This window comes from Phyllobates terribilis, unplaced genomic scaffold (genome assembly GCF_046119375.1).
Source record: "Phyllobates terribilis strain yellow unplaced genomic scaffold, ASM4611937v1 Scaffold_30__1_contigs__length_15301838, whole genome shotgun sequence".
In the NCBI taxonomy this organism is placed as follows: domain Eukaryota; kingdom Metazoa; phylum Chordata; class Amphibia; order Anura; family Dendrobatidae; genus Phyllobates; species Phyllobates terribilis.
The window spans coordinates 11,614,151-11,758,329 of NW_027362790.1; the positions used below are offsets into that span (position 1 = coordinate 11,614,151).

Sequence of the window (144,179 nt, forward strand, 5' to 3'; positions counted from 1 at the left end):
GGGGAAGCCGTCGGACCTCTGCAAGGCTCCTTGGGCTCCGGCGCTCCCACTCCTGGTGACAGCGGCTATGACCGCTGTGACCGTGGGTAGTGCCCGCTTCCCCTCTGTTTCTGACCAAGCCGCCCGATCAGGCAGGCTTCCTAGGCCTTTGGACATCTCGGATGTGGGGAACTCCTGCCCTGGGGTCTTACCTGGCGGCTCCTCTCTTGGGACACCCCCACCTCCCATGGCCTGTTCCTCCCCCTGCAGTGGGCCTATACTCAGCAGCCTGGATACCCCTGGGAGCCCTACACTGCCGGTAGCTGCCCCCCTCTCCATCCCTGAGCTTCCCTCTACAGAATCCTGCCCGCCCCCTCCCTCACCGGAGGACAAGAGGTCACGGCACGCCGGCTGAGCACCTCTGCGGGCATCCCCACACTCCCCACCTGCTTTCACTAACCCTGTTTGTGTTGTGTCTGTGCAGGTGTTACCCTCAGGTTTCACTCCCTCCTCCTCAGCAGGACACACACTACATACAACATGGTTGGCATTAGCAGCAGACAAATCAATACACTCTTGGGGGGCCGAACTTGGGGGTTCAGAGGGTACATACTGCGATACTAGACGCCCCAAGTCGGTCCCTAATAAAACATTTGCGGGAATATTTGGCGTTACTCCCACCTCCCGCATCCCCCTTCCGGCACCCCAGTCCAAATACACCATGGCAACGGGAAGTGCCGGCTCCACGCCTCCAACCCCGGAGACGGAAAGAGTCTTCCCTGGTACCAAGTCCTGGGGGGACACCACCTCAGGCCGTACCAGTGTTCGTTCAGCGCCCGTGTCCCGCAGTCCCATGACCGCAGAACGGCCTATGGTGACGGGTTGGATGTTGTCCAGGGACCTACCACCACCCCCTCCCACACACAAAACATTGGGCGCTCTCTGGGACTGGGATGGGGTCTTTTGGCGCTGGGGACACTCAGCCCTAAAGTGTCCTGGTTTGTTGCATAGATGACAACGTCTTACGTCTGGTCCTTGCCTGGAGAGGGCAACAGGGGGATACACCCCTTGTGTTCTAGGGGCCGGGGAAACAGGGGCATGACTGGGCTTACCCCCTCTCCAGGTGCTGCTGGCAGACTTCTTCAGCTCAGGCGCCCTGTTATTGGCATACTCGTCTGCCAGGGCGGCTGTAGCAGAAGCCCCTGTTGGTTTTCGGTCACGGAGGAACTGTCGGAGGTCCTCTGGGCAGTTCCACAAGAACTGCTCCGTGACGAACAGTTCCTGGACCTCCTGGCGGGTAGTAAGCGCTAGACCCGAGGTCCAGTGCTCTGCGGCTCTCAACAGCGCCCGCATATGATCGGTCCAGGTGTCCTTGGGGCCACGCAGCAGGCTCCGGAACTTCTGGCGGTACGACTCGGGAGTGAGGTTGTACTGCCGGATCAGGGCCCGCTTGATGCAGTCGTAGTTCTGTACCTCCCCGGCAGGTAAGTCCCCCAAGGCATCCAGGGACTTACCCCTCAAACGGGGGGTCAGGTATCTGGCCCACTGATCCCGGGCCAGATGGTGCTGAAGACAGGTCCGTTCAAATGCCACCAGAAAGGAGTCCAGGTCCCCATCCTTCTCCAGTAGAGGGAAGTCCTCAGCTCGGACTTTGGACGACTTGGTCTCCTGATGGGTTGGTTGCTCTAGCGGAAGCCCCCGCTGGGCCAGGTCCAGTTGGTGCTGGCGCTCCGCAGCTCGCTCTGCACGCTCCGCAACCTCCCGGCGCTCTGCAGCTTCACGCTCCGCAGCCCGCTCCGCAGCCCGCTCCGCAGCCCGCTCTGCACGCTCCTCCTCCGCTGCCTTCTCTGATGCTGCCAGGAGGGTTTTGTAGACGGCATCGCCATGAGACTGGAGACTTGCCATAGCCGCTTGTAAAAGGGCTTGTGATCTGGACAGGCTGGGCTGGGTAGGTGGTGGGCAGCCCACTGCGGGACCGTATACTGGGGACTGGCTCCCTGAGGTGCCCGGGCTGGACTCCTCCTCGCCATGAGTAACAATGTCCTCCCCTCCTGCCACACGGACCGTAGCATTAGCCTCTTGCAGGGTCTTGCTCCTGGTGCCGTCTGCCATCTTGGTAACCGACACCGCTGCAACCCTGAGTTTGCACACACCTTGTTATACTTTTAGCCTGACCGTCTAACGTTGGGCTGACCTTAAGACTCCAGCAGTGGAAGTTACCACTGGCAGTCTTTAGTGCCTGGGAGTAGGGGTCCCACAACACTATTATTCTGCAATCCCACCGCTCTGCCACCAATGTGATGAAAGCCGGCCGGTGGGTGCAGCTCTCTGGCGCCCCCTTACCTCTCAGGTCAGTCAAGGTACTGCACCTAGAGAAAGTAGTGCCAGGTAGCTGCAACCAGCGCAGGGAACACGGTAGTGTGTTATCCCTTCAACGTCACTACACAGCACAACTCGCTAGCGCCCTCTTAGCCTCAGGTCAGTCAAGGAACTGCACCTAGGATAAGCGGTCGCCAGAGAGACTGTCCTGTAACCTACTGGGTATCGGGGCCCTCTGTAGTGAGGGCGGTATATATATCTTCCTTGGCCGCGCCAGGAATATATATATCTGAACCTCCGACCGTCACTACTAGCCTTCCCCAATCCCCAGTTGGTATGCTGCCACCAGTCCCTATTTTAGATATACGCCCAGTCCGTGAATGGGCCTATATCGGGTCAGGAACCAACCCTGGGTAGCGTTTTTGGCTTGAGCCGAGCTCACACGGACGTGCGTTCGTTATGCAGAATAAAAGGCAGGCCCACAATTACTTGAGGTAATTGATTATAATAATACACTAGATACACGATATACAACTAAATATACACAGGTATAAGGTCAGGCTAAACTATACAACAATGGAATACAACACACAGAATCACCACAGCATATCAGTTACCGGTTTCTTGATTTTCTTGTGACGCAGGGAGAGGATTCTGCGATCGCAGGCACGGTTCTTTGTTACAGGCTGAGGCCTACCACCGCATGGTCAAACTGCTCCTCCCCTTGGTGGCCTCAGCTGGTGCTCAGATGTTCAGCACACCACTCTTGGGTCAAGACTGACTTGTCTCTTGTCTGTCCTGCTATCTTACCTGCCCTGTCCCGCCCACTGCTGGTGAGGTCAGCTGACTCAGTCTCCACCCTCAGGTCTAACTTCGATCAGAAGCCCAAATTCTAAGGAACCCAATAACTTCTTCTGGGATGGTCTCATGATACCCCCAGGGGTTCCCATGGATTCGGGCCGCCGTAACCGACCTTTTGATATCAATTATGATACCATACGGTCCTCAGGAATGGCTCCGCGCTATATCTTGGCTTCCAGAGCACGTACAAACGTCTACCGCGGAGGCTTGTGTGCGCAATGGCTCCGGGACGCCGTGATATTTTTTTATTGGCCCATCCCATGCAACATGCGTGTACTTTTCATGTTTCTATATCTTATGCCTCCATGCTTGTGACAGACAAAGAAACTAGTCCTATGGGACAAATGGTCAGTTACAGATGGACGAAGCACCCCCCCCTGCTGGCTGTGTTTCCTCTCGAAGTCTTTGAAGCTCCTAGCATTCAAGTGTTAAGTAGGCTTCTTATCTTACAGGAGCCTGGATGGGGGGAAACTATCTAGTTGACGTTTTAACAGAAGGTCCCAAGGGTGGGGGCTGCTGAAGTGTGGCCATCCCTGGATATGATTTATCATTACCAAGATGGCGGCTACAGGTTCATCACAGCCCCTTAGTCTCTGATCCCACAAAGAATTTTACTATAAAATTAAACAGGCTACTGGAGGAAGGAGTAGCTCTTGGAGCCATTGATTCCAAAATGAAGGAATTTTTGTCTCCAGATCAGCCTGTTATTCCGATTTTTCATGCCCTCCCTAAGACGCATAAGTCAGTGTTTCCACCTCCCCTGAGGCCAATCGTGGCGGGTATACATTCCCTCAATGAGAGACTTTCAGGGTGGGTGGATTCCAGATTACGTGTCTTACTGGAGGGATCACCAGGTATGATAAAAGATACTCAGCATTTAATGCAGGCCATTAATCTTATGTCTTGGCAGGAGGACTGTAATTGGATAACATGTGATGTTGTCCAGTTGTATTCCTCAATACCTCACGATAAGGCATTGAGGGTTGTGCAATATTTTTTGAATCTAACTGACATTTTTACTGATGGTGTCAAGGAATTTTTGCTTTTGAGTTTGGAATTTCTTTTGAAGAGTAATTTTTTCATCTTCAATGATAAATTTTACTTACAGCTTTGCGGTTGTCCGATGGGCTCTAAGTTTTCCCCTTCACTGGCCAATGTTTATATGAAAAGATGGGAGGAAGAATATATTTTCAATGAATGTTGTCCATATAGGAACAATATTCGGTGGTGCGGGAGATTCATTGATGACATGATCCTCATATGGGGTCTGTCATCGGGGTCTCCCGCACCACCTGTTACTGAATTTCTAAATTATCTGGAGAATAACAACTACAATTTGAAATTCACTATGGAGATTCACAAGGAGTCCACTCCGTTTTTGGATGTCGTATTGACTGGTTGTGTGAGTACAGGGAAAATTGCCTCTAAACTTTACCGCAAGCCCCTTAGCGGCAATTCTCTCTTGAGAGCTGAAAGCAGCCACCCAAAACATGTTATAAAAAATTTACCAGTGGGTGAGTTCATTAGAGCTAGACGCAATTGCAGTGAACAAGAGTGTTTTGAGGAGGAAACTAAAACCATGTCAGCGAGACTGAGGTCTAGGGGATATAAAAAATGGATGATCGATAGGGCTATATCTATAGCTATATCTAAAGATAGAGAAGGTTTGTTGACACAATCAGTAAAACATAGTTCCAATAAGGCTAAATCTTCATTAACTTTCTCTACGCCATATAGTGATCATTTTTACAACATTAAACAAATCTTTCTCAAGAACTTACCCATATTATATCAGGATGACAAATTGTCTAATATATTGGAAGCAGGCTGTAGGGTGGTTTCAAGGAAAGGTCAGGATCTACGCAATATGTTGTCACCCAGCGTATTTTTGGATAATAAAGTACAAAGTCCCACCTGGCTGAAATATGTCGGCATGTATAAATGTGGTGAAAATAGATGCTGTATGTGCAAATATGTCGCTATGGGTTCAAGTTTCTCTGATTTACATACAGGTAGAAAATATGACATAGAGTCTTATATACATTGTAACACCTCCCATGTTGTCTATATGGCAACTTGTGCCAGCTGTTCAGAATATTCTATAGGCCGCACTACCAGAGCCCTTAAGGCAAGAATATCAGAACATATTACAGGAGCAAATCCTGCCTCAAAATCCATCAGGTTATCAGGTCTCTCCAAACATTTCAGAGAGGTACATGCGGGCAATATAAGCACATTAAATATTACAGGCATAGAGAGAGTACCACGTCCCCATCGTGGCGGTAATTGGGAAAAAATGCTCCATAACAAAGAAAAATTGTGGATATTGAAATTAAATGCACGGATACCGCAAGGTATGAATTATAGATCAGATTTAATGTTTTTTTATTGAATTATATATATATATATACTTGCATTTATAATATTATATGCATATTCTGTTCTGTGCATCTATATGGCAAATTATTTACAAAAAAGTTTTTTTTTTGTTTTTTTTTCCCCCTAAGTCTATGTCTGTATATTCTATGAGAATTTGTTGCACGCAAATCTTGTCTAAGTAGGAGTTAATATCCTAATGTGTATACTAATCTATCACACATGCTTAGGGGTGGTCACAGTTTTTATTATAAATGTGTTGTTTTTTAATTCATTTGTATACTGACGATTAAGGGGCTGTGTCCTCGAAACGCGTCCAGTTGTTCCCCTCCTAGGGACATGTGATTTTTAATTTTTGGAATAAAGGATTTATCGCTTGTGGCACCGGATTTTACTTTTTCTATATATCCTTACAAGTGTATGCTGGACACTAATCCGTGAGCCTGGGATTCCTGTGAGTTTCAGGTGATATGAGCTAATTACCTTTTTTTCAGTCCACTAGCTAACAAGGACCTGCCCTGGAAATTAATAACAGGATACCAGGGACGTATATGAGATAATAACGTGAAAATGTTATAGGAGAATATATATCATATGAAAAAATTATATATCTATGATATATGATGGATAGTGTGACACCTATCATATAATATGACCCATACAGTGCAATTGTGCTAGTGAATATATAGTGAAAAATATGATGAGATGAAAAATATATTTATATAACAAAAAGGCATGGGGCACATAAATGCATGACATTATACATATATTACTAGAAGATATTTAAATTCTTTAAAATATAAAAAGAGGTTCAAATGCACTGGTGATGATGACGCTCAAGAAGATGACCAACTCTGAAAAATAGCAAACGTCAGGCGAAAGAACTAAGAAGAGAAGGAAAGAAGAAAACGTAAGTATAAACGAATAAAAACAATTAAAATAAGATTAAAAGTAAAATGACCATAATACAATGCACTCCACTAGGAACCACCCAACAATATTAAAGAAATGAAACAAAACTATTTGTCTCATTGAGACCATGGAGGGTTAAGGTGTTCAACACAGTGATCCCCCTTGCCTCCTTCTGTGCCAGGATTTTTTTCCAGTTACCTCCTCTAGTGCCTGGGTAGACCCTATCAAAACCACTCAACTGGAGACCAGAAGGGTCACTGTTATGAAACTTCATAAAGTGACGCGGTAATGTCTTGAGCTCATCCACATTGTAAATTTCTTTTGCTGCCTTGATATCCAAGACGCGTTCTCTAGTTCTTCTTCGGAGTTCTCTTGATGTAAGGCCTACATATATTCTGTTGCAAGGGCATTTTGCACTGTAGATCACCCCAACTGTGGTACATGTGATGGTATGAGTAATCTTATATTGCTTCGTACCATTTGAATTTGTAAAGATTTTCGTAGACTCTATATTGAGGCACGCCACGCAAGAGCCACATGGGTGGCAGCCCCAGCTTGGGCCCTTGGATCCAAATAAACCCTTAGCTGCTGGCCCCCCAAGGTGGCTGTTTACCAGAAGATATTTTAATTTTTTTAAGCGTCTATATGTAATAGCAGGATTGTTTGAGAGATGAGAAGAGAGAAATAGACTTCATCGCAAGAACTGCCGGTTTTCAGTCATACATGCGAGTGGCTGCTGTAAGCACACCCTAGCAATTTGACCTCTCGCGATGCAGTGCATCACTGTAGAGTCAGCTATCAGTCAAAGTGCCAGGGCGTGTGTGGCGCCCCTGAGGGTTCGGTCGCCAAAGGGGTACTGCATCTCTTTAATGAGGTGTGGTATCTCTCCTTCGAGGTAAGGATGGTGCAGCTGTCAGGACCCCACCTCTGCATTCAACACTACATCTCTCCCACCTGTAGGGGGGCTTTAAGGCACCAGGGTGCTGCCCCAGCCGGGATAAGTGGAGATGGGGGAACCAAAGTAAGGGGGAACCTAGTAGTGGGTGAGGGTGGAGGATACACTTAGAGGTTACACGTACTAAATTCATATTTAATAGCCAGCCATCTTAAGTTCAAGGTCTTTGATTGTGATCTTCATCGCTGAACGTGGCTTTCTGTGTGAACCTGCAGTTGATGGGGACACGGTCCTCGAACTCTGGCCTTGAGTCGAGGAACGGGCAAGAGTTAACGGCTGTCTCTACCCGGTCAAGGTCCTTACTTAAGAAGGTCTGGAGGGGAGCGGAGGAGTATAGCTCCGCAGGCAAAAGGATCCCAGGGGGATGAAGACGGAGCAGTATACGCCACCTGTCCTCACTATTCTGGCCTAGTCTGAGGGATTCCTGCTGCAAAAGGGGTACCGGCCCCCGATATCTGACTCTGTCATTACAAGTCTTAGTCAGAGAAGCCCGGAGGCTCAGTGGATCCCACCGGGTAACGGAGCGGAGTCGCCACCCGTACCCTTGTTCTGTGCATAGTCCAGAGGGAGACCCGGCCTTAGTAAACGCACCACAAACGGACAGGAGAGGACCTAGTGGGAAAGTCTAGGAACACTCTGGTGCGGGGTCCTGACCAAAGCACCTGAACTACCCGGAGGTTGTCGGAACCCCGGTCCTGGTGGCCGCAGCGCGCCGTGAGGAGCAGGGAGAAGCCTTGCAGCTGAGCATTCTACCGTGAGTAAAGCTTGGAGGACTACCCCTATGGCCTCCGGTTTCTTATTGCAACGCGGCACCGCACTACACCGCACAACATCTTCCACAACAGCTCCCATCCTCTTGTCCTCTCTGCCCTGAGGCCCTGCTCCGCCTGTGGGGAGTAGTACCATCTTCTGCTGCCGCTACATCCCGCTTCAGAGGACTGAATGCAGAGCTGGTGGAGAATCACCAGGCACCACAGGTGGTGTAGTCAATACAACCACTCAATTAACACCAACCCTGAAAGCCCATTAAATCTTTTAATGTGACGGCCCTGGGCACGGAACGGGTCCAGGCCACGGCTACATCCCCCAACATCTGACCCGGCTCTGAGTACCCCCCCATCTTCCCAGGGAGGGCTGTGAGCGTCACACGTGCTTGCAGGAGCCACTCGCAGTGCTATGGGCTGCAATTGTAGATGCTTTGTACACACCTGTATGACTGAAGGCCAGTAAAGGTTCTTGGAATGATTTAAATTCCATTTTTTTCCCATGAGCTGCACGTTCAGTACAGCGGTTGGGCACTTTTCTATACTATTAACCTGCACTGCAGGTCAATAATGTGGCGCCCCTGCGGGCTCAGTCGCCACAGAGTTATTGCACCCCACTTAAGGGTGTGATATCTCCTCTTCCAGGTAAGGATGGAGTACCATACAGGACCCCAAACACACACTCAACACTACACCACTCCAGTTCTGAAGGGGGCCTATATGCACCATAGTGCCGCCCCGGGCCAGAATGGAGGAGTTGGGGGGAACCATGTAGTGAGTGAGGGTGGAGGAAGCATTTATTTTGAGCACTTAGCTGGATCATATATATATGGAGGCCATCTTGGTATCATTGTCTTTGGTTGTGGGTCGTTGGTCGGTAGACAGCACAACGCTGCAGCCAGCTGAGGGTCCACGGTCCTCGGTCTCAGGCCTCGAGACGAGGAGCAGGGCAGAGTTGCTGTAGGCTCTGTCTCGGTCAGGGTCCTGAGAGTAGGAGGCCCAGGAGGGGAGCAGAGGAGTCAAGCTCCACAGGCGAAAGGATCCCAGGGGATATGGACGGAGCGGAGCCACCACCTGCATACCTTATTCTGGCCTAGCCAGAGGGACCCGGCCGCAAGAGGGGTAACCGGTCCCCAATCTGACTTTGTACTTCACGTCTCTGTCGGAAGAATCCGGAGGCTTATGTGGATCCCAGGGGGATACGGATGGAGCGGAGTCGCCACCTGTATGCCCTAATCTGAGTTTACCCAGAAGGACCCAGCCTTACGCCTCAGCCTCACCACAAGTCACCAAAAAGGGCGCCCAGTCGGTCCGGGAACTACACGTTGCCCATAGAGAGATTGCAGCACCCGTACGGGACTCAGTGGGGAACACACGGCGGGAGAAATTGAGCAAGAGAGGAACACACTAGAGCGGGGTCCTGGCAGGTGCTCCTGAACTACCTGGAAAGTGCTGAGCCCCACCCTGGCGGCCGCAGCTCGCCGTGTGACAGCAGAGAGAAGCTCTGAGCTGATAAAAAGTGAGTAAAGACTCGGATGACTTCAACCGCTATCTCTGCCTGTTCTTTCTACAGCGGCACAGCACCCGCCACCACTCTACATCACATCTACACTGCCCTGAGGCCTACTCTACCCGTGGAGAGTAGCACCAACTAAGCTGCCCGGAACACCGGCCTCAGAGGACTGTCGCAGCGCCAGTAGTCATTACCGGGTACCACGGGTGGCGTCACGAACATTTACAAACCTACCCTACTTCCCCTTTTTGGTTTACATTTTTATCCCCCCTTTTATTTTTGGACTGACCACCCTGGGTCACGGAATTGGCCAGCCACTGTGACATCCCCCAAATCCATCAAGGCCCGGTTGGCGAGTACCCCGCTGCCCAGGGGGCGCGTCAATAGCGTTTGAGGATATGGACATACTAGGTTCTCTTCACATGCCACTGTCATTCTGTGGTTGGGCTTCACAGGCAATAGTGATTTTATATGTAGCAATGCAAAAGTACTTTTGAATATAGACAAGTGATCTAACGTTCAGTTTCAAGTTGCCTAAGGGGACTAACAAAGTAAAAGAAATGTTAAAAATCCACAGCCATTTTCTCACGTTAAGAGAAGTAGAAGTAGACGTTCTGAGAAAAGTAGATGACAATCTGGTCAGAAGTGACTCGCATTATGTTTTTCAGGGTTTGTCTGCAGGAACTTCTCTCATGATTTGATCAATGGAACACGTGTCAGGACCAAGAAGCTCTTGGAGAAAGACAAAACAGAGATCCAGTGACTTTCTAGTAAGTGTTTCTCAAGTACACTCGCATATGACACACACTTTCTTATCAATTTCACTCGGGGTTATTTAGTTTGGAAAAACGAAGGCTTAGGGGTGATCTTATTACTACCGTGTTTCCCCGAAAGTAAGGCCCTGTCTTACATTAATTTTACCCCCAAAAGTCCCACCCTGCCTTACTTTCGGGGGAGGCCTTACATTGGGAAAAAAAACAGGCTGAACAGTATGCAGCCTCCCCATACAGTGGTTCTGCCCCCCACTCTGCCACCACACACACACACACACACAGCCCCATACGGCACCCATACACATACCGTACACATATCGTATACACACACACACACAGCCCCATACGGCACCCATACACATACCGTACACATATCGTATACACACACACACACAGCCCCATACGGCACCCATACACATACCGTACACATATCGTATACACACACACACACACACACACACAGAGAGAGTTTCGGAACTTACCGTTACTTTCCTTCTGTTTCGATCTCCTCTGCGGTGCCGGGCTGACGATTCGGATGCCGGGGAAGCTGGACCAATCGGAGCGAGCCTGCAGGCGGTGACGTCGCAGCTGATTCGGCCAATCAGCTGCGAGCCGGCTAGGGAGCCTGTGGCGAACAGGCTGATCGGCCAATCAGCTGCGAGCCGGCTAGGGAGCCTGTGACGAACAGGCTGATCGGCCAATCAGCTGCGAGCCGGCTAGGGAGCCTGTGACGAACAGGCTGATCGGCCAATCAGCTGCGAGCCGGCTAGGGAGCCTGTGACGAACAGGCTGATCGGCCAATCAGCTGCGAGCCGGCTAGGGAGCCTGTGACGAACAGGCTGATCGGCCAATCAGCTGCGAGCCGGCTAGGGAGCCTGTGACGAATCAGCCTTACATTCCCCGGCCCCCCCCCCGCTACCCTGCCTTACAATCGGGGGGTGCCCTACATTGGCGGACCCCCCCGAAACCCCCCACCCTGCCTTACTTTCGGGGGGGTCTTACTTTCGGGGAAACACGGTATGTACAAGTATATGAGGGGACAGTACAAAGACCTTTCTACTGATCTTTTTACTCTGAGGCCTGAGACGGGGACAAGGGGGCATCTTCTACGTCTGGAGGAAAGAAGGTTTAATCATAATCACAGATGCGGATTCTTTACTGTAAGAGCAGTGAGACTATGGAACTCTCTGCCGCATGATGTTGTAATGAGGGATTCACTACTAACATTTAAGAAGGGCATGGAGGCCTTTCTTGATAAGTATAATATTACAGATTATATACAGTGCTGTGCAAATTAATTGGGACAAAGCATTTTTTAAGTAAAATCGTAAGTTGGTTACCAGTCAGTGATTCAAACCAGTTTTAACTTTTTTGAACAGGTGTGAGTGTACAACCGTGAGTAACAAAATGTGGTTTGACTGGTTTTAGTCAGAAAATAACAGCTAGCTGCCCCCTCAGCTTCAGTTGAGAGCTTGTTTCTGTGAGGAGTGGTTTAGTGTACTTTTTCTCCATGCCACAATTCCAAGTGTGTGAAGAAATTCCTGGAAGAAAATAAAGTAAAAGTGCTGTACTGGCCTGGCAATTCACCAGACTTAAATCTTATAGAAAATTTGTGGAGCATTGTGAAGAGACGTCTTGGCAAAATGGACTGTACAACCAAAGAACGCATGATAAACAGTGCCATACAAGTGTGGTTCCATGATGAAGAATGGAAGAATTTATGCAAAAACTTGGTAGAATCAATGCCAAAACGCATTGAAAATCTCATATCTGCTAAAGGAGGACATATTTCTTACTATAATTTGTATGTAACAGTGCATTATAACATTTTATTATTAAATATTCAAAAATATGGGTTTTTTTGGCTTTGTCCCAATTAATTTGCACAGCACTGTATACTAGATTCCTTGATAGGGCGTTGATCCAGGGAACTAGTCTGATTGTCGTATGGAGTCAGGAAGGAATTTTTTTCCCCAATGTGGAGCTTAGTGTTTGCCACATGGTTTTTTTTTGCCTTCCTCTGGATCAGCATGTTAGGCTATGGCTTGAACTAGATGGACTTATTTTTTAAGGTTGAAGGATGACTGTTACTATGTATATGTGTAAACAGATGTTAAGAAAAATTATTTTTTGCCTCATTTCTTTTAGGTATTGAAAATTCAAGCACAGCACATACCATCGTGTGTTTCCTCTTCAAAGTACCAGCCAAACTGTAAGTTACTCACAAAACACACAGACTGACACAGCAGCCATTTTTAGTTTTTGTAATTACTTGTAAACTTTATGCCAATTTCCCCTTCAACTAAGGGGGCATTTACTTTTTTCCCTGTATGATGTTACCCAATAATGTGCAGGCGGTGTCAGGCAGAGGATAAAGCGCACAATCGCAGAGGATATGAGAGCTGGCTTTCTCTGTATATAATACTCATGTCTAACTAGTTAAAAATAAAATCTGCCTTCTATTGATTGCTGTGCAGTGGTGTATGATTCTATATACTGCTCTGCATCCATCCCAGGCTTTGGGGAATAACTTTCAGGCACCTGGGCTAAATGCTGAGCGCTGTTTGTTACAAGTGCTGATGGCACATTACAGTTCTTGTCTCACAGCAGCAGGACAGTACTGAGATGAGAGCTGCAGTGTCCGATCAGCACGTGTCACATACAGCGCTCAGCATCTACCTCAGGTACCAGGGCTTTATTCCACACAGCCTGAGATAGATGCAGAGCAGTATATGGAATCACACACCTCTGCTCTCCTCCGCCTGCACAGTAATCACTGCTAGTGACAGTTTTGTCACCTGGTTAAAGCCCCACTCCAGGGTTTGTTTTCTTTTATTTCAGCGCTGGAGTGGTGCAACTAAACTAGTGGTCCCTTAACCCTATTATTATACTTACTAGCCACTGTCTTCAGCTCTTCCCAGCGTTGCTTCAGTCCCACAGCCATGTTTTGACTGCAACTTTGGACTGACCTGAAGTAATGGTCAGAAGCTCTCAGTATAAGTGTGGGGGCCTGTTGCTGGCCTTGTTCTGGATCTCATGGGCTTAAATTGAGTTATGACTTCCTGATAGGCCAGCAAACACTGGAGCAAGCCAGCAGGTCACAAACTGCTGGAGAACGTCAGGAGCCTCACGGAATACAGATGAAGATGCCGGTTGGTAAGGATGAGACTAGGGGCAGGGAACTTAGATTAGTGGCTCTACTCCAGTGCCGTAATACAAAAAAACTGCAGTATTGCTTTAAACATGAGTCTTATATTACTCAGAAAAGGTGAGGTCTTGCCTTAATCTGTTGGTTTTTCTTTTTTTTTTCCTTCATGCCTCCAGTTTGGTTGGTCAACCTCATACAGGGGAAATGGGTGACACTTCCAGAGACAAATCTTTACTAACATCCCTTGGTTAAAGTTCAAATTAACCTATTAAATGTAGCAAGTAACATACCCCAAACTATCTGGTATGCTGGAGCTTAGGCTTAGTGAGAGGATACTTTGCTTCTACAGTTTATGGTTCTGACAGCTTTTGAAAAATATATATTTATTTATTGTTATGCATTTGACACTTTTAGATATAATGACTGATGTTTCTGTTGTAATGGAAGTGTTATATTGTTAATGTTTTCTACTGTATTCTGTGTTTGTTGCACTATTGATATGAAAACCTTGTGAAAATTGGCAAGAGACTTGATTACATATTAAAGTTGGTCTGTTCAATACTATGGGTAAAGTATTTTTTTTAACTGAAGGTAAATTTTAGATTAATGGATGTTTTTTAGGTTAGTTTCACTCGGCAGCTATTTTTTTCAATAATAATGTTTCAGGTATATGGTGACCTCTGACCCGTCACGTGGGGGGGCCACGCGGGGCCCTGGCTATCCTTAATACACCCCTGATACCCAGGTCAGACTACATGCTGTTCTTCTGCACTGGAATTATTTTAGAAGGATGGGTGCGGTAATCATCACCATACTCCCACATGTCATTTACTTTATATAGAAGAATTACTAATCACGATAAAGGAGTCTTCATAGAATGTGTGGTATCTGTGTTGTCAGTTACCCGATTTGTTCTACTAGTGATGGTATTGAAAAACTGCCTTAACCTCCCTTTGGGCCTGGCAAGTTCACCATTGGCTGGGCCTTCTTGCTCTGCTCCTGCCGGGGATGCTTCATCCGGGAATTCTTCTTGAGCTGGCTCTTCTGCAGCACTAGGCTCTTCTGCAGCACTTACAGATTCATCTTGCTGTGGTAGGGTCTTCTGGCTGTCGAAAGAAGTGGAGTACTGGGATTATGACTGCTCCTCCTATTTGAGGCCAATCTGCCAGGAAATCTCCTAAATCAGTATGGATTACTGCTTCTTCAGGTTCCTCCGGGGTGATGAGAGGCACTTCTTGGGGCTTTAGCAGTTCTGGACACAACTTCAGGTGGTCTCTAGATACCATTGCAGTTGTTCTTCCTTCATCTTTGCTAATCAAACACGTCTTCCTGTTATCAAACCTTGAATTCAACACAGTGTAGGGTTCTCTCTCCCACTGGTCATCAAGTTTGTGGTTTCTCCTTTTCCTTTTCAATACCACTTCTCCTGGTGTGAAGGGTTCTGCTGGCGCACTCTTATTATAGTGGGCTTCCTGCTTGTCCCTCACCCTAGCGAGACTGTCTTCGACACAGGCTTGTACTCTTCTGTACTGCTCCTGTCTGGATGTGTCCCAGTCCTCAGTGGACATATCTGCTTCTGGTTCTACAACACCAAGCTCCAGGTCCATGGACAACTTTCCTGGTCTTGCTCGCATGAGATATGCTGGAGTGCAATTGGTGGAACTCATAGGTATGTGATTGTACAGATCTACCAGGTCAGGTAGTAGGTCTGGTCACTGATTTCTCTCCTCAAGTGGTAAGGTCTTCAGCAGGTCGATGACAATGTTGTTCATCTTTTAACAGAGACCATTGGTTTGGGGGTGGTACGGTCTAGTTATTATCTTCTTACACCCATACAAATGGCAGAACTCTTTGAACAACTCGGCCTCGAAGGCTGGGCCTTGGTCTGTCAGCACCTGCTCAGGGTATCCATGGGGTCTGCAGAAATATGCTTGGAACGTTTTTGCTGCTGTTTCTGCTGTTAGGTCTTTGACAGGGGCAACCACCAGGAACCTGGAGTAGTGATCCACTATGGTCAGGGCATAGGAGTACCCTGACCTGCTGGGTGACAGCTTGACATGGTCCAGGGCCACGATCTCCAGGGGTCAAGTCATCTTGATGGGTTGCAGGGGCGCCTTCTGGCTGCTGTAGTCTTTTCTTCTGAGGCTACAGGGTCCACAGTCTCTGCACCACTTCTCAATGGAGCTGCGCATTCCCACCCAGTAGAATCGACACTTTAGCAGGGTTTCTAGCTTTTTCCAGCCAAAGTGCCCCGCCTGATCGTGGTAGGCCTCCAACACCATCTGGATCTCCATCTTGGGGACCACTATCTGCCATACCATCTTGTGGGTCTTGGGATTGACGTACCTCCGGCACAGCTTCTCTCAATAGATGAACAGCCGGCTTCTCTCATTCCACAGCTGTTTTGCTTGGAGAGACGCATCCTTCTCCAGGGAGGAACCTTCTTGGGTTATCAACTCCTTGATACGGCTGACAACCGGGTCGCTGTCCTGGGTCTCCTTCCAGCTGTGGTGAGGCAAAGGGTTTAACATCTTACCACGCTGCCTCCTGAAGGCTCGTTACTCGTGGATCATCCCATTCCGGTGAAAGGCAGGTAGCTCAATCTCCTCCAGGTCATCCATTTCTTCTTCTGTGTCTGACTGGTGAGGCATCCTGGACAGGGCATTGGCGTTGGCTTTCTTGCGGCCCGCCCGGTATTTAATTGTGAATTGGTAATTGGACAGCCGAGCCATCCATCGCTGTTCCATGGCTCCTTGCTTGGCTGTTTCAAGATGAGTCAGGGGGTTATTGTCAGTGTAGGCAGTGAACTTGCTGGAGGCTAAGTAGTGCTTGAACCTTTCAGTGATGGCCCAGACCAAGGCCAGGAACTCTAACTTGAAGCTGCTATAGTTCTCTGGGTTCCTCTCAGTCGGGCGGAGCTTCCTGCTTGCATAGGCTATCACTTTCTCTAGGCCATTCTGCTTCTGACTTAGGACAGCTCCTAATCCTTCATTGCTGGCATCAGTATACAGCAGGAACGGTTGGCTGTAGTCAGGGTAGGCTAGGATCTCGTCGCCTGTCAGTATCTCCTTCATCTCTTGAAATGATTCGGCTTGCTCCTCACCCCAGTGGAATGGGGGATTTCTGCCTTTGGGGGGACTGTCCTACCAGGAGGTCTTGCAGAGGCGCTGCTTTCTTGGTGTAATCTATTACAAACCTCCGGTAGTATCCTACTAGTCCCAGGAACTGACGTACCTCCTTGAGGTTCTTCGGCTCCGGCCATTTCTGGATGGCAGTGACCTTCTCCGGGTCTGGTGCCACTCCCTCTGGACTGACAATGTGCCCCAGGTACTGTACCTTTCTCTTGAGCAGGTGGCACTTTGAGGGCTTCACCTTCATCCCATACTGGGACAGTGACTGAAATACCTCTGCCAGGTGCTTCAAGTGGTCCTCATACGTCTTGGAGTACACAATCACGTCATCCAGGTATAGTAACACAGTCTCGAAGTTGCGGTGTCCCAAGCAGCACTCCATCAATCTCTGAAACGTTCCAGGGGCATTGCAGAGTCCAAAAGGCATACTGTTGAACTCGCAGAGTTCCATCGGGGTGGTGAAGGCCATCTTCTCCCGATCCTCCTCAGCCACAGCTACAGCCACAGCCACAGCCAGTACCCACTAGTGAGGTCAAGTGTGGAAAAGTAATTTGATTTGCAGACTTTAAGGCAGCCAGGGATTCCTCTATTCGTGGTAAAGGGTATGCATCTTTATGTGTAATGCGATTTACTTTTCTGTAATCTACACACATCCTCATGCTTCCATACTTCTTCCTGACTAACACTAGGGGAGCTGCCCAGGGACTACAACTATCCCTTACTACCCTGCCTTTTTCATGTCGTGCAACATCTCCTTGGCTTTCTGGTAGTGTGCTGGTGGTATAGGCTTGTACCGTTCTTTGATGGGAGGATGGTTGCCTGTGGGGATGTGATGTTGTACCCCCTTAATCCTTCCAAAGTCAAGTGGATGCTTGCTGAATACCTGCGCGTAATCCTGAACCACCCGGGGTACCCCCTGTTTCTGGTGAGCTGGAGTGGTGTCTGTCCCAACATGGATCTGTTGACACCAGTCCTCCACCTGGGTTGCCGGGTCATTATCCTCCACTTGGTCTGGGGAGGTTAAGGACTCCACCGTGTGGATGGAGTTGTTATTTACAGCATGTAACTTGGCAACAGTGGTATATCGTGGTAATCTGACCTCGTCTTCCCCATAGTTGAGAAGACGGACGGGCACCCTCCCATTGCGTACATCCACTACCCCTCTGGCAGTTAAGAGTGTAGGTCTGTGCTCTGAGCTAAGGAGTTCTACTACTGCCTGGTAACTCTGTCCTTTAAGACCTATTGCTGCTCTACACCATATAAGCATTTCACTCATTGGAGGAATCACAATGGGTATCGGGTCTGTTACCCGCACATTACCAATCTCACCACCGGATAACTTTACTTGCTGGTGGTACATCAGGGCTCGAATCTCCTTCTGGAGGGCTCTCCTCTGCCCCGGACTGGCGACGTCAGCGAGCTGTTGGAGTAAAAACACCACTTCCTCCAAACAGTTATCAACAATGTTAGTACCTAGTACCATATACAGTCCATTCTCATCAGAGAGAGTCTCTACTACAATGAGCCCCTGGTCCTTCAGCTCCACTCTCCCCACCTTTACCGCCACATCCTTAACCCCGACTAGGTTAAGAGGGAGGTTGTTAGAGGCATAAATGGAGAAATCTGTATCTGGGGGTTGGCGATTGTCCATGGACCAGAATCTCTTGTAAAGGGCATCAGGCATTATGGTTACCTGAGATCCAGTGTCCAGCAGGGCAGGTATCTCAATGCTGTCCAGGATTATGGACAGGAAAGGTCTTCCTCCCACGAACCTGCTGTGCCAGTCTGAGGGGCCTGCTGAGTCTATTTCTGGGTGTTGGCCCTCGGACCCAGGGTTTGCTCCTTTAAAGGGCAATTGCACTGTGTGGTCTGCCTTCTGGCAGCGGTGGCAGACAAACTCTCGTTGAGGGTGGCGCTGGTTGTTGGTCCTTCCACGGGGTGACGTTGTCCTCCTCCCGGGCGGCGTTGTCCTCCTCCGGGGCGGCAGCGTCCTCCTCCTTCCTCTCATCCAGGGGACATCCTCAGGGCAGTCGGCTAGCAGGATCCTTCCCTCTGTCTCTGGCTCCGTCCGTAGCTGCAGGGCACTCATCACAGTGGCCAGGTTTTTAGTCAGCTGGCGCACTTCTGAGCCCAGACTGTCCAGCTCACAAGGGGGCGCTGCCTGCACTTTGGCTTCATCAGCCAGCGGGGAAAAGGTGGGTGCTGCGGGCGTTGGAGTGGCCCTACCCTGGTAATGTTGTATAGCAGTATCTGCTGTTTCCAGGGGTTGCAGTTCCTTTATAGCCATGTCCTTAAGGGTGTCAAAGGTAGCATCTGGATGATCCAAGGACCACCAACGCACAGTCCTGCTCTCCTCTTGGGACCTCAGTCCCCGGACAAATTGTTCTTTTAGCATTTTACTTTCATCGGTTATGCTGGTTGGACTGACCTGTTTCAGAGCCCGCAGGGCCCCTTGCAAACGGCAGGCATAGTCCCGAACACTGTCCACCGGTTTCTGTGAGCAGTGGTAGAACCTCATCTGGAGGTCTGCCTCAGTGCGGTCCTCAAAGAAGTTTGTAACTTTTTGAAGATTACGGACACTGACTCCTGGTCTGTGGCCGACCAAGTCTCTACTTCTCTCTTTGCAGCACCAGTCAATTGTCCCACAACAACTGCAGCTCTTTGTTTGCCCATCATAGAATACATGTCCAGTATGCTGCATATTTTTCGCTTGAATCCCGACAGGGTGTCTGGCTTGCCGCTGTACTGGGGGAGCCACTTTGCTCCCGGCATGTACGGTAAAGTCAATGGTACGATAGGCGCTACAGGCCCTGTTGATGGGGCGGTTGCTCGATCCCGCGCGGCATCATCCCCGGTGGGATCATCGGGGTTCTCGACCCGGACCCCGGTATCGGGCTGCTCCTGCGACATCCTGGCACCCCCCTAGCGAACCGTGGCCTACCTTCTTTTTCTGTAGGCCGCAGCTCTGCAGGTGACAGTCTTCGGATAGGACCTTGCGTCGCTTCTCGTCTTATGTCAGAGCGTGCGTTGGGGCTTCCTGCCAGGACCTGATGCTGCGTCAATGCGTGGGGCGTGTCAGAGACTTCGCGCGGTTACACAGGTACGCCTCCTAGTTTTCGCGTGGTTACGCCCTTCTTCTCGCACAGTGACGTAACAATGGCGGCAATCTTCGCCACAGTACACTATACAGTTCGTGAATAAAGTACCCGGTGGCAACGGGCACAACTCCTTCCGTAGCCGCGGGCACGCTATCCTGTTCGTGACGCCAGGAAAGAGATGACGAGCCCAGGGGATGGGGATGTACTTGGCGCCCGGGCCTTGATGCCTGGCCTTGGGGGATGTCGCGGTAGTCGGCTCCTGGGCCCGTACCCTGGGCCTCGATTTAAAAAGGTGGATAATTATGTGAAAGTTTGTGACGCCACCTGTGGTGTCTGGTGAGGATCACCAGCGCTGCGGCAGTTCGCTGAAGCCGGTGTTAAGGCAGCTTGGGTGGTATAGCTCCCCACAGGTGGAGCTGGGCCTCAGGGCAGTGTAAATGTAGGGATGCAGGACAGAGGGGACCCAGCCGGGTCTGAAGAAGGATTGGCAAGCACACACAGTTCACTTCAGTACCTTTTACTGGTGGAAATTCAGGCACATTCCGGAGCACTATAGGGTGAAGGGTGCATATCAGGATTCTCCCCAGTGAGCAGGTATAGGGCCTCCTGTTTCTTGCCTTTGTGTAGTAAGTTTCTGACCTGCCTGGAGCTAGGCCTAACTTTGTCACTGTCCTGCAACGTCTGATCTTCTGATAGGGCCTTCTCTTGGAGTTCACACTCCCTGCTTGCGGGGCCTCCGTGACTCCTGGCTCTGGTACGTATCAGCTCTTGGGTGATCCTGGGACCTAAAGTCTTCCAGGGAATCCGGTTGTCTCTACAGGGGAATATATGTCCCTGTAGACGCGGACCCGGTGTCCGGTATATTTTTCTGGGGTGAGCTTGTACAGCTCCTCTGCCCCCAATGCTACTCACTCCACTAGCCTTCAGCCTACTCGGGGCCCTCACTAGGCTATACACACTAGCAGCTGGCAGGCTGCGCTTCACCGCCCTTATGGCGTTGGTACACCTTAAGCTCACTAACCTGAGCTACTTGAGTCTAGCTTGGCCTACCTCTGCAGACTGACTCCTGCAGGAACTGGCTGCAGACCTGTTTCTGAGTCTGAGCCTACACTAGAACACAACTAGACTGTTCTGCTCTGTGGCTGCAGCAGACTCACAGGCTGTACTTGCAGGAGCTTCCTGCTCTGTTCTGACTGCCTAACTCCACCCTCCGTATATATATGTCCCTATCCGTGCTCCTTCTGGTGGTCTGAGGTAGGGTGGAGGTGTGTGTATGCTCTGAGGGCCTCTTGTGGAGAAATCCGTCCAAGCACCCCTCTAGGATCTGTGGTACTATTGCGCAGCAGGGCGCCACACATCCTCTATATATTACAGCGCACAGAACAGATCCTCTATATACTACACCACACAGGAGAGCCGACAGATACTCTATACACTACACCACACGGGACACATCCTCTATATACTACACCACACGGGACACATCCTCTATATACTACACCACACGGGACACATCCTCTGTATACTACACCACAAGTGACACATCCTCTATATACTACACCACACAGGAGAGCCGACAGATTCTCTGTACACTACACCACACGGCACAGATCCTCTATATACTACACCACATGGGACAGATCCTCTATATACTACACCACACGGGACACATCCTCTATATACTACACCACACGGGACACATCCTCTGTATACTACACCACAAGTGACACATCCTCTATATACTACACCACACAGGAGAGCCGACAGATCCTCTGTACACTACACCACACGGCACAGATCCTCTATATACTACACCACACGGGACACATCCTCTATATACTACACCACACGGGACACATCCTCTGTATACTACACCACAAGTGACACATCCTCTATATACTACACCACACAGGAGAGCCGACAGATCCTCTGTACACTACACCACACGGCACAGATCCTCTATATACTACACCACACGGGACACATCCTCTATATACTACACCACACGGGACACATCCTCTATATACTACACCACACGGGACACATCCTCTGTATACTACACCACAAGTGACACATCCTCTATATACTACACCACACAGGAGAGCCGACAGATCCTCTGTACACTACACCACACGGCACAGATCCTCTATATACTACACCACATGGGACAGATCCTCTATATACTACACCACACAGGACAGATCCTCTATATACTACAGCACACAGGAGAGCCGACAGATCCTCTATACACTACACCACACGGGACAGATCCTCTATATACTACACCACACAGGAGAGCCGACAGATCCTCTATACACTATACCACACGGGACAGATCCTCTGTATACTACACATCATGTGACACATCCTCTATATACTACACCACAAGGGACATATCCTCTATATACTACAGCGCACAGGACAGATCCTCTATATACTACACCACACAGGAGAGCTGACAGATCCTCTATATACTACACCACAAGGGACACATCCTCTATATACTACACATCATGTGACACATCCTCTATATACTACACCACACGGGACACATCCTCTATATACTACACCACACGGGACACATCCTCTATATACTACACCACACGGGACAGATCCTCTATATACTACACCACACAGGAGAGCCGACAGATCCTCTGTACACTACACCACACAGGACACATCCTCTATATACTACAGCGCACAGGACAGATCCTCTATATACTACACCACACAGGAGAGTTGACAGATCCTCTATATACTACACCACAAGGGACACATCCTCTATATACTACACATCATGTGACACATCCTCTATATACTACACCAACACAGGACACATCCTCTATATACTACACCACACGGGACACATCCTCTATATACTACACCACACGGGACAGATCCTCTATATACACTGTAACATACCTGGTGGCGGGCTTGCATGGTGTACCATCTCTCACTATGCAAGATTGCAAACTTGATCTTCAGTCCAGTCTGCTAGCCTGGCTTCTATTCATGCTGTCTGTTTGTCTCTGCTCTGACTGCTTAGGGCAGCGGCCCGGTTACTTCCTGTTTTTTGTAACTGCTGTGGGCACACCCCTAATGCGTCCTCAGCCTATTGCTGTCTGTCACTGGATATTTAAACCAGCTCCACCTTGAAGCTGGTGCCTGAGCAACTCTTATCCTCAGAGGGCTTCTTGCCTGATGTGCCAGGTCCTGTTCTGTTTTTCCTGCCTGTCCGCCTTCCTGGAGGCTGTATTCCCAGGCCTGTCTGAACACTCTCCTAGCCTGTTCGTCCCGCCTTCTGGGGGCCGCATACCCAGACCTGTTATCTGTGTCTTCTAGCCTGTTTGTCCGCCATTCTGGGGGCCGCATACCCAGACTCGCTCCTGTATCTCGCTGCAGTGTCAGTTCCTGTCTGAACACTCAGTTCCTGTCTGAACACTCTCCAAGCCTGTTACCTGTTTTTCTCTATGTCCGTACCTTCCCTTTTTCTGCAGAGTCTGAACCTGCACCTAACTCCTACTCGTTGTCGCTGTACTTCCGTTTGTGAGTTTAGAGTCCACTCTCTACTTCATTGCAAGTATCTTGTGTATATCTGGTTCTGCCTTTCCCTTCCAGTCTGTTCCGTGTGAACAGAGCCCTGTCCCCTCTTCTCTGCCTTGCTCACCGCTCCGGCGGTTCCTGCCTGCTCTGCCTTGCTCACCGCTCCGGCGGTTCCTACCTGCTCTGCCTTGCTCACCGCTCCGGCGGGTCCTGCCTGCTCTGCCTTGCTCACCACTCCGGCGGTTCCTGCCTGCTCTGCCTTGCTCACAGCTCCGGCGGTTCCTGCCTGCTCTGCTTTGCTCACCGCTCCGGCGGCTCCTGCCTGCTCTGCCTTGCTCACCACTCCGGCGGTTCCTGCCTGCTCTGCCTTGCTCACCGCTCCGGCGGTTCCTGCCTGCTCTGCCTTGCTCACTGCTCCGGCGGTTCCTGCCTGTTCTGCCTTGCTCACCGCTCCAGCGGTTCCTGCCTGCTCTGCCTTGCTCACCGCTCTGGAGGTTTCTCCCTGCTCTGCTTGTCTACCGCATCTGCGGTTCTGTTCCTGTATCCCAGTCTGTACTGGACTCTATCCAGCCTGTGCTCCAACCTGCTAGTACCTCCCCGTCTGCACGCCAGCCACACTTGTCAGTACCCTCCTGTCTGCATACCAGCCATGCCTGCCAGTATCCTCCTGTCTGCACTCCAGCCGTGCATGCCAATACCCACCTGTCTGTGTGCAAGCCTAACCCGCCTGTTCCTGTATTCCCCGGTGTGGGTCAACAGCCGTGTCTGGGATCTGGCCTGGAGTAGCACCTGGTCTCTCTGCTCGGTTCCTCCCTGGTGCACGGCGTCGTTAGCCGTCGTGCGAACTTGGCCGGATCGGGTTGATACTTAGCTACGCCCCTCCAGGCACTCTCCGGTTCATGGCAAAGTGGAATCACTAAATCACGCACATGCCAGTCAGCCCAGGCGTGTGCATAACATACTACACAACACGGGACACATCCTCTATATACTACACCACACGGGACACATCCTCTATATACTACAGCGCACAGGACAGATCCTCTATATACTACACCACACGGGACACATCCTCTATATACTACACCACACGGGACACATCCTCTATATACTACACCACACGGGACACATCCTCTATATACTACACCACACGGGACACATACTCTATATACTATACCACACGGGACACATCCTCTATATACTACACCACACGGGACACATCCTCTATACACTACACCACACGGGACAGATCCTCTATATACTACACCACACGGGACACATCCTCTATATACTACACCACACGTGACACATCCTCTATATACTATACCACATGGGACACATCCTCTATATACTACACCACAAGAGACACATCCTCTATATACTACACCACACGGGACACATCCTCTATATACTACACCACACGGGACAGATCTTCTATATACTACACCACACGGGACACATCCTCTATATACTACACCACACAGGACAGATCCTCTATGTACTACACCACACAGGACAGATCCTGTATATACTACACCACACGGGACACATCCTCTATATACTACACCACACGGGACACATCCTCTATATACTAGACCACATGGGACACATCCTCTATATACTACACTACAAGAGACACATCCTCTATATACTACACCACAAGAGACACATCCTCTATATACTACACCACACGGGACAGATCCTCTATATACTACACCACACAGGATAGATCCTCTATATACTATTCCACACGGGACACATCCTCTATATACTACACCACATGGGACAGATCCTCTATATACTACACCACACAGGACACATCCTCTATATACTACACCACACGGGACACATCCTCTATATACTACAGTTCACTGGACATTTCCTCTATATACTGGAGCTGTGTGACGGCTTATTTTTGCCTTGGCTAGATGATGCTTTTATTAGTACAATTTTGGGTGAAATACATATACACTGCACAGTACCACTTCTCCTGTCCTGAATAGTGGATGTAATTCTCAGTATCTGTATTATTCTGTATATATACACTGCACAGTACCACTTCTCCTGTCCTGTATAGTGGATGTAATTCTCAGTTTCTGTATTATTCTGTATATATACACAGCACAGTACCACTTCTCTTGTCCTGTATACTGGGTGTAATTTTCAGTATCTGTATTATTCTGTATATATACACTGCACAGTACCATTTCTCTTGTCCTGTATACTGGGTGTCATTCTCAGTATCTGTATTATTCTATATATTATACTGGGTGTCATTCTCAGTATCTGTATTATTCTGTATATATACACTGCACAGTACCACTTCTCTTGTCCTGTATAGTGGATGTAATTCTCAGTATCTGTATTATTCTGCATATATACACTGCACAGTACCACTTCTCTTGTCCTGTATAGTGGATGTAATTCTCAGTATCTGTATTATTCTGTATATATACACTGCACAGTACCACTTCTCTTGTCCTGTATAGTGGATGTAATTCTCAGTATCTGTATTATTCTGTATATATATACTGCACAGTACCACTTCTCCTGTCCTGAATAGTGGATGTAATTCTCAGTATTTGTATTATTCTGTATATATACACTGCACAGTACTACTTCTCCTGTCCTGTATAGTGGATGTAATTCTCAGTATCTGTATTATTCTGTATATATACACTGCACAGTACCACTTCTCTTGTCCTGTATACTGGGTGTAATTCTCAGTATCTGTATTATTCTGTATATATACACTGCACAGTACCACTTCTCTTGTCCTGTATACTGGGTTTAATTCTCAGTATCTGTATTATTCTGTATATATACACTGCACAGTACCACTTCTCCTGTCCTGAATTGTGGATGTAATTCTCAGTATTTGTATTATTCTGTATATATACACTGCACAGTACCACTTCTCTGGTCCTGTATACTGGGTGTAATTCTCAGTATCTATATTATTCTGTATATATACTCTGCACAGTACCACTTCTCTTGTCCTGTATACTGGGTGTAATTCTCAGTATCTGTATTATTCTGTATATTATACTGGGTGTCATTCTCAGTATCTGTATTATTCTGTATATATACTCTGCACAGTGCCACTTCTCTTGTCCTGTATACTGGGTGTAATTCTCAGTATCTGTATTATTCTGTATATTATACTGGGTGTCATTCTCAGTATCTGTATTATTCTGTATATATATACACTGCACAGTACCACTTCTCTTGTCCTGTATACTGGGTGTAATTCTCAGTATCTGTATTATTCTGTATATTATACTGGGTGTCATTCTCAGTATCTGCATTATTCTGTATATATATATACACTGCACAGTACCACTTCTCTTGTCCTGTATACTGGGTGTAATTCTTAGTATCTGTATTATTCTGTATATATACACTGCACAGTACCACTTCTCTTGTCCTGTATACTGGGTGTAATTCTCAGTATCTGTATTATTCTGTATATATACACTGCACAGTACCACTTCTCTTGTCCTGTATACTGGGTGTAATTCTTAGTATCTGTATTATTCTGTATATATACACTGCACAGTAACACTTCTCTTGTCCTGTATACTGGGTGTAATTCTCAGTATCTGTATTATTCTGTATATATACACTGCACAGTGCCACTTCTCTTGTCCTGTATACTGGGTGTAATTCTCAGTATCTGTATTATTCTGTATATTATACTGGGTGTAATTCTCAGTATCTGTATTATACTGGGTGTCATTCTCAGTATCTGTATTATTCTGTATATATACACTGCACAGTACCACTTCTCTTGTCCTGTATACTGGGTGTAATTCTCAGTATCTGTATTATTCTGTATATTATACTGGGTGTAATTCTCAGTATCTGTATTATACTGGGTGTCATTCTCAGTATCTGTATTATTCTGTATATATACAATGCACAGTACCACTTCTCTTGTCCTGTATTCTGGGTGTAATTCTCAGTATCTGTATTATTCTGTATATTATGCTGGGTGTCATTCTCAGTATCTGTATTATTCTGAATATATACACTGCACAGTACCACTTCTCTTGTCCTGTATACTGGGTGTAATTTTCATTATCTCTATTATTCTGTATATATACACTGCACAGTACCACTTCTCTTGTCCTGTATACTGATGTAAATCTCAGTATCTGTATTATTCTGTATATTATACTGGGTGTAATTCTCAGTATCTGTATTATTCTGTATATATACACTGCACAGTACCACTTCTCTTGTCCTGTATACTGGGTGTAATTCTCAGTATCTGTATTATTCTGTATATATACACTGCCCAGTACCACTTCTCTTGTCCTGTATACTGGGTGTAATTCTCAGCATCTGTATTATTCTGTATATTATACTGGGTGTAATTCTCAGTATCTGTATTATTCTGTATATACACACTGCACAGTACCACTTCTCTTGTCCTGTATACTGGGTGTAATTCTCAGTATCTTTATTATTCTGTATATATACACTGCACAGTACCACTTCTCTTGTCCTGTATCCTGGGTGTAATTCTCAGTATCTGTATTATTCTGTATATTATACTGGGTGTCATTCTCAGTATCTGTATTATTCTGTATATATACACTGCACAGTACCACTTCTCTTGTTCTGTATACTGGGTGTAATTCTCAGTATCTGTATTATTCTGTATATATACACTGCACAGTACCACTTCTCTTGTCCTGTATATTGGGTGTAATTCTCAGTATCTTTATTATTCTGTATATATACACTGCAGGTCTTTTTTTTATTGATAGAATAAGTACAGTACATGACAGAACAATAATACATTACAGGACACCGAACATAAGAACAAAACAAGACGACAAATCACAGAAAATAGAAACAAAATAAATCATCGCAGGAATATATATATATATACAGGAAATAAATATTATAAAACCTAATATGTAATTTTTAATATATACATAAAACACAGACCTACACTAACTATCCCGCCACCCCTGATCCAGCTCTGGCCACAAAGTTCAGGATTACTCCGAGCTAGGATCAGGCCCCAAAGTTTTTCCCCAGGCGGTGCCTGGACCAGGCCAGATCAGTCCTCTTATCACCGCCGATGAAAACCCCCCCAAATCCCCCACCCAACCTAACTAAAACCCCCTATTATACATTATATACAATATATACACACTCACCATCCAAGGCTCAAGTTCAATGCCGGCAAACCTTCTATCCAGGAGACAGAAATACAAAACAAAAATCTAGGGTGGAAAGACATGAGCCCACCACCAGGATATAGGAGTACTACCGGACTAAGGCACCCTGAAGGAAAAGCCCCTCCAGAGACGGGCCGCCCTCCGGGCACCCAGTCTTTCATACTACAGAGAACGTACCTTCACCAGGTCACCTAGGATGTTCCTACAAACTTCATCTACATGGAGGATTTTACTCTGCGTCGAGACTAAAACTCGTGCGTTCCACGTGAAATACCTGACCACTGCGCTGACTATGAATAAAGTGTCTCGGTCCCTTCTCCCAAGGTCTCCGAATGCTCCATAGGCCCACCCGGCGTAGGACAGAGTAGCCAGCCGCGGCCAACCAATGGAAGCCCCCACCCTGTTGTACACCTCTGTATTAAAGGGACAATGAAGCAGGAAGTGCTCCATGCTTTCCAGCACGTTAGCACAAGCCTCACGGGGGCAATTCCTGTCCTCGGAGCTCCTGTACTTCAAATTGTCCCTCACATACAGCTTACCATGGAAGCAGCGCCAAGTCAAGTCCCAGTACTTCTCGGGGATCCTGCTAGAATTTAACAAACTCAACCCAACCTCCAGATCCCGACTTGGGCAGTCTTTGAGGGCCAATGGACTCTGAAAACGAGAAAGCAAGACCCTCATATCGAGGAGTTTCCTCGGGAGGGACCTCACCTCCCACATTCCCAGACCCCACCGGCGGATCATTTTCAGAACCGGGGTAACATAAGCCGGGAGATGCCCGTGTGGTGTGCGAAGATCGTTCAATCTTCCCCCTGTCTCCCATTCCTGGAAGAAAGGCTGAAACCATCCCTTGCAGGAGAATACCCACGGAAGAGCCCTCTCTTTCCAGAGGTTTGCACGTTCACCCTCAAGAAAGTGTTCACTAGGAACACCACGGGGTTCACCATATTCAAACCCCCTAGTCTCCTCGTGCGGTAAGTGACCTCCCGCTTGACTAGGTTCAGTCTGTTCCCCCATAACATCTGGAAGAACAGACTGTAGACCCGTGTCCAGAGAGGCTCTGGCAAGACACAGACGCTGCCCAGGTAGATTAGCAAGGGGAGCAGGAAAGCTTTGCACAGGCCAACCCTTTCCCTCAGGGTCAAAGACCAACCCCTCCATTGGTCCACTCTTTGGGCGACACCTTTGATTCTGCCTTCCCAGTTTTTCGTGGGGTAATCACCCTGGCCGAATTCGATGCCCAGGACTTTGGCATGTTCTTGGGGTTCGGGGAGGGTGTCCGGAAGATCAAACCCGGGATCTCCGCCTCCCAGCCAGAGACTCTCACACTTATCCTGGTTGACCTTGGACCCGGATGCCTCCGAGTAGCGCTCCACTTCTGACATCACCGCTGCTGCCTCCTCTTGCGAAGAAACAAAGACGGTGACATCGTCCGCGTAGGCCACCACCCTCAGGATAGCCTCCGGCGCCGCCCCGCCAACCCGCACCCCCGCCAACGGTCTACAATCGATCCTTCTGAGGAAGGGATCGATCGCAAACGCGTAAAGCAAAGGGCTAAGAGGACAGCCCTGACGGACACCGGATCCTACCCCAAAAGGTCGTCCAATCCACCCATTCACCAGAGGGAAAGTCTTAGCCCCTGCATACAAGGTCTTAAGCCAGTCCACAAACCCTCCAGGCAGACCATACCTCAAAAGAGTGGACCAGAGGTACTCGTGGTTAACCCGATCAAAGGCTTTTGCCTGATCCAGGGTCAGCAAGAACCCCTTCCAGAGGCCCGCCCTGCCTTGCTCCACGGCCTCTCGGACACCTAGAACAGCACTAAAAGTGCTACGGCCAGGAACGCAACAGTGCTGAACCTCCGAAAGGAGCCGGGGTGCAAACTTCACCAGCCTGTTGAAAAGTATCTTAGCCAAAATCTTCCTGTCCACATTGAGAAGTGCTATGGGACGCCAGTTCTCAATGCGTGACGGATCCTTACCCTTTGACAAAATGATCAAAGCTGACCTCCTTAATGATCTCGGCAGAGTGCCCGAGGAGAGACACTTGTTAAACACCTGAGTCAAGAGGGGGACCAAAGAGTCCCTAAAGGTCCTAAAGAACTCGGATGTTAAGCCATCCGGACCTGGCGACTTTTTGGGCCTAAGCCCATCGATCGCCAGTCTCACTTCCTCTTCTTTGATCGCTTCTGCCAAATCGCCCAGCGAGAGGTCAGCCCCTGGCTCAGGAACAGATTCAGCCAGGAAAGCCGACATCCCGTCACGATCAAGCTCCCTCCTTCCCAAGAGGTGCGAGTAGTAGGAACTGACAACCTCCAAGATCCCTGATCTGGACCTTCTCAGGGACCCCGTACTGTCCACCAGCCCCGTCACTATCTTACTATTCACTGACATCTTACAGTTTCTGTAAGGGTCGGGCGAGCAGTACTTCCCGTAGTCCCTCTCGAAAACCAAAGATGCGTGCCTATCGTACTGACACCTCTTCAGCAAGGACTTCACTCTGGAGATCTCCTCGCGGCTACCTCCAGTCGAGACAAGATGCTCGAGTTTCCTCCTCAGGCTCTGATACAGGCGATCCCTGTTCAGGCTTCTGAGGTTCGAGAGCTGCCGGAAGAATCTCGCCACCCGATGTTTGAACATCTCCCACGACTCCGACTTAGTGTTACTTAGGCCCAGCAATGGTACTTGGCTCTGAAAGAATTCCTCAAAAGACAGTCTTACAGCTTCTTCCTCAAGGAGTGATGAATTCAGCTTCCAATAGCCTCTTCCCATCCGAGGAGTCTCTGTAACGTTGAGAGAAAACATAATCAAACAGTGATCGGAGAACTCCACCTCCACAACCGACAACGGTGAAGAGACGGCCTCCTCCTTCAAATAAAACCTATCTAGCCTAGACCTGCACTGACTACCTCTAAAAAAGGTGAATCCCGTGTCGCCCTGGTTGTGCCGGATGTGGACATCCACCAGGCGAGCCTCACTCACTATCCTGTTTAACGCGACGCAGTCATAAGCCAGCCGGTCTCCGGAACCTCCTCTATCACAGGATCTCGTGACATTGTTGAAATCCCCTCCGAAGACCACCTGCCGACTCGAAAATAAAAAAGGTTTGATCTTCAGGAAGAGACATTTGCGGTCCCACTTGGACTGGGAACCATAGATGTTAATGAGCCGAAGCTCATGTCCCCCCATGGAGACATCTAGGATCAAGCATCTCCCCATTTCTAATTTGATCACTCGTCTGCATTCAACCGCTGCGGTCTTAAAAAGGACCGCCACCCCGCTATACGGCTCGGCCGCAAGAGACCAGTAGGAGGGCCCATGCCTCCACTCCCGCCTTGCTTTATGCAAGGTTGATATATCGGTCAACCTGGTCTCCTGCAAAAACAAAATGTCGGCGTCAAGTTGGCCGAGAAAATGAAAGGCCGTGTACCTTGCCGCATCTGACTTTATGCTGCAAACATTAATAGTTGCCAGCGTCAACGGGGTGGGTGCCGCCATCATGATTAATTGAATTAGATAGCCTTTTTCTTCCCACCACTGACAGTCCCAACCTCTTCCTCCGATAATGACGGGTTTTTAGTGCGCTTAAGACAAACAGACTCGTCCATTCTCTCCTTACATACATTCTTGCCCTCGTCTGGTGGTACTGGGTTAGTCGTCCCCCCAGAGGGCTTTGTATTTGCCCCCCGAGAGGAAGACCCAGCCATCTCCTGAGCCCCAACCACCTTGTCCGCAACCTCCGGCCCCGGGTCCCCACTTCCCCCCTCCAGAGGGAGGTCCTGGAGAGCCCCGAACCGGTTGGAGAGATCCACCAGAGGGGGGGTGGCTGAACCCTCCAATGGCGCTTGGATCACGGCCAGAGAGTCAGAGGGGTCGCACTCCAAAGAGGCAGCTCGAGACCTGGTCCCCCTCCTACCTCTGGCCGTTTTTCTGTTACCCTTTTTCTTTTTCTGTGACCACTCCCCCTCTCCCTCATCTAGACTGTCACCAGAAGAGGGTTCCTGGGAAGACGTGGCGTCCTTTCGCTCTTCCCTTTCAAGTCTCTTGACTTCCTCGCTCAATTCACTGTCTTTAGGATCCTCAGCTGCAAGTGAAGTACCTGGGTCAGAGTTTAGGGACATTACTCCCTGCCCCCTGTCCCCACGGCGCTTCTCCTGCCGCCTGATGGTGGATGGCGGCAGCTTGCTCCTCACCGGTTCCCTGCCTCCCCCGCCCCTACTGGTCCCTTCACCGGCAAGATTAGTTCCAGCTTTCGCCTGTCCCGCACTCGCCGCTTTCAGGACCGCATTGGCGAAGGAACGCGGACAGCGACTGAACGGGTGACCGAGGTCACCACACAAGTTACACCTAATCCTGCGACAGGCAGCAGCAAGATGACCGAGGTCCCCACACAGTGCGCATTTCTGGGTGGTACACTGCGCACTGAAGTGTGTGGGACTACCGCACCTGTGACAGACCTTAGGCTGCCCCCGGTAGAAAATCAAGATCCTATCCCTCCCCAAAAAGGTTGAGGAGGGGATATGGGTAACAGTGTTTCCCGAAACCTTCAATCTCACCATGAAGGTCCAGGCCCCTGACCAGATACCATGGTCATCCAGATTCTTTTCGGGAATATTGGTGACCTCTCCGTATCGACTCACCCAGGTGGTAATGTCCATACAGGAAAGCGACTCGTTACTAGTCAAAACGGTCACTTTCCTGACTGAATCTTGGCGGGTTATTGCCAGGGGAAAGAGACCATGCCATTCAGGGCGACTCCGAGCCAGCTCATGGCGAGACCAGAAAAGCTCAAGGCCCTCCGGTCTCACGAAGCTGACATCGAAGTAGGAGGTCCCGTAGGGATGGATCAAGGCAAAGATGTCATATGCCGCAAAGCCCATCCCCAGCAGGAGCTCAACCACCTTCGACCTATCAGGACAGGCATCCTTGCTTACCCACTGGAGACGGACCACGTTCCTACGGTTACTCCTCTGCCCCGTTGTCGGCAGAGACCAGACAGTCTCTGCCCCTCTATCTCGGAAGGCTGAAAGACCATGTCTCTCTATCCAGAAAGACAGATCAACCTCCCTCCCCTCTACAGTGATGGAGCTCTCTCCTCTCCTCAGGGCGTCCAGGAGCTGCTGTTGCAAGTCACCATCCCCAGGGCCACCAGACGAGGGCGCACTACTACCCCCAGCACTGACAGCTCCTGAATAGCTTTGGGCTGAAGCCCCCGCCAATGCTGGGGGGGCAGCGGGACCAGCGCCTACTTCCCCCCCACCAACATCAGTGCTGCTCCCACCATTCACTCCAGTACTATTCACACCATTCGCAGGACCATTACTCCCATCGTTCACTCCACTACTACTCACACCATTCGCAAGACCATTACTCCCACCATTCATTACACCACTACCCCCAACATTTTCTACACCACAACTCCCACCATTCCCACAACTCCCAGAATTCATTCCACCACTACCCCCACCATTTGCTACATCATCATTCACTGTACCACTACCCCCACCATTTGCTACATCATCATTCACTGCACCACTACCCCCACCATTTGCTGCATCATGATTCACTGTACCACTAATTCCACCATTCCTACTACTCTCATCATCTGCTCCACCATTACTCTCACCATCTGCTCCACCATTACTCCCATCATTCACTGCACCACTATTTCCATTCCCTTTACTTGTCACCCCATTACCTCTGCTGTTCTCTGCACCTTCCACAGTCACCTCCATTCCTTCCTCCCTTGTGTCTGGTGTCTCTGCACTCACACCTGCTGGGCCGGGGGAGGGGAGCACTCCCAGAGACTCCTTTCCCTGCAGCACCACACCCGTTTTCTTTTGGTTGCTGCTGGCTTTCTGCAGGTCGTCTGCTGGAGCGCCCCGCCCCCCTACTGCAGCATTTTGGTCCTTGTTCTGGCCAGACTGTTTTCTCGGCACCTCTGCCCGCCCTGCACCCACAGACTTTGGGGTCTTAGTGTCCTTTTTGGGCGCTGGGGCACACTGCCCCCCTGTCGCAGCAGTGTGCCCAGTGTTCTTTGCAGATGTGTTTTTCACATCCTTCCCTGCCCCCCCGGCCCCGGTGATAACCGGCTTAGCCGCAGAGGGCAGGGAGGGAAACTCCACAGAACTCCCTATGTCCGGCGCTGTGAGTACCTCCACAGCCTCGCCCCCTGCACTGTTCCCCGCACAGATGGCAGCATCACCGGACGTCCTCCTCCTCTCCCCACCTTGCCTCTGCCTCGAGCCCACTGCAGAGCCCGTGCCTTTAGGTTTGGTGGGGTTTAAACAGAAGGTGGCAGGCGCAACATCAGACATTGGTACATACTTATAACTCACCACCTCCTGTGCAGCTCCTCCGGTCTTCCTCTTCCTCCTCTTGGTCACCTCCACTGGTTCGTCCTCACCGAAGGAAAACCGCGTCAGGTCCACTGGAGACTCCAGCAGTCGGATCTCCCTCAGCAGTCCTCCTTCCTCCTCCTCCCCCGACACTCCAGCCTCTGCTGTCGGAGTCCTCTGCCCTGCAGGGAGACCACTGGAACTCCGGCTCTGCCCCTCACTGGCTCCAGCAATTGAGACTCCAGTCACCTCTTCATCCTCCTCCTCCTCTTCACTTGTGGGGGTCGTGATGACATTCCACTCGTCCTCCAGTCACTCCAAATTAAGGCTATGAGCATGGGTCAACCATTCAAAGAATGAGTCAGACAACAAGCTGGTTCAAACTCAGAGCATGCTCAGAAGGCTACTACAGACAACGTTCTCAGCAATGTTCTGTGTTTATTCCTACATACACAAAACTAAATACACTACATAATGGGGAGGGGAAAGGGGTTGTCCGGGGCGGGGTAAGCCATGAAAGTCCAGTGTCTGGCCACTCCTCATTGGTCCACATCTCCTTATCTCAGTCTCTGGGCAGATATTGCAGCCGTCAGCTTATAATCTTGTTTCGTTTCTCTGAAATAAGTCTTGGCAACACTGGAACTGTCTTAGTTTAAGTTTCGATTTGAGTAATATGTAGCAAGGAAAGCTTATTGTTATATGACACAAAATGGTGGTTAGTACATAAGCAAAAAAGCGTATAAAAGTTACAAAAGTATAAAAGTTACAAAAATATATATTCTCTTTTACCCCGACACACTAAGGACGCCGGCTGGAAGTTCTCCTGAGGTGTTTAACCCCTTCATTTCTGAGAACCGCCGCTGGTTCTTAAACCTCTCCAGGAAGGGACCTGCGCTTTTCTCAATCCCTTCCCGGAGGAGCACTAACCTGACCACCTCGTCTCTGAGGGCTTCAAACCTCTGGGAGGTCGCGGGTCTTTCCTTGTTGGACGCCCTGGTGTTCAGGACCCGGGCCTCCCTCAGCTCCTCTTTCAGCTGGGTTAGTGCTTTGCCGGCGTCCTCGTACTCTCGCAACGTGGCGACCACTCGGGAGGAGAAGGAACTTGTGGACTCGCTGGAGCTCATCTCCCCCCAGGATCTTGCTGGGCTCTTGTTCCTGGGGCCTGGGGTGCCCCGGTCTCCCTCTCTGGGCTGGCGGTGAACAGTCTCGGGGTTGGAGCAGGTGGATGTATTCTTCCTCACCCTTCCCGATCTCCTCACTCCCTCCTGGGCCGGTTGTTGAGGCTCCTTCTCCCCCGCCGGCATAGACCGGGGAATAGGAGGCTGGGAAGCCATGCCGGCCTCCCAGTAGGCCTGCCTCTCCCTGGGGAGAAGAGAGGCAGACGACGACCCTCCTCCTGGAAGTGCTTGAGCTCAGGAGGCAGGTGCTACTCTCAGCACGACTCCTCCTGTCCTGTATATATACACTGCACAGTACCACTTCTCTTGTCCTGTATACTGGGTGTAATTCTCAGTATCTGTATTATTCTGTATATAATACTGGGTGTAATTCTCAGTATCTGTATTATTCTGTATATATACACTGCACAGTACCACTTCTCTTGTCCTGTATACTGGGTGTAATTCTCAGTATCTGTATTATTCTGTATATTATACTGGGTGTCATTCTCAGTATCTGTATTATTCTGTATATATATACACTGCACAGTACCACTTCTCTTGTCCTGTATACTGGGTGTGATTCTTAGTATCTGTATTATTCTGTATATATACACTGCACAGTAACACTTCTCTTGTCCTGTATACTGGGTGTAATTCTCAGTATCTGTATTATTCTGTATATATACACTGCACAGTGCCACTTCTCTTGTCCTGTATACTGGGTGTAATTCTCAGTATCTGTATTATTCTGTATATTAAACTGGGTGTAATTCTCAGTATCTGTATTATACTGGGTGTCATTCTCAGTATCTGTATTATTCTGTATATATACACTGCACAGTACCACGTCTCTTGTCCTGTATACTGGGTGTAATTCTCAGTATCTGTATTATTCTGTATATTATACTGGGTGTAATTCTCAGTATCTGTATTATACTGGGTGTCATTCTCAGTATCTGTATTATTCTGTATATTATACTGGGTGTCATTCTCAGTATCTGTATTATTCTGAATATATACACTGCACAGTACCACTTCTCTTGTCCTGTATACTGGGTGTAATTCTCAGTATCTGTATTATTCTGTATACATACACTGCACAGTACCACTTCTCTTGTCCTGTATACTGGGTGTAATTCTGAGTATCTGTATTATTCTGTATATTATACTGGGTGTAATTCTCAGTATCTGTATTATTCTGTATATACACACTGCACAGTACCACTTCTCTTGTCCTGTATACTGGGTGTAATTCTCAGTATCTTTATTATTCTGTATATATACTCTGCACAGTACCACTTCTCTTGTCCTGTATACTGGGTGTAATTCTCAGTATCTGTATTATTCTGTATATTATACTGGGTGTCATTCTCAGTATCTGTATTATTCTGTATATTATACTGGGTGTCATTCTCAGTATCTGTATTATTCTGTATATATACACTGCACAGTACCACTTCTCCTGTCCTGTATACTGGGTGTAATTCTCAGTATCTGTATTATTCTGTATATATACACTGCACAGTGCCACTTCTCTTGTCCTGTTTACTGGGTGTAATTCTCAGTATCTGTATTATTCTGTATATATACACTGCACAGTACCACTTCTCTTGTCCTGTATACTGGGTGTAATTCTCAGTATCTGTATTATTCTGTATATTATACTGGGTGTAATTCTCAGTATCTGTATTATTCTGTATATACACACTGCACAGTACCACTTCTCTTGTCCTGTATACTGGGTGTAATTCTCAGTATCTTTATTATTCTGTATATATACTCTGCACAGTACCACTTCTCTTGTCCTGTATACTGGGTGTAATTCTCAGTATCTGTATTATTCTGTATATTATACTGGGTGTCATTCTCAGTATCTGTATTATTCTGTATATATACACTGCACAGTACCACTTCTCTTGTCCTGTATACTGGGTGTAATTCTCAGTATCTGTATTATTCTGTATATTATACTGGGTGTAATTCTCAGTATCTGTATTATTCTATATAATATACTGTGTGTCATTCTCAGTATCTGTATTATTCTGTATATATACTCTGCACAGTACCACTTCTCCTGCTCTGTATACTGATGTAAATCTCAGTATCTGTATTATTCTGTGTATATAAATTGACTGCAATATTCTCAGTATCTGTATTATTCTGTATATATACACTGCACAGTACCACTTCTCTTGTCCTGTATACTGGGTGTAATTCTCAGTATCTGTATTATTCTGTATATTATACTGGGTGTCATTCTCAGTATCTGTATTATTCTGTATATATACACTGCACAGTACCACTTCTCTTGTCCTGTATACTGGGTGTAATTCTTAGTATCTGTATTATTCTGTATATTATACTGGGTGTCATTCTCAGTATCTGTATTATTCTGTATATATACACTGCACAGTACCACTTCTCTTGTCCTGTATACTGGGTGTAATTCTCAGTATCTGTATTATTCTGTATATTATACTGGGTGTCATTCTCAGTATCTCTATTGTTCTGTATATATACACTGCACAGTACCACTTCTCTTGTCCTGTATACTGGGTGTAATTCTCAGTATCTGTATTATTCTGTATATTATACTGGGTGTAATTCTCAGTATCTGTATTATTCTATATATTATACTGTGTGTCATTCTCAGTATCTGTATTATTCTGTATATATACTCTGCACAGTACCACTTCTCCTGCTCTGTATACTGATGTAAATCTCAGTATCTGTATTATTCTGTGTATATAAATTGACTGCAATATTCTCAGTATCTGTATTATTCTGTATATATACACTGCACAGTACCACTTCTCTTGTCCTGTATACTGGGTGTAATTCTCAGTATCTGTATTATTCTGTGTATATACACTGCACAGTACCACTTCTCTTGTCCTGTATACTGGGTGTAATTCTCAGTATCTGTATTATTCTGTATATTATACTGGGTGTCATTCTCAGTATCTGTATTATTCTGTATATATACACTGCACAGTACCACTTCTCTTGTCCTGTATTCTGGGTGTAATTCTCAGTATCTGTATTATTCTGTATATACTCACTGCACAGTACCACTTCTCTTGTCCTGTATACTGGGTTTAATTCTCAGTATCTGTATTATTCTGCATATTATACTGGGTGTAATTCTCAGTATCAGTATTATTCTGTATATTATACTGGGTGTAATTCTCAGTATCTTTATTATTCTGTATATATACACTGCCCAGTACCATTTCTCTTGTCCTGTATACTGGGTGTAATTCTCAGTATCTGTATTATTCTGTATATATACTCTGCACAGTACCACTTCTCTTGTCCTGTATACTGGGTGTAATTCTCAGTATCTGTATTATTCTGTATATTATACTGGGTGTCATTCTCAGTATCTTTATTATTCTGTATATATACTCTGCACAGTACCACTTCTCTTGTCCTGTATACTGGGTGTCATTCTCAGTATCTGTATTATTCTGTATATATACACTGCACAGTACCACTTCTCCTGTCCTGTATACTGGGTGTAATTCTCAGTATATGTATTATTCTGTATATATACACTGCACAGTACCACTTCTCTTGTCATGTATACTGGGTGTAATTCTCAGTATCTGTATTATTCTGTATATTATACTGGGTGTCATTCTCAGTATCTGTATTATTCTGTATATATACACTGCACAGTACCACTTCTCCTGTCCTGTATACTGGGTGTAATTCTCAGTATCTGTATTATTCTGTATATTATACTGGGTGTAATTCTCAGTATCTGTATTATTCTGTATATTATACTGGGTGTCATTCTCAGTATCTGTATTATTCTGTATATTATACTGGGTGTCATTCTCAGTATCTGTATTTTTCTGTATATATACACTGCACAGTGCCACTTCTCCTGCCCTGTATACTGGGTGTAATTCTCAGTATCTGTATTATTCTGTATATATACACTGCACAGTACCACTTCTCTTGTCATGTATACTGGGTGTAATTCTCAGTATCTGTATTATTTTGTATATTATACTGGGTGTCATTCTCAGTATCTGTATTATTCTGTATATATACACTGCACAGTACCACTTCTCCTGTCCTGTATACTGGGTGTAATTCTCAGTATCTGTATTATTCTGTATATTATACTGGGTGTAATTCTCAGTATCTGTATTATTCTGTATATTATACTGGGTGTCATTCTCAGTATCTGTATTATTCTGTATATTATACTGGGTGTCATTCTCAGTATCTGTATTTTTCTGTATATATACACTGCACAGTGCCACTTCTCCTGCCCTGTATACTGGGTGTAATTCTCAGTATCTGTATTATTCTGTATATATACACTGCACAGTACCACTTCTCTTGTCCTGTATACTGAGTGTAATTCTCAGTATCTGTATTATTCTGTATATCATACTGGGTGTCATTCTCAATATCTGTATTATTCTGTGTATATACACTGCACAGTACCACTTCTCCTGTCCTGTATACTGGGTGTAATTCTTAGTATCTGTATTATTCTGTATATATACACTGCACAGTACCACTTCTCTTGTCCTGTATACTGGGTCTCATTCTCAGTATCTGTATTATTCTGTATATATCCACTGCACAGTACCAATTCTCTTGTCCTGTATACTGGGTGTAATTCTCAGTATCTGTATTATTCTGTATATATACACTGCACAGTGCCACTTCTCTTGTCCTGTATACTGGGTGTAATTCTCAGTATCTGTATTATTCTGCATATATACACTGCACAGTACCACTTCTCTTGTCCTGTATACTGGGTGTAATTCTCAATTTCTGTATTATTCTGTATATATACACTGCACAGTGCCACTTCTCTTGTCCTGTATACTGGGTGTAATTCTCAGTATCTGTATTATTCTGTATATTATACTGGGTGTAATTCTCAGTATCTGTATTATTCTGTATATATATACACTGCACAGTACCACTTCTCTTGTCCTGTATACTGGGTGTAATTCTCAGTATCTGTAGTATTCTGTATATATACACTGCACAGTACCACTTCTCTTGTCCTGTATACTGGGTGTCATTCTCAGTATCTGTATTATTCTGTATGTATACAGTGCACAGTACCACTTCTCTTGTCCTGTATACTGGGTGTAATTCTCAGTATCTGTATTATTCTGTATGTATACAGTGCACAGTACCACTTCTCTTGTCCTGTATAGTGGATGTAATTCTCAGTATTTGTATTATTCTGTATATATACACTGCACAGTACCACTTCTCTTGTCCTGTATACTGGGTGTAATTCTCAGTATCTGTATTATTCTGTATATATACACTGCACAGTACCACTTCTCTTGTCCTGTATACTGGGTGTAATTCTCAGTATTTGTATTATTCTGTATATATACACTGCACAGTACCACTTCTCTTGTCCTGTATAGTGGATGTAATTCTCAGTATCTGTATTATTCTGTATATATACACTGCACAGTACCACTTCTCTTGTCCTGTATACTGGGTGTCATTCTCAGTATCTGTATTATTCTGTATGTATACAGTGCACAGTACCACTTCTCTTGTCTTGTATACTGGGTGTAATTCTCAGTATCTGTATTATTCTGTATGTATACAGTGCACAGTACCACTTCTCTTGTCCTGTATAGTGGATGTAATTCTCAGTATTTGTATTATTCTGTATATATACACTGCACAGTACCACTTCTCTTGTCCTGTATAGTGGATGCAATTCTCAGTATCTGTATTATTCTGTATATATACACTGCACAGTACCACTTCTCTTGTCCTGTATACTGGGTGTAATTCTCAGTATTTGTATTATTCTGTATATATACACTGCACAGTACCACTTCTCTTGTCCTGTATAGTGGATGTAATTCTCAGTATCTGTATTATTCTGTATATATACACTGCACAGTACCACTTCTCTTGTCCTGTATACTGGGTGTAATTCTCAGTATCTGTATTATTCTGTATATATACACTGCACAGTACCACTTCTCTTGTCCTGTATACTGGGTGTAATTCTCAGTATCTGTATTATTCTATATATTATACTGTATGTCATTCTCAGTATCTGTATTATTCTGTATATACACACTGCACAGTACCACTTCTCTTGTCCTGTATACTGAGTGTAATTTTCAGTATCTGTATTATTCTGTAAATTATACTGGGTGTAATTCTCAGTATCTGTATTATACTGGGTGTCATTCTCAGTATCTGTATTATTCTGTATATATACACTGCACAGTACCACTTCTCCTGTCCTGTATACTGGGTGTAATTCTTAGTATCTGTATTATTCTGTATATATACACTGCACAGTACCACTTCTCTTGTCCTGTATCCTGGGTGTAATTCTCAGTATCTGTATTATTCTGTATATATACACTGCACAGTGCCACTTCTCTTGTCCTCTATACTGGGTGTAATTATCAGTATCTGTATTATTCTGTATATATACACTGCACAGTACCACTTCTCTTGTCCTGTATACTGGGTGTAATTATCAGTATCTGTATTATTCTGTATATTATACTGGGTGTAATTCTCAGTATCTGTATTATTCTGTATATTTACACTGCACAGTATCACTTCTCTTGTCCTGTATACTGGGTGTAATTCTCAGTATCTGTATTATTCTGTATATATACACTGCACAGTACCACTTCTCTTGTCCTGTATAGTGGATGCAATTCTCAGTATCTGTATTATTCTGTATATATACACTGCACAGTACCACTTCTCTTGTCCTGTATACTGGGTGTAATTCTCAGTATCTGTATTATTCTGTATATATACACTGCACAGTACCACTTCTCTTGTCCTGTATAGTGGATGTAATTCTCAGTATCTGTAGCATTCTGTATATATACACTGCACAGTACCACTTCTCTTGTCCTGTATACTGGGTGTAATTCTCAGTATCTGTATTATTCTGTATATATACACTGCACAGTACCACTTCTCTTGTCCTGTATAGTGGATGTAATTCTCAGTATCTGTATTATTCTGTATATATACACTGCACAGTACCACTTCTCTTGTCCTGTATACTGGGTGTAATTCTCAGTATCTGTATTATTCTGTATATTATACTGGGTGTCATTCTCAGTATCTGTATTATTCTGTATATATACACTGCACAGTACCACTTCTCTTGTCCTGTATAGTGGATGTAATTCTCAGTATCTGTATTATTCTGTATATATACACTGCACAGTACCACTTCTCTTGTCCTGTATACTGGGTGTAATTCTCAGTATTTGTATTATTCTGTATATATACACTGCACAGTACCACTTCTCTTGTCCTGTATAGTGGATGTAATTCTCAGTATCTGTATTATTCTGTATATATACACTGCACAGTACCACTTCTCTTGTCCTGTATACTGGGTGTAATTCTCAGTATCTGTATTATTCTGTATATATACACTGCACAGTACCACTTCTCTTGTCCTGTATACTGGGTGTAATTCTCAGTATCTGTATTATTCTATATATTATACTGTATGTCATTCTCAGTATCTGTATTATTCTGTATATACACACTGCACAGTACCACTTCTCTTGTCCTGTATACTGAGTGTAATTTTCAGTATCTGTATTATTCTGTAAATTATACTGGGTGTAATTCTCAGTATCTGTATTATACTGGGTGTCATTCTCAGTATCTGTATTATTCTGTATATATACACTGCACAGTACCACTTCTCCTGTCCTGTATACTGGGTGTAATTCTTAGTATCTGTATTATTCTGTATATATACACTGCACAGTACCACTTCTCTTGTCCTGTATCCTGGGTGTAATTCTCAGTATCTGTATTATTCTGTATATATACACTGCACAGTGCCACTTCTCTTGTCCTCTATACTGGGTGTAATTATCAGTATCTGTATTATTCTGTATATATACACTGCACAGTACCACTTCTCTTGTCCTGTATACTGGGTGTAATTATCAGTATCTGTATTATTCTGTATATTATACTGGGTGTAATTCTCAGTATCTGTATTATTCTGTATATTTACACTGCACAGTATCACTTCTCTTGTCCTGTATACTGGGTGTAATTCTCAGTATCTGTATTATTCTGTATATATACACTGCACAGTACCACTTCTCTTGTCCTGTATAGTGGATGCAATTCTCAGTATCTGTATTATTCTGTATATATACACTGCACAGTACCACTTCTCTTGTCCTGTATACTGGGTGTAATTCTCAGTATCTGTATTATTCTGTATATATACACTGCACAGTACCACTTCTCTTGTCCTGTATAGTGGATGTAATTCTCAGTATCTGTAGCATTCTGTATATATACACTGCACAGTACCACTTCTCTTGTCCTGTATACTGGGTGTAATTCTCAGTATCTGTATTATTCTGTATATATACACTGCACAGTACCACTTCTCTTGTCCTGTATAGTGGATGTAATTCTCAGTATCTGTATTATTCTGTATATATACACTGCACAGTACCACTTCTCTTGTCCTGTATACTGGGTGTAATTCTCAGTATCTGTATTATTCTGTATATTATACTGGGTGTCATTCTCAGTATCTGTATTATTCTGTATATACAGTGCCTACAAGTAGTATTCAACCCCCTGCAGATTTAGCTGGTTTGATAAGATGCAAATAAGTTAGAGCCTTCAAACTGCAAACGAGATTAGGTTTTATGAACAGAAGCATAAATCTTACAAACCAAAAATTATGTTGCTCAGTTGAATTTTAATAAATTTTAAACATAAAAGTGTGGTTCAATTATTATTCAACCCCTATGTTTAATATTTTGTGGAATAACCCTTGTTTGCAATTACAGCTAATAATCGTCTTTTATAAGACCTGATCAGGCCGGCACAGGTCTGTGGAGTTATCTTGGCCCACTCCTCCATGCAGATCTTCTCCAAGTTATCTAGGTTCTTTGGGTGTCTCATGTGGACTTTATTCTTGAGCTCCTTCCACAAGTTTTCAATTGGGTTAAGGTCAGGAGACTGACTAGGCCACTCCAACACCTTGACTTTTTCCCTCTTGAACCAGGCCTTGGTTTTCTTGGCTGTGTGCTTTGGGTCGTTGTCTTTTGGAAGATGAAATTACGACCCATCTTAAGATCCTTGATGGAGGAGCGGAGGTTCTTGGCCAAAATCTCCAGGTAGGCCGTGCTATCCATCTTCCCATGAATGCGGACCAGATGGCCAGGCCCCTTGGCTGAGAAACAGCCCCACAGCATGATGCTGCCACCACCATGCTTGACTGTAGGGATGGTATTCTTGGGGTCGTATGCAGTGCCATCCAGTCTCCAAACGTCACGTGTGTGGTTGGCACCAAAGATCTCGATCTTGGTCTCATCAGACCATAGAACCTTGAACCAGTCTGTCTCAGAGTCCTCCAAGTGATCATGAGCAAACTGTAGACGAGCCTTGACATGACACTTTGAAAGTAAAGGTACCTTACGGGCTCGTCTGGAACGGAGACCATTGCGGTGGAGTACGTTACTTATGGTATTGACTGAAACCAATGTCCACACTGCCATGAGATCTTCCCGGAGCTCCTTCCTTGTTGTCCTTGGGTTAGCCTTGACTCTTTGGACAAGCCTGGCCTCGGCACGGGAGGACACTTTCAAAGGCTGTCCAGGCCGTGGAAGGCTAACAGTAGTTCCATAAGCCTTCCACTTACGGATGATGCTCCCAACAGTGGAGACAGGTAGGCCCAACTCCTTGGAAAGGGTTTTGTACCCCTTGCCAGCCTTGTGACCCTCCACGATCTTGTCTCTGATGGCCTTGGAATGCTCCTTTGTCTTTCCCATGTTGACCATGTCTGAGTGCTGTTCACAAGTTTGGGGAGGGTCTCAAATAGTCAGAAAAGGCTGGCAAAAGAGATCTTTAATCCACACATGTGAAGCTCATTATTCTTGGTGCCTGAACTACTTCTTAATACTTTAGGGGAACCAAACAGAATTCTTGTGGTTTGAGGGGTTGAATAATAAATGACACTCTGAATTAACTTTTAACGTTTAAAAACAAACAAAAAAAAAAAACAATATTTGCTGCAGTGCATTTCCCACTTCCAGGCTGATCTACAGTACAAATGTCACAATGCCAAGTTAATTCCGCATGTGTCAACCAGCTAAATCTGCAGGGGGTTGAATACTACTTGTAGGCACTGTATACACTGCACAGTACCACTTCTCTTGTCCTGTATACTGGGTGTAATTCTCAGTATCTGTATTATTCTGTATATTATACTGGGTGTCATTCTCAGTATCTGTATTATTCTGTATATATACACTGCACAGTACCACTTCTCTTGTCATGTATACTGGGTGTCATTCTCAGTATCTGTATTATTTTGTATATATACACTGCACAGTGCTACTTCTCTTGTCCTGTATACTGGGTGTAATTCTCAGTATCTGTATTATTCTGTATATTATACTGGGTGTAATTCTCAGTATCTGTATTATTCTGTATATTATACTGGGTGTCATTCTCAGTATCTGTATTATTCTGTATATATACACTGCACAGTACCACTTCTCTTGTCCTGTATACTGGGTGTAATTCTCAGTATCTGTATTATTCTGTATATATACACTGCACAGTACCACTTCTCTTGTCCTGTATACTGGGTGTAATTCTCAGTATCTGTATTATTCAGTATATATACACTGCACAGTGCCACTTCTCTTGTCCTGTATACTGGGTGTAATTCTCAGTATCTGTATTATTCTGTATATTATACTGGGTGTAATTCTCAGTATCTGTATTATACTGGGTATCATTCTCAGTATCTGTATTATTCTGTATATATACACTGCACAGTACCACTTCTCCTGCCCTGTATACTGGGTGTAATTCTCAGTATCTGTATTAATCTGTATATATACACTGCACAGTACCACTTCTCTTGTCCTGTATACTGGGTGTAATTCTCAGTATCTGTATTAATCTGTATATATACACTGCACAGTACCACTTCTCTTGTCCTGTATACTGGGTGTAATTCTCAGTATCTGTATTAATCTGTATATATACACTGCACAGTACCACTTCTCCTGCCCTGTATACTGGGTGTAATTCTCAGTATCTGTATTATTCTGTATACATATGTGTCACCCTGGCCTTGATGCCACAAGTGTAAATAAAGCTGTGTCTGAGAGCAAGGGGGAGGTTCCCTAGTCAGGGGAACATTAGCATGCAATGCCTCCTGTCTCAGGCCAGTAGGGGGAGCAGGCTGCCCCTATAAAAGCTGGTACTGAGGACAGGGTTGGGGAGAACTTGATGGCCTGTCTCAGGACTGAGACTTGTCCCAGAGCAGAGCAGGGACAGACAGTTGTATTGCACCTAAGAGGAAGTGTGGCAGGAGGAGAGCCACAAGCCAGAGACAAGAGGCGAAGAGAGCCTGTCTTGGCAGATAAAGGACTTAATTTACCAGACTTTGGTGTCTGAGGCTGGAAGGATTCCACATCCCCCAGCAGATAACCAGTCCGCAAGGGACTGTATATTCCTTGGCCTAAGAAGCCTGGAGGCCCTGCCACAACCGAAGGGACCAGTAAAGCCGTACAAGGCTGGGAGCAGAAAGGAACCCACGTCGCAGGCCATACAGGCGAGAATACACGGAAAGCTCGGAAACGTGGGCTGTTACCCTATAACGAGGAGATAGCCAGAAGGAGCACAGAATGCACGGTAGGCCTACACCCTCACCCTGACCAGGGCCAATTTCCCTGTTGCTCTCAGACATCCAGGTCCCCTCCTAGCTGGGACTGTTTGTGGGTCAATTTACCTGTTCTAGTAAAGACCCTGGACTGCAACCTGTTGTCTGCGTGCTCCTTGCTCCTCCAGCACTATCAGCACCGGGACTCTCACTACCATCACTCCCAACATCCACTGCACTGCCCTGGGGCCGCACTCTTCCCGTGGGGAGTCACACCATCCCAGCTGCATACATCATCAGCCCCAGCGGTCTGCCTTGCAGCGGCGGTTCCTAATGACCGCATATCCACGGGTGGCGTAGTCGGACATAATCATCAGCACATAACGGACTACCACTGGCCTGACCACCCTGAGCCACGGAACCGGGTTGCCACTACTACTCCCACCGTTTCCCTATTGCCCGGATCTGAGTGCCCCACGGCCCAGGGGGCGAGTCACATACACTGCACAGTACCACTTCTCTTGTCCTGTATACTGGGTGTAATTCTCAGTATCTGTATTATTCTGTATATATACACTGCCCAGTACCACTTCTCTTGTCCTGTATACTGGGTGTAATTCTCAGTATCTGTATTATTCTGTATATATACACTGCACAGTACCACTTCTCTTGTCCTGTATACTGGGTGTAATTCTCAGTATCTGTATTATTCTGTATATTATACTGGGTGTAATTCTCAGTATCTGTATTATTCTGTATATATACACTGCACAGTACCACTTCTCTTGTCCTGTATACTGGGTGTAATTCTCAGTATCTGTATTATTCTGTATATTATACTGGGTGTCATTCTCAGTATCTGTATTATTCTGTATATATACACTGCACAGTACCACTTCTCTTGTCCTGTATACTGGGTGTAATTCTCAGTATCTGTATTATTCTGCATATATACACTGCACAGTGCTACTTCTCTTGTCCTGTATACTGGGTGTAATTCTCATTATCTGTATTATTCTGTATATTATACTGGGTGTCATTCTCAGTATCTGTATTATTCTGTATATTATACTGGGTGTCATTCTCAGTATCTGTATTATTCTGTATATATACACTGCACAGTACCACTTCTCTTGCCCTGTATACTGGGTGTAATTCTCAGTATCTGTATTATTCTGTATATATACACTGCACAGTACCACTTCTCTTGTCCTATATACTGGGTGTAATTCTCAGTATCTGTATTATTCTGTATATATACACTGCACAGTGCCACTTCTCTTGTCCTGTATACTGGGTGTAATTCTCAGTATCTGTATTATACTAGGTGTTATTCTCAGTATCTGTATTATTCTGTATATATACACTGCACAGTACCACTTCTCTTGTCCTGTATACTGGGTGTAATTCTCAGTATCTGTATTATTCTGTTTATATACACTGCACAGTACCACTTCTCTTGTCCTGTATACTGGGTGTAATTCTCAGTATCTGTATTATTCTGTATACATATGTGTCACCCTGGCCTTGATGCCACAAGTGTAAATAAAGCTGTGTCTGAGAGCAAGGGGGAGGTTCTCTAGTCAGGGGAACATTAGCATGCAATGCCTCCTGCCTCAGGCCAATAGGGGGAGCTGTCTGCCCCTATAAAAGCTGGTACTGAGGGCAGGGTTAGGGAGAACTTGATGGCCTGTCTCAGGACTGAGACTTGTCCCAGAGCAGAGCAGGGACAGACAGTTGTATTGCACCTAAGAGGAAGTGTGGCAGGAGGAGAGCCACAAGCCAGAGACAAGAGGCGAAGAGAGCCTGTCTTGACAGATAAAAGACTTAATTTACCAGACTTTGGTGTCTGAGGCTGGAAGGATTCCACATCCCCCAGCAGATAACCAGTCCGCAAGGGACTGTATATTCCTTGGCCTAAGAAGCCTGGAGGCCCTGCCACAACCGAAGGGACCAGTAAAGCCGTACCAGGCCGGGAGCAGAAAGGAACCCACGTCGCAGGCCATACAGGCGAGAATACACGGAAAGCTCGGAAACGTGGGCTGTTACCCTATAACAAGGAGTTAGCCAGAAGGAGCGCAGAAAGCACGGTAGGCCTACACCCTCACCCTGACCAGGGCCAATTTCCCCGTTGCTCTCAGACATCCAGGTCCCTTCCTAGCTGGGACTGTTTGTGGGTCAATTTACCTGTTCTAGTAAAGACCCTGGACTGCAACCTGTTGTCTGCGTGCTCCTTGCTCCTCCAGCACTATCAGCACCGGGACTCTCACTACCATCACTCCCAACATCCACTACACTGCCCTGGGGCCGCACTCTTCCCGTGGGGAGTCACACCATCCCAGCTGCATACATCATCAGCCCCAGCGGTCTGCCTTGCAGCGGCGGTTCCTAATGACCGCAAATCCACGGGTGGCGTAGTCGGACATAATCATCAGCACATAACGGACTACCACTGGCCTGACCACCCTGAGCCACGGAACCGGGTTGCCACTACTACTCCCACCGTTTCCCTATTGCCCGGATCTGAGTGCCCCACGGCCCAGGGGGCGAGTCACATACACTGCACAGTACCACTTCTCTTGTCCTGTATACTGGGTGTAATTCTCAGTATCTGTATTATTCTGTATATATACACTGCCCAGTACCACTTCTCTTGTCCTGTATACTGGGTGTAATTCTCAGTATCTGTATTATTCTGTATATATACACTGCCCAGTACCACTTCTCTTGTCCTGTATACTGGGTGTAATTCTCAGTATCTGTATTATTCTGTATATATATGTGGCACCCCAGGGGTCTGGTTTCCACAGTAACAGCAATGTTATGTCTGAGAGCAGGTGGGAGGTCTCTTGGTCAGGAATCCTATGCATGCCACACCTCCTGCCCAGTCCTGGGAGGGGAAGAACTTCCCCTATATAAACCTGGGCTGAGGCAGGGTTAGAGAGTTCAGAGGGAGAGTTCAGCCAGGAGGGCTGACAGGGAGCTGTGGCTCCGGCTGGGCCCAGCTCCTGGGCCATGCCAGAAGTAGAGACAGAGAGGAGAAGCAGCTATAGGAAAGAGAGATCAGGAGCTCTGGGGAAGTCGTGCTAAAAGGAATCAGGGGCTGGCAGCTGTAGAGCTCGCCCTGATTGAAGAGTTACCACCGGACCCGGAGTCCGAGGCTGTGGGGACTAATCCTTACCCAGCAGCAGGAACCGACCGGCAGGGGATTTCAGGTCATCTGGCCAAGAAACCCGAAGGCACGGTCACACGCGTGGGACCAGCACCGCCGTCGTGGAGCGGAAGCCACTAGAAGGCCCCGAGTCACCGGCCATACGGGTGAGCACCACACGGTACACTCAGGGACGTGGGCTACTTATACCCGCTTCTAGCAAGGTAGCCAGAAGAGTATCGTTAGTTTGGGAGGCCTACAACTCCGCCTGGCCAGGGGAGATCCCATCTGCTCAAGGACTGACCAGGCCCCAATCGCTAGCCAGTACTCCGGAAGGGTCTATCGTTGTCACCAGTAAAGACCCTGAACTACACCGTACCGTCTCTGAGTGGTTCCTGCTACCCCCATCATCCACGTCGGCTGCCCTGAGGCCATACCCCTCCCGTTGGGGGTTATACTATCACGCTGCACAATCCTACCACCGGCCTCAGCGGTCTGCCCTGCAGCAGCAGCTCCTTAGCTGTACTCAACGGGTGGCGTAGTCGTCCAACATCTACCGCTAATACAGCGCCACTTAGTCTGACTCCCTGGGCACGGACCGGATCACCGCCACGGGACTACAACCCTCAAGAGATCCGGCTCCGGGTAAGCTCCCGCGTGCGCAACGCAGCGCGACACAGGCCCAGGGGCGCGTCAACTTTTGGCGTAGTCGGCAGGATTTCGTGCCCGCAACCACCGGGTACTGCGTGCCTGAAAAAGACTGTTCAAACTTACCTGTGGTGAAGATTCCCGCCATCCGGCGCCATCTTCCGCTTCCTTCCCGCCATCGGTGGAGTTTTCCCGCCATCCGGCGCTATCTTCAGCCTTCTTCCCGCCATACGTGGAGTTTTCCCGCCATTGGACGCCATCTTGAGGACGCCGCGCGGGAAGAAGAGGGGCGTGGACTCCGAAAGCGCGCGAGAACTGAAGCCCCGCCTCACGTCCGGACGTTGCGTAAGGTCCTGGAAGGAGCCCAGCAGACGCCGACGTCACAGGAGCGCGACGGAAGGTCCTCAACCCTGACGATCCACTGCGGAGCCGCGGCCTACGGAAGAGGATCATCGCAAGGTAGGCCACGGTCCACTAGGGGGGAGAAGGATGCCGGATACGGAGGAGAGCTTCACCGCTTCAACCCCCGCCAGCGCCACCGCTGTTGCGGTCATGCCTTTCACCATGCCCTATATCCCGGGGGCAGCCTGGCTACCCCAGTACTCAGGGGAGTCATATACCCTGCATGACTTTAGAGAAAAGCTGGATAGCCTCTTCCAGGTGTACCCCTCACAGAGGAGCAAAAAGTGAGCATCCTGGTGGCCCAATTAACCGGGGCAGCCCAAAGGGAGGTAAAGTCCTGGCCACCTGGGAGGAGGACTGTCGCAGAGATACTAACCCAGCTAACCGAGGAGGAGCTGCAGTACTACCAATACGAGGAAAGCCAAGAGGACCCGGACGGGTCTGAGGACTACCCTCAGGAGGGAGCACAAAGAGGACATAGCTACTGAAGGGAAGTAGCGTGAATAAAGAGCTGTAAATAGTTACCCGTAAGGGTACAAGGACTGCTGCTAATTAAAATATGGTCCCCGTTGGGATTAGTGAATTGTTCCCCATGTGCCCCTATCTTAAACCAGGCTGAGGACTGTGAGCAGCCATTCCTTATCCCCACTGGCCGAGGACTGAGAGCGGCCATATCCTGTAAATAATTATGTGTTTCTAGTAATTTATGGGAGTCTTTGGTGGATTTACCGGGAATCCTTTGTACATGGTTGGAGCGTAACCCAGGAATGGACTAAAGACTGTTAAGGACTCGGGGCAGGACAGACCCCTACCTGGTTACGTCTCCCTGTTTTGGTGAAATGGACACCTTACTTTTCTTCAAAGACTGCACCCAGTTGCGGACACGCCGTAACCATCTTTATGTGTTTTTCTTATTGTATTATTATTGTTTATACCTTGTTATGTTTTTCTAAAAATATGTTTAGTCCCGGAGTACTAAATTTCACTAGGGGGGAATGTGGCACCCCAGGGGTCTGGTTTCCACAGTAACAGCAATGTTATGTCTGAGAGCAGGTGGGAGGTCTCTTGGTCAGGAATCCTATGCATGCCACACCTCCTGCCCAGTCCTGGGAGGGGAAGAACTTCCCCTATATAAACCTAGGGCTGAGGCAGGGTTAGAGAGTTCAGAGGGAGAGTTCAGCCAGGAGGGCTGACAGGGAGCTGTGGCTCCGGCTGGGCCCAGCTCCTGGGCCATGCCAGAAGTAGAGACAGAGAGGAGAAGCAGCTATAGGAAAGAGAGATCAGGAGCTCTGGGGAAGTCGTGCTAAAAGGAATCAGGGGCTGGCAGCTGTAGAGCTCGCCCTGATTGAAGAGTTACCACCGGACCCGGAGTCCGAGGCTGTGGGGACTAATCCTTACCCAGCAGCAGGAACCGACCGGCAGGGGATTTCAGGTCCTCTGGCCAAGAAACCCGAAGGCACGGTCACACGCATGGGACCAGCACCGCCGTCGTGGAGCGGAAGCCACTAGAAGGCCCCGAGTCACCGGCCATACGGGTGAGCACCACACGGTACACTCAGGGACGTGGGCTACTTATACCCGCTTCTAGCAAGGTAGCCAGAAGAGTATCGTTAGTTTGGGAGGCCTACAACTCCGCCTGGCCAGGGGAGATCCCATCTGCTCAAGGACTGACCAGGCCCCAATCGCTAGCCAGTACTCCGGGAGGGTCTATCGTTGTCACCAGTAAAGACCCTGAACTACACCGTACCGTCTCTGAGTGGTTCCTGCTACCCCCATCATCCACGTCGGCTGCCTTGAGGCCATACCCCTCCCGTTGGGGGTTATACTATCACGCTGCACAATCCTACCACCGGCCTCAGCGGTCTGCCCTGCAGCAGCAGCTCCTTAGCTGTACTCAACGGGTGGCGTAGTCGTCCAACATCTACCGCTAATACAGCGCCACTTAGTCTGACTACCTGGGCACGGACCGGATCACCGCCACGAGACTACAACCCTCAAGAGATCCGGCTCCGGGTAAGCTCCCGCGTGCGCAACGCAGCGCGACACAGGCCCAGGGGCGCGTCATATACACTGCACAGTACCACTTCTCTTGTCCTGTATACTGGGTGTAATTCTTAGTATCTGTATTATTCTGTATATATACACTGCACAGTACCACTTCTCTTGTCCTGTATACTGGGTGTCATTCTCAGTATCTGTATTATTCTGTATATATACACTGCACAGTACCACTTCTCTTGTCCTGTATACTGGGTGTAATTCTCAGTATCTGTATTATTCTGTATATATACACTGCACAGTACCACTTCTCCTGTTCTGCTGAAGAAGAGGTGGCATTGGCTTTGGGGAGGGTCAGTACTGATGGGTTTATTATTTTCTATGTCTACAATCCTATGGTTAAATAAAACTTAATCCTGAACAACTTGTTTAAAAGGGTTATCTGAAGGTTGGAAATTGTCCTCTATCATTGGGATATGGAATAATTTTCTGATTGCTGGGGGTCCAACAGCCGGGACCCCCACTGTTTCCGAGAACCAGGGATTTGAAGAGCTCTGGGTGAATGGAGCGGTAGTCGATCATTCGCACTGCAGCTCCATTCACACGTGGCTTAATAAACATCCCCTATAATGGAGTGGTGAGGGGCATGAACAAGTAAAGCAAAATGTGCTGAACTTTTCATTGTGCCTCAATGGGATGAGGGGGGTGGTGATGTGGTATGTGGGCTGGTGGGGTTTGTGTGACAGGCGTGCATTTTCATTTTTCATCCCAGTCCAGCCCTGATTTATATATATATATATATATATATATATATATATATATAAATATATATATATATATATATATATATATATAAAAATGCTTTTAAAAGCAGAAGTGTTAATATGTATTTTTTATCGCTTAGCAGAATGCAGAGTGAAGTTTGATAGATATAAGAAAATCTCAATAAATATAGAAGTTGTTTTTTTTTTTTTTATTAAGGATAGGGTAGAAGGATAAGGGATGAACAAAATCAGGGACAGAAGCAGTAGACAAAATCATAGTCAGGAAGAAATCCGGGTCAGATACCAGGTGATCAGTTTAAAAAGCCAAGTCAGGCGAGCAGTTTGGATACAGCGGACCCTGGTGACAGAGGCATTACTGAAACAAGTCCGGGTAGAGGTGTTACAGTTAGAAGGCCACAGGTAGATGGTGAAGGTCCTTCTTTACAGGTCCAGCAGTGATGGTGGATCGGCTGTACTCCGCTAGATGCGGAGCTTTTCCGTCTTTTAGATGACACTTGGGCAACAGCGACAGCATGCAAATGCGCGAGCTGCCCTGGATAGTCCACGCCGGCAGGATGATAAGATCCGGCGGAAGATGGAACCTAAGAGAAGAGAAATAAATACAATGTAAGTGATGGGACTCCATATTACATGATGCTACTGTGCGGTCAGTGTGGCCGGCCGGCCGGACAGCAGAGGAATCTTATTCACACAGATGTCCGGGGTCATTGTCAGCCATCATACATGTGACAATCCCATCACTGACAGATGACATCTGCTCCCCATGACTTATTCTCATCACTAACATCACACAACATGGAGATGATTCTCACACTTACCTCGTCTCTTTTTCCCCTTTTTCCCATTTTCTGAGTTTTGTTGGTCTATACTCAGATTCATTTCAGATTTTCTTTCCTCTTCAGTTGGAAATTCTGATCAGAAAGTAAAAAAAACTCAGTAAAGAAATATTCTTATAGGATCTGCTTTGTGTACTGTATATAGAAGAATTGTTCTAGTCCTGTCCCCTATAGTCCTGATAATCTGGCATTGCATTATTATAGGGCAGAATAAGTCCTATATACCGTTCATGACCTAATCTGAGGGGCATTAGATGTATCACTGATATGGAGCAGTAAGCGCCCTGTGTGCCGCCACGTGGTGCATCACTAATGAGCGATATTCTACTATAGGAGACGATGTCTCCTTATATTGAAGTGAGTTCCTGGATGCTAAAACGTATTTTACAGAATCCATGAAAACAATTCCTGGATAAAATGAAGGAAATAGAAATACAGTATGGGCCCATGGAAAACATAATTGGGATCCATGAAACCTGGACAACATAGGAGACCTAATACAGAAAAACCAAATATTTGAGCCTTGAAGTCAACATTCACCTTTTGATGCTGTACATACATACCTGATGATGGGGACGAGGATGACAAGCTGTTTATAGCATTGTCGCTATCAGATTCAGAAAACGATTCTTTCTGCCTGTCAGGAAGAATCAGGGGGTCGGACCAGAAGACCCAGGAGGTAACTTCCAACTCTCCCATTCTATGATTTAAGAAAAACATGTAAATCACAAGTCAATGCAGAATAAAAGGGGTGGTCTCACTAGAAGAACACCGACTAGAGGGCCTAATAGGACATATGACAGTCATAGTGAGGAAGGTTTTATGCTCCAATCTACCTTCTATGGATCAGAGCGAAAAACAACTAGCAATAATGGCTGGCATGTCATACTACATCTCTCCTACAGTATGGGCAGCTCTAATACGTGTGAATGGCTGCAATTATGAGCTATTATCACCAACGGTTTCTGAAGCCAAAAGCACAATGACCGCTAATCATTGAGGCTGAATTTGATATTATGGTATTTATGTCCTATATTATGTGTTGTGCATATATATCAGCCTGGAACTCCCATTAATGACCCCATAATCTACTCACATTTCTGAGATATTTGTATTGGTTGCTGGCGTACACTCTGGAGGAGACTTCTGGTCCTCATCATTCATCTTTCTGGTAGTGATGGTACAGAGCTAAACATGGACAAAAACAAGATATGAAATACTTTTTTTTACTTTTAGAGGTCTTTTTTGTTTCACATATTTTGGATTTATTGCGTACATACGGTACTTACTTTAGAAAGCCTTTCAGAAGAAGATGTAAAATTTTGGAAGTCAAGGTTCTCATTGTTCACACTTGTACCCTCCTCATCCTCTGAGACCGAATGGTCTATTTCAGAGTGATCTACAAAAGTAATGAAGTATTATTAGAGGTTGTTAGTATAAAACAGGCGTCATTTATCACAATATTAGTGGGTACTGATTATTACATTTTATGGAAGACAAGACAAACAGCCGCTTAGTCTAGATGATGTCTTCTTCTACTTACCGATAAATAAGCTGTTGTCCACATCTGAGGCAAGCTGAGGAATGTACTCTGGCTTCTGACTTAGAAGGTTGTTAAAATCTAAGTCACTCAGGAATGGATGACTCTTGATCTCAAGTGATCCTCCTGGAAAAAGAACAAAACAAAAGTGATGTGGACATTGTCAGAGATTGCTTCACATCTGAACAGTTTAACTTAATCTGAATTAATGACATAACTGAGTCAACATGAAGGAAGAAGACTGAAAGTCATAGTGTGGAGAACTAGAAATGGACAATCTGATAGAGAAGTGTTGATCCTCAAGGACATGAGTGATAAGTGTGATAGGTGAATATTAATACTAATATGAATAGTATTATATCTCTTACCTGTCCCAAGTCTATCTGCAGGATTTGTTCTGAGCAGCTCAGTAATCAGGTTCTGTGCATTGGGAGTAGGAGCGGAATTACAATCCCAAATTATGTCACCTGTTATACAGAAAATAAAATCTCTTTACTGGACTGTAAGCTAAAGCAAAGTAAACACCTAAACCAATGTAACTGATCAAAGCAATGGTCGGATCATTCCACTTACCAATGACAATCCTGTCATAAAGCTCAGCTACAGAATCTCCATCAAATGGTACAGATCCCGTGAGAAATTTATGTAGGATTATCCCCATTGACCACCAGTCAACAGGTCTTCCATAGCCTTCTTTCAGGATGACCTCTGGGGCGATGTAATATGGGGTGCCACATAACTGGAAAACAACAGAAGATAGAGATGAAAATGATAAAATGATTATTATAACACGTTCTCGCCATAAAAACACAATGACAAAAGATAAAATATCAATGGAAACGTTCTCTAGAAATGAAGAATGTAGAGAAGACACAATAGTGTGATGAGATTTGTAAAGAAAAAAAAACATATGCCAAAGGCAAGGTGAACAGATGGGGTATATTAGTTAACCAAATACCAAAGCAAAACAAAGAAAACCCCTTAAAATATAATCTTTAATAGCTACATTTAAAAGCACCCATATCAATATATGAAGACAAAATCCATAAAATGTACAATATATGGGTAGTGGGATAAACGTAGGATAATTGACATGCAGGCTTGCCCTAGAGATCCCAAATGGGCTGAGATCCCGCCTGCCAGTGGAGGTTGACACCCTAGCTAATCGGTTTGGCGCCCCCGCTCCACATCGGCACACCCTCCGTGACCCTATCCATCCCTAGACAGACATACACATATACAGATAATGATGAAAGGCAGACAGTCATGTTGCTGCTAACATGCTGAATGAAAAAAAGGCAATATTCAATGTATCAATTATATGGAAACAGGGAAGCTGATATAATGTAGTTCCACTAGTACAGAGAGCGATATCAAATGCACCAATCTATACACAATTCAGTATGATATATAAACCATCATTCAGAAGCCTATTATAGATACATAAAGTACATTAGTGCTGGCAATTACGGGCAACAAGAACAATATTATAAAAGCACGTGTGCTCAATTAACGGTAAACATAGGAACATAAATATGTCCAAAGTAGTAACAAGTCACCTATATAATGACATTGAGCATGAAGATAATAGTCTAGGACAGACGGTATATATAGACAACCTCATAACCACCCTGGCTAATCTATAGTCAGGACTGATCTACACAGGACACGTCCAAATGTTGGGACAGAGCATTATCCAGTGTGCGAATTACAAAAAAAGTTGCCAAAAAAGCATTTTAGTCAGCAGTAACCAGAGGACTTATCTGTAAATTGTCCCAACACGTTTCTCCCCCTCCTAATTTGGGGTTCATCAGGGGATCATAGTAGGAGATAGCCACAATGAGTCAGTGGACAGACGCGGGAGATAAATACACCCCGATCGGAGAATACTGCTGCCGCCACATTTTATGGATTTTGTCTTTATATATTGATATGGGTGCTTTTAAATGTATCTATTAAAAGTTATATTTAAGATCTTTCTTTGCTTTGGTCCTTGGAGATTTGTAAAGAACAATCTAAATTCCTGTAAGTGTTACCCACCTCACGGTCCAGGAACTCCCTGGTGATGTCCTCCGCTAATTCCTTGTAGGTGTTGGTTTTTGGTATCATGACACCAACTTTTGAAATCCCAAAATCGGTAACTTTTATGTGTCCAGCAGATGTAATCAGGAGGCTGTGGAAGAGAAGATGGTTTTAGCCTCACAGACCGTATGATAATAAATGATAACTTCCCCCCTTTATTATACTACGAGGGGCACTTACTTACCCGGCTTCAGGTCTCTGTGCACCACACCGTAGCTATGGAGGTATTCCACAGCAAGAACCGCTTCTCCAAAGTATAAGCGGGCCAAGGGGACAGATAGAGGACCCCTGGTGCTTAGGAGGGTCTCACAGTCGCCACCTATAGAAGAAAGGAAATATGACCGGTGTGTGGTTTACACAGCAGATCACCATGATGTATAATGGGAAGTGAGCGGAGACATTGGGATAGGAGAGAATATAAACAGATATAATGTATAGTGCACATAATATTAGTCTGAATCGATGGAGAAATGTCGTCCATGTAACTAATAACATAAAGTGATGTCACATCTCGTCTACAGCTGGAGATACTGACATGCTCAGTGCGGACTTACAGGGAGATCACACAGACTGTGGCGGACAGAGAAATCTCAGGGCCCCATAGCAAAAGTTCTAACTGCACGCCCCTTCAAAAAAAACCCTTACTGAAGTCAATCGATGTTCTCAACAGCAATACACCTTTTATAGCCATTTTAGCATATGATGCTCCCAAAAATGCCCCCACCCACAGACTGAGTTAGATATCCCCACAGTGAAATCTTAATCCAGTTTCACCTTACAGATATAATGTAGCACCTGTCTATAATGTCCCCACTCAGTATGAGGCCAGTCACAGCCCCCTACTCAGTATAATGGCGCCCACAGCCCCCCCTACTTAATATAATGGCCCCCATAGCCCCTCAGACAATATAATGGTCTCCACCACTGCCCACTCAGTATGATGGCCCCCAAAGCCAATCAAACAGAATTAGGATCCCCACACAGAATAAGGACCCCCACTGCACACCATTCAATATGAGGACCCCCAGGGGGTGTAGGGGCATGTACAGTCACCAACTCAATATAGCGGCATTCACAGTCCCCTATAGCCCCTCACACGGCACACCATTCAGTATTATGGTACCCACAACCCTCAATTCTCAGTATTATGGCTTCCACCAATCTCGCAACTCAGTATTATGCCCCCACCAGCCCAACAACTAAGTATAATTGCTCTCACCAGCCCCACCACTCAGTATTATGGCCCTCAGCAGCCCCACCACTCAGTGTTATTGCCCCCAACAGTCCCTCCACTTAGTAGTAAGGCACACAATAGCCCCATTACTCAGTATTATGGCCCCCACCAGCCTCAACACTCAGTATTATGGCCCTCACCAGCCCCACCACTCATTGTTACGGCCCCTACCAGCCCCACCACTTAGTAGTAAGGCACCCACCACTCAGTACTACCACCTCCACCAGCCCCACCTCTCAGTATTCTGGCCCCCACCAGTATCAACACTCAGTATTATCGCTCTCACCAACCCCACTACTCAGAATTATGGCCCTTATTAGCCCCACCACTCAGTGTTATGGCCCCCACCAGCCCCACCACTTAGTAGTAAGGCACCCACCAGCCCCACCATTCAGTACTATAGCCCCCACCAGCCCTACCTCTCAGTATTATGGCCCCCACCACTACTTAGTGTTATGGCCCCCACCAGCCTCACCATTTAGAATTATCGCCCTCACCAGCCTCACCACTCAGTATTATGGCCCCAACCAGCCCTACTACTCAGCATATGGTCTCCACCTGCCCCATCACTCAGTGTTATGGCCCCCACCAGCCCCATCTGTGCAGTGTAAGTACTGAGACTCCACACTACAGATGCAATATTGTGGCGACATCGAAGAACCTGCAGTACACGGAGTCTCGGACCCATCTGCGGAGGCTGAATGGTGGATTTAGGAACCTTTGGCTCCCTGATCCACCATTGTTTTCATCGGTATTCATATTCTGACAATGTGAATACCACTGAAATTGTGATGACAGGTGGTGGAATGGGGCCCAGTGCCGAGCGGTGCCAGGCCCGATCTGACTCACTGGCACCATAGCACTGCTGCACACAGATCAATGAATTTCCAGGCATCTTGGTAATAGAAAACCTACAGTAAACGCACTGTGAGGATGTAACTGTCCTAATTATCCTAATTATATAAGCAGTGATAAGATGTAAGCAGACATGGGCTGAATATACTACAATATACATGTCCTACCTCCTACATACTCCATGACCATACACAGGTGAGATTTTGTTGGAAAGGAGCAGAGCATGGAGACCACGAAGGGACAATCTGCGAATGTTAGGATGTCCCTCTCCAGAAAGGCCAATGCCACTCTTTTTGGAGTGTTCAGGTTTCGCTTGAACATTTTCTTCAAAGCAAAGATCTGGTGTGAGTCTTTATGGTGCGCTAAGTAGACGGCACTGGAGAGAAAGAGAATCAATGGTTAGAATGAATCTTTACTACAAGAACATCTATAGAAGTCATTATATAATGTTTTGTACTAATGTTTAATGCTAGAAGTCTGTCCGTCACTGGAAATCCATGTCTAGAATTTGATAAAAGATCACTACATAGATCACCTATGGGAGGTGTCCACAATGCCACGTCCACCGGAGCCCTCACCCAGGTCACATTACAGATGAGAGAATCTACTGAAATTATTCTTGGGCAGATTCACTACATTAGACCAGTAGATACGATTCAGTGCAAATAAAAGTTGGTCCAAATTAAAAGTGCTCCAATTGCCATAACATGACGTTAATTATGCTCCCGCATACCCCAAGACATAACAACATAATAAATGGAGGGGAGCGAAGGAGTTACAAAAAATGAAACCCATTATAGCCACTTGTCCTCTGTGCCAGTCTTTATTGCTGAGACCAGGGAGTAGACTCACATGGTCATGGTGGAGGATGGAGGGTGCAGATGTCATTGATGAAATTTCGTGTCACCCCCTCACTTGACCATGTGTTGCCAATTACTCTTATCAGTTCGCTAATGGATTCCGAAAAGAACAGACCGGTGCGGAGGAGGGGGAAGCTCTGATGGGGGTGGCAGTGTAAGAACAGATGAGGGTCTAGGACAGGCAGGTGTAATATATCATTCTATTTTAATCCCTTTCCTTAATAGTTTGTTTTCCTACAGATCATATAATTTCCCTATGATAACACTGAAGGGAAGAGCACAGAGTCTGGAGCATTGTCATTGGGAACCTTGAGAAATGTGGATTATGCCAACAGAAAACTCACCCAAAACTTCCACTGCTGATCAGTTTGGATGTCCCATAGTCGCTCTTATGCGGCTGTCTTGACGGGGTCAATGATTTGATCACGCTCTATAAAAGAATAAGAAATTATATAAAGATATAGAAGCTGCTGGAAAAAAGCTCCGGATGCAAAAACGTCTCCCTTCTGTCATCTCCTCTTAGAATAGAGACATCCCATGGTTATATGGGGGACAATACTGGAGGTGTCATTCCCACCCCATAATCTGGTGATACACCGACATCTCTCTCCATGATACTTACACCGTCAGATTCTTGGATCTCCGGGATCTCACAGATTCTACTGTCAGCATCCGCCAACACAGTTGTTTCTAAAAGAGTGAAAAAATTATGAAGAAATAAAATGTATTAGACGATATTAATCCTACATATATATTACAACAATATAACTCAGACATGACAAGATGTCTGTAAATGGGAATAATACTTATTATATAGGGATTCTAAATATGAGAACGTACGGAGCATCCATGAATAAACGTAATGGAAATGATGAAGGACTCCCCCAATCATCACATGAATGAGGACCCCCCACCCTCGCTGTACATGTGAGTGATGGTAAGAGAGCTGAAGCGTAGGAGCCATATGCAGATTATCCTGGAAGTGCACTGGGGGCGTGTCACAGTATGGATTTCTTCTTCCACGCCCCCAGTGCACTTCCATGCTGATTTGTATACGGCTTCTACATTAGATTTCCCTTGACTGAGACATTGGATTTCTGCAAAAAATTATTACAGAGAAATGGCCAGTACAGTCATACCACAATATGCAAAAATGTGCTGACAGGTTCCCATTACACAGAATATACAGAGTAAATGTAAGATTATTCCCTGTTCTCTATAATATCTGGATATTTCTTGTAGGAGGTCGGGTGATCGGCTCACCTGTAGTCAGATCGCTGTTCAGTCCCGGGATTAGATTTTGCTCGTCTTTGGTGTCGCCTTCTGCTGTTTCCTGATAGATATAATATATATAATTAACATGTGGAACCTTACACTAAATCATCACATAGATAAATCAGGAAGGACTAAACCTGCATTTACAGATGCAGCCAATTGTAACTGTACAAATCAGACGTGTGCTAGAGAAGATGACGGCTCCTTACCAGGCGTTCCAATGAGCGGGCCGGACGCTCCAGTACACACAGGACTTTTTCGGCCAGGTCTTTAATAAAAGCCAAATCTCCATATTGAGATCTTTCTTCAGCCTACAAAGAGGAAAAGAAACAAAAAGGAAAATTTTGAGATGAGAAAGGTCACAATGGAGGAGGCCGCCATTGTATGTGACATTTGCTCCTCTCTGCAGATACAATAACTCTGGGGACTCATCGTGTTTTATATTGGAGGAAAGAAACTTCTATCCCACCATTATCTATAATATAACCAGGGATGGGTCCTTCTTTCAGAAGCCGCTATAGACTGCGCAAGCGCACTGTACGAACACATCCACACCGGGAGGAGGACGGGGATGGAGGAGGAGTGTGGTGCCAGAAATAGAGGTATGCGTCATTTCATCATGGCTATGGGGGGTCTCCTGCTAAAAGTGGGGAGGCTATGGAGGCAGTGGCGTACCGCCAATGGCGGCAGGCCACGCCACTGCTATGGGGCCCGTGAGCCGGGGGGGGGCCCATAGCAGTCGCCTGCACCGTGTATGCCCCGCAGCGGGGCCCTTGCAACAGGCTCCGCTCCCAGGCCCGGCGTTAGCACCCGGGCAAGTGTCGGGTCCCTGAGCAGGCGGGGGGCCCCGCTCCGCTCAGGGCCCCGGCACAATACTTACCTCTCCCCGTGCCTCCGCAGCTCCGGTGTCTTCCGCGTCCTGTGCTGTGACGTCTCAGGTTAGAGGGTGGGATGACGTCTTTCCACCACACCCTCTGCTGAGCAGTCACAGTGCAGAGCGGGAAGACAGCGACGCTGAGGAGTCCAGAGCAGAGCAGCGGCAGCAGGTGAGGTGAGTATGTCATTTTTTTTTTTTTTTAATGTATGGAGGCCTGGGGCCCATACACTATATAAGGGCTCGTACACTGTATGGAGGACTATATGGGGGCCCATACACTGTGTGGAGGACTATATGAGGGGCAGTATACTGTATGGATGACTATATGGGGGCCAGTATACTGTATGGAGGACTATATGGGGGCCAGTATTCTGTAGGGAGGACTATATGGGGGCCAGTATTCTGTAGGGAGGACTATATGGGGGCCCATACACTGTGTGGAGGACTATATGAGGGCCAGTATACTGTATTGAGGACTATATGGGACTATATGGGGGCCAGTACACTGTATGGAGGACTATATGGGGGCCAGTATTCTGTATGGAGGACTATATGGGGGCCAGTATACTGTATGGAGGACTATATGGGGGCCAATACACTGTATGGAGGGCTATATTGGGACCCATACACTGTGTGGAGGACTATATGAGGCCAGTATTCTCTATAGAGGACTATAAGGAGGCCGGTATACTGTATGGAGGACTATATGGGGGCCAGTACACTGTATGGAGGACTATATGCAGGCCAGTATACTGTATGGAGAGGACTATATGGGGGCCAGTATTCTGTATGAAGAATGTCTTATACTGTGTGGAGGACCATAGGGAGTGCATTATACTGTGTGGAGGACCATAGGGAGTGCATTATACTGTGTGGAGGACCATTGGGAGTGCATTGTACTGCGTGGAGGACCATAGGGAGTGCATTATACTGTGTGGAGGACCATGGTGAGTGCATTATACTGTGTAGAGGACCATGGCGAGTGCATTATACTGTGTGGAGTACCATGGCGAGTGCATTATACTGTGTGGAGAGGTGTGGGGCCATTATACTACATGGAGGGCTGTGTGGGGGTCACAGTTGGGGGATCATACTGTGTTGGAGTCACCATACTTTGCCTTGAGAGTTGAGGTGGGGTACGGTAGAGTCATTATACTGTGCATGTGGAGGAATTCACCATGGGGGTAACATACTGTGTTTAGGGGGGGCACTGTTGTTGGCATCATACCTTATGGGGAAATAAAAGAGGAATCTAGGACTTCAGCAGGAGAAAAATTACTGTGTAAAGGCTGGAAAGTTATGAGATATGCTCTTCCTTGATCCCCGACAATTTTCACTTTTTTGGAGGGGCTCCATTTAGCGCTTCTGCTATGGGGCCCCATGATTCCTATGTACGCCTCTGTATGGAGGTCTCCTGCTGGACGTGGAGAGGCAATGGGGGTCTCCTGCTGGACGTGGGGAGGCTATGGGGGTCTCCTGCTGGATGTGCGGAGGCTATGGGGGTCTCCTGATGGACATGCAGAGGCTATGGGGGTCTCCTGCTGGACATGCAGAGGCTATAGGGGTCTCCTGCTGGACGTGAGGAGGCTATGGCGGTCTCCTGCTGGACATGCGGAGGCTATGAGGGTCTCCTGCTGGACATGCGGAGGCTATGGGGGTCTCCTGCTGGACGTGCGGAGGCTATGGGGGTCTCCTGCTGGACGTGCAGAGGCTATGGGGGTCTCCTGCAGGACGTGCGGAGGCTATGGGGGTCTCCTGCTGGACGTAGGGAGGCCATGGGGGTCTCCTGCTCGATGCGTTGAGGCTATGAGGGTCTCCTGCTGGATGTGGGGTGGTTATGGGGGTCTCTTGCTGGACATGGGGAGTCTATGGGAGTCTCCTGCTGGACGTGCAGAGGCTATGGGGGTTTCCTGCTGGACGTGGGGAGGCTATGGGGGTCTCCTGCTGGACGTGGGGAGGCTTTGAGGGTCTCCTGCTGGACCGGGGAAGGCTATGGGGGTCTCCTGCTAGACGTGTGAATGCTATGGGGGTCTTCTGCTGGACGTGGGGAGGCTATCGGGGTCTCTTGCTGGACATGCAGATGCTAAGGGGGTCTCCTGCTGGAGGGGTGGAGGCTATGGAGGTCTCCTGCTGGACGTGGGGAGTCTATGGGAGTCTGCTGCTGGACGTGCAGAGGCTATGGGGTCTCCTGCTGGACGTGGGGAGGCTATAGGAGTCTCCTACTGGATGTTGGGAGGCTATGGGGGTCTCCTGCTGGACATGAGGAGTTTATGGGGTTCTACTGCTGTACATGGGGAGGTTATGCGGTATCTTGCTCAATGCATTGAGGCTATGGGGGTCTCCTGCTGGACGTGTGGAGGCTATGAGGGTCTCCTGCTGGACGTGAGAAGTCTATGGGAGTCTCCTGCTGGACGTGCAGAGGCTATGGGAGTCTCCTGCTGGACATGCAGAGGATATGGGGGTCTCCTGCTGGATGTGGGGAGGCTATGGGGGTCTCCTGCTGGATGTGCGGAGGCTATGGGGGTCTCCTGCTGGACGTGTGGAGGCTATGGGGGTCTCCTGCTGGATGTATGGAGGCTATGGGGGTCTCCTGCTGGAGGTGGGGAGGCTATGCGGGTCTCCTGCTGGACATGCGGAGGCTATGGGGGTCTCCTGCTGGATGTATGGAGGCTATGGGGGTGTCCTGCTGGATGTGGGGAGGCTATGGGGGTCTCCTGCTGGATGTATGGAGGCTATGGGGGTCTCCTGCTGGATGTGGGGAGGCTATGGGGGTCTCCTGCTGGATGTGCGGAGGCTATGGGGGTCTCCTGCTGGACGTGTGGAGGCTATGGGGGTCTCCTGCTGGATGTATGGAGGCTATGGGGGTCTCCTGCTGGAGGTGGGGAGGCTATGCGGGTCTCCTGCTGGACATGCGGAGGCTATGGGGGTCTCCTGCTGGATGTATGGAGGCTATGGGGGTGTCCTGCTGGATGTGGGGAGGCTATGGGGGTCTCCTGCTGGATGTATGGAGGCTATGGGGGTCTCCTGCTGGATGTGGGGAGGCTATTGGGGTCTCCTGCTGGATGTGCGGAGGTTATGGGGGTCTCCTGCTGGATGTGTGGAGGCTATGGGGGTCTCCTGCTGGACGTGGGAAGGCTATGGGGGTCTCCTGCTGGATGTGGGGAGGCTATGAGGGTCTCCTGCTGGACCAGGGGAGGCTATGGGGGTCTCCTGCTGGATGTGCGGAGGCTATGAGGTTCTCCTGCTGGACATGGGGAGGCTATGGGGTCTCCTGCTGGATGTGTGGAGGCTAAAGGGGTCTCCTTCTGGATGTGGGGAGGCTATGGGGTTCTCCTGCTGGACATGGGGAGGCTATGGGGGTCTCCTGCTCTATGCGTTGAGGCTATGAGGGTCTCCTGCTGGATGTGGGGAGGCTATGGGGGTCTCTTGCTGGATGTGGGGAGGTTATGAGGGTCTCCTGCTGGACCACGGGAGGCTATGGGGTCTCCTGCTAGACCTGCGGAGGCTATGGGGGTTTCCTGCTGGACGTGGGGAGGCTATAGGGGTCTCCTGCTCGATGCATTGAGGCTATGGGGGTCTCCTGCTGGATGTGTGGAGGCTCTGGGGGTCTCCTGATGGACGTGGGGAGGCTATGGGGGTCTCCTGCTGGATGTGGGGAGGCTATGAGGGTCTCCTGCTGGACCGGGGGAGACTATGGGGGTCTCCTGCTAGACGTGTGGAGGCTATAGGGGTCTCCTGCTGGACGTGGGTAGGTTATAGGGGTCTCCTGCTTTATGCATTGAGGCTATGGGGGTCTCCTGCTGGATGCAGGGAGGCTATGGGGGTCTTCTGCTGGATGTGGGGAGGCTATGGGGGTCTCCTGTTGGAGGTGGGGGGCTATGGGGGTCTCCTGCTGGAGGTGGGGAGGTTATGGGGTTCTCCTGCTGGACATGGGGAGGGTATGGGGGTCTTCTGCTGGACGTGGGGAGACTATAGGGGGTCTCCTGTTGGAGGTGGGGAGGCTATGGGGGTCTCCTGCTGGACGTGTTTAGGCTATGGGGGTCTCCTGATGGACATGGGGAGGCTATGGGGGTCTCCTGCTGGACGTGGGGAGGCTATGAGGGTCTCCTGCTGGACCGGGGGAGACTATGGGGGTCTCCTGTTAGATGTGCGGAGGCTATAGGGGTCTCCTGCTGGACGTGGGGAGGTTATAGGGGTCTCCTGCTTGATGCATTGAGGCTATGGGGGTCTCCTGCTGGACGTAGGGAGGCTATGAGGGTCTCCTGCTGGATGTGGGGTGGCTATGGGGGTCTCTTGCTGGACGTGGGGAGTTTATGAGAGTCTCCTGCTGGACGTAGGGAGGCTATGGGGGTCTCCTGCTGGACGTAGGGAGGCTATGGGGGTCTTCTGCTGGACGTGGGGAGGCTATGGGGGTCTCCTGCTGGACGTGGGGAGGCTATGGGGGTTTGCGTGTGCGCATACTACGCTATCCGGCTCCATTTTATTGAAGACACTCTATGTGTGAATTCGCAGACACAGTGTCTTTAAAAAAATGGTGCCGAAATTGTACCAATAAAAATGCTTGTCACCAGGGTGTAGAACGGGTTCAATTATCTATATGGAGAAGTTTTGTGCGGAGCGTCCGCTATTTACCTGCTGTAGTAATGTCCTGATGTTATGAAGTAAATCCGTCACATACTCTGAGGTGAGATGACCTTGTTGGTATTTGGTCAGGCAGTTCCTTACTAGCTGCACCACCAGCCGGTGAGTGAAGCTGAGGACGCCATCGGGTGGTAGAAGCACAATGTTAGGGCGATTGTTGATAAGAATACCCCATAGTGCTTGTACCTGAAAATTATCCAGAAAAAATCCGGCCATAGTGAGAAACTGTAAGTGCGCTCAGTAACTAGCTATGGAGCCAAAATGGCACCCGCTACCCTGTGTACATTGTAGAAGTAGTGACTGTGAGCTGTGATGTCATAATGGGCGAGCATCACCAGTGATGTCATGATGGAATCTTGTGATAGAATCTTCAAGAGGCGACTCTGCACAAACAGATGCTGCCGAGCAATGTGTACAGTGGAAACTCCATAGAATAAAATCCATCTCCATGTTATCATGACCGTTCTCTTTTATTTCCAATTAGAACACAACCAGTATAAGGGTAAGTTCACACGTTGCATTTTTGCAGCATTTTTTGTTCAACAAAAACCAAACTGGTGGCAGGAAAAACATTGAGTAAAATACGCACGTTTTTGCTGTGTTTTTAATTGTTTTTTTTCTCATTCATTTGAATTGGTGAAAAACGCTGCAACGGCCCTAAAACGATTGACAAGCTGCAGAATACTAAAAACACTAGAAAAGAAACGCAGCATGTGAATGAGACTTCAGAAATCTCATACACTAAGCTCGTACTTTAAAGTGCAGTGTTATTGCCGCAGAAAAACAGCCAATTGTGAACACACCCAAAAGATATACTCCGTCATATGGGAAATAATGTGTAGGTTTATTCCTCATTTGTCTTTTTTTTCTCCATAGAACATTTTAGTTTACTATTAACAACTGTGACAAATATTGAAGGTATTGAAGAATTAATAAAAAGTGATAAATCATTTACATCATTGTCATTGATCGTTGTGTCTTTATAAAGTTCAATCCTTTACCTTGTTGTGTTTAGGTCGCGAGATCGTGCAGCTGCAGGAGCGGTGAGCCGCTGTCAGTCGGCCAGACTCCCTATAAAGCCGGTTTCACACGTCCATATATTTCCAGTACCGGAAAGGAAAAAACGGTACCAGAGATATCCGTGTCCCGTGTCCCTGTTTGTCACACGTGTGGCAACAGTGTGCCGCATCAGGATCACACGTACCGGCACCTGGGAATTAGCGTTACATTTTAGTGGGTTTGATATGGTTATTTCTGCTAACATCCATCCACAGTTTTAGTAAAGTGCCGTGAGCAGCAGAAAGTGGACACAGTGTAAGATCCTCACCATGGTCCTCCACACAGTGTAAGACTCTCGCCATGGTCCTCCACACAGTATAAGACACTCGCCATGGTCCTCCACGCAGATTAATGCACTCCCTAAGGTCCTCCACACAGTATAATGCACTCCCTAAGGTCCTCCACACAGTATAATGAACTCCCTATGGTTCTGACGCGCCCCTGGGCCTGTGTCGCGCAGCGTTGCACACGCGGGAGCTTACCCGGAGCCGGATCTGTTGAGGGTTGTAGTCTCGTGGCGGTGACCCGGTCCGTGCCCAGGGAGTCAGACTAAGTGGCGCTGTATTAGCGGTAGATGTTGGACGACTACGCCACCCGTTGAGTACAGCTAAGGAGCTGCTGCTGCAGGGCAGACCGCTGAGGCCGGTGGTAGGATTGTGCAGCGTGACAGTATAACCCCCAACGGGAGGGGTATGGCCTCAGGGCAGCCGACGTGGATGATGGGGGTAGCAGGAACCACTCAGAGACGATGCGGTGTAGTTCAGGGTCTTTACTGGTGACAAAGATAGACCCTCCCGGAGTACTGGCTAGCGGTTGGGGCCTGGTCAGTCCTTGAGCAGATGGGATCTCCCCTGGCCAGGCGGAGTTGTAGGCCTCCCAAACTAACGATACTCTTCTGGCTACCTTGCTAGAAGCGAGTATAAGTAGCCCACGTCCCTGAGTGTACCGTGTGGTGCTCACCCGTATGGCCGGTGACTCGGGGCCTTCTAGTAGCTTCCGCTCCACGACGGCGGTGCTGGTCCCATGCGTGTGACCGTGCCTTCGGGTTTCTTGGCCAGAGGACCTGAAATCCCCTGCCTGACGGATTCTGCTGCTGGGTAGGAGTTAGTCCCCACAGCCTCGGACTCCGGGTCCGGTAAGAAATCTTCTCAGTCAGGGCGAGCTCTGCAGCTGCCAGCCCCTGACTCTTTGTAACACTGCTCCCACAGAGCTCCTGTTGTTTCTTCCTATGCTGCTTCTCTTCTCTACTTCTGGCATGGCCCAGGAGCTGGGCCCAGCCGGAGCCACAGCTCCCTGTCAGCCCTCCTGGCTGAACTCTCCCTCTGAACCCTCTAACCCTGCCTCAGCCCCAGGTTTATACAGGGGAAGTTCTTCCCCTCCCAGGACTGGGCAGGAGGTGTGGCATGCATAGGATTCCTGACCAAGAGACCTCCCACCTGCTCTCAGACATAACATTGCTGTTACTGTGGAAACCAGACCCCTGGGGTGCCACAGTTCTCCACACAGTATAATGAACTCCCTATGGTTCTCCACACAGTACATTGCACTCCCTATGGTCTTCCACTAAGTATAATGCACTCCCTATGGTCCTCCATGCAGTAAAATGCACTCCCTATGGTCCTCCACGCAGTATAATGAACTCCCTATGGTCTTCCACGCAGTATAGTTCACTCCCTATGGTCTTCCACACAGTATAATGCACTCCCTATGGTCATCCACACAGTATAACGTACTCCCTATGGTCCTCCACACAGTATAATGCACACCCTATGGTCCTCCACACAGTATAATGCACACCCCATGGTCCTCCACACAGTATAATGCACTCGCCATGGTCCTGCACACAGTATAATGCACTCCCCATGGTCCTGTACGCAGTATAGTGCAGCCCCCCAAAGAGTAAAATGCGGTCCCCCACCATAGGGTAAAATGCAGCCCCAGTCCTCCAGTATTATCAGGACACACTGATTTAAAAATAAATAAATAAATAAATACATACTTACCGCTCCTCGTTCCCTGCTGCTTCAGTCTCTGCAGCTGATCACCTCAGCAGCTGCCAGCTCCACTGTCTGACACAGCGTGGCGCGTCATCATGCCGCTGCGTCAGACGCAGAGGAGGAATGATGGGAGAGGGAGTGTCACATGAAGCTCCCTCCTCCATCATTGCTTTCAACCAGGGCCGGCTCCAGGTTTTCGTGGGCCCTGGGCGAAAGGGTCTCAGTGGGCCCCTGTAACACTGTAAAATAATACTCTTTCTGTATTATTTTTTTCTACTGAGGACTTCGCAAAGTATCAATATCACGATATTCTTATAAAAAAAATGTATCTATTTATTCTTGGATTGTCCATTAACCCCTTAAGCCCCGCGGGTGGTTTGCACGTTAATGACCGGGCCAATTTTTACAATTCTGACCACTGTCACTTTATGAGGTAATTACTCTGGAACGCTTCAACCGATCCCCCTGATTCTGAGATTGTTTTTTCGTGACATATTGTACTTCATGATTGTGGAAAAATTTCTTCGATATCACTTGCGTTTATTTGTGAAAAAAACGGAAATTTGGCGAAAATTTTGAAAATTTTGCAATTTTCAAAATTTGAATTTTTAAGCCCTGAAATCAGAGCGATATGTCACACAAAAGAGTTAATAAATAACATTTCCCACATGTCTACTTTACATCAGCACAATTTTGGAACCAAAATTTTTTTTTGTTAGGGAGCTATAAGGGTTAAAAGTTGACCAGCGATTTCTCATTTTTCCAACAAAATTTACAAAACCATTTTTTTAGGGACCACATCACATTTGAAGTCACTTTGAGAGGTCTTTATGACAGAAAATACCCAAAAGTGACACCATTCTAAAAACTGCACCCCTCAAGGTGCTCAAAACCACATTCAAGAACTTTATTAACCCTTCAGGTGCTTCACAGGAATTTTTTGAATGTGGAAGAAAAAAATGAACATTTAACTTTTTTCACAAAAATGTTACTTTAGACCCAATTTTTTTTATTTTCACAGGGGTAACAAGAAAAAATGGACCCCAAAATTTGTTGTGCAATTTCCCCTGGGCACGCAGATACCCAATATTTGGGGAAAAAACACTGTTTGGGCGCACGGCAGGGCTCGGAAGGGAAGGAGCGCCATTTGACTTTTTGATTGTAAAATTTGCTTGAATAATTAGCGGACGCCATGTTGTGTTTGGAGAGCCCATGTGTGCCCAAACTTTGGAGCTCCCCCACAAGTGACCCCATTTTGGAAACTAGACCCCCCAAGGCACCTTTCTAGATGCATAGTGAGCACTTGGAACCCCCAGGTGCTTCACAAATTGATTCGTAACAATGAAAAAGTGAAAAAAAAAAACACTTTTTCATTTTTATGAATCAATTTGTGAAGCACCTGAGGGTTCCAAGTGCTCACAATGCATCTAGATAGGTGCCTTGGGGGGTCTAGTTTCCAAAATGGGGTCACTTGTGGGGGAGCTCCAATGTTTGGGCACACAGCGGCTCTCCAAACGCAACATGGTGTCGCTAACAATTTGAGCCGATTTTCCGTTAAATTTGTTAGAGGACACCATGTTGCATTTAGAGAGTCCCTGTGTGCCCAAACATTGGAGCTCCCCCACAAGTCACCCCATTTTGGAAACTAGACCCCCCAAGGCACCTATCTAGATGCATAGTGAGCACTTGGAACCCCCAGGTGCTTCACAAATTGATTCGTAACAATGAAAAAGTGAAAAAAAAAAAACACTTTTTCATTTGTATGAATCAATTTGTGAAGCACCTGAGGGTTCCAAGTGCTCACAATGCATCTAGATAGGTGCCTTGGGGGGTCTAGTTTCCAAAATGGGGTCACTTGTGGGGGAGCTCCAATGTTTGGGCACACAGCGGCTCTCCAAACGCAACATGGTGTCGCTAACAATTTGAGCCGATTTTCCGTTAAATTTGTTAGAGGACACCATGTTGCATTTAGAGAGTCCCTGTGTGCCCAAACATTGGAGCTCCCCCACAAGTCACCCCATTTTGGAAACTAGACCCCCCAAGGCACCTATCTAGATGCATAGTGAGCACTTGGAACCCCCAGGTGCTTCACAAATTGATTCGTAACAATGAAAAAGTGAAAAAAAAAAAACACTTTTTCATTTGTATGAATCAATTTGTGAAGCACCTGAGGGTTCCAAGTGCTCACAATGCATCTAGATAGGTGCCTTGGGGGGTCTAGTTTCCAAAATGGGGTCACTTGTGGGGGAGCTCCAATGTTTGGGCACACAGCGGCTCTCCAAACGCAACATGGTGTCGCTAACAATTTGAGCCGATTTTCCGTTAAATTTGTTAGAGGACACCATGTTGCATTTAGAGAGTCCCTGTGTGCCCAAACATTGGAGCTCCCCCACAAGTCACCCCATTTTGGAAACTAGACCCCCCAAGGCACCTATCTAGATGCATAGTGAGCACTTGGAACCCCCAGGTGCTTCACAAATTGATTCGTAACAATTAAAAAGTGAAAAAAAAAACACTTTTTCATTTGTATGAATCAATTTGTGAAGCACCTGAGGGTTCCAAGTGCTCACTATGCATCTAGATAGGCGCCTTGGGTGGTCTAGTTTCCAAAATGGGGTCACTTGTGGGGGAGCTCCAATGTTTGGGCACACAGGGACTCTCTAAATGCAACATGGTATCCGCTAACAAATTGAATGGAAAATCGGCTCAAATTGTTAGCGGACGCCACATTGCGTTTGGAGAGCCCCTCTGTGCCCAAACTTTGGAGCTCCCCCACAAGTGACCCAATTTTGGAAACTAGACCCCCCAAGGCACCTTTCTAGATGCATAGTGAGCACTTGGAACCCCCAGGTGCTTCACAAATTGATTCGTAATAATGAAAAAGTGAAAAAAAAAACACTTTTTCATTTTTATGAATCAATTTGTGAAGCACCTGGGGTTCCAAGTGCTCACTATGCATCTAGATAGGTGCATTGGGGGGTCTAGTTTCCAAAATGGGGTCACTTGTGGGGGAGCTCCAATGTTTGGGCACACAGGGACTCTCCAAATGCAACATGATATCCGCTAACAATTTGAGCCGACAATTTGTTAGCGGATATCATGTTGCATTTGGAGAGTCCCTGTGTGCCCAAACATTGGAGCTCCCCCACAAGTGACCCCATTTTGGAAACTAGACCCCCCAAGGCACCTATCTAGATTCATAGTGAGCACTTGGAACCCCAGGTGCTTCACAAATTGATTCATAAAAATGAAAAAGTGTTTTTTTTTTTCACTTTTTCATTTTTACAAATCAATTTGTGAAGCACCTGGGGGTTCCAAGTGCTCACTATGCATCTAGAAAGGTGCCTTGGGGGGTCTAGTTTCCAAAATGGGGTCAATTGTGGGGGAGCTCCAAAGTTTGGGCACAGAGGGGCTCTCCAAACGCAATGTGGTGTCCGCTAACAATTTGAGCCGATTTTCCATTCAATTTGTTAGCGGATACCATGTTGCATTTAGAGTCCCTGTGTGCCCAAACATTGGAGCTCCCCCACAAGTGACCCCATTTTGGAAACTAGACCCCCCAAGGCACCTTTCTAGATGCATAGTGAGCACTTGGAACCCCCAGGTGCTTCACAAATTGATTCGTAATAATGAAAAAGTGAAAAAAAAAACACTTTTTCATTTTTATGAATCAATTTGTGAAGCACCTGGGGTTCCAAGTGCTCACTATGCATTTAGATAGGTGCCTTGGGGGGTCTAGTTTCCAAAATGGGGTCACTTGTGGGGGAGCTCCAATGTTTGGGCACACAGGGACTCTCCAAATGCAACATGATATCCGCTAACAATTTGAGCCGACAATTTGTTAGCGGATATCATGTTGCATTTGGAGAGTCCCTGTGTGCCCAAACATTGGAGCTCCCCCACAAGTGACCCCATTTTGGAAACTAGACCCCCCAAGGCACCTATCTAGATTCATAGTGAGCACTTGGAACCCCAGGTGCTTCACAAATTGATTCATAAAAATGGAAAAGTGTTTTTTTTTTCACTTTTTCATTATTACGAATCAATTTGTGAAGCACCTGGGGGTTCCAAGTGCTCACTATGCATCTAGAAAGGTGCCTTGGGGGGTCTAGTTTCCAAAATGGGGTCACTTGTGGGGGAGCTCCAAAGTTTGGGCACAGAGGGGCTCTCCAAATGCAATGTGGTGTCCGCTAACAATTTGAGCCGATTTTCCATTCAATTTGTTAGCGGATACCATGTTGCATTTAGAGAGTCCCTGTGTGCCCAAACATTGGAGCTCCCCCACAAGTGACCCCATTTTGGAAACTAGACCCCCCAAGGCACCTATCTAGATTCATAGTGAGCACTTGGAACCCCAGGTGCTTCACAAATTGATTCATAAAAATGAAAAAGTGTTTTTTTTTTCACTTTTTCATTATTACGAATCAATTTGTGAAGCACCTGGGGGTTCCAAGTGCTCACTATGCATCTAGATAGGTGCCTTGGGGGGTCTAGTTTCCAAAATGGGGTCACTTGTGGGGGAGCTCCAATGTTTGGGCACACAGGGGCTCTCCAAACGCAACATGGCGTCCGCTAACAATTTGAGCCGATTTTCCATTCAATTTGTTAGCGGACACCATGTCGCGTTTGGAGAGCCCGTGATGTGCCTAAACAGTGGAGCTCCCCCACAAGTGTCCCCATTTTGGAAACTATACCCCTCAAGGATTTTATTAAGGTGTATAGTGAACATTTTGAACCCAGAGGTACGGCACATTATTTGTTTACATTAGGTCATCATATTGAATAAGTTGTCATTATTCTTGAGCGCAAGTGCTCGCTACTTGAGTTTGCATCGGGTACTCAGGTATGCACCATGTACAGCGTGTGCTCGAGTGACATGCTCGAGTCCCTGCTCCGCATGTTTCACGGTTATTAGACACCCAAAAAAAAACATGCGGGGATCGCTCGTGCATGGCAGGCAATCCCCGTAAAGTTTTTTGGCCGCGAAGCATATGGGGCAGAGACTCGAGCATGTCACTCAAATACCCACGATACTCAATGCATACCAGAGCACCCGATGCAAACTCAAGTAGCAAGCACTTGCTCTCAACACTAGTCGCCATATTGTTATCTTTTTTTCTTACTTTTGAAAAAAATCCCAACCCCAGCCCTAACCCTAGCACAACCCTAGCCCCAGCACAACCCTAGCCCCAGCACAACCCTAGCCCCAGCACAACCCTAGCCCCAGCACAACCCTAGCCCCAGCACAACCCTAGCCCCAAACCCAGCCCTAACCCTAGCCCAATCCTAACCCAAGAGTTTATTTTTGACGCCGTTCCTTGTGCGGTATAAGTGATTAGACGACTTTATTCTTCGGGTCGGTGCGATTACAGCAATGCCAGAATCATATGGGGTTTTTATGACTGACAGCTGTCACACACTAAAAGACGCATTTTTTATAAAATCTAGTTTTTGCATCGCCATATTTTGAGAGCTATAATTTTTCCAGATTTTGGCAGACAGTCATGTGACGGCTCGTTTTTTGCGGGATGACTTGACGTTGTTATTGGTGCCATTTTCAGGCACGTGACATTTTTTGATCGCTTTCTATTCCGATTTTTGGGAGGCAGAATAAACAAAAACCAACAATTCAGGAATTGTTTTTTTTTTTTTTTTTTATTCTGTTCCGCGTGTGGTAAAATTGATGAGGCAGCTTTACTCTTCGGGTCAGTACGTTTACAGCGGTACCACATTTGTATCATTTTTCTATGTTTTGGCGCTTATACACAATAAAAGCTATTTTATAGAAAAAAATATTTTTTAGTATCGCTTTATTCTGAGAGCTATAACTTTTTTATTTTTCGGCTGATGGAGCTGTATGGCGGCTTGTTTTTTGCGGGACGAGATGACGTTTTCAACGGTATCATTTTTATTTATATGCGTCTTTTTGATCGCGTGTTATTCCACTTTTTGTTTGGAGGTATGGTGATAAAGCATTGTTTTTTGCTTCGTTTTTTTTTTTTTTTTTTTACCGTGTTCACTGAAGGGGTTAACTAGTGGGACCGTTTTATAGGTCAGGTTGTTCCGGACGCGGCGATACCAAATATGTGTACTTTTATTGTTTTTTTTTTATTTTTTTTATAATAATATTTATTGCTGGGTACATTATATTTTTATTTTTGGTGTATTATTTTTTTTATTTTTTTATAATATTTTTGCACATTTTTTTTTTTTTTTTTTCCACTTTCACACAGTTTATACACTTTATTACTTTGTCCCACTCTGGGACTTTCACTTTTTTTTTTCTGATCGCCTGCATGGCACAGGAATGGAGCACCATCCCTATGCCATGAAGGCTGTCAGAAGTGCACAGTGTGAAGATTGCTTGGAGATGCACTGCGCATGTCCAAGCAATCTTCCTGCTCTCTGGTGACCCGGATGTTGTCATGACGACATCGGGTCGTCATGGCAACACCCGGGAAGCCTTTGCAGACTGCGCTGGAAGCCGGAAGAGGAGGTGAGTATCGGCGATCACCTCCCCTTGCCCCCGCAATGCCGCGATCGACTTCGATCGACTTCGATCGCAGCATCGCGGGGGTTAATGTGCTGGGAGCGGTGCAAGACCGCTCCCTGCACATAGTACCGGGTGTCAGCTGTGACAATCAGCTGACACCCGGCGGCGATCGCGCCCGCACAGCCTGTGTGCGCGCGCGATCGCGATGACGTACTAATACGGGTCTGGCTCTTAAGTCCCAGGGCACAGACGTGTATTAGTACGTCAGATGTTATTAAGGGGTTAAATAGAATGAGATTGCAGCAGGTACATACAATAATTAGTTATAAAGTAATTGTCCATTTGTCCATAATTAGCTTAATTGTTGAGATTCACCCATCTTTCCTTGGATCCTGGCTGGTAAATCATGTCTTTGTCCAGCACGTGTCCAGGCCTACATGTCAGATACTTCTCAGCATGAAGATTCTGTGTCTTGTGGGGTGGGCAGAGCAAGAGAGCCCCCCCCTTTCTGTACCATGGGCTTTTATAGCCGGTCGTATGGCACACCTGTTCTACATATGGTAGTGAACCAAAAATACACACACAAATAGCGCATGTCAACTAGACACAATGGCTGAGGCATAGAACTCAGATTTAAGAAAAATGATTATCGAATAATAATTATTTAACATTCCCCCCTTTTTGAGGATAAAAAGGACTGAAAAATCCTCAAAAGAAGACAGGTTTATCATTAGGATAACAATCATTTTTTTTCCTTTTCTTCTTCCTTGGCAATATTATTAAATTTCCATAATAATAATAATAATAATAATATCAATATCTGATTATTGTTATATAATGATGTGAATTCATGTTATGGTAAGCCGTGACTAATATTCATTTAATATGTATAATTATACTTCCCTATATCTAAATCGAAGCAATCGCGGGTCCAATCGTCATCATCTGATGTCATCGGGTCGTCGTCTCGTCTTCTTCTTGGTTCTTTTATAACAGTCTTTAGATGAAAACTCCTTTGAAATAAATGACAGCGTGTAGATATTGTACAGTCCATAATTGTATTCATTATTGTGCAGTCTATAAACTGTATTCTTTATTAGAAAGATCATGTGTCAATTGATAAGAAAAAACAAAGTCCATGGATGAAATGTAGCTTTAATATCTGTGTGATGTCACCTGGACTTACGTTGGATAGTTCTGGAATCTTCCGTGTCGTCCGCACTGGTCTCGTGTCACTTTTGGAACAGATGTGACGTCTTTGGTCAGTAAAGCAAGGGTTAACTTGACACTTCCCTGCTTTATATAGCCCCATAACCAGTACTCAGTCCTTTATATACAGGACACATATGCCAGGTATTACCTGTTCACCAGCTTTCATTGAAGCGTTGCAGGTGATAGGAAACCACTGGAACGTGATGAAACTTGAACACAACACAGTTCATATAGGATCATCGTCCTCTGCCGTCCCGGTGATCAGTGGTGTGAATTGTTGTAACATACCTGGCGGCGTCCTTGCATAGTGGTCCATCTCCCACTGTGCAAGAGCGCGCACTTGATCTCCTGTCCAGAATGTCTCTCTGGCTTCCCTCCATGCTGTCTGTTTGTGTCTGTTTCTGCTGCTTAAGGGCGGCGCCCGATCACTTCCTGCTTTTTGTACCTGCTGTGGGTCACACCCCTTGTGCGTCCTCAGCCTATTGCTGTCTGTCACCTGGTATATAACCCAGCTGCGGCAATCAATCCCTGCCTGAGCATAGTGTTTCATTCAGTGTGTGCTTGCACTCTGTAGGTGCCAGGTCCCGTTCTTTGTCTCCTGCCTTGCGGTATCAGTTCCCGTGTCTGAACTGAGTCCTGTCTATGTCTCCTGCCTTGCGGTATCAGTTCCCGTGTCTTAACTGAGTCCTGTCTATGTCTCCTGCCTTGCGGTATCAGTTCCCGTGTCTGAACTGAGTCCTGTCTGTGTTCTCTTGTCTGCCTATCCTGGAGGCTGTATTTCCAGGCCTGTCTGAACACGCTCCTAGCCTGTTCCTCCCGCCTTCTAGGGGCCGATTACCTAGACCCGTTCCTGTATCTTGTCTGTCCTGTCTGAACACGCTCCTAGCCTGTTCCTCCCGCCTTTTAGGGGCCGATTACCTAGACCTGTTCCTGTATCTTGTCTGTCCTGTCTGAACACGCTCCTTGCCTGTTCGTCCCGCCTCTCTGGGGGCCGTATTCCCAGACCCGCTCCTGTATCCCGCTGCAGTGTCGGTCTCCTCTGTACACTCAGTTCCAGTCTGTACTCTTTCCTATCCTTTACCTGTTTTGCCTCTATGTCCGTTCCCTTCCTTTTTCTGCAGAGTCTGAACTCGTACCTAACTCCTGCTTGTTGTCTCTGTACTCCCGTTTGTGAGTTTTTGGTCCACTCGCTACTTCACTGCAAGTATCCTGTGGGTATCTGGCTCTGCCTTTCTCTTCCTGTCTGTTCCGTGTGAACAGAGCCCTGTCCCCTCTGCTCTGCCTTGCTTACCGCTCCGGCGGTTCTTGCCTGCTCCTACTCCTTTGTTCACCGCTCCGTCGGTTCTAGCCTGCTCTGACTCCTTTGCTCACCGCTCCGGCGGTTCTAGCCTGCTCTGACTCCTTTGCTCACCGCTCCGGCGGTTCTAGCCTGCTCTGACTCCTTTGCTCACCGCTCCGGCGGTTCTAGCCTGCTCTGACTCCTTTGCTCACTGCTCCGGCGGTTCTAGCCTGCTCTGACTCCTTTTCTCGCTGCTCCGGCAGCCTTGCTCCGCTCTGACCCTTTTGCTCGCTGCTCCGGCAGTCTCGCTCCGCTCTTATCCTTTTGCTCACTGCTCCGGCAGTCTTGCTCCACTCTTGCTCACCGCTCCAGACGGCCTCGTCCTGCTTTACTCTTGCTCAATGCTCCGGCAGTCTCGCTCAGCTCTGACCCTTTGTTCACCGCTCCTGGCGGCCTTGTCCTGCTCTACTCTTGCTCACCGCTACAGGCGGCCTTGTCCTGCCCTGTTCTCGCTCACCTCTCTGGGAGGTCTCACTCTGCTGTGTTTGTCCGCCACATCTGTGGTTCTGTTCCTGAGTCCCAGTGTGTACTGGGTCCTATCCCGCCTGTGTTCCTACCTGCTAGTGCCTCCCTGTCTGCACTCTAGCTGTGCTTGCCTGTACCCCCCTGCCTGCATACCCGCCTGCCTGCATACCAGTCGTGCCTGCCTATACCCACCAGTCTGTGTGCCAGCCTACCAGTCTGTTCCTGTATTCCCCTGTGTGGGTCAACAGCCATGTCCGGGGTCTGTCCTGGAGTAGCACCTGGTCCCTCTGCTCGGTTCCTCCTTGGTGCACTGGCGTCGTATGCCGTCGTGCGACCCTGGTCGGATCGGGTGAATACCTAGTTACGCCCCTCCAGGCATTCACTCTCCGGCACGGTTCAGTGGAATCACTACAATCACACGCACACGCCGCTCAGCCCGGGCGTGTGCATTACAGCATGCTCAGGCCATGGTTCCCGTTGAGCCCCACGGCCTTCGCTCTCTGAGAAGTTTTCCAGCGAATACATGCATTAAAATAAATAAATAATTTTTTTTTTTTTCCTTAGCTGAGTTCCAGGCGAATTACGCACCGTCCAGATGGATCTATCAGCTCTCGTTCCTGCGCATCCGCCACGTTACTATGGGGATCCAAGACAGTGTAGTGCATTTGTGGAGCAATGCATGCTACACTTTAAGGCCTACCCTCTCTATTTTCCTTCCGATTGGGCTAAAGTGGCCTTTATGATTGACTACCTAGCGGGTGATGCCTTGAAATGGGTCACCCCCCTATGGGAAGCATGGGATCCTGTCGTCCTTGACCTGCAGGCCTTCCTGGTGGCCTTTCGTATGGTCTTCGAGGACCCTAACCCTGAAGCCCCTGCTGAAGCTTCACTTCCCAATATCCCGGAGCAGCCCCGACGGGTAATGTGTGTGGGTAGCGCAATAGTCCTTCAGCCCAATGAGACTACTGCCCACCCAGAATCCTCACAGGGTGACTACGCTTTCCGGAATACTTCTCCCAACCTCAAGAGGCAGTCCAGACGTGCTAGACGTAGAGGCAAGCCGTCACGCCAGGGTCTGTCCTCCCTGAGACCTCCTGACCCCAACCTTGAAGTCCCTACTGAAGCTTCATCTCCCTGTATCCCGGAGAAGCCCCAACGGGTAATGTGCGTGGGTAGTGCACTAGTTCTCCTGCCCGAAGAGACTTCTGCCCATCCAGACTCCACACAGGAGAACTTCCTGCACCCGGCATCAGATGCTTCACCCACTTTAACCGGTGTGCATGTCCAATGATGCTCCAAAGCTGTGGTTACCTCAGAGTCTGTGCACCTCTACTACCTGGTGGAGGACCCCCTGTTGCCTCCTGAATCCTCCGGGATACCACTCGATGACAAATGGAGAGAGACTTCTCTACACCCGGTACTCGATACTTTGTCCGCTTCGTCCTGTGAGCATGACAATGGGTACCCCAAAGTGGTAGTTACCCCCGAGTCTCTACACCCCTCCGACCAGGCGGAGGACCTCCAGTTGTCTCCTGAACCCTTCGGGGTGCTACCTGGTAGCGAAAGGACAGAGACTCTCCTATACTCTGTACCTGATACCTCGCTCGCTTCGTCCAGTGAGTCCAACCTAGTGTACTCCGAAGCAGAGGTTACTCCCGAGTCTCTACACCCCTCCGACCAGGCGGAGGACCTCCAGTTGTCTCCAGAACCCTTCGGGGTGCTACCTGGTAGCGAAAGGACAGACTCTCCTATACTCTGTACCTGATACCTCGCTCGCTTCGTCCACTGAGTCCAACCTAGTGTACTCCGAAGCAGTGGTTAACCATGAGTCTCTACACCCCTCTGACCAGGCGGAGGACCTCCAGTTGTCTCCAGAACCCTTCGGGGTGCCACCTGGTGGTGAATGGACAGAGACTTTCCTATATCCTGGATCTGATACCTCGCTTGCTTCGTCCAGTGAGTCCGACCTAGTGTACTCTGAAGCAGAGGTTACCGGTGAGTCTCTACACCCCTCTGACCAGGCGGAGGACCGCCAGTTGTCTCCAGAACCCTTCGGGGTGCCACCTGGTGGTGAATGGACAGAGACTTTCCTATACTCGGTACCCGATACCTCGCCTGCTTCGTCCAGTGAGTCCGACCTAGTGTTCTCTGAAGCAGATGTTTTCTCTGAGCCTCTGCACTCTTCTGACCCGGCGGAGGACCTCCAGTTGTTTCCTGAATCCTCCGGGGTACCACCAGATAACAAAGAGACAGTGACTTTTCCTCATTATGTACCTGATAACCCGTCTATTTCTTCCTGTGAGCTTGACAAGATGTACCTTGAAGCAGAGATTACCCCCAAGTCTCTGTCCCCCTCCAACCCGGTGGAGGACTTCCAGTTGTCTCCTGTACTCTCTGGGGTGCCACCTGAAAATATGTGGAGAGAGACTTCCTTGTGTGCTGTTCCTGGTACTCCACCCGTTTCGTCTGTTGCTAAGGGTGGCTGGATGGGAGGTAGCATCCTAGCTACCCAGAGGAGACCAGTTTTTCCGGTGGACAGTGGAAGTGATCTCTTCGAAGTGAAGAATTGGCCCTCGAATTCCCTGCGGAAGATTCTGGCAGGCCTGAAGAAGAGGGGGCGTAAGGGGGGGGGTACTGTAACATACCTGGCGGCGTCCTTGCATAGTGGTCCATCTCCCACTGTGCAAGAGCGCGCACTTGATCTCCTGTCCAGAATGTCTCTCTGGCTTCCCTCCATGCTGTCTGTTTGTGTCTGTTTCTGCTGCTTAAGGGCGGCACCCGATCACTTCCTGCTTTTTGTACCTGCTGTGGGTCACACCCCTTGTGCGTCCTCAGCCTATTGCTGTCTGTCACCTGGTATATAACCCAGCTGCGGCAATCAATCCCTGCCTGAGCATAGTGTTTCATTCAGTGTGTGCTTGCACTCTGTAGGTGCCAGGTCCCGTTCTTTGTCTCCTGCCTTGCGGTATCAGTTACCGTGTCTGAACTGAGTCCTGTCTATGTCTCCTGCCTTGCGGTATCAGTTCCCGTGTCTGAACTGAGTCCTGTCTATGTCTCCTGCCTTGCGGTATCAGTTCCCGTGTCTGAACTGAGTCCTGTCTGTGTTCTCTTGTCTGCCTATCCTGGAGGCTGTATTTCCAGGCCTGTCTGAACACGCTCCTAGCCTGTTCCTCCCGCCTTCTAGGGGCCGATTACCTAGACCCGTTCCTGTATCTTGTCTGTCCTGTCTGAACACGCTCCTAGCCTGTTCCTCCCGCCTTCTAGGGGCCGATTACCTAGACCTGTTCCTGTATCTTGTCTGTCCTGTCTGAACACGCTCCTTGCCTGTTCGTCCCGCCTCTCTGGGGGCCGTATTCCCAGACCCGCTCCTGTATCCCGCTGCAGTGTCGGTCTCCTCTGTACACTCAGTTCCAGTCTGTACTCTTTCCTATCCTTTACCTGTTTTGCCTCTATGTCCGTTCCCTTCCTTTTTCTGCAGAGTCTGAACTCGTACCTAACTCCTGCTTGTTGTCTCTGTACTCCCGTTTGTGAGTTTTTGGTCCACTCGCTACTTCACTGCAAGTATCCTGTGGGTATCTGGCTCTGCCTTTCTCTTCCTGTCTGTTCCGTGTGAACAGAGCCCTGTCCCCTCTGCTCTGCCTTGCTTACCGCTCCGGCGGTTCTTGCCTGCTCCTACTCCTTTGTTCACCGCTCCGGCGGTTCTAGCCTGCTCTGACTCCTTTGCTCACCGCTCCGGCGGTTCTAGCCTGCTCTGACTCCTTTGCTCACCGCTCCGGCGGTTCTAGCCTGCTCTGACTCCTTTGCTCACCGCTCCGGCGGTTCTAGCCTGCTCTGACTCCTTTTCTCGCTGCTCCGGCAGCCTTGCTCCGCTCTGACCCTTTTGCTCGCTGCTTCGGCAGTCTCGCTCCGCTCTTATCCTTTTGCTCACTGCTCCGGCAGTCTTGCTCCACTCTTGCTCACCGCTCCAGACGGCCTCGTCCTGCTTTACTCTTGCTCAATGCTCCGGCAGTCTCGCTCAGCTCTGACCCTTTGTTCACCGCTCCTGGCGGCCTTGTCCTGCTCTACTCTTGCTCACCGCTCCAGGCGGCCTTGTCCTGCCCTGTTCTCGCTCACCTCTCTGGGAGGTCTCACTCTGCTGTGTTTGTCCGCCACATCTGTGGTTCTGTTCCTGAGTCCCAGTGTGTACTGGGTCCTATCCCGCCTGTGTTCCTACCTGCTAGTGCCTCCCTGTCTGCACTCTAGCTGTGCTTGCCTGTACCCCCCTGCCTGCATACCCGCCTGCCTGCATACCAGTCGTGCCTGCCTATACCCACCAGTCTGTGTGCCAGCCTACCAGTCTGTTCCTGTATTCCCCTGTGTGGGTCAACAGCCGTGTCCGGGGTCTGTCCTGGAGTAGCACCTGGTCCCTCTGCTCGGTTCCTCCTTGGTGCACTGGCGTCGTATGCCGTCGTGCGACCCTGGTCGGATCGGGTGAATACCTAGTTACGCCCCTCCAGGCATTCACTCTCCGGCACGGTCCAGTGGAATCACTACAATCACACGCACACGCCGCTCATCCCGGGCGTGTGCATTACAATTGTATTGTATGTAATGGACACAGTCTATTATAACACTCAGCATTCACACCTGTTACCTTCTGAGACTTCCGGATATCAGTTGCTTCTTCTTGTAACTTTTGAGAGTCTCTTTGATTTATAAATATGAAAAGTCTTTATTAAGATAGAATTCATAATTGCGATGTCTTGATTGATGTCTTCATTCCCTAATCTGGTACCAAATCTGGCAGTTTTTCCTAACCTATAATATCACAGCGTACCATAGCAATCAATAATATCCATCTAATTATTATCAAAATATTAAAATAAATTATGTTTGGAATAATAAACAATAATAGATAATAATTCATTATTAATCAAGTTCTCCATATGATAGAACATTTTTATGTCATAGGGGTAATTACCTTTTCCAACCCATAGGTGTCAGTGTGTTTTGAAACAAGTGTTTATATCTTTATTAAACCAATAATACCAAAGAATGTATACTGCTGAACTAAAATGAATAAATATATGAATGTATGAAGGAATGAATGAATGAATGAATTGTTGTGTTTACTCAGAAAATGTAAACATTTTTCTTATATTAATTCAAATCATCATTATATTTGATGAAGCAATATTCTTGTACTTGACATTACCCCATTAAATATTAATGTGTTTTCTCAATTGAAATCTTGAACTGAATTAAAATCAAAAATTGAGAATTAAAAATGAAAAATGGAAAAATAAGAAAATAAGTAAGAATACAATTTTAAAAATGAAAAATAAAATTAAGAGTAAAAATAAGAATAAAAATAAAAATAAGGCCTTTAAATTGTAATGACAAATGCAGAGTAATTATATTCTCCATAAAAAATACCCTTATATCTCCATTATCTGGATGATTTCATATTTGTCATAACCTTGTATCACCAAAAAATTATTAAACTATGCAACTTTGCATGTAATACCCTTCTTAATTATACCATAGTACCTTATTATTATTTCTTCTTTATTAAAATGTGTGGAAAATAAGTATTGATCAAAAGTGATTATGTAATCAGGATCAAAAACACATTTTCCCCCTTAATACCAAAAAATATTATTTTATAAAATTTATGTATATATCAGAACCAAATTAAAATAATTATTCTTCTAGAAATATTTTGCATAAATTTCATATCGATGAGTAGCATAGATTTGTCTAAAGAGAGGTGTGTACCTATTTAGGTAACCATTAAAAATAATATCATAGTTATTCAAGAATATTATCATGTGGAAAATTATTCTAAATGTAAATTTGCTTTGTAAACCATTTGATGTGTGGTTGCTCTTATCCACTATTAGTTAAATCAAGAAATAATAATTATTAAAGAAATATAGAAATATATATATGTAGATAATACCTAATTATGTATTATAATTTCCTCAGAATTAAATATATTTTTGTACCTTCACATAAAGAAACTTTTTTTTTTCTTTCCAAACATACAAACATACGAGGCCTCTGTCACATCAATCACACTTAGCAGCTGCTGATTTACTCATCTGTCACCTTCACTCTGACATTCACAGATCTGTTCAACTCAAACATTCCACATATGAAGTTTTATATATATATATATATATATTTAACCCAAAATTGTTGTATCCCAATTTATTAATGCGCATTGTCATATCTTAATATTTCTTTGAATATTCCCCAAGTACATATTATATAATATGAGAGTAAGTCACTGGAATTTCAGACACTTGAAAAAACTCTTGACTTAGATTCTTTTTTCACTGGCTGCCAGGTTTTAAGTTACATCAGCTGAAAATAGAATGAATGGGATCTATACTATTAGCTCAAAGTTCAAAGGCCGCAGCTGTCACACGTCATGCTGTAAAGCTACTTGTTATAACGAACACTTCATGCACAGAAAATATTAATTCATAAGTGCTACACATAATGATCCAACTAGTTATATTGTTATTATTTTAAAATGTTATACACATAAAATCATGCAATTTTTCAACTTCCTGTGTGAATAAAGAAATAAATCCATTTTAGAGTTGTTTGATCAAATCCTGCTTTGGAATGAAACCTCTAAGGAAATATAAGAAGATAAAATTAAATATCAAATTCATACAGAAAAAGAATTATTTAAATATCTTATACATATATTGGTTGGTTCTAATGTAATTCAAAATATTGCTACTTAAATTTATATATGAAGTTCTAATTTATTAATTAATATATATATATTTTTTATAAATATATATATAAATACAATTATACACAATCTCTACTTAGACAAGTGTATATATATATATATATATATATATATATATATATATATGAACTATTAGAAACTATGTAACTACAATTTTACTGTATAAGATTATAAATAAATATTGAGACATTATAACACTTCTATGCTACATTATAATTACAGTTTTTCCTTAGCCACTCCCTAAACCAAATCTTCTGTCTCTCTCAAATATCTCCAGGAACGTCCTATTTAGGAAAGACATTTTTCTATCCTTCAAAACCTCAGAGAACTGCCTGTCCTTCTGTCCACATTCCCTGACGTCACTCTCACCTGGTCGTCTCACCTGTCTCTGTCCGTCTATTTCGGCCATTTTCTTTTCTAGGGAAAAGTCACAGCTTTGCATTTTTAACTCTTTCTGTGGAGATATGGAGTTTTGAATCATCTGATATGGCTTATAACAGATATGAAATCTCCTGCGTATTTGATAGAGTTCACTATGGGGATGACTCAGTCTAGGAGAGTTTGATATTGGCTTTTGGTAAGATTTTACCTTTCCTGGTTTTATAAATTTAACTTGATTTATTTTCTTTTCACGATTCTCATGTTTTCTAACAGAATCCAGCAACTGCGCACATTTGAATAGGGATTCTTTTTGTGACGCTATAACTCTAGATACTGGATCTAGAAATTTGAATTTTTGTACAAAAGTTGTTACCATTTGTTGTACTTTTCCATTTTTGATGAGAGCTTTGTACAACCGTTCAAATATGGACATGAATGTATATGTACATTCCTTCCTACCAATCCTTAGTTTCTGCAGATCTTCTATGTTGGGAAAATCCTTTGTGACACAATAAATCAAATATCTTAACCTGTCCAAATCATTTTCCCATCCATTAGGAGAGTCATTTTCACAGGGCATTAAATGTAAACGTCTGGACAATGTCACAGGAATCCATATTTTAAATAATTGATTCCTCTCCTCATTGGTTAGATCAAACTTATCAGAAAAGCTCTCAAATGTCTCTGAATTTCTACAGGCATGGATTTTGACATCATATTTTGGCATGATTTTGTATAATTTCAGCAAATTTTTCCTCATTTTAATTTGCAGTTGAGCCTGGGTAATTCCTGAATTCTCTGATATTTTTAGTGGCTCTTGTACGTCCGCTCCTCCTACGTCACTCACGTCTCCTCCCACATCACCTAGTATGTCGGTTTCTCGTATGTCAGTCATGTCTCCTCCCATGTCAGGTTTCTGTATGTCCGTCTCTTGGTCAGACCCAAGGTCACCTTCAGTTACAGACACGTGTCTTACTTCTTGTTCATTTTCCACATTACAGTCAGAATCAGTATCACCATCTGACACTTCTACACTATTTTCCTGCTTAGAAATCTCTAACACAAGACTATGAAAAAAATCTACCAAATGTAGAATATTTCTCAATTTCTGTTTGTCTCTATTTACCAATTTAAAAGTTAACTGTAAATTCTGCAATTCACATTCTTTGTATAAACTGAGCCACAAAACTTCTATGTCATCTCCTACATTAACTTTGAAATTAATATTACTTTGTTTAGCAAAAGAAGAAATTATATCCATATTTTGCTTACCTTAAGATTCCTTGGCTTCCCTTTATCAGCACGTCCTGTCTTCAGTTCGTCTGATTCTTTTCCTGTGTGATTCTGTTCCTTGTTAGTACCTCTGCTTCCTGTTAGTCCTCAGTCTATAGGTTCCTTTCTGCTTCTCGTGACAAACTAGTGAATTTACTGACACGTGAACAACAGCTGTTCAGCTCGTCAGGACTTCCCCCCTTGTTCACGGAAGAAATTCACTTACTTAATTTAAAAAAACGAAAAAACAGGACTGGCTGGCTCACCATTGTAAAATAATACTCTTCCTGTATTATTTTTTCCTACTGAGGACTTCGCAAAGTATCAATATCACGATATTCTTATAAAAAAATGTATCTATTTATTCTTGGATTGTCCATTAAAAAGAATCAAATTGCAGCAGGTACATACAATAATTAGTTATAAAGTAATTGTCCATTTGTCCATAATTAGCTTAATTGTTGAGATTCACCCATCTTTCCTTGGATCCTGGCTGGTAAATCATGTCTTTATCCAGCACGTGTCCAGGCCTACATGTCAGATACTTCTCAGCATGAAGATTCTTCTTGTGGGGTGGGAAGAGCAAGAGAGCCCCCCCCTTTCTGTACCATGGGCTTTTATAGCCAGTCGTATGGCACACCTGTTCTACATATGGTAGTGAACCAAAAATGCACACACAAATAGCGCATGTCAACTAGACACAATGGCTGAGGCAATCCTTGTATAGAACTCAAAATTAAGGATAAAATGAATATCCATTATTAATTAACATTCCAAATGAATTTCCATAATTAACCATTTAACAGTGTTCAAAGTGTGTATCAAATTGCATGTCCATCTAATAAGCTTAATGCTAATGGACCTATGTCCCCCCATCCTGTCCTCTGCACAGTTATCCTCTGTTCACTGTAAAGGACCAATGGGAATAGTTTCCTGTGCACGGACACAGAGATCTGGCTGTGGAGACTGAGCATGTGTGGCCCCTAGCACTTTTTTTTATACTTATGCTATAAAATCCTATTCTACTGGAAAGTGAAAGGGGTATCCCAACAAGAGACGCAGGCTATAGATTTGTCATGTATGACACTTTATGGGATATTCCTATCAAAGGAAACCTGTGATGTCTTCCAAGTCTCCCAAACTGTTATTATCCTTCATTATGATGCAGGAACCAAAAGTTGATTGCTACGTGCAGTAAAAACATTTCTTACATCGCTGCTAGCAATATGCAAATTGGCTGGAACTAGTCCAGAGGGGGGGGTCTATTGGCTGGGACTAGTCTGGAGGGGGGGGCAGCGGCATCTATTGTCTGGGACTAGTCCAGAGGGGGAAGTGGGGATGCGCAATCTATTGGCCGCCAATACTAGTCCAGAGGGGGGTGAGCATCTATTGGCCGGGACTAGCCCGGCCTCATGTGCTATAATCATGCCCCCTCTTTGTGACTGAAGAAGAGTTCAATGTCCCTGTCATAGTTTTAGTGTAAGACGTCACTCGCTTCCCAAAATCTCCTGCACCGAGGCTGTAATGGGGACAATAAAGAAACATCCAATTCTAGTCACCTGAGCGCTGCTGCCAATCACAGGCTTTAGCAGTCTTGGGTCCTCCAAACGGAGCAGGCAGCACCGACCTCAGAGCGAACTGCGTTGGATTTATTTTTAAATATATATTTTTTAAGAGCATCCATGCCTTACAAGAAATTCTCAAATCTGCTGAGATATTTTTCCTTTATAAACACAAATTCTGTACTGAACTTTATTGCAGATTTGGATGGTGAATCCTCAGTAATTACGCCCCATGTAAACATATTGTAGCCTTACAATAGTGAGAGCATTAAAAGTGTTGGAGCGAGTAACTGTTCTTCTTGTGCTTATTGCCCTTAAGATCATTCAATACAGAATAGAATATTAAGTCTTTACAGCAGACGGCGACTCGGGGCTCATATTTCCGGGTCATAACCTCATTCATTGGGTTACACTGTAACAGCATGCTTATTTCTGCCTGTGCTGTTATATTATACCTCTTCTTTTTCAGAATTAAAGCCTACAGAAAGAACATCTTGGCAAAATGTGTATGTATTTTATAGCTCTTATATTTATATATGCTTTTGCTGCTTTGATTTAAAAAAAAAAAAAGTATATTAACGCCCATTCAAAGATTATGATTTTCTCCATTTACAGCTGAGCCGGAAGATGAAGCAATGTCTCTAGGGTTATAAAGTATTGAAGCCTTGTGTGGCCGGGTTGAACAATACATTGACTTGTCAAACACTTTCTCTATTTAAAAAAAAAAAATCCAACCTCCTCCACCCCTTAATATCCGGCCATCACGCACCTCAGTATTTCATCATTGCCCAAGACAGCACCAAAAAATGCAGCTAAAATGAGCAGGAGGAAATCCTATTACCGGTCAGTGAAAAATATTTGGCACATGCCTATGATTGGAATAAAGCGCAGATATTAGTAACATTGTAACGTAGGTTGAAGAAAGACCTCGGTCCATCAAGTTCAACTTTCCTCCCCCAATTGTACTCCGTACACTAACACTACACTAACTTACTAACTAACTGGCACTAGGCCTCACAAATGTATTATTATTATTATTATTATTATTATTACCTTTTTTATTATTGCTGCACTATAACAATTAAGAATGTACCCGTTTATAATTTAATTTTTTAATTAGTTTTATATTTTGTATTACTCTTGTGATTCTAATAATGGTATTACTAGAATCCCTATGCCTAAATCTGTTGATCCTGAAGAAGGCAAAAACCCCAGGACACATTCAGCCAATTTTCATCACAGGGAAAAATTCCTTCTTGACCCCGAGAAAAGGCGATCAGTCCTAGAACCCTGGATCAAACCTAATTATGTTATTACTAGTTATATATATAATATTACACTACTTATTGTACTACTGCAGTTATTAATTAATTTGTTTTTATTTTTATAAATGTGACTATTTGATATCGTTACTATTATTAACATCCTGCTATCTTATTACAGTATTATTCTAACTTTCCTATCACTAATAATACTGCCCTATGCCTACATTGTTGATCCAGAAGAAGGCAAAAACCCCAGGACACCTTCAGCCAATTTGTGTCACAGGGGAAAAATTCCTTCTTGACCCCGAAAATAGGCGATCAGTCCAGGAACCCTGGATCAAACCTAATTATGATACTAATTATGTAATTACTATTATGGTATTAAATGTACTTCTATAGTTGTAACATTTTGTCTAATTTAACTGTAACCCTCAATGTTATGTGTTTCGAGGAAATCATCCAGACCCTTTTTTGAAAGCTGTTATAGTGTCTGCCATCACTACCTCTTGTGGTAGGGAATTCCACAGTCCCACTGCTCTGACTGTAAAGAACCCTTTCCTGTTTAGGTGCCTTAAAAAATGGGAATATTCAAAATACACTTTTAACCCACTTCATTCTGTTGTTATTTACAGATGTAAGAAAAATGTAAGAGGTTTTAGTTGCATTAAAAAGCTTTGCAGGTTTTTTTGTTTTGTTTAACTATATAGATGTTCCATGAGAAGGCTCAATGGCTTCTGGAATGGGTACCCCTGGCATGGACTGGAATGACATTGGCATGGGTGTCTTCACAGGACTTTGATGAAATAGTCCTCCATTCTTACCCCCAGCTCATAGGTGGATCTGCCGGCTCTGCCATCCTCAGGGTCTTAACAAAATGTACTTTTTAAGACTGCGGCTCTCATTTTACACTTACATCTGGAGGATGTGCAAGTCCACTAGCTGTAAGCTCTTGTGTTCTCCATAGGTCAAATTTTCCCTATTTTAAAAAAAAAAAAAAAAAAATCCGGCCTCCTGCCACCCCTTAATAGCCGGCCATCTCTCACCTTTTTCCCCACTCCTATGACAACACTATCATAAGTATGAGGAAATCCAACTGCCGGTAATGGTAGATTTATCATAGGCAAGTGCAAGATGTTGTTAAAAAAAAAAAATCCGGCCTCCTGCCACCCCTTAATAGCCGGCCATCACGCACCTCAGTATTTCATCGCTGCCCAAGACAGCACCAAAAATTGGAGCTAAAATGAGCAGGAGGAAATCCTATTACCGGTCAGTGAAAAATGTTTGGCACATGCCTATGATTGGAATAAAGCGCAGATATTATGGCGCTTATTCTTACCGCCAGCCCATAGGTGGATCTGCTGGCTCCGTCATTCTCTGTGTCTTCATTCGGGGTCCCTCGACGTCTCCATGGTCACCTTGATTCTTGCAGCGTTTGTTCCAGTGATGTCCAGTCTTCTGATTTTCAGTCTTCCGGAGGCTCAGGTGGGCCGCTCGCTCTGATGACTATAGAGCTGGGGTCTGCTCAAGGGTTTCCAAGTTGACAAATGAAAATCCCTCAAACAATGCCTGGTCCTTTGTTGATATAGGTGCTGTGGCCTCTGCTGCTTCTAGTTTCTCCAGATGGAATGGTTTATGACGACGGGGAGGCTCAGATGGCTATAAAGGAAAAAAGGAATTATAACATTAAAATTATGACTTTATATCAGAGTCTCCGTTAAAAACAAGTTGTGTTGATTGAAAACTAGTAAAAGAATAGACACAAAGATTTTAATACTAAGAAACCATATCTGCTCATATACTTACTACAGGGACGTATGGTGGAGGCAGTTTCAGGGCTTCCACAGAGACCCAGTCGATACGCTGAAAAAACCTGTGCTTTCTGATGTTATCGTTGGCTCCTAAGCGACTGGCAGGATCTTTCTGAAGGAGCTAATAAAGATAAAACCAAAATCCATGAATGTAAACTGGAGAGAAAATGATGACTACTATGCAGAGATGAGCAAATCCACTTGATGCGAACTGAATTTGTGTTGAATTTTTGTGAATCTGCTGAACCCGGTGAATTTCAACAATTTGTGATTTGCTTCTTGGGAATCACCTAAAATAATTGCAGCCAATTTTCATGCAGTATTACTAAAAATTACATCAGTCAGAGAAGACTTATGGGACCTCTGATGTAAGCCGTCCAGGCTTCACCATAATGCTTTAAGGTGTCACATCACATGTTATAGCACAATCAGGAGGGACTATCATAGCCTGTATGAAAGCCAAAGCAATGAATGTAGGAGTCATTTTGTGGTGAATCTGGATAGGGAGAGCACATCACAGCTTAGCAGTAGAGATTGAGAGAGAAAGACATAAAACAGTAAAAGACTGCACAGATAGTATGTGACAGCACAGCAGTAAAGAACGGTTACCACAAGTTTACCCATTTATGTTGAGTACTTGCGATTTTAACATTTTTGGGAAAAAATTGGAACAAGCTGGTTAATTTGAATTTCAAAAGGTTTGCTCATCTCTACAACTATAACATTGTATACATCATAGTACTAATGACTGTTAAGACAACTGACCTGTTTAATGATGTTCCTGATGCCGGAGGATTTATCGTTGAGTGTCTGATGGTAGGCGCACTCATCGGTAACCATTTCTTTTAAGATGACACCAAAAGAATACCAGTCTACTCCGGCGTTATACTCCTTCCCAGCCAAAATCTACATAAAGAAGAAGAAAATAGATAAAGAGTTGGTCAAAAAGTTCCATATCTTCAGTGTAACAAAGTTCTCAGTATAATAATTGTAAGACTATGTAATATAGTGAGAGTGGATGATTCCTCTGGTTGTGGCATCACTTGAATATTATGATTACTACACTAATGACTGAAAGGAGCCATGCTGCTCTTCTGAGCTCCAGAACCTTTGCTGGCTGACTTGTAACTCTTTGGGTCTCTAATGCTGGCAAAACATATAGCATGATCATGTATTGTGGCCGGACTCACAGATTCCGGAGAGATCATCTAATGTGTATGGAGACATCCCAATTCAGCTCAAACACTGGATGCTGAATTTCAGTGCCCGATCCTTTGTGTCTGGCATGGTCATACTCCCCCCTCCCATTCAGAACGCATGTACACTCAGCTGAGCCAAGCTGCCTATCTAATGTGTATGGCATGCCAGATGTCAATGTCAGAATGTCCCATTTACTGTAATGGACATTTGTTGGATTATGTGTGTGATCCAGGCAGACATACAATTACAGTATGAAAAAAAGAGAAAATCCTTGTTCTTCTCACCTCAGGAGCCATGTAGCCTGCAGTTCCAGCGTATCCAGTGGCTGTTCGGTCTCCATGCATGTTGTCAATTGAGAGACCGAAATCTGTGATCTTAATATGGCCCGTTTCAGCCACCAAGATGTTCTCGGGCTTGAGGTCTCTGTGGATGACGCCCTTTGAGTGGAGATGTTGGATTCCACAGACGAGTTCAGCGGCATAGAATCTGACAGAGAGACAAGAAATTAGTGACGGTCTACAGAAATACAAGAAATCCTGCCCTATCTGACTCGCCCCCTGGGCCATGTCTGGGGTGCGGCGCGCGTGCGCGCGGGGAATACCCAGAGCCGGATCCGATAGGGGTAGTAGTCCTTGTGACGGTGACCCGGTCCGTGCCCAGGGTGTCAAACTAAGTGGCGTTATTGATATGATGGTATTAGTGTCCGACTACGCCACCCGTTGAATGCGGCTATGAAGCCGCCGCTGCAGGGCAGTCCGCTGAGGCCGGTGGTACGGATGTGCAGCGTGGATGGTATAACCCCCAACGGGAGGGGTATAGCCTCAGGGCAGCTGATGAAGCAGGAAAAGATGATAGTGGTAGTGGTGTGACAAGGAAGCTCAGAGACGTGCATTGCAGTTTTCACAGCTTTACTCACAGTTGGTGTTCAGATCACTTCGGCCAAGAGTTACCACCCGAGCCGTGCTGCGTCCACCAGGTGCGGGACTCGGCCAACTCCCAGGCAGTTCCAGAGCGTGGTCCTGAGCTCCCCTCTCTTCCTTTCTACTGGCCGTCCCCACCAGGGATCCACCTTTGTCCAGCTCCCTCGGGCCTTCTGGTGGTGAAACCTCTCCCGGCTTCCCTGACCCTATACGTGGTATGCCTTCCTGGTGGATATGGCGAGGGGTCGCGCCAAAACTTGTCCACGACCTCCGGTTCCTGGCTGAGGATAATTGGCCTCCACCAGTTTGGGATCCGGTACCCTGTTCTGCCAACCCTTCACCCGTTAACTCGTGGGATCTCAGGGTTCCCTCTTCTCTTGCGTCTCTGGGCCCCTCCTGGTGTTTCTGTTCCTCCTTCTTCTCCTTTCTCTCTCTCTCTGCTTCAGGCCTCCTCTCCAGGCCTGGCTCTGGAGCTGGGCCCAGACTGAGCCACAGCTCCCTGTCAGCCCTCTCTGGCTGAGCTCCTCTCTGCACAGACAGACCAAAAAAGACCCTGTCCTAAGATGGTGCCCACCTTATATACTCCCTCTGACACCCGAGCCCAGGTGACGAGCAACCAATGGGCTCCTACCTCTGCCCAGAGTCCCTCCCCTATCTGCTCCTACACCACTGGGATGTTCCTCCCCCCTCCCCACTCCAGCCAGGGACAGAAGCTGTCGTACCTGCACATCTATCTGGTGGGAGTACCGTTGATCTGTCCCCCGGAAATGGGGTGAGTGTAGTGCATGCAGCTAACTGAGCCCAGTTCCACACTCCATCCTTACCCGGGAGTGGAATACCACACCTCTGGTCTGAGGTGCAATACCCCTGTAGCAGCCGAGTCCTCGGGGTGCTACATTCCCCCCTGGTAAACCACAGCACGTCCTCGGGCTGGAATAGAGCAAAAGCAAATTACAACATACAAAATTTTTAAAGTGCACTCATATATAAGATATTAACTTATGAACTCATCCCTTTATGGGAGGTACTCTACTCTTTTTAAACGTTACAGGTATAAAACATTTTCCTAATGCCACCGGAACTCTTTTTGAAAAACACCATTTAAAACTTTTGGCATTATTATTTTAGCAGCATATTTAACTTTCCATTATAAGACATTCTCAAATAAAACATTTTCAAACATATTCTTGATCTTCTGGCCACGGTGCAACTTGTGACCAGGTAAAGTGCAACAGTCACTAGTTCCAAAGTAGAAAAGCAGTTCTTCTCTAAAACCAGTAGGGGGCGCCTTAAGAAGCGCAACTATTTACAGGGTATGGCCGCTCTCAGTCCTCGGCCAGTGGGAATAGGGGAATGGCTGCTCACAGTCCTCAGCCTGGTAATGGATAGGGGCACACAGGAAACAGTTCTTTAACAGTCCCACACTAGTCCCAACGGGGACCACACTTCACTCAGCAACAACTTCAGCAACAGTTCTCATTCCCTGACGGGTAACTATATACAGTACTTTGTTTATGCTACTTCCTTCAGTAGCGGTATCCTCTCCTTGCCTCCTCCTGAGGGTAGTCTTCAGACCCGTCCGGGTCCTCTTGGCTTTCCTCATATTGTATCTCCTCCTCAGTCAGCCGGTGTACGTGAAGGGCGTACGGTCCTTTGGCACACTGATGCCGGGTGAAGGTGACCTCATCACCTGAGTAGAGGTCGCGTCCTCGGTGTCCTTCTGGAAGGTGGCTCTCGACATCCCTGCGGTTGACAAAGACGTCGCCGGGGGTTCGGTGATCCCGGATAAAGCCCCAGCCATGCTCCAGCTGGAACTTTATTACGGTCCCGGTGGCGCGGGGACCGTGGGCCGCACGGGGGTTTCGTCGGGCTCGGCGTTTCTGCTCCGCGCTCCGGACCTGCAGCTGTTCTTCGCGGATCCGCCTCTCTCGTCGTTCTCTCCCGAAGACCTCTAGCTGTTGACGGCAGCACTCCTCACGCCGGGCTGCGTCCGCCCGGGTCTCCTGGGTAAACCCCATTAGGTTCTCACCGGTGGGGTCCCATGCAAACTGGGCTTCCTCCAACGGGAGTGGGACAATTTTGGCGGGCGCCGGAGCCGGGATTAGAGGCTCACACAGGGGCCGTTCCCTCCGGAGTCGGGAATTGATGTACTCCGGTGGCCAAACGAAGGGCAGCCCATCCGGGCTAGTATGCTGTGCAAACAGATCTTCACCCAGGGGTGGCACGGTGGAGGTAGAGGGCGCTGTAGGGGCAGTGGCGCCCGGGGGTGCTCGGCCTTGTGTCCAGGCCGTAGGCATCCTGTCTGGATTCAAATATGGCGCCTTCCGGGAGGAGGGCGCTGTTGAGACCGCGGCGCCCGGGGGTACTTGGCCTTGCGACCAGGCCGGGGGCACTTCCTCTTTTGCCGCGCTCAGGGTCAAGGGGCGTGGCGCGCGGAAGGGGGCGTGACCGCGGCTCCGGCCGCTTGAGGCCTAGTTGGGAGCAGTGGCGGTGCGGCAACGGGCGCGGTGAGTGGGACTTCAGGCTCTGCGACGGGGAGCTGGGGCAGGTTTTCGGCTACTGGGCTCAGGGTGGTGACGTCCCCATTACCTGCTTCCATCCCTGCGGCTCCCTCCGCGGCGTCGTCTCCGGCCTTCGTCCCTCCTGCACCATCCTCAGGGGCAGACATGCTCCACGTTGCGGGTGGCGTCCTCTGCTGGCGGGTTCCAGCCTGCTGGGCCATCTCCCTCCCCCATTCGGCCAGTGCTTCCTGCTGTACTCGGGCCATCTTCCGGGCCAAGGCCTCCAGCGCGGTCTGTGCACGCTCCCGATCTCTGGGGAGCTGTGCCAGGATCTCCACCAGGCCTTCTGGGGTGGCGGCCTGCAGCAGGCCCCGGACCACGGGGTCGGTACCGCTTGTCTCTTCCTCCATCCCCGGGTGCGATCTGTCCAGACTCCTCCAGGCTGCACCCATCTTCTCCGTTTTGTTCTCTATCCGCCCCCCTTGGGAGTGGTCCCGGGGCAACTTAGTGACAGTCAGTTTCAGGGGCAGACCCCCCACCTTGATGGACATTTCCATGGTGGTAGTCTCGGCTGGTGGGGGCGGTCTCCGCTTTTGGCGCCCTTCTGGGACCGCGCCCACGATGGGAGGTGGTCTCTTGCCACTCTCTGGCACGCCCACAATGGCGTCCGCTCTGCCAGGGCGGGAAACTGCCCAAGATGGCGGGAATCGTCCACTGATGGCGGGAAACTTCGTGGATGGCGGGCAAAGGCTGCAGATGGCGGGCAAACGGCGGGAAACGACTCCGGACGGCGTCTGATGGCGGGAACCCTTTGGAATTGGCGGGAGACTCCTTTTTGAGGTAAATGTGAACTTTTCTTCAGGCACGCAGTACCCGGTGGTTGCGGGCACGTAATCCTGCCGACTACGCCAAAGGTGACGCGCCCCCTGGGCCATGTTTGTGTAGCGTTGCGCACGCGGGGAATACTCGGAGCCGGATCAGATAGGGGTAGTAGTCCTCGTGGCGGTGACCCAGTCCGTGCCCAGGGTGTCAAACTAAGTGGCGTTATTGATATGATGGTATTAGTGTCCGACTACGCCACCCGTTGAATGCGGCTATGAAGCCGCCGCTGCAGGGCAGTCCGCTGAGGCCGGTGGTACGGATGTGCAGCGTGGATGGTATAACCCCCAACGGGAGGGGTATAGCCTCAGGGCAGCTGATGAAGCAGGAAAAGATGATAGTGGTAGTGGTGTGACAAGGAAGCTCAGAGACGTGCATTGCAGTTTTCACAGCTTTACTCACAGTTGGTGTTCAGATCACTTCGGCCAAGAGTGACCACCCGAACCGTGCTGCGTCCACCAGGTGCGGGACTCAGCCAACTCCCAGGCAGTTCCAGAGCGTGGTCCTGAGCTCCCCTCTCTTCCTTCCTACTGGCCGTCCCCACCAGGGATCCACCTTTGTCCAGCTCCCTCGGGCCTTCTGGTGGTGAAACCTCTCCCGGCTTCCCTGACCCTATACGTGGTATGCCTTCCTGGTGGATATGGCGAGGGGTCGCGCCAAAACTTGTCCACGACCTCCGGTTCCTGGCTGAGGATAATTGGCCTCCACCAGTTTGGGATCCGGTACCCTGTTCTGCCAACCCTTCACCCGTTAACTCGTGGGATCTCAGGGTTCCCTCTTCTCTTGCGTCTCTGGGCCTTTCCTGGTGTTTCTGTTCCTTCTTCCTCTGACTTCTCTCTCTCTCTGCTTCAGGCCTGGCTCTGGAGCTGGGCCCAGACGGAGCCACAGCTCCCTGTCAGCCCTCTCTGGCTGAGCTCCTCTCTGCACAGAGCAGACCAAAAAGACCCTGTCCTAAGATGGTGCCCACCTTATATACTCCCTCTGACACCCGAGCCCAGGTGACGAGCAACCAATGGGCTCAGGGCCGGCTCCAGGTTTTTCTGGGCCCCGGGCGAAAGAGTCTCAGTGGGCCCCTTTAACACATACCACGATTCATGATGCAGAGATACGGCGGAGAAATATATATATATAGTACAATGCAAAGATTTCACTTCTTACATTACATGAGTGATATCTATTGTAAATTCCACAATAGCTCAGAAACCGGTGAATCGCTCCACACAGAATACTGGTCCCCATATAAGGCCCCATACGGAATACTGGCCCCCATATAAGGCTCCATACGGAATACTGGCCCCCATATGGAATACTGGCCCCCATATAAGGCTCCATACGGAATACTGGCCCCCATACGGAATACTGGCCCCCATATAAGGCTCCATACGGAATACTGGCCCCCATATAAGGCTCCATACAGAATACTGGCCCCCATATAACGCTCCATACAGGATACTGGTCCCCTTATAAAACTCCATACAGGATACTGGCCCCCATATAACGCTCCATACAGGATACCGGTCCCCTTATAACGCTCCATACAGGATACTGGCCCCCATATAATGCTGCATGCAGGCTGTTACCCCCCACATAATGCCCCATACAGGCTGCCCCCCCCTTATAATGCTCCATGCAGGCTGTTACCCCCCACATAATGCCCCATACAGGCCCCCCCCTTTTAATGCTCCATGCAGGCTGTTACCCCCCACATAATGCCCCATACAGGCTGTCCTCCCCCTTTATAATGCCCCATGCAGGCTGTTCCCCACCTTATAATGCCCCATGCAGGCTGTCACCCCTCCTCTTTATAATGACCCATGCAGGATGTCCCCCCCCCTCATTATAATGCCCCATGCAGGCTGTTCCCCACCTTATAATGCCCCATGCAGGCTGTCACCCCTCCTCTTTATAATCCCCCATGCAGGATGCCCCCCCCTTCTCTTATACTGCCCCATGCCTCCATACATTAAAAAAAAAAAAATCAAATACTCACCTCCCTTCTCCTCACCTGCTACCTGCTACCTGCTGCCTGCTGCCCGCTGTCCGCTGCTCGGGTCCGAACTCCAGCGTTGTCGGCGTCTTCCCGCTCAGCGCTCCCTGTGACGGCTCAGGGGAGGGCGCGGTGTAAAGGCGTCACCGCGCCCTCTGACCTGAGACGTCACAGGGAGCGCAGAGCAGGAAGACAGCTGATCTGCGGAGGCACGGGGAGAGGTAAGTATCCAGCTGCCGGGGCCCTGAGCAAGCGGAGGAGAAGGGCGGGCGCTGACACCGCTCTCTTCCGCCCATAGCCCAGCGGGGTGCGCGACCGCCAGTGGGCCCCTCTGCCTGCTCAGGGCCCCGGCATTTGCCCGGGTGCGCCGGGTGCTGACGCCGGCCCTGAATGGGCTCCTACCTCTGCCCAGAGTCCCTCCCCTATCTGCTCCTACACCACTGGGATGTTCCTCCCCCCTCCCCACTCCAGCCAGGGACAGAAGCTGTCGTACCTGCACATCTATCTGGTGGGAGTACCGTTGATCTGTCCCCCGGAAATGGGGTGAGTGTAGTGCATGCAGCTAACTGAGCCCAGTTCCACACTCCATCCTTACCCGGGAGTGGAATACCACACCTCTGGTCTGAGGTGCAATACCCCTGTAGCAGCCGAGTCCTCGGGGTGCTACATATCCATAGTGTAATAAAGTGGCCGGTCAGGATTCTGTCCAGGTTCTGATGACTAATATATTGCTTTAGTCTAATCCATATTGGCATCAAAGAGCAATCAATACTGATGACGGAACTGCTGTTTATATATACTGTATATTTCTATTCGTGTATAATTACATAAAAATAAAACTTTACCTTGCACTGGGGATGTCAAGCTGCCCCTTCATCAGTAAGTAGCTGTAAAAGTCCCCGCAGCTCACGTATTTCAGACCAAGGAGCAAATGCAGCTGTTGTACAGAGCAGAGATATAGGTGAATTGCCAGATTATTACAGTACCTACACATCTACTACAGAATAGGACAGAATAACTATAGGCTACATGGTAAATGCCTGTCTGATTGTCCAGATACAAACATAGAGACATAACTATAGTAGGTACATGTGTTGCAGTCGCACTTAGCCCTGGAGCCTATGGGGCCAAAATATCCTTTTGGCCCATAAGAGAACACCAGTACTATTAAAGATCTGTAATGGTTGGGGGCAGCGGCTTGCGGCATTACTGTAATGGTCCAGGGTGTGTTTTGGCCGGCCATGTACCTCCCGAGGTTACTGATCACATGACTGTGACATCGCACAGGTCCTGTGCATACAGAAGGTCTGATCACATGACTGTGACATCAGCACAGGTCCTGTGTGTGCACTAGAGGATATATAAACCCTGGTAGATTTGAGACAGGTGTGAAAGGCGTGAGGCCTGTTCCCGTGTGTGGGACACTGTTAGCCTGGAGAGGCTTAGTGAGGCCTAGTGAAGCCTGAAAGGCAGAGGCTGGATCCTTACGTGTAAGCGATACCAGTAGCCTTGGAGGGCCAGAGGCTTGAAAGGCAAGAGCCCTGGAAGGCATAGGCTGGATGTTAGGTGAGAAAACATACCAGTAGCCTTTGAAGGAACGAGGGCTGGAGACCCCCATCTGGGAAGCCGTAAAGCCACAGTGGTGGCAGAACAAATCTGACTGAAGCAGCTAAAACCGGGCAAAGGTAAAGCACTGCATTATATGGACGTTGATATAAGTGACTTTGCTGATGGCTGTAACTGGAGCCAAGTGGGCCTGTCTGCCACTTGAAAGGCTCCTGTACATTATATGTGTATGTCGGCGAGCCACTGAGTTGGACTCGGTGATAAGCAGTAGTGAAGTGTAAATAAACTGCTGGATTGTGAAATACTGGAAAACGTGGCTGGTGTGCTTTAATTGACCCGATGCAGCGAGTGTCCCGCAGCATGATGACTAGCGCTGCCTTACAGGGTCTATAAACTGCGAGCAACGCCACTATACACATATACACATACAGTATATACTCACACACATGCACATGTACTGTATGTACACACCAATGTGTAAGTGTGTCTATAAACAGGGTCGGACTGGGGCACCGAGACACCGGAGAATTCTCCGGTGGGCCCGGGTCCTTAGCGGGCCCCCGAGCAGGACACACGGGTGCCCCTGGTTAACATGGCCGCCGGTGCTCCGCACTGCAAGGGCCTGGAGGGTCAGAGGGGCCCTTGCAGTGTGGCTGATGAAGGCAATCTGGCCTGCTTCTCGGTCCCATGGGCAGATTGCCCTCATCCTGTGCGGCAGGCAAGGAGCGATCCCTCCAGCTCCACTGCCGACAGGAGGAAAATGGCAGCATAGCTGCAGGGATCCGTCCTCACCTCTGCTTTCTGCCCGGCGTTTCCTCCCTCACACAGGCTCGCGCTGCTTGATGATGTCATCATGCAGCATGGGCCTGTGTCAGGGAGAAAGATGCCGGGCAGGAAGCAGAGGACAGTGCTGCGGGGGAGCGCGCTGAGAGACAAGTTTTGTTTTTTTTTGAGGGAGAACAATGGTGATTGAGCAGGTGCGGCGAGATATGACATGGTGGGGGATATATGGCATGGCAATGGGGGAGGTGGGGGGAGATATGCATGGCATGGTGATGGAGGAGGTAGGGGGAGATATGACATGGCATTAGTGATAGAGGAGGTGAGGGAGATATGGCAATGATGGTGGAGCAGGTGGGGGGAGAAATGGCAATGATGATGGAGTAGGTGGGGGGAGATATGGCAATGATGACGGAGCAGTTTGGGGGAGATATGGCAATGATGACAGAGCAGGTGGGGGAGATATGGCAATGATGACGGAGCAGGTGGGGGGAGATATGGCAATGATGGAGGTGGTGGGGGGAGATATGGCAATGATGATGGAGGTGGTGGGGGGAGATATGGCAATGATGGAGAAGGTGGGGGAGATATGACAATGTTGGAGAAGGTGGGGGAGAGCAATGATTGGGATGGAGAAGAGCAATTATGGAGGTAGTAGAGAGAAATGATGGGGAATTATTTGGACGCTATTTGCTGTTAATATCTGGTCTGGTCATGGCATGGTGGTATTTCTCCCTTGTATGTAGTAATATTCGGTCACTATGGGGTGGTAATATCTGGCCTGGTCAAGGTGTGGTGGTATTTCTACCTTATATGTAGTATTATTCGATCACTATGTGGTGGTAATATGTGGTCTGGTCATGGTTTAGTGGTATTTCTCCCTTGTATGTGGTATTATTCAGTCACTATGACGTGGTAATATGTGGTCTGGTCATCGTGTGGTGGTATTTCTCCCTTATACGTAGTATTATTCGGTCACTATGTGGTAGTAATATGTAGTCCAGTCATGGTGTGGCAGTATTTCTCCCTTGTATGTAGTACTGTTTGTGTTGGTACAGTGGATTGTGTTGTGTATGGCAGTCATTTGTTCTCTCTGATATTAATTAGGAGAAGATTCTTTATTTCCATTAGTGATTAATTAAATACTTGGAACAAGATGCACTTACAGGGGTTCTCCGATGAAAACAAGTAATCACCTCTCCACAGGATAAGTGATAAGTTATTGATTAGTGGGGGTCTGAATGCTGGGACCTGCACCGATTGGTAGAATGTGGAGCTTTTATCCCCATTAGACTGGAGCTCATGTGCGACTTGACCACTGATCCATTCATTCCCTCAGTGGCTGTTCTTGTTTTTTTTCTGGAAACCCCAAAGAGAATGAAGGGAGCTGCAGTCAAACGTCCCACCTGCCGCTGCATTTTAAAATGGGGATAAGTGTCCTGACAGGGATAAAACTTCCCCATTCTTCTGATCGGTGCGGTTTCCAATGTTCGGACCCAAACGATCAGTCAGTTATCACCTATCCCATGGAGCCCTTGGATCGGTGATAACTTGTTTTAACCAAAGAACCCCTTTACTGCAAACTACCGTAATTGTACATCCTAGTTATAGCATGTGCACAGTAGATGTGCAGGAGCCGCCTGTGATTTACAGCAGACGCTCCACTATAACGGGGATATCGGCTATCAGGTATTTACATATAGTTGTAGGGTGGGCCCTGAGGATAAATTCCTCCTGTGGGCCCCAGACACCCCAGTCCGACACTGTCTATATATATATATACGAGAGTTGCCATTAAAATGGTATTGGTTGTATATCTCATACTTATGTTCAAAGATATATTGACCTCTAGAACCATGCCACTACTACAAGCCCAACAGGCACATGCTCACTGGGCTGCAGCCCTCACCTACATTGTGGGCCATCGGCCGTGGTTTTGCAGCTGCTGGCCTTTTAATATTTTTTCATGTCCATGTCGTGTGTACCCACCCATGCGCGCCCATGCACGACGCACACGCACAGCGTTCAGTACACCGCAGTGGCGTACTCTTTGCCAGGCCTAGTGCCAGATAGTGTTATCAGGATGTTCTTGGTAGGAGGGGCTACCGCTCTCTGCGCGCCGGCTCCTTACTTTCCTGCAGACTCATCTTCAAGCTCTGGGAGGGCTGCATGCTACACTGATTCATCTCCAGGCTATGGATGAGTTAACAAGCAGAGGCCATGTAATGTATGTACATCAGCCCTAGTGTATCCTACAGTATATGATGTGTATACATCAGCCCCAGTGTATCCTATGTGATGTATATACTGTACATCAGCACCTGTATATCCTATATGATATATATACATCAGCCCCAGTGTATCCTATGTGATGTACATACTGTACATCAGCACCTGTATATCCTATATGATGTATATACATCAGCCCCAGTCAATCCTATACGATGTATATACATCAGCCCCAGTGTATCCTATACGATGTATATACTGTACATTAGCTCCAGTATCTCTTATATGATATATATACATCAGCCCCAGTGTATCCTATGTGATGTACATACTGTACATCAGCACCTGTATATCCTATATGATGTATATACATCAGCCCCAGTGTATCCTATATGATGTATATACTGTACATTAGCTCCAGTATCTCTTATATGATATATATACATCAGCCCCAGTGTATCCTATGTGATGTACATACTGTACATCAGCACCTGTATATCCTATATGATGTATATACATCAGCCCCAGTGTATCCTATACGATGTATATACTGTACATTAGCTCCAGTATCTCTTATATGATATATATATACATCAGCCCTAGTGTATCCTATACGATGTATATACATCAGCCCCAGTGTATCCTATATGATGTATATACTCTACATTAGCACCCGTATATCCTTTAAGATGTACTATATATACATCAGCCCTAGTGTATCCTATACGATGTATATACATCAGCCCCAGTGTATCCTATACGATGTATATACTGTACATTAGCACCAGTATATCCTTTAAGATGTACTATATATACATCAGCCCTAGTGTATCCTATATGATGTATATACATCAGCCCCAGTGTATCCTATACGATGTATATACTGTACATTAGCTCCAGTATCTCTTATATGATATATATACATCAGCCCTAGTGTATCCTATACGATGTATATACATCAGCCCCAGTGTATCCTATGTGATGTATATACATCAGCCCTAGTGTATCCTATATGATATATATACATCAGCCCTAGTGTATCCTATACGATGTATATACATCAGCCCCAGTGTATCCTATATGATGTATATACTCTACATTAGCACCCGTATATCCTTTAAGATGTACTATATATACATCAGCCCTAGTGTATCCTATATGATGTTTGTACATCAGCCCCAGTGTATCCTATATGATGTTTGTACATCAGCCCCAGTGTATCCTATATGATGTATATACTCTACATTAGCACCCGTATATCCTTTAAGATGTACTATATATACATCAGCCCTAGTGTATCCTATATGATATATATACATCAGCCCTAGTGCATCCTATATGATGTTTGTACATCAGCATGTCACAAGGAGGTTTTCTCTAACATCACAAACTGTGATGGCGGCGTCCAAGTCTGTGGATTCCACAGATTCATATACTGCTCCTTGTAACTCCATTGATAGCTATGGTCAGTGCAGGGTGACTAGGGCATCGACTCTTAGAGCTGCAGCTCCTTGGCAGGTGAGCAAAAGTTAGTCTTTGCTGGGCTGAGGTTGTTGACTGCCTTTGATCACATGCTAGAGGAGAACCAGTCGTGTCTGCTGTTTCTCCATTTAAGCCGGCTGTGCTTTGCTGGCAATGCCAGTATCGTTTTTCTCTATCCTGTTCTGGAAAGGTGAACACATACTGGTTTAGTGGTTATTGCTAAAGTTGTTGCAAGCGTTGTTTGGTAACCCTTTCCTTTTTCCCTAGGTGTCTTTATATTACTTTGTTGCCTCTCGGGCTTTAGACTTTATATTCCTTTGTGTATTTCCCTGAGAGCGTGTTGTGTGACTGTGCTTCAGTTCTGTCCTATCTTGTTTTGTATTCCCCCCATACACTGTACAAACTAGTGCTGCTTAGGAGCATAGTAAGGAACGAGGCTCGGGCATCTCCACATTCAGGAGTAATCCTGGGAACAGAAATAGCTAGGGACCCCTAGCCTGAGGGTCAGAATAGGAGCACACTTGCTATCCCACAGTCACACCATGACACAGCCCCAGTGTATTCTATATGATGTATATATATCGGCCCCAGCATATCCTATATGATCTATGTACATCGCTCCCAAGGTATCCTATAGAGATGCATATACACTGGCACAAGCGTATCCTATATGATGTATATACATAGTCTCCAGCATATCCTATGTAATGTATGTACATCATCACCAGTGTATCCTACATGACGTATATACATCAGCCCCAGTGTATCTTACATTATGTATACTGATCAGCCCCAGCATCCTATATGATGTACAGGTGCATCTCACTAAATTAGAATGTCATCAAAAAGTTAATTTATTTCAGTTCTTCAATGCAAAAAGTGAAATTCATATATTATATAGAGTCATTACAGACAGAGTGATCTATTTCACGTGTTTATTTCTGTTAATGTTGATGATTATGGCTTACAGCCAATGAACAAAAGTCATTATCTCAGTAAATTAGAATACTTTATAACAACAGCTTGAAAAATGTTTTTAACATCCGAAATGTTGTCCGACTGAAATGTATGTTCTGTAAATGCACTCAATACTTGGTCGGGGCTCCTTTTGCATCAATTACTGCATCAATGCGGCAATGTGGCATGGAGGTGATCAGCCTGTGGCCCTGCTGAGGTGTTATGGAAGCCCAGGTTGCTTTGATAGCAGCCTTCAGCTCGTCTGCATTGTTGGGTCTGGTGTCTCTCATCTTCCTCTTGACAATACCCCATAGATTCTCTATAATAGATTCTCTATGGGGATTAGGTCAGGCGAGTTTGCTGGCCAATCAAGCACAGTGATACTGTTGTTTTTAAACCAGGTATTGGTATTTTTGGCAGTGTGGACAGGTGCCAAGTAGGGTTGAGCGAGTATGTTCTGACCGAGTATGCTCGGGCCGAGCTCCGAGTATTTCCAGCTGCTCGGTGATGAGGTTAAATTGCTCCCGTGTGCATGATTTGCAACTGTTTGACTGCTTTATTACATGTGAGGAATGTGTAAGAAATAGACATTCCTCACATGTAATAAAGCTGTCAAACAGTTGCAAATCATGCACACAGAAGCAATTTAACCTTATCACCGAGCAGCTGGAAATACTCGGAGCTCGGCCCGAGCATAGTCGGCGAAAGGGTTAATAGAACATACTCGCTCAACTCTAGTGTCAAGTCCCAGCAGATGACATGGCTCCCCAAACTATCACCGATTGTGGAGACTTCACACTAGACCGCAAGCAGCTTGGATTGTGGCCTCTCCACTCTTCCTCGAGACTCTGGGACCTTGATTTCCAAATGAAAATTGGAACTCTGGGACCTTGTGGAGTGTGTCAATGACTGCCTTCTGGACATCTGTCATGTCAGCAGTCTTTCCTATGATTGTGGAGCCTTCTGAAACAGACTAAGGGACCTTTTAAATGCTTAGGAAGCCTTTGCATGTGTTTTTTTGTTAATTATTTTAATTCACTGAGATAATGGCTTTTGTGTTTTCATTGGCTGTAAGCCATAATCATCAACATTAACAGAAATAAACACGTGAAATAGATCACTCTGTTTGTAATGACTCTATATAATATACTAGATGGTGGCCCGATTCTAACGCATCGGGTATTCTAGAATGTCTCCCGACGGTGGCATACTTATTTTAAATCTGCCGCCAATTGGCCGGAGACCGTGTATAAATTTGGCGCCACAATCGCAGATTGGTCGCCGCGGGCGGCCGCGAGCAATCAGCAGAGCGGTGTTTAAATTTGGCGCCGAAATCGCTGATTGGTCGCGGCTGCGACCAATCAGCGAACCGTGTTAGTGAGGACCGGGGAGTAGCCACCTGCCTTATAATGCCCCATGCAGGTTGTCACTTCCCCCCCCCATATAATGCCCCATGCAGGATGTCACATCCCCCCATCCCTTATAATGCCCCATGCAGGATGTCACCCCCCCTCCCTTATAATGCCCCATGCAGGATGTCACTCCCCCCCCATATAATGCCCCATGCAGGATGTCACATCCCCCTCCTTTATAATGCCCCATGCAGGAAGTCACATCCCCCCTCCCTTATAATGCCCCAAAAAGGATGTCACATCCCCCCCATATAATGGCCCATGCAGGATAATGCCCCATGCAGGATGTCACATCCCCCCCCTGTATAATGCCCCATGCAGGATGTCACATCCCCCCCCTTCCTTATAATGCCCCATGCAGGATGTCACATCCCTCCTATAGAATGCCCCATGCAGGAAGTCACATCCCCCCTATATAATACCCCATGCAGAAAGTGACATCCCCCCTATATAATGCCCCATAGAGGAAGTCACATCCCCTCCATAGTGCCCCATGCAGGATGTCACATCCCCGCCTCCCTTATAATGCCCCATGCAGGATGTCACTCCCCCCCACCATATAAATGCCCCATGCAGGATGTCACCACCCCCCTTATAATGCCCCATGGAGGAAGTCACATCGCCCCCTCCCTTATAATGCCCCATGCAGGAAGTGACATCCCCCCTATATAATACCCCATGGAGGAACTCACATCCCCCCCATAGTGCCCTATGCAGCATGTCACATCCCCCCCTCCCTGATAATGCCCCATGCAGAAAGTCACATCCCCCTTATATAATACCCCATGCAGGATGTCACATCCCCCCATAGTGGCCCATGCAGGATGTCACACCCCCCCCTCGCTTATAATGGCCCCTCCACAATGTCACACCCCCCCACCCCACCATTTAATGCCCTATGCCCCCATACAATAAAAAAAAAAAATCCAATACTCACCTCACTTCTCAGCTGCTGCTCCGGACTCCAGCGTAGCCGGCATCTTCCCGCTGCACGCTGTGACCGCTCAGGAGAGAGCGCAGTGTAAAGACGTCACCGAGCCCTCTGACCTGAGACGTCACAGAGCAGCAGCGGCAGACACAGGAGCTGCTGCGGAGGCACAGGGAGGGGTAAGTATGGCGCCGGGTGCCGGGGCCCTGAGCAAGCGGGGAGAGGGGAGGGGGGAGAGGGGAGAGGAGGGGAGAGGGGGGGAGAGGAGAGGGGAGGGGGGGCGTCACACTTGCCGTCGGGAGATAAGCGGCCGTAGCCGCTGATCTCCCGACGGTAGCCGCATGGAGGTCAGCAGCGCCTCCGGTGGGGGACTTATGCTGCGAGCAGCCGGCTGCATCTCCCGGCTGCATCGCCGCTGACCTCCGTGTGGCAGATGAGCCGCTAACATCCGCCATCTTTTTCTGAAATGCCGCCTCGCTGATTGACAGCGCCGGACCAATCAACGACGCAGGATTTCCTGGACAGAAGGACAGACAGACAGACGGGATAAGACAATTATATTAATGACTCTATATAATATATGAGTTTCACTTTTTGTATTGAAGAACTGAAATAAATTAACTTCTTGATGATATTATAATTTAGTGAGATGCACCTATATATACATCGGCCCCAGTGTATCCCATGTGATGTATATGTAGCACCCCGAGGACTCGGCTGCTACAGGGGTATTGCACCTCGATCCAGAGGTGTGGTATTCCACTCCCGGGTAAGGATGGAGTGTGGGACTGAGCTCAGCTAGCTGCATGCACTACACTCATCCCATTTCCGGGGGACAGAACAACGGTACTCCCACCAGATAGATGTGCAGGTACGACAGCGTCTGTCCCTGGCTGGAGTGGGAGGGGGGGAGGAACATCCCAGTAGTGTAGGGGCAGATAGGGGAGGGACTCTGGGCATAGAGGTAGGAGCCCATTGGGTGCTAGTCACCTGGGCTCACACATAGAGGGAGTATATATGGTGGGCACCATCTAGAGACAGGGAGAGCAGAGCTGAGGGAGTCAGAGGGAGAGTTCAGCCAGGAGGGCTGACAGGGAGCTGTGGCTCCGGCTGGGCCCAGCTCCAGGGCCAGGCCTGCAGTGGAAAGGAGGAGGAAGAGAGGCCCAGAGACGCAAGACAAGAGGGAACCCTGAGATCCCAGAAGTAAACCAAAAGGGGTGAAGGGTTGGCAGAAAAGGGTACCGGAACCCAAACTGGTGGAGGCTAATGATCCTCAGCCAGGAACCGGAGGTCGTGGTCAAGTTTTGGCGCGACCCTCACCACATCCACCAGGAAGGCACACCACGAATAGGGTCAGGAAAGCCAGAGAAGGTTTTACCACCAAGAGGCCCGAGGGAGCCGGACAAAGGTGGATCCCTGGTGGGAACGGCCAGTAGGAAGGAAGAGAGGGGAGCTCAGGACCACGCTCTGGACTGCCTGGGAGTTGGCCGAGTCCCACACCTGGTGGACGCAGCACGGCTCGGGTGGTCACTCAAGGCCGGAGTGACCGGAACAACACCTGTGAGTAAAAACCCTGAAACTGCATCGCATGTCTCTGAGCTTCCTTGCTGCACCATCACAACCACCATCTTCCACATCTGCTGCCCTGAGGCCATACCCCTCCTGTTGGGGGTTATACCATCCTTGCTGCACAATCCTACCACCGGCCTCAGCGAACTGCTCTGCAGCGGCGGCCTCCTAGCCGCAATCAACGGGTGGCGTAGTCGACACTTAAACAACATCTACAAAAGACTGCCACACACTTAGTTTGACCACCCTGGGCACGGACCGGGTCACCGCCACAAGGACTACTACCCCTATCCAGATCCGGCTCCGGGTGTCCCTTGAACATGGCCCAGGGGGCGCGTCATATATACATCGTCCCCAACGTATCCTATATGATGTATATACACAGGGGTGGATTAAAAGTAGTGTTGAGCCACCCCCGTAGTGTTCGAGTTCGGTTCGGTTCGTCGAACACCCGTGTGTTCGCCGAACTGTTCGTCGAACTGTTCGTCGAACACCTTCGAACACCGTTAAAACCAATGGCAGGCAAACAAAAACACATAGAAACACATAGAAAACACCTTCAAAGGTGTCCAAAAGCTGACAAACTGCTCAGAAGACATAACTAACACATGGAAAAGTGACAAGTACATATAGTCATGCGAAAATAAAAGAGGTGGAGGAGTAAAAGGAGGGGGAGACACAGATATAGGCATGTCATGCCCTTCTAAAATCCAAAAAGTGAGAAGCCGACACGGCCAGTCCGCTCCTGCCCGTGCCACCTCCGTGTCGCCGGGTTTGTGCCAGAGCCGCGGTGAACCCTGATGGCCAGCCCCCCTCTCCCAATACTGGTGCCTGTCCGCTGGTGGGTCGAGCGAGCCCCCCTGTGGTGGAGGCAGCTCTAAGCTTTTTAATTTAAATTGTCTCTCTAATTTGAATGAATACACTTTAAATCCATTTACAAGGATCTATTGGAGGGCAAGTCTCATGCCAGCAGCCGCGTAATTCCAGCTCCAGTAGCGTCCACTAAAGCTGCTGCAGTTAAAAAGCTTTTATAAGGATCGAGCTCGGCTGTCCACCGCAAGGCATCCTACTGCCAGTCCCAGCCCCTATGCCTTGGGGTGCCTCCTGATGCTCTTCACTGAGTATCCCGTGGTCCCAAAGCATTTCCTTTGAAAAAATTAAGTGTCTAAACTACAGGTGGTGTAGCTTGCTTAACAGCCGGGATAATCCGCTGACTAGCAGACACTGCTACTAGGCACAAAGTATTTCCTGGGCTAGATGCAGTTAAAAATTTGTAATTAGATACTCTCGTTGGATGCTGAGAAAGCATTCCATAGAGTCTCCTGGCACGCCATATATGATTCTCTTAAAAAGCTTGGGGTAGGGGTCTAGGGGACCCTTTTATAGCCAAAATCACAGCCCTGTATCACAATACGTCACCTAGGCTGAAGATAAATGGAACTGTAGCATCCTGAGGGCTCGGTTGCTACAGACGTATTGCACCTCACCCAGAGGTGTGATATCTCACTCTCAGGTAAGGATGGAGTGTGGATCAGGACCCGACACCTGCATGCATTACACCACATTGCCGTGGGGCAGGGCGACCAATATGCCCCTGAGATGGGCACGACAGTCCCTGTCCCTGGCTGGAGTGGGGGGAGGGAACACTGAGGAAGGGGAACCCTGTAGTGCAGGAGCAGGGAGGAAGCAGTTCCTGGGTGCATTGAGAAGGGAGTATAAAAGGTGGGCACCATCTTAGTTCAGTGCAGAGAAGTCTGAGCAGAAGTGGCAGGGAGCAGGGGCTCTGCATGAGCTCTGCTCCGGAGGCGGGCCTAGTAACAGAGGCCCAGGCCTGGAAGAGGGAGAAGGAAGGAAGAGGAGCGGAGAAGGCTCCAGGAACGAGGAATGAAGGGATCCCAGGGGTGTGGACGGGCGAGTCGCCACCGCACGCCCGAATCCACCTGCGTGGAGGGGTCAGGCCAAAGGGGGAGACCGGTCCCCGAACTAGTGGAGGCAGGAAACGACCCTCAGCTAGAAACCGGAGGCTCTGACATTTTATGTGGCGCAGCCCCTCGCTACACCCGCTAGGAAGGCACCACATAGGGTCAGGGAAACTGGCGCCAAGTTTACCAAGAGGAGGCCCGAGGCAGCCGGACAGAAGTGTTGGTAAGAAAGGCCAGACAAAGGACACACAAAGGGGGTCCTGTGAAGTGCTCCAAAGTTATCTGGGAGTTGTCTGAGCCCCTCACAGTACGACGTGGGCAGCCGTTACCTGCAGACGTGGGCTGGATAATAAGAACTGTGAGTAAAGGCCCTGAACTGCATCACTGACTCCGTGTCGTTACTGCTGCTGCCCTGCACCATCACCCCCATCCTCCGCATACACTGCCCTGAGGCTATACTCCTCCCGTGGGGAGTTATGCTACGCTCTGCTGCACCCACAACACCAGCCTCAGCGGTCTGCCCTGTAGCGGCGGTTCACTCTGACCGCAATCCACGGGTGGCGTAGTCGTACATTTAAACATCAAAACCACATAAATAGTTCCGCCACTGGTTTGACCGCCCTGAGCCACGGAACCGGGTCGCCGCCACGAAGACTACAACCACCAGCATCCACCAAAAAGGGTCCGGCTCCGGGTGTCCCAAGGCCCAGGGGGTGCATCAGAACATTTTCATCACCTTTCACAATCACCAATGGGACAAGGCAGGGATGTCCTCTGTCCCCTCTCTTATACATCCTAGTGACGGAGCACCTGCTCTCATCAATTCGCCATAACCCCAATATTAGGTGGATTGAGGTGGGAGGCACCGAGTACAAGTGCTCTCTATTTGCTGATGATGTCCTAGTATATATCACTCAATCACATATATCCATCCATGCTGTTATGGCTGAAATAGATCACTTTGTTACATGGTCAAATTTTAAAATCAATGCAGCGAAGTCTGAGGCCCTCGATGTCTCCCTCCCCAAATCCATATAGGATTCCATCCAGTCCAACTTTCCCTTTGCCTGGCCCTCACAGGGTATCAAATACTTAGGAATTCCTATTCATAGATACCTCTCCCATCTATGTTATCTTAATTTTGGGCCCTTTATTGAACAACTCCATACAGACCACGGTTGGCAAGTTAGAACTGTAAGATTCACTACGTGAACCGCTGGTGTTTTGTGGAAAAGCACATGTACACTGCGTTCCAAATTATTATGCAAAAAGTGTTTAGGAGTGATAAGGGAAGAATTTGTTTGTTTGTCAGTTAAACTCATTGATGGTGATGTGTGTCAGGGCTCTTTATATCACTGTAAGCAATTGCAGACACCTGTGCTAATTAGTTTGGCAGGTGTGTCCAATGAAAGGCAAGACTACTTAAGAAGGCTCTCTCACATTATTAAGCAGCCTACATTTTCTGCCAAAATGGGAAAGAAAAAGGATGTGTCGGCTGCTGAGAAGCAACAAATTGTGGAGTGTTTAGGTCAAGGCATGACTACAATCAACATTGTGCGATGATCAGGATGAAGTGTCTTGGCAATCAAGAAGTATGTAGCTGATTCACAGTACACACGTGTGCGTGCTGATAAGGGCAAATTGAGGACTCTTTCCTACAGGCAATTACGTCAGGTTGAAAGAGCAGCGGCAAAAAAGCCTTGTCATAGCAGCAGACAAGTTTTTGAAGCTGCTTGTGCCTCCAACGTCCCCCGAACAACAAGATGCAGGGTCCTTCAGAGGTTTGCAGCTGTGCATACGCCATCCTGTCGACCTCCTCTATCCACTTCACACAAGCAGAAACGGCTCCAGTGGGCCAAACATTACATGAAGACTGATTTCAAAACAGTTTTGTTCACGGATGAGTGCCGTGCAGCGCTCGATGGTCCAGATGGATGGAGTGGAGGATGGCTGGTTGATGGACACCCCACGCAAACACGGCTACAGTGCCAACAAGGAGGAGGTGGAGTAATGTTTTGGGCTGGAATCATGGGGAGAGAGATTGTCGGCCCCTTTAGGATCCCTGAAGGCGCTAAAGATGAACTCCATAATGTATGTGGATTTTCTCAAACAGCACTTCCTGCCATGGTTCAAGAAGAAGAACCGTGTATTTCACAGCAAGATCATTTTTCTGCATGATAATGCACCATCTCATGCTGCACATAAAACATCTGCATCTCTGGCTGATATGGGCATAAAAGGGGACAAACTTATGGTGTGACCCCCATGCTCCCCTGACCTCTACCCCATTCAGAACCTTTGGAGCATCATTAAAAGGAGTGTCTATGATGGCGGGAGGCAGTTCACATCTAAGCAACAGCTCTGGGAGGGTATTCTGTCCTCATGCAAAACAATTGAAGCAGAAACCATCCAAAACCTGACAAATTCAATGGACGAGAGAGTTCAGAAGCTCCTTTCGAACAAGGGGTCCTATGTGAAAATGTAACATCACCTAGAATAAAGTTTTGAGTTGAAAACTGTTTGATTTCAGTTTCTAACAACCTGCTAATGCTTATAATTTCAAAAATGACCATTTTTTTGGTCTTTATTAAAATGAAAAGGTTGATCGAAAAGTTTGGGGGATCTAAGAGTGTGGCAACCCAGTAGTCATGATTACTTCGAATTCTGACAATATGAGGGTCATGCTGCAGGTAGTGCAGCAAGAAGGCACTTATGTGTCTTGCGCATCTCGGAGCCCCAAAATTATTTTCCGGGCTAGATGCAGCTAAAAATTATTTTTAATTTTAAATCTGGTGAAGCTTTAGTATAGATGGCCTAATAGGATCAGTGCTGCACACTGCTACAAAGCCCAAATTATTTTCCAGTCAAGATACAGATAAACATGATTAGTAATTTGAAAGCTTAAAACGGTTGGTAGGGTGATTTTAACCAATCATCAAGCTTTTACTCTCCCCAGGATGACACAGGGGTAGAAAATTCGTTTCGGATCCATGATTTGTTCATCTTTATGAACGTGAGTCTGTCTACATTATCAGTGGAGAGCCGCGTGCGCTTATCTGTCAGCACACCACCAGCAGCGCTGAACACACGTTCAGGCAGAACGCTGGCTGCGGGGCATGACAAGATCTCCAAGGCGTAAGTGGCTAGCTCCGGCCATTTATCCAGATTGGAAGCCCAAAAAGAGCAAGGGTCCAGTGACACAGTCGTGGCTTCAATGTTTACTTGGAGATACTCCTGTACCATCGTCTCTAGGCGTTGACTATGTGTCAGACTTCTTGTCTCCTGTGGCCTTGCAAAGGATGGGCTAAAAAAGTGGTGAAATGATTCCGCAAAATTGATGTTACCAGCAGATACTGTGGTTCTGTTACGGTTTGAGTGCTGAACACTTGACGGTCCCACGGTTGGCAAGTTGGAACTGTGAGATTCACTACGTGCACCACTGGTATTTTGTGGAAAAGCACATGTAAGATTCTGCAACAGTCTCTGCTGATACTCCTGCATGCGTGCATCCCTTTCTATGGCAGGAATAATTTCTGCAAATTTACTTTTGTACCGGGGATCTGACAGTGTGGCAACCCAGTAGTCAGGATTATTTCTAATTCTCACAATTCGAGGGTCATGTTGCAGGTAGTGCAGCAAGAAGGCACTCATGTGTGTTGCGCATCCAGGAGCACCAAGTCCCTGTTGTGTTGGTGGCGAGGTAACATTCATGCTTCCTTCCTCTGTCCTCTCCCCCCAACCTCGCACAACAGAAATGTGATCAAGGTCTCCCTCATCTGATGAGTCTTCCATCAGTTCGTCCTCCACTTCTTCCTGGGCTCCTGCACCTTCCTCACTAGTTTGGCTGCTACCATGCGCCCTGGTAAAACCATCTCCCCCACCCTCACATGCCTGCCGCCTTGGTGCTGCCGACCATCTGGACCTTGCAGATGTTAGCCCTTCCGCATACAACTCCTCCTCCTCTACTTCCTCCACCTCCTCTTGTGCCACCACCTGACTCCGAATTCTGTTTAACATGTGCTCCAGCATGTAAATCACCGGAATAGTCATGCTGATAATGGCATCGTCAGCACTAAACATCTTCGTCGCCATTTCAAAACTGTGCAGAAGGGTGCATAGGTCCCTGATCTGAGACCACTCCTCCAGCGTGATTTGCCCCACCTCTGAATCTCGTTGGCCCAGGCTATACGTCAGAACGTATTGCACCAGGGCTTGTCGGTGCTGCCACAGTCGCTGCAACATGTGCAGAGTTGAATTCCACCGGGTAGGCACATCGCATTTTAGCCGGTGAAGTGGCAGGCCCAACGACTTCTGTAGAGATGTAAGTCGCTGAGCTGCGGGATGCGAACGGCGGAAGTGAGCACACAGCGACCGTGCCCTCTGCAGAAGGCCATCTAGTCTGGGATAGTGGGCTAAAAATTGCTGGACAACCAGGTTCAACACGTGAGCCATACAAGGCACGTGTGTGACATTGCCCCGGCGAAGGGCCGCACCCAGGTTTGCAGCATTGTCGCACACGGCCTTCCCTGGTTTCAGGTCCAGTGGAGACAACCATTCATGAAATTGGTTCTCCAGAGCTGACCACAACTCCTCAGCTGTGTGACTCACATTTCCCAGACATTTCAATGTAAAAACCGCCTGATGACGTTGAGCCCTACTGCCAGCATAGTAAGGAGGTGTGCAGGATCCCTTCTGCGCAGTTAGAAAGCTTGTGGCATGACCAGACAGGCTTTTGGTGCAGGTGGAAGACCGAGAGGAGGTTGAGGAGGCAGAAGCAGTGGAGGAACTTTGACATAAAGAGGATTGACGCACAACTCGTGGGGACGGCAAGACTTGGACAGCAGCCCCTTGTCCTGCTGTCACCATAGTTACCCAGTGCCCAGTCAGCGACATGTAACGCCCCTGTCCATGCCTACTCGTCCAAGTGTCTGTGGTGAAATGCACCCTGTCACGCACAGAGTTTCTCAAAGAAGCGGTGATGTTGTGTGCGACATGCTGGTGGAGCGCAGGCACACCTTTCTTTGAGAAGTAGTGCCGACTGGGCATCTGGTACTGGGGCACTGCGACAGACATAAGGTCTCGAAAATCCTCTGTGTCCACCAGGCGGAAAGGCAGCATTTCTGTAGCCAAGAGCTTGCAGATGGTGAAATTCAACCTCTTAGCTTTCTCATGGCTAGGAGGAAATGGTCTTTTACTTGTCCACATCTGAGGGACCGAGGGCTGGCTATTGTGCTTAGACGGGGTTGATAAGGGTGTCCCCGGCAAACTGCCGGTCTGTGAGGAAGATGCAGGCGGACATGTTAGGTTGCCTTGATCCAAAGGTGGTGCTATCGATGTCGGACAGCGCTCAACACCAGCTGGTGTTCCCACCTCCAAAGAAAATGATGACCTGCCAATCACGCTGGCTGTTGCGGGTAAAGAGGTGGCAGGTCTGCGCCCCAAAACAGGTGTGACTGCTGTCCCCCCAGTCACAGAGGATGAAGAGGCCGCGGATGCACAAGATATGGCAGACGGTGGTTGGCCCGGCCGGCTAGGCCGCATTGTAGCACACTGAGCTTCCCACTGCAACTTATGCTTCATGTCCATGTGCCGGTTCATGCATGAAGTACTCAAACTATGTATTTTTTGGCCTCTACTTAGCTTTTGCTGACAAATGTTACAGATAACACGAGTTGGGTCATCTTTATCGATCTGAAAAAATGCCCAGGCTATGCAAGGCTTAGCACCCATGCGACCTGAAGAGCCACCACGACTTGTGGTGAGAGGCAGAGTTGTGTTTGAGGATGCAGTTGTTGACGTGCTTCCAGTACTACGTCTCTGTCCAGGAAGGCGCAACCTGACCTCGTCGTCACTAGCATCTTCCTCCACCTCCTCTGTTGACCTCATCTCTTGGCTGACTGTGGGTTGACAGTAAGTGGGATCTCCAACCTCATCATCATCACCCTGTGCGTTATCACACCCGTCGTCCTCAGAGCCAACCTGTTCCTGCCCTGACAAAAAACTAAAGTTGTCGCTCCAATCAGGTATTTGAGTCTTATCATCGTCTTCCTCATTGTCTCCACCAACAGGAGTTACAGTTTGGGAATGAGGGTCTACATTATGGTCAGAACCTTCTGCGTCTGGTCCTGGATCCGACTCATAAAGATTCTGGGCATCAGTGCAGATCATTTCCTCGTCTGGATTCACAGAAGCGCTGGAGTCGACCTCTGATTCCCAGGCTATAGTATGAGTAAACAGCTCTGCAGACTCAACCATCTGTTCTACCTCATACTCAGACGGGCAGCTGGAGATTTGGGAGCTGTGAGGAAGCAAGTGCGATTGGGGTGACACCTTTGAGGACTGGAGTATTTGTGATGTTGAAGTTGATGTGGAGGAGAGCCCACTTAAAGGAGCACTTGAAATCCGTTGAAGCACCTGCTGTTTTTGTGCCTCATCTGGAATTTGTAGCGATTGGCGTGGCCGTAAGAAAGGGATCTTATCACATTGTCCGCTAAAAGAAGTAGACATTTTAGTTTGGCTGGAAGATGGTCTTTCTTCTGCAGATGTTACTGTTGCTTTAACACCTACCCCACGGACACAACCTTTTTTCCCCTTCCCAACACGCCTATTCCCCTTTCCACCAGCAGCAGGCCTTTTTCCACTCATTTTGGTGGTTAACTAATTCACAACTCTGGAGTTGTTTGCACAAAAAAACAATGGATGGTAACCGAGCAGAGCTGAGTGGCCAAACTGTGGTATTAGGCCAAAACTATTGGCTGGGTTAGATGCAGTAAAAAAATATATTCAGTTTGCAACCTGATGGAGGTCAGTATAGATGGACTAATACAACAAGTCCCACACACAGCTAGAAGCCCAATATTTTTTCAGAGGTAGATGCAGAAAAAAATATATTCAGTTTGCAACCTGATGGAGGTCAGTATAGATGGACTAATACAACAAGTCCCACACACAGCTAGAAGCCCAAATATTTTTTCAGAGGTACTGTAGATGCAGAAAAAAATTATATTCAGTTTGCAACCTGATGGAGGTCAGTATAGATGGACTAACAGAGAAAGTCCCACACACTGCTAGAAGGCCAAATATTTTTTCAGAGCTAGATGCAGAAAAAAATTATTTTCAGTTTGCAACCTGATGGAGGTCTGTATAGATGGATTAATAGAACAAGACCCACACACAGCTAGAAGCCCAATATTTTTTTAGAGGTAGATGCAGAAAAAAATATATTCAGTTTGCAACCTGATGGAGGTCTGTATAGATGGATTAATAGAACAAGACCCACACACAGCTAGAAGCCCAATATTTTTTCAGAGGTAGATGCAGAAAAAAATATATTCAGTTTGCAACCTGATGGAGGTCAGTATAGATGGACTAATACAACAAGTCCCACACACAGCTAGAAGCCCAATATTTTTTCAGAGGTAGATGCAGAAAAAAATATATTCAGTTTGCAACCTGATGGAGGTCAGTATAGATGGACTAATACAACAAGTCCCACACACAGCTAGAAGCCCAATATTGTTTCAGAGGTAGATGCAGAAAAAAATATATTCAGTTTGCAACCTGATGGAGGTCAGTATAGATGGACTAATACAACAAGTCCCACACACAGCTAGAAGCCCAAATATTTTTTCAGAGGTACTGTAGATGCAGATAATTATTTTTAATTTGCAACCTGATGGAGGTCAGTATAGATGGACTAATAGAGAAAGTCCGACACACTGCTAGAAGGCCAAATATTTTTTCAGAGCTAGATGCAGAAAAAAATTATATTCAGTTTGCAACCTGATGGAGGTCAGTATAGATGGACTAACAGAGAAAGTCCCACACACTGCTAGAAGGCCAAATATTTTTTCAGAGCTAGATGCAGAAAAAAATTATATTCAGTTTGCAACCTGATGGAGGTCTGTATAGATGGATTAATAGAACAAGACCCACACACAGCTAGAAGCCCAATATTTTTTCAGAGGTAGATGCAGAAAAAAATATATTCAGTTTGCAACCTGATGGAGGTCAGTATAGATGGACTAATACAACAAGTCCCACACACAGCTAGAAGCCCAATATTTTTTCAGAGGTAGATGCAGAAAAAAATATATTCAGTTTGCAACCTGATGGAGGTCAGTATAGATGGACTAATACAACAAGTCCCACACACAGCTAGAAGCCCAATATTTTTTCAGAGGTAGATGCAGAAAAAAATATATTCAGTTTGCAACCTGATGGAGGTCAGTATAGATGGACTAATACAACAAGTCCCACACACAGCTAGAAGCCCAAATATTTTTTCAGAGGTACTGTAGATGCAGATAAAAATTATTTTTAATTTGCAACCTGATGGAGGTCAGTATAGATGGACTAATAGAGAAAGTCCGACACACTGCTAGAAGGCCAAATATTTTTTCAGAGCTAGATGCAGAAAAAAATTATATTCAGTTTGCAACCTGATGGAGGTCTGTATAGATGGATTAATAGAACAAGACCCACACACAGCTAGAAGCCCAATATTTTTTCAGAGGTAGATGCAGAAAAAAATATATTCAGTTTGCAACCTGATGGAGGTCAGTATAGATGGACTAATACAACAAGTCCCACACACAGCTAGAAGCCCAATATTTTTTCAGAGGTAGATGCAGAAAAAAATATATTCAGTTTGCAACCTGATGGAGGTCAGTATAGATGGACTAACAGAGAAAGTCCCACACACTGCTAGAAGGCCAAATATTTTTTCAGAGCTAGATGCAGAAAAAAATTATTTTCAGTTTGCAACCTGATGGAGGTCTGTATAGATGGATTAATAGAACAAGACCCACACACAGCTAGAAGCCCAATATTTTTTTAGAGGTAGATGCAGAAAAAAATATATTCAGTTTGCAACCTGATGGAGGTCTGTATAGATGGATTAATAGAACAAGACCCACACACAGCTAGAAGCCCAATATTTTTTCAGAGGTAGATGCAGAAAAAAATATATTCAGTTTGCAACCTGATGGAGGTCAGTATAGATGGACTAATACAACAAGTCCCACACACAGCTAGAAGCCCAATATTTTTTCAGAGGTAGATGCAGAAAAAAATATATTCAGTTTGCAACCTGATGGAGGTCAGTATAGATGGACTAATACAACAAGTCCCACACACAGCTAGAAGCCCAATATTTTTTCAGAGGTAGATGCAGAAAAAAATATATTCAGTTTGCAACCTGATGGAGGTCAGTATAGATGGACTAATACAACAAGTCCCACACACAGCTAGAAGCCCAAATATTTTTTCAGAGGTACTGTAGATGCAGATAATTATTTTTAATTTGCAACCTGATGGAGGTCAGTATAGATGGACTAATAGAGAAAGTCCGACACACTGCTAGAAGGCCAAATATTTTTTCAGAGCTAGATGCAGAAAAAAATTATATTCAGTTTGCAACCTGATGGAGGTCAGTATAGATGGACTAACAGAGAAAGTCCCACACACTGCTAGAAGGCCAAATATTTTTTCAGAGCTAGATGCAGAAAAAAATTATATTCAGTTTGCAACCTGATGGAGGTCTGTATAGATGGATTAATAGAACAAGACCCACACACAGCTAGAAGCCCAATATTTTTTCAGAGGTAGATGCAGAAAAAAATATATTCAGTTTGCAACCTGATGGAGGTCAGTATAGATGGACTAATACAACAAGTCCCACACACAGCTAGAAGCCCAATATTTTTTCAGAGGTAGATGCAGAAAAAAATATATTCAGTTTGCAACCTGATGGAGGTCAGTATAGATGGACTAATACAACAAGTCCCACACACAGCTAGAAGCCCAATATTTTTTCAGAGGTAGATGCAGAAAAAAATATATTCAGTTTGCAACCTGATGGAGGTCAGTATAGATGGACTAATACAACAAGTCCCACACACAGCTAGAAGCCCAAATATTTTTTCAGAGGTACTGTAGATGCAGATAAAAATTATTTTTAATTTGCAACCTGATGGAGGTCAGTATAGATGGACTAATAGAGAAAGTCCGACACACTGCTAGAAGGCCAAATATTTTTTCAGAGCTAGATGCAGAAAAAAATTATATTCAGTTTGCAACCTGATGGAGGTCTGTATAGATGGATTAATAGAACAAGACCCACACACAGCTAGAAGCCCAATATTTTTTCAGAGGTAGATGCAGAAAAAAATATATTCAGTTTGCAACCTGATGGAGGTCAGTATAGATGGACTAATACAACAAGTCCCACACACAGCTAGAAGCCCAATATTTTTTCAGAGGTAGATGCAGAAAAAAATATATTCAGTTTGCAACCTGATGGAGGTCAGTATAGATGGACTAATACAACAAGTCCCACAAACAGCTAGAAGCCCAATATTTTTTCAGAGGTAGATGCAGAAAAAAATATATTCAGTTTGCAGCCTGATGGAGGTCAGTATAGATGGACTAATACAACAAGTCCCACACACAGCTAGAAGCCCAAATATTTTTTCAGAGGTACTGTAGATGCAGATAAAAATTATTTTTAATTTGCAACCTGATGGAGGTCAGTATAGATGGACTAATAGAGAAAGTCCGACACACTGCTAGAAGGCCAAATATTTTTTCAGAGCTAGATGCAGAAAAAAATTATATTCAGTTTGCAACCTGATGGAGGTCAGTATAGATGGACTAATAGAATGATGCTATGCCCAAAAGATTTTACTTCACTAGGTGCAGTAAAAAAATTGGTATTCTATACACAGGTGGTATATCTTGCAACACAGATAGGCTACTCCACTGACTAACACACTCTGCAATAGGCCAAAAAGGATTAGCTTTGCTAGATTCAGCCAAATGCTGTGAAAAAAAACTTGCACAGCACTGGCACAGACCTGCCTGGCAAAAACTGATAGGAACTGATGTAACCTAGTCCTGAAAAGGACTCCAATTACAATTAGTCTTTACTCCCACAATCTATCTATTTAAGAGCACAGACCTGCCTGATAAAAGTCGTAGGAAATGCTGTAACCTAGTCCTTAAAAGGACTGCAATCACAACTATTCCCTACTCCCAAGCTATCTGTATATTTGTGCGAAAATTGGCTTGAAATTAACAAGGTATAGCGCATACAGCAACAGCGGTGCCGTCTAACACGCAGCTGCAGCAGTGAGAAAATGGTGGCGACGGGGAAAATGGCTTGGTCTTATAGGGCAAGGACATGTGACATACACTGCCAATGACACATGCCCTTGCTTGTGTGAAAAAAAGCACTTCGCTCCGTGTGTGCGCTGCTGATAGGCTGACAGATTGCACCTCCCCACTGTAAATGCGGGAAAGAGAAAAAAAAATGGAGGTCTTCATTATTCCTGCAGAGATCCATCCCCTGCCCCTCCCCCCACCCCGCTGTACACTCAAACTGCGTATTAACATTAATTTTCATCATTACTGAGAAAAAATCCAGTTATGATTTTGGTGCACGAACAGTTATCGAACATAACCTCGAACAGCCGAATTTTTCTCAAATCGTTCGTGCTCGCCGAACGGCTCGAACACCGCCCAAAACAGCTCGAATTTGAGATTGGCGAACAGTTCGAGTAGAACAACGCTCATCTCTAATTAAGAGTAGCCAGGGCCCCGGGCAGTTTAAAAGGTGTGCCCCCCCGAGGTACCGGATGTATCACGTGACATGTCACATGATCCCCTTTGATAGATCATGTGATTGGTCATGTGATCAACACACAGATGTTCTGATCACATCTATAGACAGAGAATGAGGGGAAAAAATTTCCATAACATAGCACTATATATAGTAGATCAGGGTGGCAGATTAATTTTCCGGAGGGGCCACATGAGAGATCGTGACTGTTATGGAGGCCGATCCAATAGGCTGAAATTAATTCTGCTCCATATTAATATTAACAAAATAATAAAAAAAAATTATATTAATTGTATGACTTAATATTGAGCAGAATTAAGTATGCTGACATCCCTCTATATACAGTATGAGCCCCCGCATAGCTCCCTAGATACAGTATGAGCGCCCGCATAGCTCCCTAGATACAGTATGAGCCCCCGCATAGCCCCTCTATATACAGTATGAGCCCCCACATAGCCTCCTATATACAGTATGAGCCCCGCATAGCTCCCTAGATACAGTATGAGCCCCTGCAGAGCCCTGTATATATAGTATGAGCCCCCACACAGCCCCCTACATACAGTATGAGCCCCCACATAGCCCTGTACATACAGTATGAGCCCACACACTGCCACCTACATACAGTATGAGCCCCTACATAGTTATTTAGATACAAAATGAGTCTGCACATAGCCCCTATATACAGTATGAGCCCGCACATAGCTCCTTATATACAATATGAGCCTGCACATAGCTCCCTATATACAGTGTGAGCCTGCACATAGCTCCCTATATACAGTGTGAGCCCGCACATAGCTCCTTATATACAATATGAGCCCGCACATAGCTCCTTATATACAGTATGAGCCCGCACATAGCTCCCTATATACAGTATGAGCCCGCACATAGCGGCCTAGATACAGTATGAGCCCCCGCTGAGCCCTGTACATATAGTATGAGCCCCCATACACCCCCCTACATACAGTATGAGCCACCGCATAGCCCTGTACATACAGTATGAGCCCACACACTGCCACCTACTTACAGTATGAGCCCCTACATAGTTACTTAGATACAATATGAGTCTGCACATAGCCCCTATATACAGTATGAGCCCGCACATAGCTTCCTATATACAATATGAGCCCGCACATAGCTCCCTATATACAGTATGAGCCCGCACATAGCTCCCTATATACAGTATGAGCCCGCACATAGCTCCCTATATACAGTATGAGCCCGCACATAGCTCCCTTCTCTGATCGACTGTCGGTTCCACAGCAAGCTCAGAGAATGGTCAATTCCCACTCTGGGGGCGGCAAATTGCAGCTGCCTGGGAGACACCTCTGACCACCGCATGAGGTGGCCCGAAGGCACCGCCCTGACGGCCGTACCCAGGTCACATGCCCCTCCTCTTCCCCTAGGTACAGCTCTGTAGAGTCTATATGAGAATACATGACTATCTATAATATAATCAGGGATGTGTCCGTCTGTCCGAAGCCTCTACAGACTGTGCACGCAATGCGCCTGCACAGTCTGGCCGGAGACAGAAGAACACATCAGATGTTACAGGTGACAGGGAGGAGGACGAGGATAAAGGATTGTAATGACGGAGATCACGGGGTGCGTAAACACTGATTTCATACTGCCATCTTCGGCGCCATTAGGACTCATACCTTGATGTCCGGCGAGGTTGGAGGAGTGTGGCGTTGTGGTTCATGCATGCGCAGGTGCGAACTCTGGCGCCACACTCCTTCAGCCTTGCCGGTGTTCGAGGATGCGCTGCAAGCGAGAGGGGAAAAGGCGAGTAGGAGTGTTGTTTTTTTTTTGTATGGATAGAAGAACATCAGAGCAGGCAAGATGGGGGAACATATACCAGGATGGAGGATAAGGATGGGGAGGGAGCATATACCAGGATGGGGAGGGAGCATATACCAGGATGAGGGAGCATTTGGTTTTAGTAATGGGGTCTGGCCCGGCGCCGGTTCAGTCATTACTTTGAGTATACAGAGCAACCCCTGTAATCCTGGCCCTGACTGACAGCCGGTCTCAATGTAGAGTCAGTGTCAGTCAGGGCCGGGGGCTCGGTTGCAGAGGACGCTCTGTATACTCAGAGTGGTGACCGAACCGGCACTGCCCTCATGACTGAAACCGAATGCTGGCGAGTAGAATAAAGATCATTTTCTCCCCAATGCATTCAGCTACTGGGCAGTATAAAAACGCTGTTTACCTGAACGCAGGTTAATAGCATTATTTCCGATGAAAGGAACCCTTTAATTTTGTAGCACATTACTTCAATGAAATGGTGCCGGAGTCAGTGCATGCGCTTACCACGCTATCCAGCGCCATTTTATTGAAGTGTTTATGAGAATTCGCAGACACAGTGTCTTAAAAAAAATGGCGCCAGAAATGTACCACTAAAAATGCTTGTGACCCGGGTGTAAAACGGGTTCAATAGCTAGTATAATATACTGTGATACAGACATTAGATGTTATACTATACACATTGTTATATCCCATCTCATGTCTGTACCACAGTATAATATACACTAATCTGTTTACTGGATGTGACATTTTGTACAGGGATATACACTGTACTGATCACACCTGCCTACAGGACCTCACATATCATATATGGATCAGTACAGTATGTGATGTCCTGCAGGTTCAGGGTTGATCAGTCAGTGCAGGATCCTCTATGCAATGTCTGTGGTCGCTCTGCTGGGGCTCAGTGGGATTTATTACAGGACTCTGAATTTTCCTGCAGATCTGGTGATGCTGGAGCCGATGACCCAGAGTGACCTGATCTGCAGCAACGATGAAAGTCCTGCAATAACTTATACAGAGCCCTATCAGAGCGGCCGCTGAACTGACACTATGGAATATTTTGCAAACTCATCAGGAGGGGAGCAGCGTCCTGCAGCCCCCTTCTCACTCCAGACATCCTCTCCAGACCTCATATTTACCGCCATTCACTGACCTGATCCACCAGCTCCTCTCCCGCAGGATAAAGAAGCTCCAGGCGCTGTTGTGTGATGTCAGTCCTGGAGACGCAGCACACAGCGCGCAGGGTGCGTGTCTGCCTCCCTGTGATGTGGCCGGCGTCTAAAAGGTACAGTGCGGTCCCCCTGCCAAACCTGCCCCTGCCTCCGCACAAAACATTATAATGAGGGCAATCTGGCCATGGGTCCCCCTGAAGCCTCGGGCCCCGGGCGGTAGCCCAAATTGCCCTCATTATAATCCGTATATACATCAGCCCCAGTGTATCCCATGTGATGTATATACATCTTCCCCAGCATATCCCATGTGATGTATATACATCGGCCCCAGCGTATCCCATGTGATGTATATAGATCGCCCCCAGCACATCCCCTCAGAAGTATATACATCGGCCCCATTGTATCCTATGTAATGTATATATATCATCCCCAGTGTATCCTATGTAATGTATATGCATCGGCCCCAGATTATACTATCTGATGTAAACAGCATAATTAAGTGCTGTATTTAGTGTGGACCTGTGTATATAGCATGTAGTGAGGTGCTGTGTGTAATATATAGTGTAGATGTGATGTGAATATAATATGTGTGTATAGCATATAGTGTGGGCTGCACATTTTATATAAAAGGCACATCTCTACACTATATAGTATACACACAGCTCCATACCATGTTTTATAACCCAGTATATAGTGTGGAGCTCTGTATATGGTGTGGACTTCCCACTAAAAGTTTTGTGCTCAGGCACAGCACCACACTAAATAACTATATACACAGCTCCATAGTTCATACTATAATATATATACTATAATATTTACTACATGTATATACAATGGTCCCAGTGTTTGTGTGGGTATATATATATATTTAGATGTTTGTAGCATATATTTTGGAGCTATGTATGCTGTGTATAATTCTCCCTATGGCCACGGCCCCACTATCAGTATTTGGTCAGTATTCCGTCAGTATTTTTTCTCAGGAGTTGGAGACAAAACCAGGAGTTGGTGATAAATCCAGAATTGGTGACTTGTTTCTATTACACCTTTTCTCTGATTGTTCCTCACCTGGTTTTGGCTCCCACTCCTAAGAAAAAATACTGACCAAATACTGATAGTGGGGCCGTGGCCTTACACACAGTATATATAGGACATGAGAAGTGGTACTTTGCAGTGTACTGTATATATACAGAATAATACAAATACTGACAATTGCAACCAGCATACAGACAGAAGTGGTACTGTGCAGTGTATACTGTATATACAGAATAATACAGATACTGCGGAAATAATACTGACCAAATACTGATAGTGAGGCTGTGGCCTAAGTCTCAGTATCTGTATTATTCTGCATATTTACACTGCACAGTACCACTTCTCCTGCCCTGTATACTGGGTGTAATTCTCTGTGTATGTATTATTCTGTATATACAGTATATACACTGGATAGAACCAATTCTCTTGTCCTGTATACTGGGTGTAATTCCCTGTGTATGTATTATTCTGCATATACAGTATATACACTGCACAGTACCACTTCTCCTGCCCTGTATACTGGGTGTAATTATCAGTATCTTTATTATTCTGTATATATACACTGCACAGTACCACTTCTCCTGCCCTGTATACTGGGTGTAATTCTCAGTATCTTTATTATTCTGTATATATACACTGCACAGTACCACTTCTCCTGCCCTGTATACTGATGTAAATCTCAGTATCTGTATTATTCTGTGTATATAAATTGACTGCAATATTCTCAGTATCTGTATTAATCTGTATATATACACTGCACAGTACCACTTCTCCTGTCCTGTATACTGGGTGTAATTCTCAGTATCTGTATTATTCTGTGTATATACTGTATATAGACTGTATATATACACTGCACAGTACCACTTCTCCTGCCCTGTATACTGATGTAAATCTCAGTATCTGTATTATTCTGTGTATATAAATTGACTGCAATATTCTCAGTATCTGTATTAATCTGTATATATACACTGCACAGTACTACTTCTCCCGTCTTGTATACTGGTTTTAATTCTCAGTATCTGTATTATTCTGTGTATATACTGTATATAGACTGTATATAGACTGCACAGTACCACTTCTCCTGTCCTGTATACGGAGTGTAATTTTCAGTATTTGGATTATTCTGTATACATATAGACTGCACAGTGCCATTTCCTCTGTCCTATTCTTGGAGAGGCTGTATTACAGTTAGGTAGAGTCATTATTGCTTTATAATTTTCTACATTCCTATGGGCAAATAAAAATACATTTTGAAATCCTGTTTAAATGGGTTATCCCAAGTTTGGAAGTTATCCCCCTTCTTATGGATAGGGGATAACTTTTGATCACTGCAGACCTAACCACTGGGACCACCATGATCCAGAGAAACGGAACTGTGAAAAGATAAATGGAGCTGTGGTTGATGATGCGCACTGCTGCGCCATTCACGTGGGGCTCGTCAAATAACTCCTTTAAGAGAGTGCTGAGGGCATGACCAAGAAAAGTAACACATAGGTGCGCTTGTACACATCTGTAGATGGACAAAGACAGCGGTGCACACAGCGCGCAGCGCAAAGTTTACCCTTATGTACAGCACCATACAGAAAATGGCACTATATAAAATAGAGCAGGGGTGGGAGATTAATTTTCCCAAGGGGCCACATGAGAGACCATGATTGTTGTGCAGACCAAACCAATAGGCTGAAATTAATTCTGCTCAATGTTAATATTAACATATTAATTATAATTATTTTTTATAATATTTAATAATAATAAATAATAATAACTTAATATTGAGCACAATTAAGTATGCTGACATCCCCCTATATACAGTATGAGCCCTCCCACATCACCCCCTACATACAGTATGAGCCACCACATAGCCCCCTACATACAGTAAGAGCCCCACATAGCTCCTTATATACAGTGTGAGCCCCTAGATAGCGCCTTAGATACAGTATGAGCCTCCATTTAGCCTCCTATATACAGTATGAGCCTCCATATAGCCTCCCATATACAGTATGAGCCTGCGCTTAGCTCCCTAGATACAGTATGAGCCCCCATATAGCTCTCTAGATACAGTATGAACCCTCGCATAGCTCCCTAGATACAGTAGATACAGTATGAACCCTCGCATAGCTCCCTAGACACAGTAGATACAGTATGAGCCCCCGCATAGCTCCATAGATACAGTATGAGCCCCGTGCATAGCTCCCTAGATACAGTATGAGCCCCGTGCATAGCTCCCAAGATACAGTATGAGACCCCGCATAGACTCCTAGATACAGTATGAGACCCCGCATAGCCTCCTAGATACAGTATGAGACCCCGCATAGCCTCCTAGATACAGTATGAGCCCCGTGCATAGCTCCATAGATACAGTATGAGCCCCGTGCATAGCTCCCAAGATACAGTATGAGCCCCCGCATAGACTCCTAGATACAGTATGAGCCCCGTGCATAGCTCCCAAGATACAGTATGAGCCCCTGCATAGCCTCCTAGATACAGTATGAGCCCCTGCATAGCCTCCTAGATACAGTATGAGCCCCTGCATAGCCTCCTAGATACAGTATGAGCCCCGTGCATAGCTCCCAAGATACAGTATGAGACCCCACATAGCCTCCTAGATACAGTATGAGACCCCACATAGCCTCCTAGATACAGTATGAGCCCCTGCATAGCCTCCTAGATACAGTATGAGCCTCTGCATAGCCTCCTAGATACAGTATGAGCCCCTGCATAGCCTCCTAGATACAGTATGAGACCCCACATAGCCTCCTAGATACAGTATGAGACCCCATATAGCCTCCTAGATACAGTATGAGCCCCTGCATAGCCTCCTAGATACAGTATGAGCCCCTGCATAGCCTCCTAGATACAGTATGAGACCCCACATAGCCTCCTAGATACAGTATGAGCCCCTGCATAGCCTCCTAGATACAGTATGAGCCCCTGCATAGACTCCTAGATACAGTATGAGCCCCTGCATAGCCTCCTAGATACAGTATGACACCCCACATAGCCTCCTAGATACAGTATGAGACCCCACATAGCCTCCTAGATACAGTATGAGCCCCTGCATAGCCTCCTAGATACAGTATGAGCCCCTGCATAGCCTCCTAGATACAGTATGAGACCCCACATAGCCTCCTAGATACAGTATGAGACCCCACATAGCCTCCTAGATACAGTATGAGCCCCTGCATAGCCTCCTAGATACAGTATGAGCCCCTGCATAGCCTCCTAGATACAGTATGAGCCCCTGCATAGCCTCCTAGATACAGTATGAGCCCCCACATAGCCTCCTAGATACAGTATGAGACCCCACATAGCCTCCTAGATACAGTATGAGCCCCTGCATAGCCTCCTAGATACAGTATGAGCCCCTGCATAGCCTCCTAGATACAGTATGAGACCCCACATAGCCTCCTAGATACAGTATGAGACCCCACATAGCCTCCTAGATACAGTATGAGCCCCTGCATAGCCTCCTAGATACAGTATGAGCCCCTGCATAGCCTCCTAGATACAGTATGAGCCCCTGCATAGCCTCCTAGATACAGTATGAGCCCCTGCATAGCTCTTTGCTATTAATCTAAATTGAATACATTTTTAATTTTTAAATGGATAAATTTGTTAGCTAGTTATTACTAATCCTCAGATATACATCTGTTTTTTGTACACTGGTCCACACGCACATGTAGACACACACACTCACTCACAAACACAGGCAGTCATGCACAAACACACACGCAGTCACACACATACACACACATGCAGTCACACACATACACACACATGCAGTCACGCACATACACACGCATGCAGTCACGCACATACACACGCATGCAGTCACGCACATACACACACATGCAGTCACGCACATACACACATGCAGTCACACACATACACATGTAGCACCCTGAGGATTCGGCTGCTACAGGGGTATTGCACCTCAACCCAGAGGTGTGATATTCCACTCCCGGGCAAGGATGGAGAGTGGGACTGAGCTCGGTAGGCTGCATGCACTACACACATCCCATTTCCGGAGGGCAGACCAACGGTACTCCCACTTAGAAATGTGCAGGTACGACCGAGTCTGTCCTTGGCTGGAGTGGGAGGGGGGTGGAACATCCCAAGTAGTGTAGGGGCAGATAGGGGGAGCAGTCTGGGTAGTGCTAGGAGCTCATTGGGTGCTGGTCACCTGAGCTCACACATAGAGGGTTATATAAGGTGGGAACCATCTAAGATCAGGGTCAGTCTGCAAGATCAGAGTCAGTCTGTCAGAGTGTAACTGGAGGAGCAGAGCAGAGGAGACCTGAGCCAGAGTGAGAGAGGAGCAGAGAAGGAGTACCCAGAGGGGAAAACAGAGAGGACCCAAGAACCCAAATTAAAGCACCGGGTGAGGAGTCGGCACAGGGTACCGGAACCCAAACTGGTGGGGGCAGAAAACACACCCTAGCCAGAGACCGGAGGCCGTGGGCAGCATCTGCCACGGCCACCCACCATATCCACCCCGAAGGCATACCACGTGGAGGGTCAGGGAACCCAAGGCCAAGGGTGTCCCAACAGAAGGCCCGAGGGAGCTGGACCTAGGTGGATCACTGGTGGGGACGGCCAGAGAACGGGACAGAAGGAGAGCTCAGGGCCACGCTCCGGACTTGTTTGGGGGTTGGCTGGATCCAGGACCTGGTGGACGCAGCACAGCTCGGGTGGTCACTCGAAGCTGGAGTGACCAGTACAACATCTGCAGTAAGTAAACACCCTTAACTGCACAACCCGACTCTGTCTTAATTGCCGTCTGCACTGCACCACCACAACCCCCATCCTCTGCACCTGTCCCCCCCTGAGGCTATACCCCTCCCGTTGGGGGTTATCCCACCAAGCTGCGCACCCACCATCAGCCTCAGCGGACCCTGCTGCAGCGGCGGCCACAGTGACCGCATCACAACGGGTGGCGTAGTCGACACAAAAGAACTCTTAAACATCTGTAGGACTGCCACTTAACACTGAGTTTGACGCCCTGGGCACGGGCCGGGTCACAGCCGCTCGGAGACTACAAACCCCATCTGATCCGGTGCCGGGTATTCCCCTCAAAAAGGAATATGTCCCAGGGGGCGCGTCAACTTTGGCGTAGTCGGCAGGATTACGTGCCCGCAACACCCGGGTACTGCATGCCTGAAGAAAAGTGCAAGTTTACCTCAGAAAGAAGTCTCCCGCCGGTTCCGGAGGGTCCACGCCATCGGACTCCATCACCAGTCGTTTCCCGCCGATTGTCCGCCATTTCCAGCTTGTTCCCGCCATCTGCAGAGTTTCCCGCCACTGGGAAGCGATTCCCGCCATTTCCGAAGATTTCCCGCCTTGGCAGAGCGGACGCCATTATGGGCGTGCCAAAGGAGGGCAAGAGGCCGCCTCCCATCGTGGGCCAGGACAGAAAATGGCGCCAAAAGTGGAAACCGCCCCCACCAACAGAGACTGTGATGCTGGAGGTGTCGGTCAGCGTGAAAGAACAGCCCCTGGAGCTGACAGTCACCAAGTTGCCCCGGGACCGCCCTCGAAGTGGGAGGAGACGAAAGGAAAGAACGAAGATGGGTGCCGCCTGGAGCAGTCTGGAGCGAGCGCACCCGGAGGCAAGAAGCCTGGAGAAGAGTAGCGGAGGAGCTTACCCGGAGATGGAGAGAAAGCAGAACAGCACCGGCCCGCTGGCCAGGAGTCTGCTAGAGACCGAGGAAGGAGAGCAGAGCAGCACCGGCCCGCTGGCCAGGAGCCTGCTGGAAGAAGAGCAGAGCAGCACCGACCCGTTGGTCAGGAGCCTGCTAGAATCCACGACCCCACTAGGCCTAGTGGAGGTCCTTGCACAGCTCCCCCGAGACCGGGAGTGTGCACAGACTGCCCTGGAGGGCCTCGCACGGAGGATGGCCCGGGTACAGCGCGAGATATTGGCGGAATGGAGCCGGGAGATGGCCCAGCAAGCTGAGACCCGTCAACGGAGCACGCTACCCTGGAAGAGGAAACAGACCGCCTCTGAGGATGGCGCGGGAGGACCAAAGGCCGGAGACGGCGCCGAGAAGGGAGCCGGACGCAAGGAGGCAGGTAAAGGGGACGCCTATACCCCAAGCCGGGAAACCGCCCACCTGCCCCAGCTCCCCGTCGCAGAGCCCGAAAGTCCCCCTGCTGTGCCCGTAGCCGCCATGTCACCGCTATGGACTAGGCCCCGACCGGCCGCCGCAGCGACCCCTGTGGCGTCACGCGCCTCGACCCGGAGCGTGACAAAGCAGGAAGAGCCTCCGGCCTGGTCGCAAGGCCTAGTACCCCCGGGCGCCGCATCACCAACAGCGCCCCCTACCTCCGCGGAGCCTCCGGCCTGGTCGCAAGGCCAGGTAGCCCAGGGCGCCGCTGTGTTAACGGTGCCCTTCACCTTCCAGATGCCCCAGGCCTGGCCGCAAGGCCTGGGCAACCCGGGCGTCGCCAACACCGCGCCCGCGCCCGCGAAACCAAGGGTGCCACATCTGGGGGAGGACTTGTTTAGCCAGCTCACATGGCCGGACGGGCGGCCCTTCATCTGGCCCGAAGAATTCTATGAGCTGGAGCGGCAGCAGAGACTAGGGCCCTTGTGTGAGCCCCTGATTCCGGCTCCGAAGCCCGTGGCACGGGTCTCGCCTCCTCTGGAAGAAGCCCAATTTGCGTGGGACCCCACGGGAGAAGATCTAATGGGGTTCACCGGAGAAACCCGGGCAGCTGCGGCAGAGCGCGCTGAGTGCTGCCGTCAGCAGCTCGCGGAGTTCGCAAGGGAGCGGGAAGAGAGGCGGGTCCGAGAGCAACAGGCCCAAGTACGGAGTGCCGAGCAGAAGAGCCGGACCAGGAGGGACCCCCGTGCAGCGCATTGTCCCCGCACCATCGGGACAGTGATCAAGTTCAACCAGCAGCATGGGTGGGGCTTCATCCGAGACCGCAACACCTTCGGTGACGTTTTTGTAACGCGCAGAGACGTTGAATCCCATCTGCCGGAGGGTCACAGAGGTCGTGACCTCTACATCGGAGACGAGGTCACCTTCACCCGGCACAAGTGTGCCAAAGGACCTTACGCCCTCCACGTACACCGCCTGACGGAGGAGGAGTTGCGGTGCGAGGAGGAGGAGCAAGAGGACCCGGATGGGTCTGAAGCTACAGTTAATTACAAGAAAAGAGCAGGAGGACGCCGTCGTTGAGGACGGAAGTGAAGGAGAATGTACATAGTTACCCGTCGGGGTACCCAAGAAACCGTGGCTGCTTTGAAGTTTAGTCCCCGTTGGGACCAGTGAACTGTTTACCCGTTTTACCCTTTATCCCACAGGCTGAGGACTGTGAGCGGCCATCCCTTTCCCTCTTTGCCTGGCCGAGGACTGAGAGCGGCCATATTCCCTGTACATAGTTGCGCTTCCTAAGGCGCCCCCTACTGGTTTTAAAAGGAAACCATCTTTAGAAAAGACTGTCGCACTCTGCCCGGTCATCAGTCGTAGAGTGACCGGAGGAGAAGCAAGAAGAGAATGTTTTCTACGAGAAAGTTATTTATATATAGTGTTTTATATGCAGTTAATATGTTTTGTTATTATGAAAAAAAAAAAAAAAAAAATTGTATGTTTTGGTGTTTTTGTCTTTACAGCCCGAGGACGTGCTGTGATTTACCAGGGGGGAATGTAGCACCCTGAGGATTCGGCTGCTACAGGGGTATTGCACCTCAACCCAGAGGTGTGATATTCCACTCCCGGGCAAGGATGGAGAGTGGGACTGAGCTCGGTAGGCTGCATGCACTACACACATCCCATTTCCGGAGGGCAGACCAACGGTACTCCCACTTAGAAATGTGCAGGTACGACCGAGTCTGTCCTTGGGTGGAGTGGGAGGGGGGTGGAACATCCCAAGTAGTGTAGGGGCAGATAGGGGGAGCAGTCTGGGTAGTGCTAGGAGCTCATTGGGTGCTGGTCATCTGAGCTCACACATAGAGGGTTATATAAGGTGGGAACCATCTAAGATCAGGGTCAGTCTGCAAGATCAGAGTCAGTCTGTCAGAGTGTAACTGGAGGAGCAGAGCAGAGGAGACCTGAGCCAGAGTGAGAGAGGAGCAGAGAAGGAGTACCCAGAGGGGAAAACAGAGAGGACCCAAGAACCCAAATTAAAGCACCGGGTGAGGAGTCGGCACAGGGTACCGGAACCCAAACTGGTGGGGGCAGAAAACACACCCTAGCCAGAGACCGGAGGCCGTGGGCAGCATCTGCCACGGCCACCCACCATATCCACCCCGAAGGCATACCACGTGGAGGGTCAGGGAACCCAAGGCCAAGGGTGTCCCAACAGAAGGCCCGAGGGAGCTGGACCTAGGTGGATCACTGGTGGGGACGGCCAGAGAACGGGACAGAAGGAGAGCTCAGGGCCACGCTCCGGACTTGTTTGGGGGTTGGCTGGATCCAGGACCTGGTGGACGCAGCACGGCTCGGGTGGTCACTCGAAGCTGGAGTGACCAGTACAACATCTGCAGTAAGTAAACACCCTTAACTGCACAACCCGACTCTGTCTTAATTGCCGTCTGCACTGCACCACCACAACCCCCATCCTCTGCACCTGTCCCCCCTGAGGCTATACCCCTCCCGTTGGGGGTTATCCCACCAAGCTGCGCACCCACCATCAGCCTCAGCGGACCCTGCTGCAGCGGCGGCCACAGTGACCGCATCACAACGGGTGGCGTAGTCGACACAAAAGAACTCTTAAACATCTGTAGGACTGCCACTTAACACTGAGTTTGACGCCCTGGGCACGGGCCGGGTCACAGCCGCTCGGAGACTACAAACCCCATCTGATCCGGTGCCGGGTATTCCCCTCAAAAAGGAATATGTCCCAGGGGGCGCGTCACACACACATACGCAGTCACGCACATACACACACATACGCAGTCACGCACATACACACACATACGCAGTCACACACATACACACACACGCAGTCACACACATACACACACACGCAGTCACGCACATACACACACATGCAGTCACGCACATACACACACATACGCAGTCACACACATACACACACACGCAGTCACGCACATACACACATGCAGTCACGCACATACACACACATGCAGTCACACACATACACACACATGCAGTCACACACATACACACACATGCAGTCACGCACATACACACACATACGCAGTCACACACATACACACATGCAGTCACACACATACACACACGCGCAGTCATGCACATACACACACATGCAGTTACGCACATACACACACATGCAGTCACGCACATACACACACATACGCAGTCACACATATACACACACACGCAGTCACGCACATACACACACACGCAGTCACACACATACACACACATGCAGTCACACACATACACACACATACGCAGTCACACATATACACACACACGCAGTCACGCACATACACACACATGCAGTCACACACATACACACACATACGCAGTCACACATATACACACACACGCAGTCACTCACATACACACACACGCAGTCACGCACATACACACACGCGAAGTCATGCACATACACACACATGCAGTTACGCACATACACACACATGCAGTCACGCACATACACACACATGCAGTCACGCACATACACACACATGCAGTCACACACATACACACACATGCAGTCAGGCACATACACACACATGCAGTTACGCACATACACACACATACGCAGTCACGCACATATGCATGCCGTCTTGCAAATACACAAACATTCAGTCAACACTCAGTCACGCACACACGTAGTCTTGTATACACATGCAGTCTTTTACACAAGCAGTCACACATACGCAGTCACATGCACTCACGCGGTCATGCACACAGTCAGACACCAGCAGGCATGCGCACACATGGTCATACACACACAGTCATGCACATGCAGTCACGCATATACGCACATGGAGTCACGTATACACATGCAGACTTGCACATATACAGGTCGCAGAAACATATACAGACATATACAAAGACACATACAGACATAAACATATTTGAAGACATACAGAAAAATACATGTAAACAGACATATCACATATTACAACTGTGCTGGTCTCAGAGATGGTCTTCAATGTCCAAGGGCTACTAAATGGATTTGATGTTTACATTCATGTGATAATTTACCCCATACTGTAAATGATACTAATATTAGTGGTTTCCCTAGGAGCATCAGGACCTAAGATGTTATTATACAGATGAGGGAACACTGCGAAAAATGTAATAATCTATAGTAAGGGGTATATTGGGCCTCATTTACCCCAAAAATGTCCTTGTTACCCATCCCAAGAAGTCAGAGCTCAGTGTAATGAGTACAATGCCGCACGTTACTAAATCATTGTGACGTCTATAAACATGGACCAGTGCATCCTACTGTAAACTCTAGACATATTAGCTGTCATCCAAAGAGCACCATGACCTAAAGAATCAGGGGAATCTTGGGGTGATGGCTGATAAATCTGCTTTTTAAAAATAAAATAAAAAAAATAAAAAAATTGAGGTTTTATTACTATTGATAACAAAGCCAATTTTAATATTAGACAGTATTTCTGAATAAGGCCTAATGTTACCCCTACTATTGTTAAAATATTAGCTGTCACCCCAAAGCCAAAACCAGGTGAGGAACAATCAGAAGAAAGGTATAATAGAAACAAGTCACCAACTCTGCATTTATCACCCACTCCTGGTTTTGTCTCCCACTCCTGTGAAAAAATACTGACCGAATACTGACCAAATACTGATAGTGGGGCCGTGGCCTAAGAGCTAAAGTCGGTCTCGGGGGGTAGGTAAGCCTTTCTATCATGCTCTCCCACTGCTAACTTATAAAGGAGGCAGAAAAGCGTTTGCCGACATATGATGTAATGGCTCCTCCAATGTCAGGTCTCTATGTATGGAGCAGGTTCAGGAGCTGAGCCCGCATCATACTGGGCAGATGCCTGTACACATAACACCGACAATGAATGGGGTATAGCTACACATCCAGGAAAAAAATACATGTGTATAATCATTAAGGTCCACTGGACCACAATTCAAGTATGAAATGACCTACAACAATCCAGTAAGGATTAAATAATACAGCAGACATAATGGAGTAAATTCTTTATTTGGATAAATCAGTGATCAGACATGAAAAATACGTTACAAAACATGTAATTGACAACTATACATTAAAACACACGTGGGGTGTAGAGACACAGCCTATGTATTGAATAGTGGTTCTCCCTAGGATGCACATATATTGGATTTCATCCAGTAAATACATGAATACAAGTAAATTAACGCCATCGATATATTAAATACATAAAGTGCATGTGCAGATATATATATGTATATACCAGAATAACATCAAAGAGAAAAACAGTACATCTAATGTAATAAATAGGAAAAATCTCATATAATTCTTGTGACACATAACTTGAATATATGGCCGTAATAATGTACATAGTGCAAAAGTCATTGGCCAACATAAGAATAAATATCAGGATATAATGAAGAAATAAAGATGGGATTAGCCAAATCCAAAGGCAGTATGGCACGAGCGGGGTAGGGCTGTGTGACCTCCACCCACAGGCGTTCTGCTCGCGGTTCTACAGGGAGATGCCTGTACACAGCCGGCATCTGTAACCGCAGCCATCAGAGATTGTTCTGATCGCTGCTGTTACACTGATCACTGGCTGCGGATGGGTTATCATGGCAGCTGACTATGAGAACTACTAGGATGAGTGTAAAAATAAATGTTCCTGTGCTGAGATAATCTTATAAATGTGCCCCTGCTGTGTACTGTGTAATGGCCGTGTCTGACCGTGCTGGACAATGGTCTGATCATACCACAGCTCCTGGGCAGGAGGAAGCAAAAGAGGATACAGACAGGATCACAAAGGATTATTTCTTTCAGGAAAAATATTGCTTAAAAACAGACAGCAAAATGTTTTGCCTCACAAAATGAATCAGCTGTGATCCCGTGTTGTAATGTCTGTATACTCTTTTGTGTCCTCCCCTGCCCAGGAGCTGTGGTATGATCAGACCATGGCCCTGTAAGGTCAGACACATCCATTACACAGTACAAACCAGGGGCACATTTATAAGATTATCTCAGCACAGGAACATGTTTTTAACACATCCAATTGTAGAACTTATTTTTACTCCAAGATCTATTAGTTAAAATGTACTTTGTTTGTGGGAAAACCCTTTAAATTCCATAAGAGGACTGAAAAAATAAAGTAAACATACATAAAAAAGTGTTAAAAATATAAACCAAATAAAAACTTATAACAATTTGAATCAACCCTTTTCCTTTATTAAGTATAAAAAAAAATAATTATATTATTATCAAAATATTCAATTAAGTGTGTTTTTGGCCGACACACTTTCCTAACAAAAGGCAATAAAATGTGATCAAAACATCTCACCACCTCACAAAAAAAGAATAAAACATTTGCAATGTTTTTTTATTTACAAATGTTCACATTTTTTTCATCACTAGTGTTGAGCATTCCGATACTGAAATATCGGGTATCAGCCGATATTCGCGGTATCGGAATTCCGATACTTAATTCCGATACTTTTACAATATCGAATACCGGAATCGGAAGTTCCCATAATGCCTGCGCTCTGCAGTGTCTCTGAAGGATGACAAGCTGGATGGCAGCGCTCAGCTGAGATCCAGCCTCTCATCAGAATGCCATCCCGGCGTGGGAGAATTCTCCTGATCGTTTAAAAGCCGGCGGGTGGTAAAAAGCCGCCGGCTTTTAAACAATCACACAGCCCCATACTGCTTCCCTGCAGCCTCCCACCCCGATCCTCCGCTCCCCTCACCACCTCCCATCCCGATCGTAAGTTAGGACCGGGCGGGGAGCGCAGCACCAAGGAGCGGGGAGCAAAGGACCCGGGCGGGGAAGTCGGCAGTGAAAAGACTTCACCGCCGGCTTTCCCGTTCTGTGCTGCGCTTTCCCGCCGGTTATTTCAAATGAACAGCTGAGGTATCAGGTGATGCTGATCAGCTGTTCATTTGAAGTAGCCGCTGCCCTCAGAGGGTTCATGTGAGTTCATGCTTGACTGCATTGCATGAACTCACATGAACTTTCCCACGGTCGCACAGGTCAGCCTCACCTCCCAGACGATCAGCCCGTCATGATTGGTGTGTGTGGGTGTCTGTGCGTGTGTCTGCGAGTGTGTGCGGGGTGTCTGTGCGATGTCTGCGGGTGTGTGCGATGTCTGCGGGTGTGTGCGGTGTCTGTGCGATGTGTGCGGGTGTGTGCGGTGTCTGTGCGATGTCTGCGGTGTCTGTGCGATGTCTGCGAGTGTGTGCGGTGTCTGTGCGATGTCTGCGAGTGTGTGCGGGGTGTCTGTGCGATGTCTGCGGGTGTGTGCGATGTCTGCGGGTGTGTGCGGTGTCTGTGCGATGTGTGCGGGTGTCTGTGCGATGCCTTCGGTGTCTGTGCGAGGTCTGCGAGTGTGTGCGGTGTCTGTGCGATGTCTGCGGGTATGTGCGGCGTCTGTGCGAGGTCTGCGAGTGTGTGCGGTGTCTGTGCGATGTCTGCGGGTGTGTGCGGCGTCTGTGCGATGTCTGCGAGTGTGTGCGGTGTCTGTGCGATGTCTGCGAGTGTGCGCGGTGTCTGTGCGATGTCTGCGGGTGTGTGCGGTGTCTGTGCGATGTCTGCGAGTGTGCGCGGTGTC

At 47.2% G+C, this 144,179-nt stretch overlaps 1 protein-coding gene across 1 annotated transcript; it reads right to left on the reverse strand.

The window, feature by feature from the left end:
- Positions 1-6,327: 6,327 nt before the first annotated feature.
- LOC141178793 (microtubule-associated serine/threonine-protein kinase 4-like) lies at positions 6,328-70,174 on the reverse strand. The gene is made up of 13 exons (XM_073660632.1): positions 70,115-70,174; positions 63,602-63,703; positions 63,381-63,450; positions 62,740-62,807; positions 62,462-62,547; positions 61,432-61,633; positions 57,660-57,825; positions 57,455-57,553; positions 57,090-57,212; positions 56,836-56,945; positions 56,643-56,734; positions 56,110-56,246; positions 6,328-6,419 (listed from the first exon to the last, which is right to left on the reverse strand). Exons 1-13 carry the CDS (start codon positions 70,172-70,174, stop codon positions 6,328-6,330), a joined length of 1,407 nt encoding a protein of 468 aa, XP_073516733.1.
- Positions 70,175-144,179: the final 74,005 nt, after the last annotated feature.

Bases quoted from the DNA above. Each gene is read 5' to 3' on its own strand.
- LOC141178793 (XM_073660632.1), bottom strand. From the start codon at position 70,174: ATGTTAGCAGAAATAACCATATCAAACCCACTAAAATGTAACGCTAAT. The intron at 57,554-57,659 runs GTAAGTGGAATG...TCTGTATAACAG, and splicing joins TTATGACAGGATTGTCATTG to GTGACATAATTTGGGATTGT. The intron at 56,735-56,835 runs GTAAGTACCGTA...GTCCATGTTTAG, and splicing joins CTTCTGAAAGGCTTTCTAAA to CTCTGTACCATCACTACCAG.